At 38.1% G+C, this 144179-nt stretch overlaps 1 protein-coding gene and 2 long non-coding RNA genes across 15 annotated transcripts; 1 reads left to right on the forward strand and 2 right to left on the reverse strand.

Moving 5' to 3' along the window:
• The first annotated feature begins 726 nt into the window (after positions 1–726).
• On the forward strand, positions 727–96561 carry LOC114660794 (zinc finger protein 501-like). 13 transcript variants are annotated; one of them, XM_051934172.1, is made up of 6 exons: positions 727–875; positions 8839–8912; positions 9240–9303; positions 13907–14112; positions 73794–73940; positions 90637–96561. In XM_051934172.1, the coding sequence occupies exons 4-6, from the start codon at positions 13923–13925 to the stop codon at positions 91620–91622; spliced, it is 1323 nt and encodes a 440-aa protein (XP_051790132.1). In that variant the 5' UTR covers positions 727–875; positions 8839–8912; positions 9240–9303; positions 13907–13922; the 3' UTR covers positions 91623–96561. The 13 variants fall into 13 exon arrangements, with proteins under 13 accessions (XP_051790132.1, XP_028669524.1, XP_028669527.1 ...); XM_051934171.1 differs by lacking the exon at positions 727–875 and adding an exon at positions 916–2412; XM_051934174.1 differs by lacking the exon at positions 727–875 and adding an exon at positions 916–1178.
• On the reverse strand, positions 23672–25173 carry LOC127529683 (uncharacterized). The gene is made up of 3 exons (XR_007936305.1): positions 25050–25173; positions 24907–24962; positions 23672–23773 (listed from the first exon to the last, which is right to left on the reverse strand). It is a non-coding gene; the product is annotated as an uncharacterized LOC127529683 (long non-coding RNA).
• A 30728-nt stretch (positions 96562–127289) lies between the features above and the next one.
• Positions 127290–128548, reverse strand: LOC127529682 (uncharacterized). The gene is made up of 3 exons (XR_007936304.1): positions 128414–128548; positions 127675–127741; positions 127290–127375 (listed from the first exon to the last, which is right to left on the reverse strand). It is a non-coding gene; the product is annotated as an uncharacterized LOC127529682 (long non-coding RNA).
• Positions 128549–144179: the final 15631 nt, after the last annotated feature.

Here is a 144179-nt window from a genome sequence, read left to right on the forward strand (position 1 = left end):
TATAAACTTTGACATGGAGCTGAATTACTTTTAAAATTCTCCATCAAATTGCATGTTCTTATTGTTTAATTTTAATTATTTTATTGTAATATAAATGTTTTGCATTCAAGAAACAGATTTTACAGAATTCCAAGAATTACTTTTCATGCTCGCGTAAGTTTATTTTGACCAATTAATTGTCTTCTTAATGGCCCGAGTCTCCATATTTCAGCTTTGACAACTATTTAAAAATGTTTTTTTAATTTTTCAAAAATAATCTGAATTCGAAGGTTATTATGAAAGCACTTCATAAACTGATTGTTGATCAAACTGAAATTTACTCGATTTATTTAACTTATTCCCCTCAATCACGCCTGAAGTGAATCTCCTGAAAACATGTTCATAGCCGTTGAATGATTAAAAGTGTCACTTTCTTTACATGCGCGTTTTGATTTTAAACTTTTGCGTTCGCACAGTATACGCAAAAAAAGGTGGTACGTTGATATATTTTTAATCCTATAGGAGCAGAATGGCTAGCTCCAGCTAATGAGCAATACATGCCCGTGTCTACTGGCATTTCAATTGCGGAATATGTACTCTTAACCAATACTACGATTACGGTACACATGAACCTCAGGAAAGATGGCCATCGTTTCTATGGTACAAAAAAAAAACTTGCCATCGAGACACGGTGGCCATCTTGCCTAGGAGTAGAGAATATCTGGGTTTCTTTCATGTGTGGTCTCCGCGGATGTACCATAGACACATGGATGGTCCCTTTACCTATAAGCTATAGCGCCTGCGCAGCAGAGGACAAGGACTTCGTTGGCAGAAATTTAATGATTTTTCCCCAGTTGTAAGCGGGTAAAAGCACCGACACAAGGCCATGATATCAGGTAAGGGAGAGATGAATTTAGACGGTGTGATTGGTCCCGTTGTTCGCCAGTCTTCCCTAGAGGCGGGAGCGCTTCGCGACGGATTCTCCGCCGGGTTAAGCTCGTTAGTGTGTCTTACTGTGTATGAATATAGTGTCGATCGGTTTGATTTCTCTGACGTAGCGGGTTTCGATCTTGAACATCATATTGGCAGTGGGGAAAGAGACGAAGCGTGATGGAGGAGTAAGGAAGGGGGGCTTAAAGGAGCCGGGTCGATTGCGTGAAGCAGGAGCGCTTGCCGCCAGTAGAGACGGGGGCAGCTTGGTAAGTGGGGTTTGGGACGGGTTCGCACATGTAAGTTTGGGCCAAAACGCCAAATCGGACAGATCCGAGTCAAAGCAAACGAGTATGGCAGTGAAGCCGCACACTGGCCAGGGCCCCGGTGTTAGGAGGAGATGCTGAACGGCCTCCATTTACACGCACGGCCGGCATCGCGCCAGAGAATTTTCACCCATTGTTTCCCCTTCGTACGGCTTTTACTGGCAAGGCCGACCTGCCTGCGTGATTTTCCCCTGCGCGCAAAACCCCGAGCACCCCCCCACCCCACCATGTGATCACTAAGTAACCCCCCCTTTCCCCCCTGACGCCCCCCGGCCGCAGTGGATATTCTGCATGGGTCGATCATCTCGGCCTTTCCAGCAGGGTAGAGCTGAGCAGTACGCTATAGTGCCACTCTGCACTGGCCACATCCCTCCCTCCGGCGCCATTGAGACCCTGCGGGGTGTGGACCCGACTTGTCCAGCTAAAGTAAATTTAATTTCATTCGATAACACAGATCTCGTGCTAGTCGCTGCTCTGCCATGACCAATGTGATGAAATCCTTCCGTATTTAGTGGACGATCTGTCTGTCTCCTTTTTTTCTTATTACTAGTCATGCAGCCGCCCGTTTCATCACAAAGGGGAGTCTGCAAATAGGAGGGTCAGTCTGCGTTGCAAATTGCATGAATGAGCATTTGACCACACAATTACATACTTGCGTATCGTCTTGCTTAAGATGTTTCATTTGTGCCTTAGGTTGTTGATATTATTGAAGGAAATTGTTTCCGTCACTCTCATTAAACACTTTTTATTAGCTGTGCGTTTCATATAGTGTCTTTCATTATATAGATTTTGTTGTTGCTTGGAAATCAAGCCTGTGCCTCATTGCAGATTACACTTACAGTCATCTCCTTATGCAGCATATGGTAGTTAAAGTGCTGCAAGGAACTCCTCAGCTAGAAAACGTTTATAGGGAGACCCAACAATATACGTTTTTGTAGCATAGGAGTTTGCTGATTTGGAACGGACTAGCCTCAGAGCTGTCATTCAGACACAGTGTGTGGAGTGGCCAGTCACAAGGAAATTGTGAATGAAATCATCAGAAAGCTGGTTAACATAATTTTCATTCTAACATTTAATAAGTGGGTTATAGACTTGATTATAGTTGAAGTGTCAGACTTTTGACAGCAGGTGGCCTCTGGCTAAGATCCTACTACCAGCTTCCTTCTTTAAGCATCAGGTAAGTCATTTAAACTTTAGAATATCTAATTCTTGAACGTCTGTATGCATGAAGTGCTTATGTATAGTGTTCACCTTAAATGGCATTGTGTACAGCAGAGCATCATAACATTTGAAAGTTATTTGTTCATGTGATCACATTTTTGCACACACTGGATGGTAAATACTAAGATTTTTTTCTGTGCTGGAATAATGTACATTGGATTAGGATTTCCCAATCTAATTGTCTTCCTGCCTGAAATCATGAACTGCTGAAGCCACAAGGCAAAATACACAGCACAAAGTTGACAGGTAACATTCAGAATTAAGATTAAAGAGCTTTGTGGTGGCAAAAAGTAAAGTGTCAATCATGTTTATATTACATTGATTTTAGAGTTTTCTCTTTTTTCTTTTGTTTAAGATCTATGGAGTGTTGTCTGAGCTCTTTTCACTGCTCAAGCTTGTATGGCTGTCCTTGATGTTTCTTGGATTGAAATGGACAATAATTTTATTTATTTATTTTTGAATGCCTATCCTTAGGAAGTTCACCGGACTTAATCCTTCACTGTTGGAACAGATGAATGTGCCTATACTTCATCATATGTATAAATGCAATGACATATCTTCCTGAATATTTAAATGGTTCAGATTACCAGTTTGATTGGTATTTGGGCATATTCATTATTCTGTTTATTGAACAGTGTTTGCACTACTTGCTCCAGTATGCCTTCATTATGATAAATTGAATCTCTCCAAGGAATTGCAGCAATTCTGTGTATACTCCACTCAGTAACAACATTATGTGTTTCTGGACATATTATATGAGGGAAGCAACAGTGTCTGGTGTCACAAGGTTTTTGTAGGTCAAATGGGATATACAGAATTCGTATATGCACTGAGTTACAAAAAGGCTATCCAACATTCATGCAAAATGATAGAACAGCTAAAGTTTGTTCTGCAATTCAAAATAATAGAAGTATAATCCTGCCATTTTGGGAGTTGAACATGTCAAGTTCAAGGTTATTGTCCTCTTTATTGGAAATGTCCCAGAAGCTGACTGTATGGAATGGTGAATAAGGACTTAATTTGAAGAAGAATGTAGTCACTGAGAGATAAAATGGGAAGGGAAGACTGGGTTGGTTGTCCTCTTTTTGTTTTTTCTTGTTATATAGGATGGATTGTGACTTGATAGATGTATTCATTTATAACTTAGGGATTGACTTCTCTTTAAAAGTGTGGCCTGTTGACTAAGGGAATGGACTGGGAAACAAGCTTGTAGAATTATTTGTTTACTGTGTGTCTCATAATGAGTGTTGTAGGCTTACTTAAAATTCTTTTTATTTCAAGCACTTTAATATGTCTGCTTTGACAGTGCAGTTGTCTCAATCTGGTGGTTTTACACATGTATTTGTATTTATCTGTCTTTCAGTTGTTTTATTTTATCCCTCATTTACCAGGCTAACGAACTAGCTCAGTGTAGGATTCTTCATTTACTTACACACTTACTTCAACCAGCATTGCCTTTACTGTAGAACCATATTGTGCTTTTTGAATCATTTTGGAGTAAAGCATGGTCTAAAATTAAAAGTAATTACACAACAAATTTTAAACTTCATAAATTACCTACTAGTCTGTTTGAATTATTGACCTTTCATACCAAGCTCTACATCTGCTTGTAGAACTCCAAGTGTACTTGGGGTTTGTCTGTTTTCTGTTCATCCATTCATTAATTTTATAGTTCTTCTATGGTTTTAAGGGGCTATAGCCTATCCTGACAGCATCAGGCATAATTCTGGAATCAACTGTGGAGAGCTGCTAGGTTATCACAAGACACATGCATGTACAGATACATGCATGCATGTAAGTACACACAAACACACACTTGGCCATACCAGACCAGACCAAACCAAACTAGCCAAAAATATGTGACTGAGCAGTGGAAGGAAAACTGAAGTCCAGGAAAACTCCATGACAGTGGCAAATTTTAATATCCCAATAAAACACAACATGCAAACACAGTTGGATATTTAGAAATCATTTTTTTTTTTAGCATGCAATCTGATAACTTCTACAAGTGACTTCTTCAGAGCCCATAATCTTGAAATGGTCTCTAACAAATAATTTAACATATTCACCATATTAACTTTTGTACATAACATGTTCTTAAGCAGAAAACTTAAAGGCTTGTGAAAATGAAGCAAAAAAAATCTGTGCAACTCTCAGAAAGATGTGAATTTATGATTAGGCTGATTTCTTTGGGCAGCATATTTTAAAACATGGATGTGATGCAGTAAATGGTTAACATCATTTTTAGTTTTGTTTGCATAAAAATTTTCATTTTAAGAATTCTTTGAACAAGCAACCTTCATTTTATAAAACCATGTGATGACTGGGTTTTGAAAAAAAAACATGCTAACTTTTTAGATAAGCCATGGAAAAAGTCTATAATGCCATTTTTGCTTTGGTGTTAGTTGAGAATGCTTCTGAATGTTCCAGTACTTATTTTCCCCAGTAGAAATGTTCTGTTTTGCTTGTAAGGCATCCTGATTGATTGATTGATTTGCATTATAAATATAAAAAATTGCTAATTAAAGGCTTTTTTGGATGATAAACATGTTTTTATATTTAATAATAATATAAAATGTCTGTCTGTCTGAGAAAATTTTGCATAGTTGCTCTCTAGGACTGTAAGGACAAAATAGAGTTCTGTACTTTGGAAACCAAAATGTTGACCCTGGAGGTCACGCTGGGTTTGTTTTACCTGTGTACTGCATTTTGCACATCAGTGCCACCTGCTGGCTCAGAGCAAGTGAAACCTCCAAATAGATTGAAGCCAAACTAGCAGAGAAAATGACAAGTGCTTAATGATAATTACCTGATATTGTTGCGTGCTGCATCTATCTACTGTAATATAAAAAGGAGTATTGTGCACTTTTGCAGGGTGATGTTGGGTGAAGGCATGGTCGATCAGTGGAAGTGCAGCACAACACAAAGGAGAATCAAAGGGGTTATTTGCAATTTTTAATTTACTATAATAATTCGCCTAGGTATTGTCAGCTTGTTCCTGTTTTTAGCAATTCCAGTGTTTGCATCCTAGCCCAGTCAGTGTCTTAGATTCTGCAAGTTCCCTCTGCATTCCTGTAGGTTTACTTCCATCTACTTTAGTTTTTCTCTCTCATCCCAAAGATGTGCAGCTTATGTTGCTTGTGGCTCTAAATTGACCCCATGTGTGACAGTTTGCCATACAATGAAATCGCACACTATCCTGGGCTAGGTGATTTATTAAAGCTGATGCCTCCAAGCTAGGAGCAGTCAAAAAGTATTAATTTTAAGAAGAAGGGCACATGGCAAGAATAAAGTTTATTGAAACATTTTGAAGTTTTAATACATTTCTTAGGGGGCGGCACGGTGGCGCAGTGGGTAGCGCTGCTGCCTCGCAGTTGGGAGATCTGGGGACCTGGGTTCGATTCCCGGGTCCTCCCTGCGTGGAGTTTGCATGTTCTCCCCGTGTCTGCGTGGGTTTCCTCCGGGCGCTCCGGTTTCCTCCCGCAGTCCAAAGACATGCAGGTTAGGTGGATTGGCGATTCTAAATTGGCCCTAGTGTGTGCTTGGTGTGTGGGTGTGTTTGTGTGTGTCCTGCGGTGGGTTGGCACCCTGCCCAGGATTGTTTCCTGCCTTGTGCCCTGTGTTGGCTGGGATTGGCTCCAGCAGACCCCCGTGACCCTGTGTTCGGATTCAGCGGGTTGGAAAATGGATGGATGGATACATTTCTTAGTGTACTTTTCATAGTGCATGTTAGGTATAAGCTGCTTACCATGGATTAAAGTTTTTCATTTTTTTGTCTTGGTTAAATAATGCCTGCTTATAGTTAGATTTGTGCTGTTTGGGTGTCTTGTGGTAATGTCTAAGTGAAAGCATTAAATGGCATTGATATGAGGTTAAATTTATACAGTTAAAGGAACACACACATATATATTTGGGTTCTCACTTCTATAGTCCTGCTGAATATTTTTAGTCAGCAACAAACAAGAAAATGGTTAAAGACAGTCCAGTCTGCTTGTTAGAGGCTATAGGATTTCCTTACAGACCAGTAATTTTGGCAGTGCTAATATTTAAAAAAAAAAAAAAAGTAGATAGGTACTAATAGAAGTGCACAAGACAAAAGGCAAAGTTTGGTTTGCTTGTACAGGCTGTCTTGGTTTTAATCTAATAGTATGGTTCTTAATAAATATATCGGCTGCTGCTGTTAACACCTGAGCTGTTGCAGCCAGAAGTTCATGTATTTCTTGTTGTGTCTGCAGGTTCACTTGTTAGCCCTTAACTAATCCTCTTCTTTAGAAGCTTTCATTTTACTAGGAGCTGCAGAATTGTCTTTAAAGGATTCTACACTGTGACGACAACAGTGTAATCTAGTTTTGGGAGTTTCTGAGTGTCTTTTCTTTTTTTTTTTCTTTTCTTCTATCCTCATAGCAAATAAAGTTATTAAGCAACAGACAGGTGAAAATCTTTAACTGTACAGTTTGATTCTTATTTCCAGGACAGCCAGTCTAATCTAATTTGAGTTTGTTTGCATTTTTTTAATTAAACTTTGATTGCAGGATCTCCCTCTTTTAGTGCCCACAGGTTAGATCACCCTGAAGTGTTTTCTCGTTTATGTGTGATTGCTCTTTAACTATTTCTGACCTTTGTTTGAGGCCACATAAAGGATGTTTGAATTTCATGCTGTTTTAACATTTAATTTCTTTCTTTGACTAGTCATAATTTATATTCTGATGATAAAATATATAAAATATTTTTTTGAGTGACACAGATTCAAATTTAAGATATGTGAAATGTGTTGTTGCATAGTCAAAAATATATTGCAGATATCTATAATTAAGTATTGACTAGTCAGAATATGAATTAGAGATACCACTAATGAATGTTATGGTATATGTGTTATAGTTGAATTTCAGAAATTCATCTCATTGCAGGTGGCATAGGTGTTTTTCAACAAGCTTAGGCTATTTCAAAACTGTAAGTTTATTTTCCAGTCTGTCTGACTCATAACAAAATACCAGGTGTCTTTGGAATGACACTTTTTTCCCTTCCAGTTCAACTAGCACACATACAACTGATAAACCCTTATCATTGCTTTCTTCTATCAGTTTTCTCTATCAATTTTCATTAGGTTAAACAATTACAAGAAAAATGAAACAATTACAGCTTACTTTGAAAAGAAAATGGGCGAAATCTGAATTTCCCAATGATATTAATAAAGTTTATCCAATCTAATAAAACACAGAAGCCTCGTAATGCTCAACTACAGCTGAGCCTTGTGGGGGTGGTGTTAAGATTAAAGGTAAAGACTGACTGTGCCTGGATAGCCATGGGAGAAAATGTCTATAAATAAATAAAAGTTCTCATAGTCAACAAGGAAACTGAGATCTTTCTGTCACTGGTCACACATCTTCTCCCCAGCTAAGTGGTAGATTTAGCTTGGTATTGTATCTAGGTGACCCATTATGTCATGATACAGAGAGCTCATTTTTCATAAATATGATCTCAAGAAATTGCCAGCAAGAGGATCAGGTACCTTCTAGCAAGACTTCAATTCTGACATAGCAGTGGTGCCCAAGGAGAACATCAGAATAGAGAGTGTTAAGGAAAGAAGTTAGAAATTAAAGTCAACAAGCAGAAGACCAGTTCACCATTCCCAAACATGACAATATTGGTCAGTGGCTAGTCCCATCGCAAAATATTTGCAGGGCATAAGATATAGAAGATCCCTGTATTTGAACAGAATGGTTTCACATATAATATATTGCATTAGTTAACATTTTGGATATCTACAATTACATGTTGTCAAATGTTATTCGGAGATATCTGCAATTCCATATTGATAAGTGGAAACTGATAGACTGGGATATCTGTGATTATATTTTGGGTATCTCTAATCAGACTATTAAATAGTCAAAATATAACCATAGATATCAAAAATAGGAACTGGCACTTTCAAAATAGGAATTAACACCAGACGGTAAAAGTGAATGTCTTGAATCAATGCGTGCCTTTGTGGTATTAACATTATAAAGTTGATTTAATTAAATAAATGTGTCCAGATTTTATTAAAGAACTACTTTGTTCATTCTAATATATACATTTGTAAATTCCACAGCCATGTTTGAGATGCTAACCACAAAACTGATTTTTTGTTTCTTCATATTGACACCTTTGTTTTTTAGTAAGTACCACCACAGGGTTAATTTATTATTTACCCAAGTAGGCCTTTAGGCGAGAAAAAAATGTGTTAAATTCTAGCACTGCTGTTCAATTGTTTTAATGTAATTTTACTCCTTTATTAATGTAGAAAAAGGATTTGCATTATATTTACTTTTTGAGTTGTTTGAGGTTTTCGTCCACATTGGATTGCATTCATTGACACCTTTTTGCGTTCTCTCATTTACAGCATGTTTAATGTCATAAAAGACCTCCTGTAAGACCTGTCATCAGTGTTGCTTTCAATCGCTGCAAAATGTTTAGGTAGGATTATTTTTTTCCCTACTCCTCAACAAGCTTTCATGATTCCTTAAAGCTATTCACCTAGAGTTAATGCTTTTGGGCTTTTGGCTTTAACATGCTATATATGCTAGAATTTTTTTAAGAGAAGAGGCAGCAAGCAATGACCCTCTATTTTTTGTAAATGTACTTAAATAGGTATTTGAAAAAAAATACTGTAACACTCTGTTGATTCTAACGCAGAAAAGAGTACAATTCATGGCATACTGGAATTAATACCTGTTCAAGTAGTTCTGTTTAGTTTTAAATAATGCAAACGTTTTTGAAAACTTGTTGTCTTGTGCTTCAAAGCTGCAGCATCTTGCAACAGGGGAAAAATTCTGGGTGATACACCTGCTGTTCGTTTAAAGAGAAGGTAAATTTTTGAGCCAGTCTACTGGATTCAAATCTATCTGCAGCACTATTAATTACTTTAATTTTGAAATACAACAGAAGTGTTAACACTCCCCACCACTGCTTCTAATAATGCTTTGTCTGCAACAATAAATGCAAATGTTAAGCCTAGCGTCCTTGTCTTCAAAGAAAGTCTATGGTGCCCAGCTGTGTCACTCTGGGAACATTTCTGATTACTTGGCGATGGTGCAAAATGACAGAATGTGATATACAAAAAAAAGTCAAAGTTGAAAAGTCATTTAAGTATTAGTTTAAGTTCTAGTGAAAGTAGTGTGGACAATAATTTGGCCAGACTAATTATTTTCTACTTTTGCTGAATATTATATGTATGAGTCACACATGCTATGTTTAAAAAAATATAAAATATATGTACACACCGTGCCTTGCAAAAAGTTTCAAACTGTATAAAAGTGGAAGTTTTGTGTTACATTTTATTGTTATATGCATGCTCAAGAAGAAAACCTTTAATGACCAATTTAGTTGGTTGTCAGCACATCTCTAAAACAAAGTCAAAAAGCAAGTTTAATATTTGAATGAGACACCTTTTGCAACAGTAATATCTTTTAAGTCTTTTGGAATCAATGTTTACCAAATTTGCCTATGTATTTTCCCATTCCTCTTGTCAGTATTGCTCTCAACTCATTAATGTTTCTGACACAGGTCTAATGTGCTGCAATTTTCAAAGCTATACTAGAATTATAACTAGGGTGGATAATTGGACTTCAGCTGGCCCACTCCAGAATGTGTGTGTGTGTTTTTTTTTTTTTTTTTTAACCTCTTTAAACTTGGTCCAGTGTTGGGGTTTTTGTTCTGTTGAAAGATGGACCTTCTCCCAAGCTTCAAAGGCGTTGTTTAATAGGCAGAAACAATGATCCTTGCAGTATTTTTGTATAGTGTTCTACACAAATTTCCTTCAGCTGTAACAATTTACAAGCTTTAGGTGATAAGAAGCATCTCTGCAAACTGATTTTGCTTCCAGAATGCTTTCAGTTAGAGTGGTGTTTTTGGGTGGTTAGGCATTGCTTCATTTGTGCTATACTTCTCACTTTCAATTTTAGCTATAAAACCCCATCTTGTTCTCATCTGACCAGAAAAGCTTATCTAAAAAATCTGTGTACTTTGGAATGATTAATTTTTGAGTAATGGTTTCTTTCTTGCCAACCTGCCATTGAGGCATGTGTTGTGCATACCTCTTAATGAAGCTGACAGAGAGCCTTTAGTTTAATTTCAACCCCTGAACTCCCCAGATCTTTCAAGGTAACTATTGGCTCACATATCTCAATATTTAAATGCAGTATTCTTTTCTAGGCCATGCTCTGCTGTACAGTGTATAGTAGTGCTACATCTGACATTTACTATGAGAATACTTTGGTATTGTTTTGTGTGCTTTTGCAAAATTAAAGACAGTTGTGTTTTGTCTTGAAAAAGTAACAGTGACTTCAGTGGTGCACAGGCAGAAGCCAATAGTATAGTTGTAATATCCCCCAGTTTCAGGTGATATCCTTTCAAATGTAAAATAAGTAAAGTTAACAGAACCAATATCTAGGAATCTGAACTATTTTTTAAGCAGCTTGCTTCAGATTTTCATTTCAAGATATCTGAAGGCACATAACTAATACTGTCTTTTCAATTTTCTTCTGAAGTATGCACATTTGCAATAAAATTAAGATTTGGCACACCATATGTAAGTAAGATTTATAACTTGTAATCTAGCAGCATCTGATATTTTTGTTTAAAGCGTCCAGATATTTAGCAAGGCACTTTATTATTTATATTTTATATTATTTAGTTTTCCTTTTTTTTTTTTTTTTTTTTTCTTTAAACATAATATTACAAGAGACAGAATTTCTATATTTGGTCTGGTTTCTGATTCGGTAAAATAAATGCCTGAGCATTTTCTTGTTTGTCAAAAAGTGAAGGAATTTTTATTGTGGTGTCTGGTTGATGTCCATATAAATAAATGTAAAATTTTGAAGCCTACAGCTTTATGCAAATCAGCAGTTGATGAGTTTGCTGTAAAAATTTTTAATCACTCACTGTGTTTACTGAAAGTCAGATACCCATGCTTTAATTTCCTTTTAAAGGTGTATACAAGTGTCAGCAGTGAGTTCACATACCATACACACACAGGAAAGCAGCAGCATCAAAGATACTTGCATCAGCTCAGTAAGAAAAAGTGTGTGAGTGAGGAGGGATGTATCAGGTGAGGTTCTCAATTAAATACTGCACCTAAATAAAACGCCACAGTGAACACAGAGACTACAGCAGACAATCCTTTATTCTACAGTTTCTTCGTTATAGGTTCTAGCTTTAAATTATATGTTTGTGTTGAAGCAGACCAACATTGCATTAAAATATACAGTTGTCTAATTTTTGAAGAAAACTGTGCTCTTTAAACACCCGGGCCAAATTAGTACATTGATAGATAATACATGTTTTATTGTTAGGTATTCTGTAGGATAGACAGACGCATTTTATGTAAGACACCATTCAAGTGTGGTTTTTTTTATTTATTTATTTATTTTATTTGTTTTTTTTATACAGTTTTTGAACATTAGGAAGTGAATATTCGTACAAATTATTTTTTTTTAATCTTATTTTCTGTGTGTGTGTGTGTGCATGCTTAAGAACTTAAAACATTTGAAAAATGAGAGGAGACCTTTCAGGTCATCAAACTTGTTTGATTAGGTGAGCTATCCCAACATCTCACACAGATACTTTAAAATAAAGTATCTTATTCTAGATTATGGGCAAAGTTTAAGGGGTGACTGGGAGTACCTGGCCCCTCTAATGAATGTACTATGGTACTAAATAAATCTGTATTAAAAGGTACTTTTTCCTCAAAATTGTTTTTTTTTTAAGTCAATAGGTATTGTAAATATGATAATAATAAAAAATATGATCATCCATCCTACTGTAAGAATCTCTCTCTTGCATGTCACCTATCCTTAAAACAAATAGAGAAACATTCTGTACAACTTCAATTATGGATTAGTTTACTGTTTCAAATTTAGATTGAGGAAGACTGGCCAATTCATTGTGGATATTCTGTATACAGTATTTTCCTCTTTGACATGTGATATAGACGCTTCTCCTGGCAAAACAGATCCTCAGTAGTAAGCTCAAACTTTTGAATCAGTCAGAGTTGCACAGACTGTGGCATGAATGTGTTGCCTGCACAAACCATGGTGCAGCGATCTGAACAAACCTTTATCACATGTTGCACATACCACTGTCAAAATGTTTATTAAACAAGTATGTCACTTTGAAGTAAAAATTAGAAATGCTCTAACTTTTAAAACCGTTATTCCAAACGTGCATTTTCTAATTTATTTCAAAAATAACAAAGCACTTATTTTGACACAAACTGAAAAAAGTTTTCTGTCGTTGAAATATTAATAGTACTGGAGTAATAGACTTAATTTAAGTGAAATTTAGTGTATATTAAAACTTAAAATTACACACAATTTATGTTATTGTACTGGTATATGATGTTAATATGCGATAGTACAGCTGTGACTCCAAAAAAATATATTATTACTTTTCAAGGTTTATCTCCCCTGCCCCCCCACCTGGTAACCCCCATGTTCTGGATTACCAGGACCTGTTGCTTGAAGAAGTGCTTCCTGGTTTCATCCTTAAAGGACTTAACACTGGTTTCATAAAGTACATAACTCACTGTTAGACTGAAATCTACTAAAATATTTAAAGATTTAAATTGAAGCAAACATGATTGTTCTGGGCAGGGATTTTGTTGGTGCATTGACAAATGCATAGCTTTCACTGCTTAGTAAGAAAACATGTTTTTAAGCAGTGTACTATTATGTGGAGACGGTGCTGGATTTTAACACACATGATTGCTGAAACATTTTTTGCATGTTTCAACACATGTGCAATATCCACCTGGAAGATGTGACGATGGCCATTTTGTGCCAGTATGCTCACAACACCTTATTTGTTAAGTGGTGAAGGGGTGTGAGAGACAGTCAGCCAATAAGGGACTGAGGATAGTCTAAGTTGCCTTAAATAAAGAAGGCAAAATAAAAGAGTACAGTACATAAGTGTGTGTGTGTTTGTTGTTTTTTTTATTTTTTTTTTTTTTTTTTTTTTTGACATGCTGAATTTTAGTGACCTGGCTATTAGGATTTTAGTCCTCCTTACTTAATTATGAACTGTGCTCCTTTCCACGTCAAGATTGTGAGAAACATACTGTTTCAATTTTTGGCACATATTCCTTTTTGTCAGTTAGCACTATTTAAGGTTTGGCACTACTGAAGGAATTCATTTTATGATTTCTCATATCTGTAGAGATGTAGTCTTCATCCTAAGATTTATTAGAAAGTATAGTTTAGAAATAGGAATATACAAAAATGTTAGTACATCAAAATTCTTTAGTTACATTTTGATTTTTCAGTTTTTACCCAGTAAATAATGAAGACAGACAAGGCTATGAGAGAAGGATAGTAATTTATTTATGAAAATATTCATGATGTCCTTTTTCAGATTTCTTCCCCCCACCCCTTAATGTTTACATTATGAACCCCCTTCTTTTGTGTTCTAAGCAGAAGTCATCTTTCCAGCATGTCTCGGCTTCGTGCCAAGGAGTTCTCCAAGCACAGTACTTTGAGAGCACCGGGCACCATTATTAAGTGGGTGGTGTCAGAAGACGGCAGTGAGCTTCTCAAGAAAGGCGAGGTGACCCAGATCGGGCAAGACGGGAACAGGCTTGCCCCACCACACCAAGACATCGCAGCTTCTAGCACTGAAAGATGTAAGTGTCATGGCCAGGCCTTCCATCGTATTGCAGTCAATGCGGGTGAGGGTCAATTCTGCAGCTCAGATGAAATAGATTTCAGTTAAGAAACACAACAAATAACACAATGCTTACTGAATGTATAGTCCTGAATCTGACTCCACTGTATGACATTAGTTGCTACAAACCTTTTGTTGAAAGTTCACTTTTAATGAAAAAATTAATTTGCAAGGTCACTTGGGCTTCTAAATCTCAACATTTAGATTAACAAATTATCAGTTAACTTTTCTACCTTGGGTATAGTGACAAAAGAAAACTGGCTAAAAAATTTTCAATTGATGTATTTAATGAATGTTTGTTAGTACAGACTCAACTAGCAAGGCTTTTTAATAAAACTGTTAATCTAACACTCAAAAATGGACAGTGTTTGAAGATGTAAATATCCTTAGGCTTTGGGTGTCTCTTATAATACAATTTAAAAGAGGTCAAATGTGAGGTGTTTCCTAGAGAAAGGAAAGGCTCCTGTCTGAAAATGGGAGGAAAATTTAGTTTGAACAGACATACTGCAAGAGAGGCCACTCAGAAGCCCCTTGTACCTGTTACTAAAGACGCTATAAATCAAATTGTAGGTCATTACCACCTGACATCTGTGTTAACTCACTGTGTAACTGACTCATCTCATATGCAGAAAATTAAGACAGAAAAGCCAAACACAGACCTTAAGATTGTATCGTGAGAGAAAGGTAACGGTTAAATTGGTGTTGTTTACACAAACAGTGCAAAAACAATGAAAGACCAGAATTGGAAATCTGTACAACTATTTTTAAAATCTCCTTCTCTAGGCTGATGTTCATAGACATGCCAATTTGTACACTCTATCTGCATTCAGCTGGCATTCATCAGCTTATCTGAAAGGAATTTTTGTTAGTGGCTTCCCCGACCTCATTTAAGGTTAGCACAGGATGGTGCTGCAGCTTTGGCCTTGAAAAAGAATTTATATTGTCATAATTTACAACTAGAGAATTTTAAATATGTACCACAGATACAAAACATTCTCTAACATTACTGTTAAGAGCAAATAGTCTAAGAAATATGTGCTTAAAAAATGGCAACCTATAGCTTAATTTGGATTTTAGTGATACAGATAACTTGAGGCATGGGCACTTACATATATCATCAACAAAATTGTTCAGAAACAAATGGAAACGTGGTTCTTTACTACATTTTTAGAATCTTGGTGTTAGGCATTTTGGATTTTAGCTTTATTGAGTTGTGTTGTAGTCTTGGGGGTGATGTGATGGGGTTCATCACATTTTAATGTTTATATTTCAATGTGAAAAGGTGAGAATCTGTTTCTGGTACTTTCTGCCATGCTGAAACTAAATTATTCCTTCATTTGTATTGATATGGTATTTTAGTGTGTGCAAAGCTATTCAGCATGTAAGTAGAGTAATTATGCAATAGCAGTACAGTCATCCCTCACCTATTGCGGGGGTTACGTTCCAGAGCCCCCCGTGATAGGTGAAAATCCACAAAGTAGTGACCTTATATGTATTTTATTATTTATATATATTTTAAGGCTTTATAAACCCTTCCCACACTTTTATAAACCTTACCGCCTTATTATGTCCACTTACAACTCTTTTTGCGCCCTGGTTAAAGGACACTGCGGCTGTAGATCTTATATTCTTTTCCTCCTTTTTAAATAAAAAGAATCGTGAACTCATTGATGCCGTAATGGCGTCATACAGCGTTGTAGATAGATAGATAGATAGATAGATAGATAGATAGATAGATAGATACTTTATTAATCCCAAGGGGAAATTCACATACTCCAGCAGCAGCATACTGATACAAAAGCTGTTCCCTTCCTTCAACATATCCAAACCTTTTACCTTTTCGGCAATCGTTAGCATCTTCCGTTGGCGCTTGGGCACGGCTCCTGAAGCAGTAGCAGGAGCAGATCGTTTTGGAGCCATAACGAAGGGCTTGACTACGCACAAAGACAAACACAAAAGAGCACAAAAGTTAACTTTTTACACAGCGACACATTGATGCTGAATGAACGAGACGAGACTTCCTGGTTAACGCAGCGGAATCGAATTCGGCGCACCGTCGATCCAATCAGCACACAGGAACTTAACTGCGTGCTCTGATTGGGTAGCTTCTCAGCCATCCGCCAATATCGTCCCTTGTATGAAATCAACTGGGCAAACCAACTGAGGAAGCATGTACCAGAAGTAAAAAGACCCATTGTCCGCAGAAACCTGCGAAGCAGCGAAAAATCTGCGTTATGTATTTAGATATGCTTACATATAAAATCCGCGATAGAGTGAAGCTGCGAAAGTCGAAGTGCGATATGGCGAGGGATTACTGTATATTATAATTGTAGCTTATATGCTTAAAGCAGACAAAACAGAAAAGACTGAAAAAAGCAGTGTACATTATGACCTAAAAACTATTTTCTGATACACACCGATCAGCCATATCATTAAAACCACTGACCGGTGAAATGAATAACATTGATTATCTTGTTACAATGACACCTGCCTAGGTGTGGGATATATTAGGGAGTAAATGAACAGTCAGTTCTTGAAAGTGATGTATGCAGGAAAAATCGGCAGAGACTTTGACAAGGGCTAGACAACTTGGTCAGAGCATTTCGAAAATGGCAGGTCTTGTGCGGTGTTTTTTTTTTTTTTTTTTTTTTTTTTTTATAAATATGTGAGAGAGGGGGTGTGTTGTTTACCTGGGAAGAGATGACAGTAGGATGCAATATGGAAAGAAGGCAAGCCGATGGAGGCAATGTGATGCTCTGGGCAGTGTTCTACTTGGAAAACTTGGTTCCTGACATTCATATGGATGATACTTTGACATATCCTCATTCAGCAGGATAATGTGCCCTGCTTGTCTACGGCGTTGTCTTGGCCTCCAAATTCCGTTGATCTCAATCTGATCAAGCATCTGTGGGATGTGCTGGAAAAACAAGTATGATCTATGGAGGCCCAGCCTCTCAACTTTCAGTACTTAAAGAATCTGCTGTTTTTGTGCCAGATGCCACAGGACACCTTCATAGGTGTTGTGGAGTCCATGCCCCAATGGGTCAGAGCTGTTTTGACAGCATGTAGGGGACCCATACAATGTTATGCAGGTGTTTATAATGTTGTGGCTGATTGGCGTATTTCACAGATTATTGTTGTTGTATAAGCCATTGTTCAGTATGAAATGTAACTGGTTAAGAGCTGCTGCTTCCCAATTCCATTTCTGGATTTAAATCCATGCCTGGCCACTGCCTGCAAGGAATTTATTTCTGCATGGAATGTTCTCCGGACACTACAGTTAATGTATGACTTTAATTTGGACCATTATGAGCATATGATGCGAGTGTGCCCTTCAACTAATTGACACACTCTCCAGGGTTGCTGGGATAGTCACTTGCTCCACCTGCCCCTTAAACTAGATGAGTAGGTTAATAAATGAATGGATGGAATTTATTTGTAATAATGTGTTTCAGTAGTAATTTTTTGAGTGATGCACAGCTGATTTTGAAAATATACAACTGCCTAATTGGACAACAGAGTGAAGCTGCAGACTGCAATACCTCTGACATCAGATGCGGAACACCCTCCATATCACAGAACGCCCATAGCGTCAGTTACGGAACGCCCTTGACAGCGTGCCTCTCCAAGTAGATAAATTATGCGATTATCGTAACCCTGCGAGACAGTACTGACACGCTTGTTGCATAGTATGCTGCGGTTGTACAAATTACAACAGTTTTTATTTGGACAAACATAAATGATTTCCAGTCTCCCACTTAAGCTATCCAACCATTCTAAGCACTTTGCCGATATAAAGTATTTTTTTTTTTTTTACTATTTTGAATGGTTGTTCATTACATGTTCTCCTGAACCGTTACATTATAATAAAAGTAACAAATGTTATTACCATTTAGTATTTCAAGCAGAATGTACATCATGAAACTCATACCTAGAGATTTTCAATCTATAAATGTATTTCATATTTCCACTAGCAAATTATAAACATGTGAAACAATATTAAGCTTAATTTTCAAAAGGTTTGCAAAAACAGTGCTACATATAAAATTGGTTTTAAAATTGTCAGGGAAACATTTTAGGAAACAGTCATTTATTTATTGATCTGATCCATCAACGTTTTCATTACTAAAAGCTCTATGTGTGAAATACTGTATGTTCATATCAATTGAACGGTATGTGACAGCCAAGAAATTTTGCATTTTTGAATGACTTGACTTTGAGACAATTGTGATTGTTCTTATACCTCTTTCGTGCAACATTTAAGTAGATCGCAAAGATCCAACTTAGATCAACAAAAAAGCAAACTGTCTTTGAGTCGTCGTCTTTTATTTTTTGATTAATATCAAATACTATTACCACTACTACTAATAAATTGTTGGTCGGTTGCAGTGTTCATTCAGCAGGGAATCATCCCGAGGTGATCTTATTATTAAACATACAATATTTATTGTTTTGTGCATACAGTAGAATTATATTGTTACTTGCATGTCTCTCCAGAACAGTGATAATATAACACAAAAATATACATAGAATACAATATACAGTATAGATATATATTCAGTTATGTTTAAAATATTTATACATAGTTGTTTTCTTGCAATGTTTGTTGTACTATTGGCTGTTCAGTAACTCCACAACTAAAACACATTCTCTGAAGCCATACTGAAGGCCACTGGTTCTTTACTATTTGCCAGAAGGCAGGAACAAGAAAAACAGCTGTGCAGAGTGTGTAATAATCTTAGCAGAATGTCTCTTAGATACCCTGGACAGAAGGCAGCTGGGTGCTAGTAATATTTTCTGGCTTTCACCACCCTCTGCAGTGACCTAAGCATGTGTGCCCTACCAGGATGTGATGCAGCCAGTGAAGACGGACTCCAGACAGCACCTGTGAGACATCTCAGGAAGGCATTGGTGAACAAAACGGGCTGTTCCCTCCTCAATTAATCAATGATTGTTACTATACGAAAATTAAACGAGCTCACCATTTCCACAGCACCCCACAAAAACAAACCACAGCTTAATCCATCCACTGAAGTCTCTGACCTGCTCCTTAATTTTTGGGCATGAAGGGTCAGATTGTCCTGGGACCGATGAGTTAACAAGATAGATCTCTTGTCTGCAAGTAATTTAATCATTGTTGGTGATCAGGCCTATGATGGTGATGTCAGTAGCATTTTTAATGATGGAGCTGGTTTGGTGTCCGGACACACAGTCACACCGGGGGATTAGAACACTACCTCATAGTGTGCCTGGATTGAGAGTGAGCATAGAGGATATGATGCTGGCAGTCTGCAAAGCTGAGGTCTGTTCACTATGAAGTCCAAAATCTAGTTCTGTTGGCACAACAGTGTTGAATGCTAAGCTATTGTCTATAAACATACCTCTGTAAGAGCAATTTTTACATTATTCAGATGTGCCAAGATGATATGGAGTATAAGACATAACTGCTGTACCAGTATGCATCATGGAGATGGTGAAGTGGAGCAAAGTTATGTACTAAGTTAAAGAAATCTGAGTGAGTATAGTTAGTTATAAAATGAGTTATCACATACAACACAGACTGTTATGGACATGAAATGGATGAATAAACAGGTAAGCACATTTTAACATTACAAAAGATGTAAATCATGAAACACACAAATATTCCCTCTCTCTGTCTCATATATAGGTGGCGCAGGGGTAGTGCTGCTGCTTTGCAGTAAGGAGACTGTGGAAGATTGTGGGTTCGCTTCCAGGTTCCTCCCTGTGTGGATAGTGCTTTGAGTACTGAGAAAAGCGCTATATAAATGTAATGAATTATTATTATTATTTATATATATATATATATATATATAATACACACACACACACACACATATAGTATATATTAATAATCCTGATTTGTAACATGGCATTGTTTGATACAGTGGTTCTCATATTCAGTCCCAGGGGCTGCAGATTTTTGTTGCAACTAATTTTTGCTTTTAATTAGACTCCCATCTTGAATTTGCAAGCCAATAGTCTAGGTCTTGAAAGTTAAAGTGATGTATCAAAACACAAAGCTCATTGTTATAACTACCACTTAGGGGAGTTTAACCTGTGGGGGGGGCATTTTAGCCCCCAAACCCTGGACACAACCACACACATACAAGTTCCAGGTTCAAATATGAATATATTTTAAAGAAATAAAGCACACAATCCCAGTGAGGACATCCATCCGTGTCCTCCATCCACTATACGGGTCTCTTGAGTAGACAGTGAACTATTGAACCAGGTCAGAAAGCCAGTCCATCCCCTTCTTTCTTTACAGTGGAAATTTTGAAGGTTAACAAAATTAAAACAAAACATAACAACCAAATTGGTAGAACAGCAGCAATTGATGGGAACTTTTTTTAACCCCATATTTCATCAAGATATGAGAGCATATCCTTCATGCAGTCAAAAGTAAATAACAAGGACAACATTGTCACAAGTCACCTACATGAGTAGGTAACATGCTAGTAGTTTGTGACCGACCAGGACCGGGAGTTGATATCATCAGAGTCAAAAACCAAAGAATTACAGCAGAAAGAAAAAAGTAAAACAATGGTTTATTGTATCAATTCATTGGCAACTAAAGTTCTGGGGCAGGAATATATAAAGTGTCCATACTCGCACACAAAAATCTTACAAAGAAAAAATAAATAAATAACCCATAAACTTCTGCACCACAAATGTTGTCAAAAAAAAATGATAGAAAAAAAATAATAATCAAAATATGGCCTTATCTTTGAGGCAACTTTCACTTTCTAGGAAAAAAAAACCTGCCTGACCATTAACTACAAAAATAAGGTTCTGAAGCAGTCTTAAATATTTAAGCTTCTCCAACTTCCAAAAATCAGGAGCCTGAACTGACTAATAGGAGACATTCTCTCCACAAGCAGCCCATGCACAACTCTGTAATCCTCAATCAGGTAAACATCCCCCCTAGCGACCCATGTCCAACCCCTTATAAAGCCGCTATCATTTCTTTCCCGTAGTCCACTGCTGTAGGACGACACTTACCATATTCTGTTTTGGGGGGTGGGGACTACCCAAAGGCTTCACAACCAAACTAACCTAACCCTGCTCACAAGAAACAATAACAAACCAATAGCACTTTCCTATATCTGTGATCTCAGAAATAAACTAAAAAAAAAACGAATGACGGTAAGTCGTCATATTTAAAACCCTTTGTTCTCAGTATAATATATACAGTGCATCCGGAAAGTATTCACAGCACATCACTTTTTCCACATTTTCTTATGTTACAGCCTTATTCCAAAATGGATTAAATTAATTTTTTTCCTCAGAATTCTACACACAACACCCCATAATGACATCGTGAAAAAAGTTTACTTGAGGTTTTTGCAAATTTATTAAAAATAAAAAAACTGAGAAATCACATGTACATAAGTATTCACAGCCTTTGCTTAATACTTTGTCGATGCACCTTTGGCAGCAATTACAGCTTCAAGTCTTTTTGAATATGATGCCACAATCTTGGCACACCTATCCTTGGCCAGTTTTGCCCATTCCTCTTTGCAGCACCTCTCAAGCTCCATCAGGTTGGATAGGAAACGTTGGTGGACAGCCATTTTAAAATCTCTCTCCAGAGATGTTCAATCAGATTCAAGTCTGGGCTCTGGCTGGGCCACTCAAGGACATTCACAGAGTTGTCCTGAAGCCACTCCTTTGATATCTTGGCTGTGTGCTTAGGGTCGTTGTCCTGCTGAAAGATGCACCGTTGCCCCAGTCTGAGGTCAAGAGCGCTCTGGAGCAGATTTTCATCCAGGATGTCTCTGTACATTGCTGCAGTCATCTTTCCCTTTATCCTGACTAGTCTACCAGTTCCTGCCACTGAAAAACATCCCCACAGCATGATGCTGCCACCACCATGCTTCACTGTAGGGATGGTATTGGCCTGGTGATGAGCGGTGCCTGGTTTCCTCCAAATGTGTGACGCGTGGCATTCACACCAAAGAGTTCAATCTTTGTCTCATCAGACCAGAGAATTTTCTTTCTCATGGTCTGAGAGTCCTTCCGGTGCCTTTTGGCAAACTCCAGGCGGGCTGCCATGTGCCTTTTACTAAGGAGTGGCTTCCGTCTGGCCATTCTACCATACAGACCTAATTGGTGGATTGCTACAGAGATGGTTGTCCTTCTGGAAGGTTCTCCTCTCTCCACAGAGGACCTCTGGAGCTCTGACAGAGTGACCATCAGGTTCTTGGTCACCTCCCTGACTAAGGCCCTTCTCCCCCGATCGCTCAGTTTAGATGGCCGGCCAGCTCTAGGAAGAGTCCTGGTGGTTTCGAACTTCTTCCACTTATGGATGATGGAGGCTACTGTGCTCATTGGGACCTTCAAAGCAGCAGAAATTTTTCTGTAACCTTCCCCAGATTTGTGCCTCAAGACAATCCTGTCTCGGAGGTCTACAGACCTCCTTTGACTTCATGCTTGGTTTGTGCTCTGACATGAACTGTGAACTGTGGGACCTTATATAGACAGGTATGTGCCTTTCCAAATCATATCCAATCAACTGAATTTACCACAGGCGGACTCCAGTTAAGCTGCAGAAACATCTCAAGAATGATCAGGGGAAACAGGATGCACCTGAGCTCAATTTTGAGCTTCATGGCAAAGGCTGTGAATACTTATGTACATGTGCTTTCTCAATTTTTTTATTTTTAATAAATTTGCAAAAACCTCAAGTAAACGTTTTCACGTTGTCATTATGGGGTGTTGTGTGTAGAATTCTGAAGAAAAAAATGAATTTAATCCATTTTGGAATAAGGCTGTAACATAACAAAATGTGAAAAAAGTGATGTGCTGTGAATACTTTCCGGATGCACTGTGTGTGTATGTGTATATATATATATATATATATATATATATATATATATATATATATATATATATATATATATATATATATTTTTTTTTTTTTTTTACTCTGTGTTTTGTGCTGCTGGACACTCAAAGTAAAGTTATACAGGTGTAGGCAGCAAGTTACTATGGGGACGCGTTTCTCATCACAAACATGACTTCTTCGATATCTTCATCGTCTCCTCTTTCATCTGATTTTTCTAATTGTGTGTGTTAGTTCTTCCTTGTCCATATCCAGAATTCTTGGCCTGAGTTCTGTCCCAACAAGCCGGTCACAAGCAGTCAGGATGTTTTTGATCAATGAAGACTTTTTTTGTGAAAAAGAAAAAAAAAATACAGAGTGTGAAGTATTTTATTAGGAATATCAACACATTAACTCCACTTTTACTTAAAGTACAGTCAAATTGGCTTATGAAATAAACCCACCAATATGACCACAGCATGTAATAAGAATGCTTAGCTCAATTGGTTTCTCTGTCTTTTTGCCTCTACTGTACTCCCTGTATTCATGAGGTAGAGTAAAAAAGAAAAAATAAACTCCATCATACAACCATAGCTGTTCATCTTCAAGGGAATTTCATGTCTAGTTAGAAACCATTCAGAAAGTGCACAAATAATTAAAAATGACTAAGTGCTTTGAAGTGAAAAAAGCATTTATTTTTATTTACTAATACATTGCTGTAAGACCCATTTCAATTCAATCTGTACGTCTACAGGAATTGTACTGAAGTGAGTGCCTGAAAGACAAAAATAGTCCAATTACCACAATATAGTCACTTATGAAGGCCAAATTCATCATTTCTAATAATATGTAATTTAATTGTTCCCAATTTAGTAAGTATACTTTAAAAAATACTAAAACATTCACATAAACATATTGCAATAGAAATGCTACATGTAAAAGGTTATACATAATTTAAAGTGTTTACCATGCTAGATTGATTGATGACTGAATGATATCGAAAAAGAATAAGGGAATCTTTACCTTTAAGACATTTGCTGTGTTTGAGCCGATAAGAATCATTTCAATACATACAGTACCTGACAGGGCAGTGCCTTTGTGCGAACCACATTTTCCATGCTACAAGGCACAGCAATGCAGATTATTAAATATTATGCATTTCTGTAAATCATTATGTGGCATTTCAATAATTTTAATACATTACAATTTGCTAACTACTACACATAACCATAAATATGCTGACCTGCAAATTCAGTTAATGCTAATTAATACCACAGATGAAACTGATCTTTGAAGAACAAGGAAAACAATCAAAAAGCAAGCCTATGAAGCCATTCATTGCCTAAATTTTAAGAACGGTAAACTAAATTTGATACTATTCATTGTACTGGCATATGTAAATAATCTGGTCAACATTTTCAAAAATACATGCATTTTATATAAAAGTTTGGGTATTTATAGGTGAAAACACTTGACTTTCTACAGTATTCCAGTTCAATAGTCTCATACCACATTGTTTTTGCAAAATATATTTTGTACAATATCAAGACCTTAAGACATGTGTGAATGAGTGAGTTAGTGAGAAAAGGAGAGAAAGGCAGCATATGCTTCAGTAATGGAAAAGAAGGGACGGAGAAAGGTCCTTGCTGTTCCCTATCTTGTCTGGAATTACTGGAAGCAGAAATGATTGCCATTTAATTAATAAGTTAGAGCACACAAAACCCCCATTTTTAAGACCACTATTCTCTGCCCCCATAATGCCACTGACACAACACAACGCTGAAGAAAGACACAAAAGGCCTCACTGGAGGCCTGGTTTGTGACTTGTTGGTCAAAGACTTTTTGTGAAGTTCTAATATATAAAATGAGTGTCAGAGAACTTTTAAACTGAGAATTAGGAAGCACTACCTGTGGTACACAGAATGTCCTCCTTCCCATGTGGAAACTGAAGACGGCTGTCTTGGCTGGAAGAAAAAAAAATTCAGAAATACTTTAAGCAGACAAATTCTGATAACCGTTCTTCCCTTAAAAAATCTTGAAAAGTTGCACACCTTTAATGCTGGCTTTCTGAAGTAAGAGAAGACACTGCCATCCTCTAATTTATGGAATGTCTTCCTAAAAAATGTAAATCAAGAAATTGCAATAAATTCTATGAATAAAAAATAGCATGCTATTTCTTTTAATCAGAACAAACATTATAATAAAAGATACAGCAAATGACGCTTTTAAACCTTTATGAAAATAGATTATATGTTGCCTGTCAATTGCAGGTAATGTAACTCCACTCTTACGTTCTTAAAAATTAAAGTATTTGTACTATGATCTTTGTCATATTCTACTAAATATTTTAAAAGAGAAAATTGTGTTAATAAACAGTCATGAATTAATTAATCTAAAGTTAATCAAAGCAAGCTTTTCAAAAGGTGGAAAAGTACACAGTATACTATTTTGTCAAATAAAATCTTGTTAATGTGGTGATGTAGCTGCATTCAATTGTGTTAAAATTGTCAATTGATCAAAGTTTACAAGTTATGAGAGCTGCAGATACCTCCATGGATCACCACTGTCCTTTTGTGACTTTGTAAGTGGCTGATGAAGCCTGTATAATCTGATCTTTTATAGCAAAAAAGTCAAGCAAACTCCTGAGCACCAAACACAAAACACAACTGTAGGTTCCTCTGTGGACTTAAATATACTTTTGTGTCTCTGGTGAATATAAAATAGATATAAAGTTCTTAAAACTGACAAATATGCACAAGAACAAACGTTTCTCTTTATTTCAATTGGGGAAAAAAAAACTTCAAAAGCAGTATTTTTGAAGAATGCAGGAGAGTTGAGCATGAGACGTTGAATATTGTTTTGAGTTTAAACAAACTATACTACCATTGAAAGAACGTTACAAAATAATAATAATAATAACTGGCTGTTCTTTTCCCCATTGTCTAGAGTCTAATTTGAACTATCTTGAACAGGAGGTAATTGAATATTGCTTTAACACTTGACCTTTGTTTGTAGCTACTTGTTAAAATTTTCCGTTATATACTATAAATATATATATATATTATACAGGACTATGAAAAAAGGTCATCTAAAGTGACCTAAATGTATTCAAACTTTGACTAGTAACATTACTATACGAGAAAAAATAGTATATCAACTATTAACTGTGTTTGTCTTAGAAACTTGTGCTCTTTTTCCACTTTTCAGTGGAAAATCACTTTATATTGGCTCAATCTCTCTTCACTGTCTTTCTGAAATATATTTTGGTATCTAAAATACCAGGGGCCTCATGTACAATGCCGTGTGTAGAACTCACACTATAACATGGCGTAATCACAAAAGCGGAAATGTTTGTACACACAAAAAAATCCTGATGCATAAATCTGTGTGAATGCCAACTTCCACATTCTTCCATTACATAAATCCCTGTCAGCGTGAAAAGTAACGCACGTGCACGCACCTGCTGTCCTGCCCCAACTCCACCCAGAATTACACCTCTTTGAATATGCAAATCAATATAAATAGCCCTTAAGCTCAGCCTTCTGTGAAAAGGCAATGGCAAAAGTGTGGGGGAAAATAGAAGAATTTCAGTGAATACCAAGTGGAGGCAAGGAAAAACGTACTATGTTGGTTTAAACAGTGGTATAAACAACAAAAGGAAGTTGATCGAGTGACATAGCGTGTCGAGAAACTTGAAAGCTGAAGTCACACAGTGCCCGAAATAAAAAAGAAGTTGTCACATATCAAAGTCGCTGTGAAAAGGCGAGTCGTAGCCCACCATCTGAGTGTCATATGAAAGCTTATTAGGGTACAGAGAAAAAAAAATGCACACAGTGGGGGGAAAAAAAGCACGAAATATCAACTTTAATCTCTAAATTTCCACTTTAATCACGTAGTTTATTTTGCCATTAAAGTAGAACATCATAAACTTCATCTTAAAATCGTTCTAATTTACTAGTTTCTCAAATCCCATCGTAACTAATGTAGCACATTAAATGCTTTGTTTTGTATTTGATCTTCTATGTGTGTGAATCACTACGTACTTCTGGGCTTTCTCTTCTTCCCACAGGACACAGAATCCATTACATTCGTAATATTACAGCTCTCTGAATAATTAAAATACTGAGATGTATACGTGATATAATTTTCATGATGATAGGAGTTAAAAGCATGTTATTAAACATGGGAACACGGTGGCGCAGTGACTGTTCATGTCTCACACAAGATGCTTGCTGCGCCATGTGTGACCTTCGATGAAATACTTTATTGTAGCAGTACTGTCTCTTTCAAACGTACTAACCCCCAATTCCTGTCCTTACTTTTCTTTCTCCAAATACCCAATCGCCACACAATCAACTCTGTAATAGTCATTAAGCCATCTGTAAGCTTAGAACGCAGATTCTTCAAAACTTTTAAGGAACATTGAAATATCTTCGTAGTACGTGTTTAATTATTCTATCCATCTATCCTTCCAGTGTCATGCCAGCACCTGCAAGAATACAGCGCGGGGCAGGAACAATCCGTGAATGGAGCGCCAGCTCCGCGCACTAGCACTGCGGCACCGTGTCCTCACATGTTTAATTATTAACAATATAGATTATTTAAATGAAATTAAAGTTTTATCTGTATAATATAATAAACATTTTGCTGCATTTCATCTTAAAAATGATATCGTCATCATAGGTAAATACGCGCTTTATAAAGTGGCTCAGGTTGTGCAATATTATAACTGTAGTGCAAGTTTACAGTGAGGTAATTGTACTTATAAGTACAAACAGTTCTACAAGGAGCACTTGATGGACTGATGGAGTGCGTTTATAGTTCTTCGGATGAAACTGTTTCTGAACTGCAAGGTCCATACAGGAAAGGCTCTGAAGCGTTTGCCGTGCGAGAGCAGTTCAATAGACAGCGTGGCTGAGGCAGCGTGTGCTTGATGCTGTATACAGTAATCCCTCCTCCATCGCGGGGGTTGCGTTCCAGAGCCACCCGCGAAATAGGAAAATCCGCGAAGTAGAAACCATATGTTTATATGGTTATTTTTAGAATGTCATGCTTGGGTCACAGATTTGCGCAGAAACACAGGAGGTTGTAGAGAGACAGGAACGTTATTCAAACACTGCAAACAAACATTTGTCTCTTTTTCAAAAGTTTAAACTGTGCTCCATGACAAGACAGAGATGACAGTTCTGTCTCACAATTAAAAGAATGCAAACATATCTTCCTTTTCAAAGGAGTGCAAAGCAAGCAGTCAAAAAAAAAAAAATCAATAGGGCTTTTTGGCTTTTAAGTATGCAAAGCACCGCCGGTACAAAGCTGTTGAAGGCGGCAGCTCACACCCCCTCTGTCAGGAGCAGGAAGAGAGAGAGAGAGAGAGATAGAGAGAGACAGATAAAAAAAATCAATACGTGCCCTTTGAGCTTTTAAGTATGCGAAGCTCCGTGCAGCATGTCCTTCAGGAAGCAGCTGCACACAGCCCCCCTGCTCACACCCCCCTACGTCAGCGCAAGAGAGAGAGAGAGAAGTAAGCTGGATAGCTTCTCAGCCATCTGCCAATAGCGTCCCTTGTATGAAATCAACTGGGCAAACCAACTGAGGAAGCATGTACCAGAAATTAAAAGACCTATTGTCCGCAGAAACCCGCGAAGCAGCGAAAAATCCGCGATATATATTTAAATATGCTTACATATAAAATCCGCGATGGAGTGAAGCCGCGAAAGGCGAAGCGCGATATAGCGAGGGATCACTGTACTGGATAATTCTGTTTCAGATCAGCTGCTGTAGATCTGTGATTCCACAATCAGATATAGTGACATAAATACTCCGAGTGGTGCAGTGAGAGTAATATGGGAAAAGGTGATCCACTGTGGCAACCCTTAACAGGAGCAGCTGAAAGAAGAAAAAGAAGGTAAAGTTAGAGTAACAACGCTAAGCAGCTATGGTATTTGGAATACTTTGGCTATTCCCTGGACCATTATATTGTTACAGGTTAATTACAATCGGATGCCTTAAACTAATAAACAATATGCAGTTAGTTTCAGTGTATATGATAAAGCCGCATCAGGGATGTGGATCTAAAAACAAAAGGGTAACCACACAGGAACAGTAGCACTGCTTTGACGCTGGGTGCCTCCAGTTTGCAACACTGAGCGGAGAACTTACATACTCCAGGGTTGGAGCTACCGTGAAAATGTGTGTGGCTTTATGCCAACTTCAGGTTTTATACATCGCAATTTGAGTGTGGAAATGTTCGTATGCAACATTTTTGTGCGTACGCACTGTTTTATACATGAGGCCCCCAGGTTACTGATTGGATTTGCTTCTGATTAACTAGCATATACGTGATATACAGGACAATTATAGGGCAGGGCAATTATAAGTACTTAACCGCTGTCACTGGTAATTTGATTACGATCCGTTACACTTAGCTATGGTCCGTTATACTCAAAAATGGACAATTTAAATTTAATATTAGTTATTTTAGAAAATAATCGACAGCTGAATCTGTTGATTTACTATTCTGAATTGAGTTTTCCAAACAGCCCTGTAACAATACGCTACACAAATGGACCTGCTTGTTGCTTAATACTTTCTAAGAGTACTTAGTATTGCACGGCACCTGAAAGTCAATTCAGCTAACATCTTTAATACACTCTGGTATAATGTACCCTACAAGTAAAGTATGATGTAGTCTGATATTAATAAAACTTGCAACAAACTCGCTGTCATCTTGATTTCCAAATCAAACTCTGTCTTGTTCTTTTTTCCACAAAAAGCTTTCCTAAAGATTTATTCAAAGTCACCATTCTTTCGAGCGCCAACAAAAACAGTGATGGACGTTTCAAAACTGACATCAAAGGGCGTTCCGTGTCTGATGTCATAGGTATTGTGGGCTGCAGCTAGACCCTTCTCTAATTGGAATTTCTCAAAATCACACACATTGGAGGGAATACTGATTGACTGCTCATTGAGAAGAACTGTTCAGGTAGCCTCTTTGATTTTTTTTCAACAAGAAAAAAATGCTATTGCATGTGACAAAAACATGTAAATATCAAAACTTCAACATAAATACAGTAGAACATGTATGTCTAGTGTCCACTGCTGCACTTATAAAGATTTAGAACACATCCTTCATGTGACATGTTTTGAGACAGTCACTACACATAGCCTGATGTTGCTGTTGGCACAGTGTAAGTGCATTTCTTTGTGCACTTTTCTAATAATTTTTTTTTTCTGTTACTTGAGCATGAGAGTTTCGAAGTCAGAGAGGGTGTATCAACTGTCTGGATCAGGCAGTGTTATTCTAGACCAGGGGTTCCCAAACTTTTCAGCCCACGACCCCCAAAATAACCGTGCCAGTGACTCGTGACCCCCACTATCCTCGGAAGTGGTTAAAACATACAAATGATGCGCGCAACGGTGCACATGCGCCAATAGGCCTATCCAAACATGAGAATGACAACACGAAAGAACACAATGGTCTAACAACCATATAATTTTTTTTAATAGTAATTTACTCATTTGTTTAATTTCAACAAAATATCTTATCCAAACAAGAGCATGACAACAAAAAAGAACATAACGCTCTAACAACCATATAACTTTTTTCATCCAGCTCAGAAAACATATCAATCCTTCCTATTTCAACTCGCTCAGTCCAGCGCTCAAGTTTTCTCTTGAATGCGTGGATTTTATCATTTAGCGAAATTATGTGTGTGTTCTCACCTTGAAATGACATATTAAGTCCATTCAGTTTTTCAAATATGCAAGCCAAATACGCTAGCCTTGTTAACCAGTCAGGATCAGTGAGGTGATCAGCGAGCTGGGACCCATGCTCCATCAGAAATAAGCGCACTTCGTCCCGCAGCTCAAACAGGCGGCAGAGCACATTCCCTCGCGAAAGCCACCTGACTTCTGTATGGAAAAGCAAGCACTCATGCTCCGATCCCAGTTCGTTACAGAGAGTGGCAAACAGTCTGATATTGAGTGGATGCGCTTTTACAGTGGTGTGAAAAACTATTTGCCCCCTTCCTGATTTCTTATTCTTTTGCATGTTTGTCACACAAAATGTTTCTGATCATCAAACACATTTAACCATTAGTCAAATATAACACAAGTAAACACAAAATGCAGTTTGTAAATGGTGGGTTTTTATTATTTAGGGAGAAAAAAAAAATCCAAACCTACATGGCCCTGTGTGAAAAAGTAATTGCCCCCTGAACCTAATAACTGGTTGGGCCACCCTTAGCAGCAATAACTGCAATCAAGCGTTTGCGATAACTTGCAATGAGTCTGTTACAGCGCTCTGGAGGAATTTTGGCCCACTCATCTTTGCAAAATTGTTGCAATTCAGCTTTATTTGAGGGTTTTCTAGCATGAACCGCCTTTTTAAGGTCATGCCATAGGCATCTCAATTGGATTCAGGTCAGGACTTTGACTAGGCCACTCCAAAGTCTTCATTTTGTTTTTCTTCAGCCATTCAGAGGTGGATTTGCTGGTGTGTTTTGGGTCATTGTCCTGTTGCAGCACCCAAGATCGCTTCAGCTTGAGTTGACGACAGATGGCCGGACATTCTCCTTCAGGATTTTTTGGTAGACAGTAGAATTCATGGTTCCATCTATCACAGCAAGCCTTCCAGGTCCTGAAGCAGCAAAACAACCCCAGACCATCACACTACCACCACCATATTTTACTGTTGGTATGATGTTCTTTTTCTGAAATGCTGTGTTCCTTTTACGCCAGATGTAACGGGACATTTGCCTTCCAAAAAGTTCAACTTTTGTCTCATCAGTCCACAAGGTATTTTCCCAAAAGTCTTGGCAATCATTGAGATGTTTCTTAGCAAAATTGAGACGAGCCCAAATGTTCTTTTTGCTTAACAGTGGTTTGTGTCTTGGAAATCTGCCATGCAGGCCGTTTTTGCCCCAGTCTCTTTCTTATGGTGGAGTCGTGAACACTGACCTTAATTGAGGCAAGTGAGGCCTGCAGTTCTTTAGACGTTGTCCTGGGGTCTTTTGTGACCTCTCGGATGAGTCGTCTCTGCGCTCTTGGGGTAATTTTGGTCGGCCGGCCACTCCTGGGAAGGTTCACCACTGTTCCATGTTTTTGCCATTTGTGGATAATGGCTCTCACTGTGGTTCGCTGGAGTCCCAAAGCTTTAGAAATGGCTTTATAACCTTTACCAGACTGATAGATCTCAATTACTTCTGTTCTCATTTGTTCCTGAATTTCTTTGGATCTTGGCATGATGTCTAGCTTTTGAGGTGCTTTTGTTCTACTTCTCTGTGTCAGGCAGCTCCTATTTAAGTGATTTCTTGATTGAAACAGGTGTGGCAGTAATCAGGCCTGGGGGTGGCTACGGAAATTGAACTCAGGTGTGATACACCACAGTTAGGTTATTTTTTAACAAGGGGGCAATTACTTTTTCACACAGGGCCATGTAGGTTTGGATTTTTTTTCTCCCTAAATAATAAAAACCATCATTTAAAAACTGCATTTTGTGTTTACTTGTGTTATATTTGACTAATGGTTAAATGTGTTTGATGATCAGAAACATTTTGTGTGACAAACATGCAAAAGAATAAGAAATCAGGAAGGGGGCAAATAGTTTTTCACACCACTGTATATTGTTGACCATTTTTATCGAAGTCTCAAGAACACGTTTAAGTTCTGGGTCAAGTGTTTTGCTCGCAAGAGCTTCTCTGTGTATAATACAATGCGTGAATTTTATGTGAGGCGCCACTTGTAAGACTCTTGCTTTAAGACCTTTCTTTTTCCTCAGCATCGCTCCAGCACCGTCTGTACACACACCGACGCACTCGCTCCAAGACAGTCTGATGGCTTTTTAATTTGCATGTTTTTTTTTAAATGTAACTATTAACTACTAGTTTTTATCTTTTGTTAGTTATGGATAAAATGTTATTTCTAAAAAATTAAATTAATTAATTTCTAAAAAGTTTTAAAAAAGTATTTGATTTCTAGGAAATCATCTCGCGACCCCCCCCCCCCCCCCCCCCAATGTCTCACGACCCCCCAGAGGGTCACGACCCCACTTTGGGAACCACAGTTCTACACTACTGTGTAAAGCTTAGTAACTTCCACATTTCCACCATATATGAATGACAGTAGTTGTATTATGAATAGTGCTTAGGGAGCCAACGTCTGCTTGATTGCAATCATTTTGCTTTTTTTTGCCATGCAACCACAGTATCTTTTGCATCAGTTCCATTATCCGTGTCAATGTCTGGTAACCAATTCACCTTGTTATCACTATCACTAGATTCAACTAATGGTCCAGTTTCAGTTTGTTCTAAAATTAGCTTTACAGCTTCTCATTGTATTTTGGTTGAAGGCTTCATCCCATTTATGAATATTGATGAATTACCTTAGCGTGGCAAAGTGCAAAGAAATATTAACTATAAATAGGTCCCACTTTAAATCCCTTCGCACCTCTCAGTCAGCGTCTTTTGTCTTGTAAATGTGTCAAAAAGCAGCAAGCAGCCTGCTCTCACATCCCCCCACCGCCACACAGTTTTCTTAGCTCAAGTCTATTTACCAGCATGTCAGTTGCTTAGAGTTGTATAGAATGAGAGTCAAGCAAAATGACACCTTTTATAAATACTATATCGTTATTTGGAACACATGAATTTCATGTGTGTTCTGTGTCTACAACAATCTATGTAAACACGTTTTTCATGTTTTAGTAATAATTGACAAAATGTAGACATGAAGTGTATAATGTGTGAAGCCTGAAGTCCAAATATCAAGTAAACATTTTCTTTAAAGGTACAAATATAACAGAACAAGTGTGCTTCTATTCAAGAATATAACTGCAGAAAAAGAACCCACGTTAGGATGCGACATTGACACTCCTGTCATACGACCGCTTTGGTGGCGCAATGGTAACAACTGTTGACTGGTAATCAAAACTTCATGGGTTCGATTCCGGATGACTCCGTTTTGAGAAGTGAGCTGCTCTTATTCTTACTATTTTAGAATAAAAACATACATTTGATGAGTCTGTAACAGCCGGTGTAAATTTATGATAATTTTAAAGGTTAGCATTGTTGGTTTTTTTTTTTTTTTCAGTTTTATTCTCTGTCGCATTCACGCTTCCCCCCGTTCTGACACTGCTGTTTTCACATAAGACGTCCTATAACAGAGGTGAACTCAGATGATGACAAGGGTTCTACATCAAAGAAAGAATGCACGTCGCACTTTTGCCGTCGCTGTACTTTGTATATGTACATGGGAAGCTTCAGTCTACTTGTGACTTTACGCTGTAGGAAGATAAGTAAATAAATCAAGGTAAATAACATTCGATCTGGCACTTATATCCAGACAGTTGGCATAGCTGTATTTGTCACTCCTCCCTTCTAACTTCCTGGGAACTGGAAGTGAACGCTGGCGTTTCTGTCTGCCGCTGCTTGCCGGTGGTCCTGTTTGTGTACTTTTACTTGCTTTTTTTTTTATCTTTTGCATCGGATATTCCTTCGCCTTTGCATTGGATTAAAAACTGATAACACGCATTTGCGTCCCTTGCCTCCTTCCGCCTTAACAAAAGCCCTCGTAGAACTGTTCTTTGCTGGTTGCAAGCTGTGTGGGTAAGTGGAAACTTTCCCACTGATTCTCTGCTCAAGTAACTAGCTTTGATGAATAGGTGGTTGAAACTGCCCCTTGTCAATTGCTGAGTACTTGCGGAAATCCCAGTGGTGACCGTCTACTGGCTAACGTGTTATTTTAATTGGGCCGAGTAGATACACAAGGGGTACATTGCTTTGCTTCCAATCTGGAATTTGCTTGGGTGATTTCTGGAAATCTACTATGATAAACCTCAATTGGTTGTCATGAATTATTATGTTTACTTTGGTATCTAATGCAGTCACATCTTCAAAACTAAAGTATTCACCAGATGAATTGTATTGACTTTGAACAAACTATGAATTGCCTGCTGATCTCCTGCTGCACCGCGGCATTCTCTGTCAACCAAAGTATGTTCACCGGGGCTCTCGTCTTCATTTTTGCCTCAGCAGGAGTAGCAGCGAGTCTATTCCTTTACTTTGGTCTGAAGGACGCACTTGTCCACGTATTTTTGAGTGGTGTACTAATCATAATGTGGTGATAACCTTTGGTAAAATCACCGGAATATACGTCCATAGACGCTATGAAGTTTGGATTATTTAATACTCAATCTCTCTCTAACAAAGCTCTGCTGATTGGTGATTTTATCATAGACACTAAGATGGACTGTTTACGTCTTACAGAGACTTGGCAGCAACCAGGTGATTATTTCCATCTAAATCAAGCACTCCCTCCAGAGTTTGTCTGCATCTACAAATCCCATTCTTCGGGGAGGGGAGGCGGTCTCGCAATAATACACCGCAAAGACCTAAAATTATCACCGATACCTCTTCCAGCTTATCCATCCTTTGAACTGTTAGCTGCCAAACTGTGCGGACCTTCACCTATTATAATTGCTGTTTTATATTGACCTCCTAAACTATCAAGTGTTTTTATTACAGAACTTTTAACTGTTTTAACAACCTTGTGTGCAATGTCTACTAATGTCATCCTCATGGGTGATTTTAACATACACTTTGATGTGCCAGCTGATGCACTGACAAATGCTTTTAATGAAATCCTTGACTGTTTTAATTTAATTCAATATGTCAACTTTTCAACTCCATAACAAGGGTCATATTTTAGACTTAGTTTGCTGCTGGTATTACACCTCACAATCTTATTCCTTCTGAATTACCTATCTCAGATCACAAAATGATCACATTTGATGTTAGCTTACCTCTCAGTAAATCAAAGGTTCAGCATGTAATTTCGTTTCGTAATGTCAAGCATGTAAACCCAGAGACCCTTATAGATTTATTGCAATCCCAGCCTGTTTCTCCTTCCACTACCACACCATCAGAATTAGTAGACTATTACAATGCTGCTCTGTCTTCTGCCTTTGATACACTAGCTCCCTTAAAAACACGGACTGTTTCATTTATTCGCACTGTTCCCTGGTTTACAGCTGAACTCCGTCAGCTCAAAGCCACAGGCCAACAGCTAAAAAGATAGGTCTTGTACACAAAATGTACTCAAATCATATGTTAAAATACAAAAATGCTCTCTGCTGCCAAAACTGTATACTATTCTAACATTATCAGTACAGGAGGGAAAAATACTAGAGCTCTTTTTTCTACAATTAAAAGGCTAATTACACCACCAGAAAATGTTGCCTACCATAACCTCTCTATTAAATACTGCTGCACTTTTTTGGATTTTTTCAACTCAAAAATTGAAAAAATCCACCAGCAACTTGCTTCCTCTATTTCTGCAGAAAATGTCATTCTCTCCACTATCACCCATATTCCCTTACCAACTACCCTATTCTCAGATTTCATTTTACCCATTGAAAATAATATCTCGGAGCTTATAACAAAATCTAATTCTTCCACATGCCACTTAGATCCAATACCTACAAGCTTTGTTAAGTCCTGTTTGTCACATATTTCCCCCATGATAACTGCAATAGTTAACTCTTCCCTTACTACAGGTACAGTCCCCCTCTCACTAAAAACAGCCTCAATTACTCCAATTATGAAAAAACATGGTTTAGACCCAAATATCCTTAACAATTATTGGCCTATTTCAAATGTTCCATTTATATCTAAAGTTCTCGAAAAGATAGTTGCCTCCCAACTCCAGTCCCATCTTTCAAAAAATAACCTTTTTGAACAGTTTCAATCTGGGTTTCGTCCTAAACACAGCACAGAAACTGCCCTGGTCAAAATCACAAATGATCTTCTCCGGGCAGCTGACATGGGACTTTTATCAATTCTCATGCTTCTTGACCTTAGCTCCGCATTTGACACCATATCCCATCAGATACTTTTGAAACGACTAGCTAGTTTTGGAGTCTGTGGCCTTGTCCTCCAGTGGTTTTCTTCCTACCTCACTGATAGGAAGCAATTTGTTCAAATAAAGGGCTTTAAATCTGAGAACGCAGTCCTTACTCGGGGAGTTCCGCAGGGTTCTGTTTTGGGGCTGCGTCTTTTTCTCATTTATATCTTCCCAATAGGTAATATCTTCCGGCACCATGGTATTGAATTTCATTGTTACACTGATGCATTATCGTAGTATTTCCCTCTACTTACCCTTTACCTGTTTCTCAAGGGTAAATGTTCTCGTCAGGTCCGTTATCGGGTTGGTCTACTGTTGCACTTTAAAATGAACACACACACACATAGATAAACACACAGACACAGACCCTAACCACAACAGTGCCTCATGAATGACACACACACGCTGATCAACCCTTAGCACTTTAAACCACACATCAGCCTGTCACTCAGCACTTCAAGAGACTTACTTATTATCGGCACGAACAACATACGATGTTTTAGTGATATCTCAGACCTAAATATTACTTTTGGCCTACAAGAATACATTTAAACATAAAAAGACTCGGCACTCTTGACTATAGGCCATTTATCAGCCAAGAATACCTTCTTCTTCCTCGCACTGTCCCTTCTTTTGAGTGGCGCCCTTACTCTCAGCCTTATAAACCTCGCAGCACAGATATAATGGCAAAAAATCTGGCTGCACCAGGTGCTCAAAGAAATCTAACTTATTAATTCAATCACTCTAGACATTAAGACAAAGCATAGAATGTTAAAAGCAGCATGGTATTTATTACAAGAATAATAATAATACCACTGGAACAAAGAATAATAGAAAATAGGTACTGATAGGAAAGTCTGAATATATATAGTCTTTAGGAATAGCTTACGAAAAAGTTACAGATGACAAGGATGAATGTCCCAGGGAGGCATTTGATTTAGCAATCGATGTTCATGATGCCTTTCTGACGACAATGCCGTCTTCGTCTGTTCCTCTTCTTCTTCTCCTTTTCTTTGTTTCTTCTCCTTCTTCTCCTCTTCTCTCTTTCCTCTTTCAAGCCAAGGCATATTTATTATGAAATGTCATGCCTTGGTTTCACAACACATGCACCTGATTGGCTGGCTGTCAATGTGATTGAATTTTGCTCAAACTCTTTCCCAGATAATAAAGTTCTTTGATATTGCCTCAGTTTTCCTTTCCCAGGCCATAAACCACAAATGTTTTCCCAGATGCCCATCCATAAAGTAATCAATAGCCTGGGGTATTAGCTCAGCATCCTTTCCCATGTTATAAAGTAATTGAACCACCAGAAATGTCTTCCTTTCAAAGTTGGAAACAGCTGTTTTAAAAGTGAGGTGTGAGAAAACCTGCTTTGATTTGTCTTAAATGTAGTTCCTCTGTTGTTTTATCTTGATCAAAATATAATGGAAAATTAAACCAAAATGTACAGATTTTATACACCATAACAGCTGATGACACACAGCTATATCTATCCACTAAATCCACTTGTGTTTTCCCTCCAGATACTCTTACAGCATGTCTCCAAGACATAAACACATGGATGACTCACAATTTTCTCCAACTGAACAGCAATAAAACTGAGGTGCTCTTCATTGGCTCTAAATCTACACTTGCTAAGGTTAACCATTCTTCTATTTTAATTAATAATATTAACACAAACATCCCTTCCCAAGTTAAGAGCCTGGGCATCATTCTAGACAGTACTCTCTCTTTTTCCTCCCATATAAGTAACATTACTCAGGCTGCCTTCTTCCATCTCTGAAACATTTCTAGATTTTGTCCTGTTCTTACGCAACACAGTACTGAAGTATTGGTTATTGCCCTAGTCACCTCACGTATAGATTACTGTAATGCTATTCTATCTGGCATCCCACAAAAACGTATCCATCGCTTACAACTTCTTTAAAATTCTGCTGCCAGGATAATAACCTGTTCTAAATCCACTGAACATATTACACCTATTCTCTCTTAACTTCACTGGTTCCCTGTTAACTACAGAATACAATACAAAATACTGCTCTTAACATTTAAAGCTCTCCACAACCTTGCTCCCCCCTACCTCACTGATCTCCTACAGCCCTACACTGTATGCTGATACAAATGCTATTTACCTTGATTTTTTTACTTACTTCCCACAACGTAAAGTCACAAGTAGACTGCAGAGCTTCCTGTGTTTGATCGACAGGGCTATGCTCAAAAAATTCATGTGTAATGCCACGAAAGTGCATGCCGACACTTCAGTTCGCAAGCGATGGTACGAGAATGCAGTCAGACTTCTTTTTTGGGCACATACACCATCCAGATCTAAACACTATAGCGTGGAGAGTCGCTCTCGTACTGAAGAGTCTATAGCGGCAGGTGGAAGCTGCTATTGCTGTACTTTGTATATAAGAGCCAGATCGAATATTATTTACCTATTTACGTTTATTTACTTATCTTCCTACAGCGTAAAGTCACAAGTAGACTGCAGAGCTTCCCGTGTACATATACAAAGGTACAGTGACACCAAAAGTGCGATGTGCATTCTTTCTTTGATGTAGAACCCTTGTCATCATTTGAGTTCACCTCTGTTATAGGACATCTTAATGTGAAAACTGCAGTGTCAGATTGGGGGAAGCATGAACGCGACTGAGAGAATAAAACTGAAAAAAAAAAAAACAAAGCTAACCTTTACAAGTATCATAAATTTACAATGGCTGTTACAAACTCAAATCAAATGTATGTTTTTATTCTAAAATAGTAAGAATAAGAGCAGCTCACTTCTCAAAACTGAGTCGTCTGGGATCTAACCCATGAAGTTTTGATTACCAGTCAATCGTTGTTACCGTTGCGCCACCAAAGCGATCGTATGACAGGAGTGTCAATGTCGCATCCTAACGCGGGTTCTTTTTCTGCAGTTATATTCTTGAATAGAAGCGCACTTGTTCTGTTATATTTGTACATTTTGTGAAAATGTTTACTTGATATTTGGACTTCAGGCTTCACACATTATACACTTCATGTCTACATTTTGTCAATTATTACTAAAACATGAAAAAGTTTCTGTTTTAACGATGTATTTACATAGATTGTTGTAGACACGGAACACACATGAAATTCATGCGTTCCAAATAACGATATAGTATTTATAAAAGGTGTCGTTTTCTTTGACTTCTCACTCTATACAACTCTAAAAAACTGACACGCAGGTAAACAGACTTGAGCTGAGAAAACTGTGCGGCGGTGGGGGGATGTGAGAGCAGGCTGCTTATCGACACATTTACAAGACAAAAGAAGCTGACGGAGAGGTGCGAAGGGATTTAAGGTGGGACGGATTTAAGAGTTTTTTCGTAGGCTTTGGTAATTCCAGTATTGATGATTTTTCTTCAGAATCATTTTTAAATCCACTAGATGACATCAGAGTACTGTCCCAAGAGTTTTTCAAACTTAACAATTTAAATCGAATCATTACACATCATGGTTCCTGCCTTGATTGGCTCCAGCAGACCTCCGTGACCCTGTGTTCGGATTCAGCAGGTTGGAAAATGGATGGATGGATTACACATCACCATCGAGTCTGACTAGGATTTAACCATAATTATAGAATTCTGAGGCCGAGTTATGCTTGCTGTTAACATCAAACAGGTTAATGTTTAATTTGTTTGTACTGCTCTCCTACCCTAGCTATTTCTTTTGATAGCAAATGATAAACATAGTAGATCGAAAGGATAAACTAGGGATGCATCAATACATATTATATATATTGTAACTGTAGGTGGTGCTCAAACTATGTTCCTGAACCCAAATGTCGACCAAAAAAAAGAGAAGTAACAAAATAAAAGTTGTTTTTTTTTTTACATTAGGTGAAGCGTCAAAACGAGTATCCCACAAACACATACGGATTAAACATAAGTAAATTCTAAGCCTTCTATGTACCCCACACATATTTGTTCACCTCTAGTCTTCTTTACTTGTCCAGTCACTTAGGAATGGCTTCCTTCCAACTCCAAGGCCCCCTGTATAATAACTTCAGGAGCCCTTTAAACCCAGATCAGGTAACTCTGTCGGGTAAGCCTTCACAATTGTTTCCTGGCCAGTACTTAAAGATCTGCATTAACACCTGAGGAGCGCTCCCTAATGACACTAGGTTTCCAAACAGACTACTTACACCACAGAGTGTGACCGGGGAGGGCCAGACTGTCTGTCCATCCCAATACTTTTGCAAATCTTTTTTTTTGCTTAGGTATAATCATTACCTGGGTTGCCCTGCCAATACCTTTTTTTTTTTTTTTTTTTTTTTTTTTTTTTTTTTTTTTTTTAATATATAAAGAAAATGCCTTTAATATGTTAGCGTATCTATTACAGCAGAGCAAAACATATCAAAGCACAATGTATTTTTAAATTTTAAATCTCTACCACATAGTGTATATAGTAAAAAAACTACTGGAGACAAACTACAAAACATATCTGCCCCCTCCACTAGTACAGCCCCAGCCCCCCACCCTGCCAATACCAAGTGTTTATAAAACAAACTTGCTCTAGCAGCACATTAAATTGAAATCGGCAGCCTGCATGTCATATTGTCATTCTCAGAACTTTCTGGCAGCTGAGCCTATGGCTGATCTTTCATTGACCCAACCTGCAATATTTAGTTAGATCTACTTTATTAGTCCCCAAGGGGAAATTAGTTAAGAATAAGTTAAGAATCTGGACCCAAAATATAATAGTATAATAATTATTATAATAAATATTTACAGTCCCCATTACAATTATTGACACACCTGGCAAAGATGAGTAGAAAGGGTTGAAAAAAAGAAAATCTCTTGGTGAATTTCTTTAATCCTGCATTAAAAAAAATGGAAGAAATTCAACCTTTTTAATTGAAATAAGTTTATTCTAAGAAAAAAAAAAATCCCTTTTCGAGAAATAATTATTTTTAACAAAACCCCTAGAAGGTCTTAGAAACAAAGTGTAACTGAATCATTTTTTTAATCTGTATATGAATTTTTCAAGCAGATGCTTTTAAACAGTAATCCATGATTTCCTGTTTCACTAGGGTATACATATGAGGTAGTACAGAGGTCAAATTCCCTTATTCATTCATCAAAGTTATTGGAACACATGATTCAAATAAGAGAAAGGTGTGTTGACCGTCATAAGTTGTGGAGTAACTATCTATATATATAATTCACTAAGCCGGGAGACAAGTAGCCACCCATGGAAAGCATGCCGGAAGGGGCGTGGATTCACTAAACTGCCGACAAGTAAGACGCCAATGGCGCACACAGGAAGGAGCCACGGCCACCAACTCTTAGACCATTGGATACGACGAAAAAATCACAGAGCCACGCCCACCAACTTGGACGCGACGCCTCGGAAAACATGCCGTCATTTCTGTTTGTCTGTGCCACAGTCCACTTGCAGCTCTGAGCCACGTTGACTTTTCATTAGTCAACCTCAGTGGAACCTTGGTTCACACAGAGGCAGCGCCAGAGAGAGACAGAGGCACACACAGGCAGCACGAGAGAGAGAGCCGTGCCAGAAAGACAGAGCCGCACACACAAACACACACAGGCAGTGCCAGAGAGAGACAGAGGCACACACAGGCAGCGCGAGAGAGAGAGCCGCGCACACACAGGCAGTGCCAGAGAGAGACAGAGGCACACATATGCAGCGCGAGAGAGAGAGCCGCGCACACACACACAGAGGCAACGCCAGAGAGAGACAGAGGCACACACACAGGCAGCGAGAGAGAGAGAGAGAGACAGCGAGCCGCACACACACACACACACACACACACACACACACACAGAGGCAGTGCCAGAGAGAGACAGAGGCACACACAGGCAGCGCGCGCGAGAGAGCCACGCACACACACAGAGGCAGCGCCACAGAGAGACAGAGGCACACACAGGCAGCGCAAGAGAGAGCCGCGCAATCCTTTAAAACTGAAGTTAAAACACAATGAAGGAGGCAGTCTTTAAAAACCAATAAGCCCTGTGCCTCTTTTTCATTAGCGTCTCACCTGCTTCAGGCCCTGCAACAGTCGAGACGCTCTCTCTGCAGCTGACCTTCTCTGTGCCTGACTCCACTACTGTCAGTCGCCTGATTAAAAATGGCCTTTTGAAGGGGAGCTATGGACCCACTATACCACAGGAACACATTGCCTTCAAGCCTGCTCTCGCTCACTCTAACGTACCGGCTTTCTCTCTCTCTCTCCTCACTCGCTCATACACTGCACAGGGGAGAAATGCCTGCAGCACGAGTCTACCTGGAAACCGTTTCAGCCATACTTCCATGCCCCTCGCTACACCGTGAGTGCGATTATTATTTATTTAAAAATGGGCTTTTGAAGGGGAGCTGTGGACCCGCTATACCACAGGATCACCTGTGACATTGCCTTCACATTGTTTTCCTTTTATTTATGATCCTGTTGAGCAGATCAGACACCCAGGCAAACAACACTGAATAATCAATAGCTGCAACCACTTTGCCCGCCCCAACTCCTCACCTGAGTTGGTTTTGTCTGTGTTCAGCAGTGTTTCCCAAACTCGGTCCTGGTGAACCCCTGTGGATGCAGGGTTTTGTTCCAACCAGATTCCTAATCATTAATGCCGGTGAAACTCATCCGGGATAAGTCGGTTTTTCAAACGCAGACGTGTAGCACATTAGTCTAGCAGACTAGCTGGATGTAAAAATGTCATTGACGAAACTGTTGCTCTCAAACTTCGCAACATGGCTGTTGACTTTGTTTGCCAACATTGAGATAATGTCGGCGACGTGGTCACAAACTGCAACAACTCACCACACAAGGACGCCCTGTCTCTCGAGGCATTCACACTGCCGGAAGACAACCATGGGATACGCAGAAAACAGCCATGTCAGTCAACGCAGATCAGACACCCAGGCAAACAACACTGAATAATCAATAGCTGCAACTACTTTGCCCGCCCCCACTCCTCACCTGAGTCGGTTTCGTCTGTGTTCAGCAGTGTTTGCCAAACTCGGTCCTGCTGAACCCCTGTGGCTCCAGGGTTTTGTTCCAACCAGATTCCTAATCATTAATGCCGGTGAAACTCATCCGGGATAAGTTGGTTTTTCAAACGCAGCCGTGTAGCAGATTAGTCTAGCAGGATGTAATAATCCGAGATGAACGCGCGCCCTCGCGCTGAGTGAAAAGCCAATATATATTGAGTCTACAAAACATGATCAGCAAGTCTTTGATAGGCTGCAACAAAATGATGAAAGAACGGGCGCATTTTTTTCACACAAGCTGGGTGGGTGGGTGTTAGTTAATTAGTTACTCGAAGGATTTCAAGATTTAATATACACAAGCGGTAACACTGTAAAAGTGGCCCAAACCAGAAAAGACGGCTGGCAAAAAGTGGCTGACAAATTAAACGCACGTGCATTGTACTTACTGAAAGCAGCGTTACGGATTTTGCAAATGTTCATTTTTTCCCTCTGCTTAAAAACATTAAAAAATCAGCGTGATTATGCGGCGTATACTACGCCGCAAGTTGGTATGCAGCGTGTAAAACAGTTTGTCGTGGATAATTTGCCTTTTACTTTAAGACAAAGACAATTTCCTGTTAGACTTGCCTTTGCGATGACAATTAATAAGGCACAGGGCCAAACTTTCAAAAACATGGCTAGCGGCTCATACGCTCGCACTGATTATGTCCCTGCCCTTTGTACGCCCCCCCTCGGTACTACCATGGTCAGATGACTTGGTGGATTATATATAGAAAAGCAGCCAAAACCGCAAACAACAATGAAAAGTCTACGTGACTCACACGTGCATATGGACTGTGCAAAGAGGAAAATGACTCAGGTGACGAGTTGGGGGTGGGCACATGAAATGTTACTTTTCTTGGTGATTTATTACATTTCCGATTTTTCAAATGTTAATTTTCTCCCTGTGCTTAAAAATCATTAAAAAAGCGGCCTGATTATGCGGCGTATGGTACGCCGCGGGTTGGCTAGTAAAACATATTGCTGCTGAAAATGCCCAAATCTACAGTTAGGGGAATAAACAAAAAGTTCAAAACATCTGGAAGTGTTGCCAACTTGCCTAGAAAAGGACCCAAGTTTATTTTGCCAACTCTCCCCTTCCCCCATCCAAAAAATCACAGTGAGTAGGATTACAAGAGGGGGAAAAACCTCTTGAGTCCTAAGTTTAAATCCAGGCCAAATCATTGCCAGTATGAAATTTGAATATACTTCCTGTGATTCTTGAGTATTTTCAGAGTACTCCAGTTTTATTTACACATTAAAAAGGTTACTGCCATATGTTATTGGGTGTTATTGTGTTTATGAAAGAATAGTGCAGTATACGGTCTCCTTGTATGCATGAATGTTTAAGATGGCATTGTTTAGGTCAATCAAACCTGATGAAAGAATCCCATCATTTTTGGGAAGGCACGGCGACTCATCCTACACTGTGGCGAAGTGGAGGGTAAAGCTCTCTTGTCAATTTTCTAAACCAACTTTAGTCCTTCTCATATGGAGTACTTTAATTTTCCAGAATTCCCTATTGGGTAATGTATGTGTCTGGTCTTGCTTAGTCCAATTTTAGAAAGAAAGAAGTCAAGACCTAAAGCTAGTCAGAATGCAGGTCCACACTTATATTAATTTGCTACTTTAGGTTCAGAAGGGGAGAGTGAGTGTAGAGGTTTGGAAACATACAATGCAATAGTCTGGAAATAGACTGGACTCCCATTGAAGACTCACTTCTATTTTGTACTTGGTGCTGCCAAAATAAGACTGTGCCTTCTTGCTAATATACACTGGAAAACATGTGAAAGCATGAATTACTGTACCTTTTAAAATATATAATGTGAAAGGAAGCTGAACAGTAATATGGTGTATTTTCTGGGACCATGGAGCTGATAGATCAAATTTCCACAACAAAGAAAAAAAATACAATGAAGGTTGATCAACAGGTTTTAAATCTGAATTTGAAAGGGATGTTTTATGCAACTGCTTTCATAAGTGGTCAAATATTAGTTCCTATGCACCTTCAGCTTTTTCTTTCATCTGCTCCCATTAGGAGTCGCCACAGTGGATCGTCATCTTCCATATCTTCCTGTCTTCTGCATCTTGCTCTATAACACCCACCACCTGCATGTCCTCTCTCACCACATCTATAAAACTCCTCTTAGGCGTTCCTCTTACCTGACAGTTCTATCCTTAACTCCCTTCTCCCAATATACCCAACATCTCTCCTCTGCACATGTCTAAACCAGTGCAATCTGGCCTCTCTTACTTTGTCTCCCAACCATCCAACCTGAGCTGACCCTCTAATGTACTCCTTTCTAATCCTGCCCATCCTTGTCACACCCAATGCAAACCTTAACATCTTTAACTCTGCCACTTCCAGCTCTTTCTCCTGGTTTTAGTCACTTCTGTCTTGTAGACCATCTCTTTCTCTCTTGCTAGTACCTGGGTGTCACAAATCATTCCCGACACTCTTCTCCACCAACTCCACCCTGCCTGCACTGTCTTCACTTCTCTTTTACACTTCCCCATTGCTGTGTACTGTGGATCCCAAGTATTTAATCTCATCCAACTTCACCAACTCTACTCCCTGTATCCTCACCATTCCTCTTACCTCCTTCTCATTCACACACATGTATTATGTCTTTTTCCTACTGACCTTCATTCCTTTCCTCTCTAGAGCACACCTCTACCTCCCAAGGGTCTCCTCGACCGGCTCTCTACTGTCGCTACAGATCACAATGTCATCTGCAAACATTATAGTCCATGGGGACTCCTGTCTATTCTCCACTGTCAACTTGTCCGTCACCATTGCAAATAAGAAAGGGCTTAGATCTGATCCCTGATGTAATCCCACCTCTACCTTGAATGCATTCATCACTTCTACCGCAGACCTCACCACTGTCACACTTACCTTGTACATATCCTGTACCACTTCTCTGCCACTCCTGACTTCCTCATACAGTACCTCTAGGCACTCCTGTCCTTCTCTATACTTCACCATCAACATCCTCAGAGCAAACATTGCATCTGTAGTGCTTTTTCCCGGAATGAAACCATACTGCTGCTCACTAACCATCACTTCCCTTCTTAACCTAGCTTCCACTACTCTTACCCATAACTTCATGCTGTGGCTCATCAATATTATCCGTCTGTAGTAACTATAGCTCTGCATATCCCCCTTATTCTTAAAAATCAGTACCAGTACACTTCTCCACTCCTTAGGCATCCCCCCACTTTCTAAGATTGCATTAAACAATCTGTTTAAAAACTCCACTGCCATCTGCGCCTAAACACCTCCATGTTTCCATGTTATCTGGACCAACAGCCTTTCCATTCTTCATCCTCTTAGCTGTCCTTACTTCCTCCTTGCTAAACCATTTCATTTCCTGATTCACTATCTCCACATCATCCAACCTTCTCTCTCTCTCATTCTTTTTATTCATCAGCCTCTGAGTATTCTTTCCTTCTGCTCAACACACTCGTCTCGCTTGTGAGTACATTTCCATTTTTATCCTTTATCACCCTAACCTGCTGCACATCTTTCCCAGCTCGGTCCCTCTGTTCATCCAATCGGTACAGGTCTTTTTCTCCCTCCTTAGTGTCCAATCTCTCATACAGACACATCATACACCTTTTCTTTAGCTTTTGCCATCTCTCTCTTCACCTTTTGCCTTATTTCCTTGTACTCCTGGCTACTTTCTGCATCACTCTAACTATCCTACTTCTTCTTTGCCAACCTCTTCCTCTGTATACTTTGCACCATTCCACCACCTTGATTCTTTGTACTTTTCCTCTGTCCAGGCACCCTTCTAGCTGTCTCCCTTACCACTTCTGCTGTAGTCAACCAGCTATTTGGTAACTATTCATTGCAACCTAGTGCCTGTCTTACCTCCACCCTGAACTCATCCTCACAGTATTCTTCTTCTGCACCTAAATATGTGAATTACAAGTGTGTCCAGCAGGGAGAAATAACTCCATAGATGGAAAAGGTTGAATTCTCGGGATCACACTGTTCGAAAGGTTGTTTTTACCAGGAGACCCCATGATAACAGTTGACAGACATGAAAACAAAAGTTATCCGAGTTGCTGTAGGTGCTCCAGCCCTCCAGATTTTGTTAAGAGGATGGAGTAGGTTGGAGGGTGGAATTTCAGGAAGACATTAATTCAGAAGTTTCAGGTTTGAACTGGAGAACAGCTGTGGTGCTTCAGTGTGACCTGGGTCATGCAGTTGTGGGTTCTCAAAATGCCAGTTTGGTAACACCTGTAACTTGAAGATAACATTGTTTTGGTACAGTAAACCAAATAATATCTAATTATGAGTGTCTACACAGCTTTCCTGAAAGTTATTGCAACGCAAAGAACTTTTTTTTGATGTTTCTCATGGCAGAATCCAATAAATGTTTCTCACAAAGTTTCATGGCATAAGGGTTAAAAACAAGAGGCAAGAAGTGCATAATAAAAAGGAAAAAAAAAAACATAGTGACAATAGTAATACACAGAAATAAAAATGTTTCTTGCATTTGTAGTTTATTGTAAAAGTTTTTTTTTCCCATAATCAAGTGAATATGGATGCTAAAAGCAGAAAATCAAATATTGAGCTATCATGGAATTTCTAATACAACAGGACAGCATACAATAGGAGATTCATTCTTGTCATTGTGTACCAGGACTACTCACCTTCATATGCCACAGTCGAGAGATAGGCTGCAGAATTTCACCATGGCATGAAATCTGTCAAAAGTTAACCCAGCAACATCAACATATGAAACTATTACCATTGTGGATCAAATCATAGTGGAGAATGGAAGACTGATAGTGTATGAGATAGCAGACACTATAGAAAATATTGATTTGTCAGGTAAATCCATTCTTCATGAACACTTAAGCCAAAGCAAGTTGTTTGTATGTGAGGTGCCCAGAATTGTCAACCCTGTAATGAGCCATTACTGCCTCCAGTTCCCCAGGAAGAATCTCAAGTTAATGAATTTGGATCAGGATAAATGTAAGATATTTTTCATACATGTGAATGAATCTTGCATACATACCTGTGACCCAAAGTCCATACAACATCAGAAACAATGAATACAAACTTATTTTTCTGGAACAATATGATTTACAGTCTAAGCCTGTGCCAGAAAAATGGAAGCAAAATTTTTTTGATGTTTAAGGGGAAGAGTCCATAATGGTGGCATTCCTCCAGATGCCCATATTAATGTGACAGTGTTGCATGAGTTGCTTTGCTGTTTGTGGCAGTGCATCAAGGAAAAGCAGGTAGAAAATTCATCTACCACCCACAACCTCCCTTCTGCTTCACAACAGTGCCCTTTCTTACACTGCACAAGTTCCAAAGGTTAGCCTGTAAAATTATTCATTCAGAGAGGAGCTGCCCCATTCTCCTGCTTCTTGCACCCTATGCTTTTACTTTTACTTGGTAAAGGTATAATCTCAACTTCTGATTGTTTAGTGCTAAGGCCTGATCTATTCACAATTGGTAACTAGCTTATTTGCTTTGCCAAAATCCTCAGTTCCCTACTCTTTAAAAATGCTGGCTCAACCATATGATTCCCAGAAGTGTATAGGTCAGTTGCACAGGGCAGTGACAGCTGTTACGCTCGTGTTTCTGATACCTGTTATCCAACTTGATATGATGCCATTACTCAAATTTGAATCCATGGATGTTTATCATTTTATAACTCTCCCTGATGGTTTTGGACATTTGTTTTGTAGACTGAGATGCACAAAGTATTTTACAAAAGCATTATTTTCATGTTTACTTAAATATATATTTTTTTAAAGTTTGTTTTATAACAGCACAACCTTTTAAGACACTTATTTATAGAATACAGGGCAAATTATGGTCAGTGTGAGGTAATAGAATAAAAAAACAGATTAGTACAAAGGCAAGGCAGAAATTGAACAATATGTGTGACCAGGTAAGATGAACACCTTTCATGGCAAAAAAAGCTGTTCTATAAGGCTGCTTTGGTTTTGGAGCATTGCATGTTTCTTGTAGGTAAACTTTTTTTCTGTAGAACACATAATTGAGCCAGTTTTGATAAATGGATAATGTCTTGATTCCTGAGGGAAAATGCATGTGTTCCTACTGGAACCTTGAACATATAGTGTGAAGAGGTATGGTGAAAAACAGTAATTAGAAAGTGCAAGACAGTATTATACATGACAACAAAAGCACTGTACATAAGATGTACACATACATTAAATGAATGGTTGCAGTACGTGCTTCAAGAAATGATTGATCCTGTACCAAAACATTTTATATAGTAAGTGACCAGTGTGAAGACAGGCACAAAGGGAAATAGCTGTGGTGGAATAACCTAGCGGCTGAAGGTGCTTCAGGACCATTCATTGTGGAGAGGATAATGAACAGTCCATTAACACCAGTGACAATCAAAGAGGTGGTAAGCGGTGCTGGCAGCAAATTCCTTGTTGCAGAACTGCTTTTTTAGAAGCAGACCTGTGCTGAGTCAATCTGTTAGGCACTTCATTGCTATTGTTTTTGTTGAGGATAAATTCCTCCTTAGATGTAAAGCTGTAGGAGCTCCGTAAGAAGATGATAAAATCACAAAATCTTCCTCTAAACAACTCTTTCTGTTTTAGTGGTGAATGGGATAGAAGTTCCCTTAGAGAAACAACTGCATCGCAAGAGACAGAGCAAAGATCAATATGTTATTGGCTGGACACACAGGTAACAAAAAGTCTGAGTGAGGCAAGTGGCTCCCTGCCACCGAGCCCTCAGTAAAATAATTGCTTTGCTGCTGCCTTTTGTATGAGGTGTTTGCTGAAGAGACACATGATAAAGAACTACATTAGACTAACAGTATGGAAAAAGCCAAAAATCTGCTACAATTTGTTGGTGTCCATGCCTTTGGAGAGACTGATGTAAATAGGAAGAAGTGGTTAGCTGAACACACATATTACTGTTTCAAACGGGCTGCTGTGATTACTGGCTCAGACGCTGTATTCTACATACACCATCCCTAAAGGCAATATAAAGATTTCAATTAATAAAAAGTAATCATGTGTCCCAAAATGATACAGTAATTAGTATGCTACCTTATAGCTTCAGGGCCCTGAGTGTGATTTCTGATGTGATCACCATTGGACACTTGGATAATAAGCAAACTGTGCACTGAAGAGTCTTTCTCAGAAATTTTTGATTTGCCCCGAAATGCCCAAGGTGAGGAAATTGATTGATTGATTGCATTAAATTTGCCTAGTACACATGAATATGAGTGTAGGCATGTGTGCAAGAAAGCCTTAGAAAGGACCAGCATTTCCACTAATCCTTTTGGGATAGAGAAGGCTCTGACAACCCACCAAATACATGGTCCTCAATCAGTTTTGGCATGAGAGTTTTGGATTTGAAAGAGTGGAATCAATAGGCCAAGGAAGTGAAAGTTACCGATATAAAAGTTTGTAGAAGCCATTATGAATGAGTTGTGGGTGTCCTGAAAGAGGTCCTGGTAAATCATTAGTTGACTTGGAACGATAGGTTGGATTTTCTTGAAATTTTCTCAACAAGGGTGGGAAAATGTTAACCTCTACCTGGAGATGTTGGTGAGAGCTGTACGGATTTTTTAAAGCTTTTGGTTAAAGAACCCATCAGAGGAGACAGTGTTATAAGAATTGGTTAGTTACATCCATTTCTGAGGACAATGTAGGACAAGGTCAAATCCAAACATTACTATTGAGAGCATTGAATATTGTGTGTGGCAGGGTCTTGGTTAGCCTTTGTCTTCAGTGTTGTTTTGGAAATCAGGGATAGTGCTTTAAGACTAGGAGACTGTGGTGTTGGTTATTTTTTAATACTGTAAATAGGAAGTACTGTGCATCCGGAAAGTATTCACAGTGCATCACTTTTTCCACATTTTGTTATGTTACAGCCTTATTCCAAAATGGATTAAATTCATTTTTTTCCTCAGAATTCTAAAAATAAAAAAATTGAGAAAGCACATGTACATAAGTATTCACAGCCTTTGTCATGAAGCTCAAAATTGAGCTCAGATGCATCCTGTTTCCCCTGATCATTCTTGAGATGTTTCTGCAGCTTAATTGGAGTCCACCTGTGGTAAATTCAGTTGATTGGATATGATTTGGAAAGGCACACACCTGTCTATATAAGGTCCCACAGTTCATGTCAGAGCACAAACAAAGCATGAAGTCAAAGGAGGTCTGTATACCTCCGAGACAGGATTGTCTCAAGGCACAAATCTGGGGAAGGTTACAGAAAAATTTCTGCTGCTTTGAAGGTCCCAATGAGCACAGTGGCCTCCATCATCCATAAGTGGAAGAAGTTCGAAACCACCAGGACTCTTCCTAGAGCTGGCTGGCCATCTAAACTGAGCGATCAGGGGAGAAGGGCCTTAGTCAGGGAGGTGACCAAGAACCCCATGGTCACTCTGTCAGAGCTCCAGAGGTCCTCTGTGGAGAGAGGAGAACCTTCCAGAAGGACAACCATCTCTGCAGCAATCCACCAATTAGGTCTGTATGGTAGAATGGCCAGACGGAAGCCACTCCTTGGTAAAAGGCACATGGCAGCCCGCCTGGAGTTTGCCAAAAGGCACCTGAAGGACTCTCAGACCATGAGAAAGAAAATTCTCTGGTCTGATGAGACAAAGATTGAACTCTTTGGTATGAATGCCACGCGTCACGTTTGGAGGAAACCAGGCACCGCTCATCACCAGGCCAATACCATCCCTACAGTGAAGCATGATGGTGGCAGCATCATGCTGTGGGGATGTTTTTCAGTGGCAGGAACTGGTAGACTAGTCAGAATAAAGGGAAAGATGACTGCAGCAATGTACAGAGACATCCTGGATGAAAATCTGCTCCAGAGCGCTCTTGACCTCAGACTGGGGCAACGGTTAATCTTTCAGCAGGACAACGACCCTAAGCACACAGCCAAGATATCAAAGGAGTGGCTTCAGGACAACTCTGTGAATGTCCTTGAGTGGCCCAGCCAGAGCCCAGACTTGAATCTGATTGAACATCTCTGGAGAGAGATTTTAAAATGGCTGTGCACCGACGCTTCCCATCCAACCTGATGGAGCTTGAGAGGTGCTGCAAAGAGGAATGGGCGAAACTGGCCAAGGATAGGTGTGCCAAGCTTGTGGCATCATATTCAAAAAGACTTGAGGCTGTAATTGCTGCCAAAGGTGTATCGACAAAGTATTGAGCAAAGGCTGTGAATACTTATGTACATGTGATTTATCAGTTTTTTTATTTTGAATACATTTGCAAAAACCTCAAGTAAACTTTTTTCACGTTGTCATTATGCGGTGTTGTGTGTAGAATTCTGAGGAAAAAAAATGAATTTAATCCATTTTGGAATAAGGCTGTAACACAACAAAATGTGGAAAAAGTGATGCGCTGTGAATACTTTCCGGATGCACTGTAGTTGGTGTGTTGTTACTGGAGGATCATGCTCCTCAGAGTCCATAAAGGAAAGAAACAATGCCAGGATACTGCCAATGAGAGTCTGTTTGCTAATTGGGTCTAAAAAGGAGTAATGTGGATTCAGCCCTGGCAGTGGAAAAATGTGGATTAAAATAATCGTGTGATTGACCAGTAAATCAGCACAGTAGTGCATATTTTGTGATTGTTGCATTGAACTTTTGTGGTGGAATGGGAGCTAAATCCTTAAATACATCTTTTTATTGAGGTAACTCCCTGTTATGATACCAGGCTTAACATTATGGGAAGATGTTGTAGCAGAACAATGTCTGCATTGAAAAGAGCAAACTTAGATGGGTTGGGCATCAAGTAAGGATGTGTCTTGCTTGTCTGCTGTAAGGAGAATATCGGGCGTTAACTGTCTTAGGGCATGCTTGAGGAATTGTATCAGCCAAATGACGTAACAATGCCTGGGAATTCTCCAGGAGCAGTTGGAGGTCATTGCTGAAAACAGTGTGATCTGGCCTGTTTAGCACAAATTGTTGCCATCATGACCCTCATTACACCATTTACAGTAGAAAGATCAACTCATCCACAAAATATTTAAAATACATATTTATTAATCTAGAAGGAACTGGTTTATATTTTGGACAATTACATATAATTCAATACATTTTGGCAGTATGGTAAAGTAGTAATTAGGGCTATTATCTCAACAATTCAGCATTCTTGGTTTAAATCCTAGATTTGGTTGTTTTCCATGTTGAATTTTGAATCTCACCATGTTTACATTGGTTCTCTTCCTGATACTCCAGTCTTCCCAATGTCACTAAAGACATGTAGGTTAGTCTGATTGTTAATGGTAAATTGTCCACGTGTAATACCCTTTCCAGGGCTATTACCTGTATTGTGCACAGTGCTGCCTGGGTATCCTTTGGCCCCCTGCAACCCTATATTAGATTAAGCAGATTTGGAAATAATATTATAGATAATATAATAATAGAGAAATATTATTTTAGAATTCACTTTTTTCATTAATTGAATCTACTCTTGTTTGCATCATTTTTCTCCAGGTGATATGGGCTTTTGTTAGTTAGCTGCTGACTGTGAATTAGGCCTGCATGAGTAAAGGTTAGCACAAGTGTGAATGACTGTTTGTATGGATGGGTATCCCTCTGTGGGTACTTCCCACCTTGCACTTGGTGATGCTGGAATTGGCTGTGGCTATCTGTTAGTATACATAATTTTTTGTGCTTGTGCACTTGTGGCTGTGACTGTATTATTTTAAAATTGCATTTCTTATGTCTAATGTTTTATTCTGGTTTATTTACAAAATGTTTAACTAATTCATTTTTTACAACAAAACATTCACTGCTTGTTTCTTTAATTTGCTGTTCTTTGGTTAATATAAGCTGTGCTCTCTCTGGATTTACTTATAAAAATACTGTTTGCTGCCTGTCTAATTTTTCTACATTATTGCTTGCTTACTAACAATAACATAGGTCATATAAAGCCCATTGTTTTGACACAAATGATATAACTTTATTTAGTAGTATATCATCAGCAGAAAGAATGTAACCTTTAATGAATGGTACTCCTATTTAGTATGCAGAGTTTGACTGATACTAAAACTTATAATAGCTAGTATTAGCTATTAGTAGTAGTGTTCCATTTTCACATAATCTTAATTTGTTGTTGTTATATAAATTTAGGGAAAATATATATGACAGAAACCCTTTAATATGAATATAAGACCTAAATAATTAAAATGCATTTATAAAAAATGTCTTTTTGAAATATAAAAACTGACATCTGAAGGCTAGAGAACAGTTGTTTTATGTTGCACTAATTTTAGCACTGTGTTACCCTAGACCCTCTGTACATTATTTTGGTATTTTACAGATCTGTTGTCATACTGCACTTCCATGATCAGCATTTTCATAATTTTGAATGGTTAGGTTATATTGTCATTAGTAACACCGTCTTCTCGACACATTCCTGGAATAAATTCTACCTTTCTGCTCAGCTCTTTGACTTGTTATTTCTTCACAGTTAATTAATTTGTCACATGAAATTGCATTCTAAAGTGAAACATATTTTTTACATTTTAAAAAATAATTCGTACGCTTTTGCCTTTTACAATGAAATTGAAAGGTACTGGACTCTCATTAAAAAAGCCTTAAAGCTTACCAAATAAGTCAATATTTCAAGCCAAAAATGTTACTTAGTATTGATCTGCGCTTTGAGATTGCCTACACATTTCAAAACAGAAGGAAAAAAAGCATAAAATAAAACACTGTTGTGACATGAAGTAATTTTAAATGAGACTCTACCACTTATCTTCGGCATTGCTTAGGATTAGAGGTGTGGATTCACCCCAGAAAGTCATTGCCAAGTGCCATTATTGACATTGAGTGTTGATGCCCAGATGTGAATTGCTGTTTCTACTCTGTAGACAAATATGCATTAATAACTGAAAAAGGTACACAATTTCTTGTGTTCTTTCACTGTATGGAAGCTTATTTCATTATTTTGCAATGACATTCCCTGCTGTTACTGGATAGATAATATATGTGTGTGCTTCAATGAGAGACCGAATATTGTAATGACCTGGAATGTGGGAGACAAAGTAAAGTAATTATACTTACTATTGTTGTGGTGGCCCTAAAAAGGACTTGCTTGTTACTTCAGTGGCCGCTTTCACCACACAGCGACACATACTCGGCTGCCTCATCCTTGCTCATGCATACCATTCAGTTCTGCCTCACTCTACTCACACAGGATCAGAAGCATCCCATATACCACTGTTTTCTATGGGTCGTCGCCAGTGGCTACACTTTGGGGCTGATGCACTCTATCTAACAGCCAGGCGATGCATTCAGAGCACTTTCTAAGTGCTGTGTCTGCACAACTCAATCTCCTGCTGCTGCTGCTGCCGCCGCCGCCATTGCTGAGAGTGCATCTCTTTTAATGCCAGCTCCTCCAGGTAGTGCGTAACTGTCATTCTGACTTCACAGTGTGAGGGTTAGCATGAAATTAATACATTCTCCCTTTGTATTTACAGACTGATTGGTAATGTCAGTTAGTTTACTCACTCAAACACATTGTCCTAAGTTCTTTTATTACCATATCCTAGGGCTGGGTGGTATGACCAAAATTCTATATCACGGTATTTTTCAAAATTATACCAGTTTCACGGTATTCAACGGTATTTTTTTCCCCATGCATGAGTGGATGTTAACCACACTTTCCACTGCAATTACTGCAGTAGACTGGCTAAGAATAACCTTTTCCACTGTCATAAGTATTGTACAAAAAAAATTTCAATGTGCACACAGGTATTAATACAGGTTTGCATGGCCTCATAAAGTGATAGTTTTCAAGGGGGTGGCACTAATGAAGAGAATGAATCACATTGCATGACAGTTACAGTCAAAATATAGAACCATTTTGTTAAAAAAAATTTTGCAAACAACTTAAACTATACTTTTGACAACATATTTTCAACCATCCAAAGAGGCATTTAGACTTAGTAAAATATCCAGAGGTGCTTGTCAAAAGTTTTATTGCACTGAAAATGTCTTAGAAAAGGAATAAATAGTAAATATTTTTTGTAAACCAACTACACTTTCTGTTAATGTTAACAATCTCTGTCCGTTGACATGTTAGCTATATGGATTGTGATGGCGTTGGTTATCTTGATCCACCACTTGCTTTTTTTGTTGTAGGCAGTCCTCTAGCAAATGTGTCTACAAGTAATGTTTGACTTGAGTGTCCTCTAGCTTTTTCAGAATGTGTTCCAGACATTCATGATACTCCAAAGCATGTTTGCGGCTAAGGTGGTGCAGCAAATTGCTCATGTTGCCGCCTCTGGCGACAACTTTAGCTCAACAGCATTTGCAGTAAATAGTTGTTTGGTCCACATCCAACCTTTTAAAAACAAAATCTCCAGACAACAGATGCGGCTCCTTTTTTCGGCAAACGTTCTTCTGTGTCATCATGTTTATCATCTGCTACAGCTTCAGTTTCGGAATGTTCTCTGTCCATTTTCACCACTCAATACCTTCACTAACGCATGTACTCCATTGCATGCGTGTTTAGTGGTGTAGCAGTGAAAAAAGTCCCCCCTTAAACGGTTTCCCGCGGCGCCACGTTCCGAATGTTGTTTAGGCTATTTAAACCGGTATTGCGGTATAAGAAAAATCCATATCACAACAAAAATAAAAAACAGTTTTCGGTATGAACCGGTATACCTTCCAGCACTACCATATCCTCAGAAAAAAATTACTCTTTGTGCATTAAAAAAAGTTGATAATTGGTCTGTGGTGCTTCTATCTGCTCTATCTCACACTCTGCCATTTTTTTTATACTGTATCTTTCTAGTAGTGAACACCGTACAGAAACTGGACATGTAGGTGGCTTGGCTTTTAATAAAAAAATCTGAGGATTTTATTAAATATACAATGCACTGAAGTCTGTTCACTTCAGATTATTGTTATTTGTACAAACTCGTGTGCCTTTTTTACCATAGTGCAACTTGGAGTGAAAAAAAGCATGAACAGACAAGCAAACAGGGGATAAATTCTTACTCAAGAAAAACAGTTCCAAGAATCTGATAAAGTAATTATTTCAAGTTTCCTTTCAATTTCCTTCATTTCCATTTTACAAGGATGCCTCAAACACAGAAGGCATGTTTTCTTAAATTAAAACCTTTGCTGTTTAAAAGTGAATGTATTTGGTAAGTTTTAAAGCTTTTTCATTTTCCTATGGACCTCTGTACCCTTCAGCCCTACTGTAAGCTGCAATACAAGGTATTTTAAAAATAAAAAACACTATACTTTAGAGCACACTTGTATGTGGCAAATTAATATATGCAATTATTAAGAATAAATGATTTTGACTCGAAAAATACTGAATTTATCCTTTAATCTTCCATCCCAGCAAGCAAAGTCTATTTGGTTTTTTTCACTTGTGACAATCACATCTTTTCAATGTTGGTTATGCTTATTTACCTGCCTCAGCCAACATGTGCATCTTATTTGGCTGCTATCTTGGCACACAGTCTATAACATTGAGCTGTAATGAAAAAATATTCAAGTCACCTGTATTACCGGTACATTTTCTTAAACTCTAAAGTGGGAAAACAGAGGCTAATTGAAGTTCAGTCCCATCCTTCAAGCACCAAGTCGTGTCCTGTATACCCCATCTCTTTGCATGTAATGATGGATGAAATAGCAAAAAAAAATATTCTATGCTTTCTGACACTTCATGGTGACTCTGATTTAACTCATCAATATTCATGAGTGTGCAGAGCGTCCAATGAAAACCAGAATGTCAAATGAAATGCCATTAAAGGCAGTTTTAGAATCAATTGAATTTGAACTATTGCCCAGATCAAGTGATGACGTGATGATGATGTGAGTGGTGCGAGAATAGCTGCATGAAAAAGGCAAAATAATTAGGACAAGGACACCCTAAGCACTGTTCATAATGTGGTAACTGTCAATGCTCGTGTCAGGGAAAATGTGGAAGTCACTAAGTCTTGCACTGTGGTAGCCTGCAGTAACAAAAAGGGTGTGTCATTCCTGCAGGTTAGGCACTGGCATTCGACCCTCTTATGTGCAAGAAACAGAAAAAAAATAAAAGAAAAATGTGCAAAGAAACACACTTAACCCAATTGTAATATTGGGCTGAGTGTTGGTGACTATCTCAATACATATCACACAAAGTACATGTACTGAATCTGCATCAGTGAAGTAGTGGGTACTAGACATATATTTTCTACTGTATTTATGTTGATGTTTTGATATTTATGTAGTAACATTTTTTTCTTTTTGAAAAAATTCAACGCTTTTAACTTATTTTTCCTGGGGTAAGAATAATGCCAACTAGGTTAATAAATAATTATGTGGTTGTGGAAATATTTATACAACTGGTCAGCAAATATTTTTTTTTTGATCCAGTCAAAAATTGTATTTGTTCTTTATAGATTTGAGGGTGCTGAATCCAAATTTGGCAACATAACTGCTCTACCACATCCAGTTTTAAAGAGGTGAAGGTTTAAAATAAAAAATATTAATCATGTAAAGTACAAATGCACATGTGCCACTAGAAAATTGCAACCTACATTTGAAGATATTAAAATCCATTTTGCTGAAATTTCATTGCAGCAACTCAAAACCGTACTCAGTAGTTTGTATGGCTTCCAGATGCATGCCTGACAACATCCTGGAGGATCTCCTCCCAGATCTGGACCAGGGCATCACTGAGCTCCTGGACAGTCTGAGGTGCAACCTGGTGGCATCAGATGGACCGAAACATAATGTCCCAGAGGTGTTCTATTGGATTTAGGTTAGGCAAGCGTGGGGTCCAGTCAATGGAATCAATTCCTTCATCCTTCAGGAACTGCCTGCATACTCTTGCCACATGTGGCCGGGCATTGTCATGCACCAGGAGGAACCCAGGACCCACTGCACCAGCGTAGGGTCTGACAGTGGATCCAAGGATTTCATCATGATACCTAATGGCAGTCAAGGTGCCGTTGTCTAGCCTGTAGAGGTGTGTTCATCCCTCCATGGATATGCCTGCCCAGACCATCACTGACTGACCCACCACCAAACTGTTCATGCTTCTATGGCCCTGTCCAGCTCTCCTAGAGTAACTACTTCTCTCCTGTAATCTCCTTCATGCACTTGAGACTGTGCTGTGAGACACAGCAAACCTTCTGGCAATAGCACATATTCATGTGCCATCCTGGAGAAGTTGGAGTACCTGTGCAACCTCTGTAGGGTCCAGGTATCACCTCATGCTACCAGTAGTGACACTGACCATAGCCAAATGCAAAACTAGTGAAAAAACAGTCAGAAAAGATGAGAAGGGAAAAATGTCTGTGGCCTCCACCTGTTAAACCATTCCTGTTTTGGGGGCCGTCTTATTGTTGTAACTCTAATGCACCTGTTGTTAATTTCATTAACACCAAAGCAGCTGAAACTGATTAATAACCCCCTCTGCTACTTAACTGACCAGATCAATATCCCAGAAGTTTCATTGACTTGATGCTATACTCTGATTCATAAGTGTTCCTTTAATTTTTTTGAGCAGTATATATTTAAACTTTAATTTTTAGCTAATTGACAACACTCATTCACAAACAAATTTCAAGGTAAATAATTTTTGACATGTTAAAACAATGTATTTATAATTCAGCCTTTCTGACTTCCAATAAGGGTGTGTTTAAAGAGTTAAGTACATCTTGTGTTAAACAGTGTGCTGTAATTTTTGGTGGGTACTGACTTTTATTACTTAAATATTTATTATAACATTTGAGGTGTAGCTTCTATTGACATTTTGTTCATATGCGTGTTTTTGGGTTTTTTTTTTTAAACCTCGAAGCCTTATGTGACACATTTATACTTAATCGGATACTTTTTCTGTCTAGTATGTGGAGTTTTTTCTTCCCTCCTTTCATCTGAATAACAACCAACATTTGTTTTACTGTATGTCTCTGAAAATAAATATTACAGAAATAACAGTTTGCAATGGTTAAAGGTTTTTTCTGGACTCTTTCTTAGATAACAATTGCAATGCAAAGCAAGGCAATAAATGACTATTTAACCTTGTGCCCATTACACAAACAGTTTCAATAGAATATTAGAAAAGTGTGTAGATCTGAGAAACAGACTCACATGAAGTGTATGTTTTTGTTATATGATGATGATAATAATAATAATAATAATAGCAGCTCACTATTCAAAGCGCTAAATACAGGAAGGTTGTGGGATTTGAACTTGTTACTTTGCTATTACTAAACTGTGGCTTATCCAGTGTGCTATCTGCACAGATCCGTGACATAGCAGCGTTGACACTATGACAACAAGTTGAAAATGAAACGCGCAGGGACAATGAAGAAAAATCATAAGCTTCAGGGATTCTACTGTTAAATTGCAAATTCCTCTTTTTATGTATTTATGAAGGTAAGCAACATTTTTGTCATGAAACACATTAGATGTTGTTGGCACATTGAGTCATTATAATATCAGTATAATTTATGCAAAATGTAAGGCTTATTTTTGAGAGTTAGAGCAGACTATTTTCAAAATTTTATTTTCATAACTTTCATTACAGCAAGCTTTCCTTCTAAGTCCTCAAAATACAAACTGTCTGTCTATGGTCTTGATTGAAAAATGAACTAACAATCTGCTATATCTCTCTTGTGACACAGTTCCAAGAAAAACAAAAAACTGAAAACCGTAATAAAAAAAAGCTTTTTTGAAATTATAAGCTGCAATTTAGCTATGCGGAATTATATTATACAAGATAGTTTCTTACACTCACATATATAAAGTCTTGCCATGTTTGCCAGTGAATTTGACAAGTGTTCCTGCAGTGGCACAGGCAAAAGTCAGAACATAAAAATGTGAAATATCTGCCAAGTTTTTGATCAGGTTTATTGTCAGATATAACTTTATAACTTTTAAAATAGTAGATTTTCATGTTACCTCCGACAAATAAGCAGCTGTCATAACTAACATCCCCTTAATCAGAAATCAGGCTAAAGTTGACAACAAAGGAGAGAGCAGCAAAAACACCGGTTAACAGCACTACGCCAAAGAATTTCATCTGGATTTTTAGCAAAATTGATTCAATTAGATATATAGATAGATAGATAGATACTTTATTAATCCCAAGGGGAAATTCACATATATTCCAGCAGCAGCATACTGATAAAGAAACAATATTAAATTAAAGAGTGATAAAAATGCAGGTAAAACATACAATAACTTTGTATAATGTTAATGTTTACACCCCCCTACCCGTGGTGGAATTGAAGAGTCGCATAGTGAGGGGGAGGAACGATCTCTTCAGTCTGTCAGTGGAGCAGGACAGTGAGAGCAGTCTGTCGCTGAAGCTGCTCCTCTGTCTGGAGATGACACTGTTTAGTGGATGCAGTGGATTCTCCGTGATTGACAGGAGCCTGCTGAGCGCCCGTCGCTCTGCCACAGATGTCAAACTGTCTAGCTCCATGCCTACAATAGAGCCTGCCTTCCTCACCAGTTTGTCCAGGCATGAGGCGTCCTTCTTCTTTATGCTGCCTCCCCAGCACACCACTGCGTAGAAGATGGCACTCGCCACAACCGTCTGATAGAACATCTGCAGCATCTTATTGCAGATGTTGAAGGACGCCAGCCTTCTAAGGAAGTATAGTCGGCTCTGTCCTCTCTTGCACAGAGCATCAGTATTGGCAGTCCAGTCCAATTTATCATCCAGTTGCACTCCCAGGTATTTATAGGTCTGCACACAGTCACCTCTTATGATCACGGGGTCCAGGAGGGGCCTGGGTCTCCTAAAATCCACCACCAGCTCCTTGGTTTTGCTGGTGTTCAGGTGTCAGGTGTAGGTGGTTTGAGTCGCACCATTTAACAAAGTCCTTGATTAGGTTCCTATACTCCTCTTCCTGCCCACTCCTGATGCAGCCCACGATAGCAGTGTTGTCAGCGAACATTTGTACGTGGCAGGACTCAGAGTTGTATTGGAAGTCCGATGTATATAGGCTCAACAGGACCGGAGAAAGTACAGTCCCCTGCGGCGCTGCTATGTTGCTGACCACAATGTCAGACCTGCAGTTCCCGAGACGCACATGAGCTCTGTCTGTAAGATAGTCCACGATCCATGCCTCCAGGTATGAATCTACTCCCATCTCTGTCATATCTTAATCACTATTTATAAGCATAGTTACCAGGTAAAGCGCTGGTAGTGGTAGTTTAATGTTGTTTTTTTTTTACCTGTGGTCATAGGAAGAATTAAACTACACTGTATCCCTTGGGAGATATGTAAGTTAGAAATTTCAAAATTGAATTTCAGTGTGATGTTCAGAAAAGAGGCACCCCAGCTGCCTTACCTAAATAATGGGCCTGTGTGTCACAAGCAGATGGCCTGCTAGTAGTTTTGGACCGACCAGGACAGAGGGAGTAATAAGAGAGGCAGATGTTAAAAAAAAAAATTAAAAAAAAAAGATAATTTTATTATTCCACAATAGAGGAGAAAGAAAAAAAAACATTTACTGATGTAAATCGTTGCAACAAAAAAAATATATAATTCTGTGACTAAACAAATCTAATTATGAAAATGCAAAGAAGAAAAATAAAATATGTTAAACACAGAGGCTCCTACCATGATATATATGCAGTCACTTTTAGTTCATGTAAGGCCATCAGCAGCCTTAAAATAAAACAATTGGGACTCTGTTTCAGTCCCTATCATAAATGCAACTCCTCCAAAAAAAAAATCTTAAGAGCTGTTAACATCAACCAACAGCTCTTCCACCAGGCACCTCTTAGCCTGGCGTACCTTGCACAACCTAACCATTCTTCTGGATCTCTCTAAACGATCGTTTCCCATTTAGTGGCCACAACTGTACTTATAAAGGCTTCTCAATTCCCATGGTCAGCTCGCCTAAACCTAGGGAGATACTATTTCGGGCCTGCCAGGGAAATCATACACTTTGAGCAGAAATCTAAGTATCTGACAACACAATACAGTACACATAATAAAACACCAAATAACAAAACAACAAAAACATTTATACCTAACCTCGAGGTTACTAAGATACAAAAACCTTGTTAAGTATTTTTTTTTCCCATTGTATACTCTCTGGCATATTGCTCATTGCACTTCATACCTAAAGCTTATTGAGAATCTTGCTGTCCAGTATCTGTCTATACTGTGTTAATGTTCCGGTGAGGTTATACTGTCACACTGTGGAGGACTGTAAGAGGATGAAAATGCTTTTTTTGATAGTTGAGCACCTTCATGTATTTAAATATCTTAGAAGACAAGACTGCTCAGTTGTGATTGAATAAATTGCCCTGAATGTTGAAATGAAATAGATTCCTCACAGAAAGCCATGAATGGTGGATGTTGAGCATTTGAACAAATTTAATTTAAGCAAGTATTTTTTCATTTGATTGGGTACAGTACATTAGTGTATCACTTGTAATTGTGACATATTTCAGATGTTTTCACTTCTGGTTTTTATTCCCTTGTAGCAGGTGCACTTCTTTTCTATAAACTGTGTTTCATTTATTTGGCTTTTGTGTTAGAAGCCATTTTTTTCCAAATCGGATCTACTTAATTTTAACTTTGATTACTTCTGTTCCTGTGGACATGCTTGCCATTCATTTTCAGAAATCCTGCAGCTTAAATGGAATACTCTATCCAAATCATATATTTTTTATACAATATGTTATACACCTCATGTAGTTTTGTAGTAATGTCCCAATGAAGCGCTCAGTCACATTTGAGCATGTTCATTTTCGTTCTGTTTTATGGAAGTGGGCAGTTTAACAATATGTTAGTAAAAATACATGTGTTTGGGATGTTGGGAGCATACAACTGGATTACATTACATTTTTGTCCTCAATGTTTTTAAAATTATTTACTGTTGCCTTGGTTACCATAGATACCTACTATGTGAGAAACTTTTCATAAGTCTGATCTGCATGAAACACATGAGATTATAAAAAAAATTTCTTGGCTGTCGTTACAAACTACATGCAGTAAGAAACATACAAAAATATATATTTTGGGTGGATTATTTCTTTATGCTTGTGAGGACTTAAAGTGTTGTAAGTTGGGCATACTGAAAGTTTCATGCTCTGTTTGTCCATTGCCTGCATTTTTAAAATAAGTCTGATTTCATCTACTGACTTTCCAAAACAAATCCATAATGCTCTTTATTTATTTATTGCACTAAATGTACTTTATTAAAATATTAGGAGGGATGTCTAAACACATTTTCGGAAAGCATTACTGCCAACTGCTTAACTTTCTTCACTACATTATTCTAATGTAGACATCACCCTTAAATTTGAAATGCCCACCTGCTTTAACTCTGACTAAAACCTCTATGCCACCCAGAAAAAAGAGAACGCAAAGGTCCCAAAGGAATAGCAAGAAACACTGCATATAATAATCTTTTAGGTATGCAGGTCACTGATGATTTTTTAAGTAACTTGCAAGCCCATAATACTGTGTGATCAACGGCTCAGCAAGCAATGACAGCAGCCCTTCTTGTGTACAGTAATCCCTCCTCCATCGCGGGGGTTGCGTTCCAGAGCCACCCGCGAAATAAGAAAATCCGCGAAGTAGAAACCATATGTTTATATGGTTATTTTTATATTGTCATGCTTGGGTCACAGATTTGCGCAGAAACACAGGAGGTTGTAGAGAGACAGGAACGTTATTCAAACACTGCAAACAAACATTTGTCTCTTTTTCAAAAGTTTAAACCGTGCTCCATGACAAGACAGAGATGACAGTTCCGTCTCACAATTAAAAGAATGCAAACATATCTTCCTCTTCAAAGGAGTGTGCGTCATAAAGACAGAGAAAGCAAACAAATCAATAAGGCTGTTTGGCTTTTAAGTATGCGAAGCACCGCGGCACAAAGCTGTTGAAGGCGGCAGCTCACACCCCCTCCGTCAGGAGCAGGGAGAGAGAGAGAGACAGAGAAAAACAAACGTGCCCTTCGAGCTTTTAAGTATGCGAAGCACCGTGCAGCATGTCGCTTCACTAAGCAGCTGCACAGAAGGTAGCAACGTGAAGATAATCTTTCAGCATTTTTAGACAAGTGTCCGTATCGTCTAGGTGTGCGAACAGCCCCCCTGCTCACACCCCCTACGTCAGGATCAGAGAAAGCGCAAGAGAGAGAAAGAGAAAAGTAAGTTGGGTAGCTTCTCAGCCATCTGCCAATAGCGTCCCTTGTATGAAATCAACTGGGCAAACCAACTGAGGAAGCATGTACCAGAAATTAAAAGACCCATTGTCCTCAGAAATCCGCGAACCAGCAAAAAATCCGCGATATATATTTAAATATGCTTACATATAAAATCCGCGATAGAGTGAAGCCGCGAAAGGCGAAGCGCGATATAGCGAGGGATCACTGTATTGCAAATGAAAAATTATAGGCAATATCAATGGATATGGAGTGATTTTTTTTCTTTAGTTAACCTCATTCTTTTTATGTACTAACTCAAAATTTATTGTGTTTTTATTATTATTTATTATTCAACATATTTTTATTAAGGAACATTGTTCACTTTTTCTTTCCCTTTACTTCTGTTATTAGAGTCACTGTCTGAAATTTGTAGAATCTGGCAAATAAGAAGTCAAGAAAAATGACACTTTTATCTACTAATTTAAAAGATTACAATATGCAATCTTTCGAGGCAATCTTTACATCTTGCCTGAAGAAGGAGCTTGCGAGTGCAAGAAAAAGTTGCCTCGAAAGCTTGCATACTGTAATCTTTGTAGTTAGCCAATAAAAGGTGTCATTTTTCTTGACTTCTCATTACATCCTTCATGGCTAACACGGTACAACACCCTAGTACTATAGAATCTGGCAAAAAATGTTAGGGGAGGTATGTTTTCTGTAAATTATAACTTGGCTTTTATCTTATAAAATTGTAGAAGCCTAAGGCACAACACTAAAAGAAATCCATCATTATGTTCTGAAAAGGCGAATTGCATTCTTTTACAAGAAATGATTCTGATACAGAAGGTGAAAAGGCTCAGTCTAACCAGTGGGATTATGAAATTTGGCTGGTTACTACAGTTCTGCAATTTTCCTGGTAATTTACAAATAAATTGTGATGAAAATAGTAGTTGGTTGATGTGTATTTTGGCAGTACATAATACTTTACAGTTACTGGTAAATAGATATGGATGTAATGACTTTAATATTTAAATTTAAAAATTAATCACTGTAGGTACATCAAAGACCTAAAGTTAGATATGCCACTGGCTATGTAAAAACAGTAGTGGATTTTCATGTATATAATAATTAGTTGAACCACTGCCTGTCTAAATTGCAAAAATTATCATTGTAATGATGAATTAAAAAAATGTACTACTTGGGGTCAGTTAAACCATTAATATAAAATAAACTCCAGTATTAGACGTAATACTTAATTTAACCCTGATGTTTCTCCAAAGCCTAGATTTGATTTTGCTTTGTAGAAATATTGCAGAATATTGTATTATATCACCTGCTCCGCTGATGCATCCTTGTAAAATTAATTTAGTATGTAAACCCTGTGGACATTATTACCACCATGCAAGGGGCTACTGGAAACTTTCATTTTAAGCTCAGTTGTTTTATACTAAATTAAAAGACGTTACTTTGTTACGTTACATATTTAACCAGGTAAATGGAACTTTTGACAAATACAAAAGTTGAGAATTTTCTATTTTTGACAGAAAATCATTAAATCTGGTAACTTACCAGAAATGTAAAGGGAAAATGGATAGGAAAAGACGAAAATCATTTTGTAAATTATAAACCATAGGTTTTCAAAAATGTAACCACCTACTTGAGTTAGCTAAACAAGTATTTGCCTTTTACAATAAATTCTGTCTACTCCAACCACTATTTAAAAAAAAACAAAAAAAAAAACTTTAAACACTATAAAAGTTGTTCTGCCCAAATTCATACAAACCTTTTTGTACAGACTTTTTGATGAGAATATCACACATGGGGATGTTAAATTGGCGTGTACTTATGTTTTGTGGTGTTGCCTTCATAAATGGTTACAAATACAAATTTCACACCCAGACAGTTTCTCAAAGGAACATGTTAATTTTGTATTCTGAAAACCAGATAAACATTTCATAAATGTTTGGATTGTTGAGGTATTTTTATTCACATATGTAAATATTTGTATTACTTTGTTTAATTTTCCTAAATGTGTATCAATCTTTTTCATCATATTTTATGTTTCCTTTCTATTGCTAAATTTCTGTAAGCCATAACCTTGTATATTATGTGAAAGGTTTAAAAAATGTGCGCTCACGTGAGAAGCAAGCACAAGGAATTTTTTTTTTTTGGTACATCGATTATTTTTTGTTGCAGTATTGTAATACCCACCTGTAGATTTCATCACATTTAGTAATATTGATTTATTTTACTTAGTTGATGGCATGTGAGATACACACTTTACAAGCCCAATGACTGCAGGCCATTTTTATTTTTACAGATGAACTCTTATTCCGCAAAAATAGAAATAACTGTCTTATTTAATGTAAATGTCAAGAGTATTCCTTGGGGTTGGGTGAGCCTTACAGATGTCCCAACTCCAAACTTTAGTACCTGATCATTACTTCCATAATGTAAAAAGCATTTTTTTAAATGGAATCATCAATAATGGCATGAGACTAATACAAATGTAAGTGTAAAAACATGCACGTGGACTAGGCACCTACTGATTGCGAAGTGAACCTTACAGTTTTTAAACATATACTGTATCTTAATTTATATACAATGTCATATTGTAAATCTGATGCGTTACCATATTTTAGTAGTAGACTTAAAGCTATTCATACCACATTTTTCTCATCGTAATTAATCATTGCAGGGCGTTGGAGAGACTACATTTTCTTGTTACCTAGTCAACGGTCGTGTGACTGGTCATTGTTGGGAGAGGGTCTTTCAGACGTGCAGCCTGCATATTTGTTGTATGTTTGTCTGTCGCCCCAACTCCCAACAACTGTTTGTGAAAAGTTTTTTTTTTTTGTTACTTTAATCTGAGTTATGGCAAATTAGAAGCAGTTAAATATTTGATGTTTTGTAATGAGTGATGTGTTTGGCCGTGGGGCGTTCAAGTAACATGGTGCTTATTTAGTGTGCAATTTTCAGTTGCCCTTCAATATTATTGCCGGGTACGAAGTAGAATAGTGGTATGGTGCAAACGTTACTCAAAAATGTAAATAATTTGCAAAAGTAGAACATACTACTAAATCTGAACATATGTAAACTCCGTGCACATTATATCCAAATGCAGGGAAGTTATGTCATATGTATAGTTAATGATTAAAATTTGTTGAGCAGTTAACAGTTTGCTTTTCTAATAAGCGATATGAAAAATCAAGCGTAAAACGCATCAGGGTTCAATGCGAGGCGCGACAAGTCTTCTGACACGCTGGGGTAGGCGTTCTACTGTGGACTTTTCGTATGAAGGAATATTTTGGGCAAATTTAACTAACTAAATAAATACGCTAATAAATTAAAGACCTGTGAAATGTGACAATAAATAGATGTGTCACGAAATATGTTTTTGTTGCTTGTTTATTTAGTTTTCTCCATAAAATTGAGTACTGTTTTTTGATTGGTGAACCGTCTGTGGCATGGATGTATATGCTTTATTTGAGCATGCACATGAGCCACAGTCCGCCCAAGTCAATGTTGTGTAGTGATGGGAAGTTCGGATCATTTTACTGACTCGGACCTTTGAGTCTCGTTCAGCAAAAAGAACGAATCTTTTTTCGAGTCATTTCGTTCATTTTAGCAAAATATAATTAAAATGTTACCTGTTACCTCCCTAACACATCTACTGCTTACACAAATGTTGATCACACTACAAACAAGACAATACTATAATGCTATAAGAAACAGAAAATATTAATTCATTGTTTACCTGGGTCTTTAGTCTATGATTCACTCACCTCGCCTCTTATCTGACAAGTCTTCGGGTTTGAGTCGTTCGTTCATCACGTGACAGCCCCATAAGCTTAACCTATGCAGTCTGAGCCGGAAAGAGAATTGATTAGTTCATTCCTCGAGTCGTTCGTTCTTTTGTCATGTGACCACTTACCGCCTCAGTACCTCAGTCAAATACTAACGTAAAATTCCATTTGTTGTATGTTGGATCATATTTAGAAATTATCATAAAATTATCAAAAATATCTAAAACGCATTTTCTTATAAATAAAAAAGGTCTGTCAATTTCTGTCACTATGATTTTGTTACTGTTTCTTGAGGATCTGTGGTATGTTATTTTATAAATAAATAATCCTGTTACAAATAAATTATTGATTAATTTGTCCTTTCATTGCCTTTGTCTATCAGTAAACAAACACTAGGCTATATAATAAAATAATCCAATCGTACACTATTCTATAGCAGTGTTCATTTTTACTCCAATTTTGAGTTTCCTGGTATAATAATTGTTTTTCCTATGCAGACTTAACATATTGATCTAATATTTGTATAAAAAGATTGGTCAAAAAGGACATAATGACAAAGTAAAAGCAAATAACATTTTGAATTTGAATGAATAAGGTTAGTTTAAAATATTAAGGTTATGATAACTTAAACTTCAAGTTGTAACCCAAAATGAAATAAAAACTGGAGAGTTAAGATTATCAGAGATCAAATCAAGTATCAGACATACTTGTTTTGTTTTTGTTTTTTTGTTTTTTTACAGTGGATTCTAATCTTCATAAAATACAATACCTTGTTGTATGATTTATGAAACATTTTTGAGTCACTTACTATATGTTTAGGCCATAATAAATTACCTTCAATGTTTACAAGTTGTTTTTTTTAACTGAAAAGTCACATGTACTTACCAATGATACTTAATAACTTGTAACTAAATAACTTTTATACTTGATTACGTAACTGTGCAGTTATTTACTAAATCAGATTGTCTTTGTAAACAATACTTTTGAAACACTGACACTTTAGACACTGTGTACACACTCTTGAATTGTTTTTATTGTTTATTTTTGTGGGAGAAAAGCTTCATAGCAAAGAGGATAACTATTCACAAATGAATTAAAACAATTTGCATAAAAATAATTACAAATTAAAAGATACTAAAGCCACAGAGCCTAATAACCTTAACAAATTAACTTAAAAATCACAATATATATATCAAAAAAATTGCACAACAAGCTAGGCTTTTAAAAAAATAATAAAAATAAATAACCTTTAAAATAAATAACACTTTTGTGCCAGAAAGGCTTTATAGCAAAGAGGATAACTTACAGTTACTGGTAAATAGATAGTGCAAGAAACAGTTGCCCAGCAGTTCTGTTCAAACATTCTCTTCAATTCTATAAACTACAAATTTGTCTAGGACCTGCTTCTAAAATCCTTTCCTGCAAATATGGCATTTGTTGGTTGAAGATTTAAATCTGGTGTACCGACAATTCAATATTTAAAACCCAGCAGTCGCTAGAGCTTGCCCTCTTAGCTTTGATGAGTGAAACCGAAAGCTTTAAATTCTAGCTGTATTTCATGTTGTGTTTGGGGGAATGTTACAGACAAAATTAAATAAATAACCAACAAAAAACATGTTCCATGACACATTTATTAATGCGCTTTTTCTTTAGTTATTGTCGCATTTCACAATGTCTTTATTTATTTATGTATTTGTTTACTTTTGTGCGAAACATTCTTCCATGTTTTCTGCTTGTAGTTCGAAAATGAAAAAGCAAGCCACCAACTTCAGCCAAATATGAATCCAGGGAAGTGAAGACCTCAACCTTTAAATATTTTACAGTAGTTATTCTCACATGTACATACTCTTGCTTTCTTTTGCTAATCAACAGCGATGTGTACAAAGGGTAAGAATATACAAATTATATATGTCTGCAACCCATAACCTTCACCCTTGAGGTGGAGTTGTCTCCAAATGCCCTAATACATTCGAGCTGCAGACCTCCAAAGCTAAGTTCTAATACTAAGTACTATTGTGTAAATTAATTCCACCTACTTGAAGCTCCAGGGTGGAAGCTTTAGGCTACAGAGATACCCGACAGTTTAAATGCAGACCGCAATACAGTACCTCTGATGTCAGACACAGAATGCCTGTAGCGTCCGTCACTGCCTCTTTTCTTTCACTGGCCCATGTTGCCCTTTTGCTCCCATTGGGGCTTGAGCACAAGGGTGCACTGCCTTTTTTTGTAAGGAACAGAGAAAAATTTACCAATAAGCAATATCCATCCATCCATCATCCAACCCGCTATATTCTAACCACAGGGTCACGGGGGTCTGCAGGAGACAATCCCAGCCAACACAGGGAGCAAGGCAGGGTGCCAGCCCACTGCAGGGCACACACGCACACACCAAGCACACACTAGGGACAATTTAGGATCGCCAGTGCACCTAACCTGCATGTCTTTGGACTGTGGGAGGAAACTAGAATACCTGGAAGAAACCCACGCAGACACAGGGAGAACATGCAAACTCCATGCAGGGAGGACCCGGGAAGTGAACCCGGGTCTCCTAACTGCGAGGCAGCAACGCTACCCACTGCGCCACCATGCCGCCCTCCAATAAGCAATATGTTTTATTTAAAGCTAGGTAGGCATATGTTTACTATCCCACATGGAAGTACAATATGCTCCATGATAATTACTGTTTACCGGTGACAAGTCAGCTATGATCTGTAAAATACAGATCTTGAGAAACGTGAGACAATTTCTTATTAACAGGATTATTGATCGACCACTGTGAGTATGTTCACCTTTGTGGACATAACTGATAACAGTAATTGTTGTGTTCTTCATGTGGGTTAGCAGAATTCAAGCCTTCATACTATACTGACAGTGAGGTCTTTTAACATCGAAGCAATGACATTCATACATTCAGACTCTCTGAAATGGACTTACTCGCTTGAACACTGTTACAGGTGAAAGCTACAAACATAACTTATATTACACAGTTGCCCCAGAAGTTTTGAAATGAGTTGTGATTTTATCATTTTTATAGCATAAGCATATCCTTGATTGCATATTAGTACCCTGCATGAAAGTCTAAAAGACAGAAGGACCTCAGCCGGGTAAAGTCTTTTAATATTAGAAAAACAGGCATTTGTAAAGACTTTTATTAATATGACATACATGATTTGCATGTAGTTGTATCCAATCCAGCTGGATTTTATTTTATATGAAAGTGTGTTTTCTTGCAGTAAAAGCATCCCATGAAATCTAATCAGTTGCCTTTCAATCTCTACTTTATATAAAATTTGCAAATATACAGTGTACACAACACCTATCAGTTCTTTTATATTAAGAGAGCAGAAGTAGATTATACTTTTAAACAATAAAAATCTAAAAATTAAACAGACAGTTCAAACATAAGTACATTATATATAAATAGGCAATTGAACTCTTTCCTCTATGTAATAACCTTGGTATTGGTTATGAAGTAATGTTAAAAGATTATTGTTATAATATTATAGGCACATAATATCAGTCTTGTATGCTAATATAAAGATTAGATAAATTAAATTTCCAGTCATTTTGGAAGCCCATTTTCATCATTTGGGCTGGTAGGTTAAGCTTTCCCTTTTCTTTGCCACCTTAGCCAATCATAGCTTACTACTTATTAGGCTTAACTTTATATTCTGATACTTGTCTGTGGACTGTTTTGCTCTGCCTTTGGCAGTTTTGCCTCTGGCCTCAACCACATTTTCTTTGTTTATACAGATGCTGTAGCTTTTTTAAATAGTACCTTCTTTGAGGGAGTCTTGTTAAAATCACTGTTTCAGCTGAGAAACTATGGTCTTCAGTTACCAAATGTGCTAATGAACAGACAAAGACAGCACACAAATACTTGCTGGACAGATTTTTATAAAACATCAAATGTATATGAATAATAAAGTAGTGCATGTATGTAAGACTGTGTGTTATTTCTTCAGTTGCAGGTGGAAGGGTGTCATTGTTGGACTCCACTGATGATTTACTGGACATGGCAAAGTTTAAAGATGAAATGTCAGAAAAGAGCAGCGCTTCCGCATGCAACTTTGGATTTCATTGTGAAGACACAATTGCCACTAGTGCAGCTGGTAAGTAAATGGTTCTTTTTATATTATGCTAATTATTTTGTGCACAGCCTCAGTTAAAGAGTTGCTTAAACTACATTTTGATTGGAACAGTGGTTAGTCTTGCTGCCTGACATTTTCAGAGTCCTGAGTTAAATTCTAGCCTTAGCACTTTAATTGTGAATTTTGCATATCTAAGTGTCTGCATAGGTTTTCAGCAAGATGAATCAGTTTTTTCTTCCCACAAACCAAAGATGTGTGTATGAGGTCAATTGGTAGTTCAAAATTGGTCTAGCCTAAGTGAGTGTGAGTGAGACCCATGATAAACTGACTTGCCGTTGTAGATTTTCCTTGTGCCAAGTGATACTGGCATGGGCATGGGTCACTCTTTGATACTAATCTCGATAAACAGGGTGGATAATTGAGGAATGGATTCATCCATTCATTTCATGTTTTGCATGAGGGAACTTACACATATGGTTCTTTTTTTGTTCTCTTTTACATAAATGGTAATTTGAAAACTACTTGTATTAGATGTATAGTACATAACAAAACAGTAACATTTCAGTTAAAGCAGCAAATGCATTTCAGGACTTAAATTTTGTTAAGGCAAGGGGACACCAGAGAGCCCCAAACCCCAATACAGACAAACCAAGGCAGTCCTGGGTTCAAATAAAAGGGTAGTTATTATATAGATACCTCCAAAAAAAAAAGCACCAGGCACAATGTACTTCTCTTCTAAGCACCTTTCCTCTCTCCACTCCATTTTCCTCCTCCAGTTTAGTGTAGCCCATGCTCCTCCTAGCTCCAACTTGCCGGGACAAGCGAGAGTGGTCCCTTTTATTGAGGACCCAGGAGTACTTCCAGTGCCGGGGCTGTTGCCCGTTGGAAGTACTTCCAAGTCACACGAAAGTCCCACATAACAGGGAGTACATCTCCCAGAAGCCACCTCTTGTGGCACCCGCGGACCCAAATGGGCACCAATTTTGAGACAGTCCTTCCATGGTCGGGATGCTTCTCCATTTGTTTGGGGCTTCCTGCCCAGGTAAGGAACCATCTTCTTCTCTGCCAGAGATGTCCATCCATCCATTAGGGAAGCTTTCCTTATCTTGGCCAGAATGCCTTTCTGTCCACTACGGGCCTCCTGTCCAGGTAAGGCATTTTCCCGACTTCCAAGATACTCATCCATTTTGTGTGCCACCTACAATTTGTTACAAGAAGCTTCATTATTAGAGATAGGTGTACAATAGGAGAAATATGCTTATAGACTATAATGACCACAATTTGGTTGGGGGGGGTGGTGGGACATGTGCCTTTAACTCCTCTGCAGTCAGTCACAGTATTTTACAGTTCCTTCCATGCTGCTCTTAACTGCTCACATCTTCATTATCCCTTGCTTACTTATTCATGCTGTGGGCTATGCCACACTCTGCTCACTTGGGGTCAAGAGACATCACCATTTGTCTCACTTTTCCCATCTCTATGAATTAAACAATGCCAGAGAAGACTTGCTGATGGATTTCAGGAGAGGGAAAACCCCTTCTGATTGCAGAAAAGTGCTTTATATCTGTGCCTTTTTCACACTCCAATTGACTGCTTTCATGGCCAGCTGCTAAACCCAGTGATTCTGCCATGTGGCATTTCTTTTCTATGGCTTCCACCCTTTATTTATTTATAATCTTTAATTTCCAAAAATATTGCTTTACGTTTTTGTGACATACTGCTCAAATTATATTCATCACTTTAATAAAAATAATAAAGTAGTTACAGTAAGCATTCACATATAATAACTTAGGATATTAATGGCAAACAACATACATATTTCAAGTAGGGAGGCTGCACAGTAATTTCTATGGCACTCTAATAATAATAATAATTCATTACATTTATATAGCACTTTTCTCAGTACTCAAAGCGCTATCCACACAGGGAGGAACCAGGAAGCGAACCCACAATCTTCCACAGTCTCCTTACTGCAAAGCAGCAGCACTACCACTGCGCCACCTGTGAGGAGTGGACAGGTACTTAAACTTATGCATGAGCCATAGCGTATTTTATATCAAGTTCATCATAAAAGGCCCTTGTTTTAAGAGGTTTCATTAGCCAAGGTAATACTGTACATCTAAATGAAGAATAGGAAAGTGGTGATCTTCAAATAAATAATGCAGTAGAAGATTGTCGATAATATCCGGGACCTGGCATCCTCAGGATAAATGAGTTTTCTGGATGTTAGATATGCTCAAATAGATTACAAGGCTCTTCATGACTTTATGCCATGTGAACAGTGCCTGCTTTATAAAGTGGCACATTGGTCAAAAAGAGGTGTTTTAGTAAAATCTGGCAAGAAATAAGTTATTTTAATAAACATGTTTACATTTTACAAAGCCATTTAATCAATACAGATAACATAAGATGTCTTTTTATTAAGTATGAATTCTGTTAAAGAATGCTACTAATAGCTACTGCTGTATATTGGCGGCATTTGAAACTATTTTACAAAATAATTATTTATTTTGCTGCTTGGATGCTTTCATTGGTTTGAGTTCCAAAATAAATGATCATCTACTGTATATTAATTAGTTAATACAAAACATATTTACAAGGTACCTTTACATTGGTTGACAAATGTAAATAAACCCTTGGGGGGGGGGTTAAGGGGGGTGGATTCATTAAGTTGAGAAAAGTCTTGAGGTTGCTGCCATGTCTTGGTTAAACAGAGAAAGTCAAACTTACGGTCAATGAGGAGATCCTGGATGAGATGCCCCTTGCTTGTGAGTGAGCTGATGTTCAGTAGACCAAAATTGACGATGGTGCTGTTGCATTTGGCAGCGGTGGTAGCCAACCGAGCTAGGCTGGCCAACACACTGTTGTCAGTTCCTATCTGTGTTACGTGGAGGGTGCTGAGAGTTAGACCAGAAGGAGTTAATTCCTTTCGAGGTGTCCATTCGGAATCTCCGGCAGGACCCACAATGGATGTACTGTATCTTCCATGAGGGAGAAATATGACATTCGGGTTGAAATGCAGCACAGACAGCAGAGGCACAGACTGTTGGAGATGCAGTCGAAGAAGCTCAGCAGCTGAGTATTGGAGCAGGCCCGTTGCAGGTTGGATAGAAAGCGACGGGAAACATCAAACAAACATAAACCAGGTGAATATCCTACCAGTCCACATTGTAGGCAAGGCCACAAGCAGCTCGGACATCCAGAGAACAAACCAGGTAAGTTTCAAAATGGGGTCAGGCTGAAGCTAATGCATGCACAGCCGTACACAGCCAGGCAGTGATATCAGCAATAACATTCACTTAAACCGGAAGTCAAGTTCCAGTAGTGGAATTTTGTTAATCTATGTACATAATATGAGCTGGTTTCTGCCCATTTGGCAGTTTGTGATGCACCAACTTTTGTAATGTATTTTGTAAGTCATGTAATAATAATAAAATGTATTGCATGCATAATATATTTAAAACTGATTTTTGTCAGTCTGGCAGCTACAGTTAAACGAAGCTTGCTTCATTTGAAATTGTCAAGTGTGTTTAAGCAATCTGTAATGTCAAATATGAAGAACGTTCTGCAAAAAAGTACTGCAGTAAGAGTGCCACATGCTTTACGAAATAATTTGAACAGTGAAAGGCAAGATTAGAAAGAGAAACTGCAGCAAAGTGTGTGCAAGGAGGAGAAATGTAACTGATGAGGAAGCGTCCAGTAGATAAGAAAATGAAATGTAATTACAACATGCAAATTAGTCTGAAAAAGTGCAAATTCACAAGCTTGAGGCAAATGCTGCATGAAACAGTAAGAAAAGGCCACGAAAACTCTACATTTGCATTTAAAATGATCACAACAGGGTGTCCGTTATCATTAAATGTGAACACAAAGCTCATTCAACAAAGATTAGTGAAAAATTCAGAATGTTTTGCACTAGCAAATGTAATTATTTGTATTGACACAATTATTTCAGAGCATTGGTGGTATGGATGTCTCATAGTACATAAATGTTAAGGAAAAGGAGTCCACTAATGCCTTTGTCCTTACATTTAAATGTTAGACCAATAGTCAACTAGTCAATTTATCGGTGTAATGAAGCTAATGAAAGGAAGAGTTTGTCCTGTTAATTTAAAGTAGATCCTGCGCAGCAAAATTTTAAAACTGCTGTAGTTTATTAATACTTTGTGACTAAACAAAATTAGAGGAAAAGTATAACAAATGAACCATGAAATGATGAACACATATGAACGTGTTACTGCTTTGGAGAAGGAGAGGTCTGCTTGGCAGTGTTTCACAAATGAGAGTGTAGAATTTAGTGTACTGTCAGATATTGCTGCAAGGTTAATGACAGAGACGAGTAGGATAAGTGTGTAGGCAGAACCCCAAATTTAGCAAGAAAAAGAATAATTGAAGATTCCTAAAGAAATTTAGACTTTTGCATTGCGTGGCTATTACATAATGTCTTACCATGTTTTATTTTCACATGGAGTTGAATATCATCAGCATATACAAGAGACAGTAGCACAGTGTGTATATTTATTTATCAGATAATGACCAAGTGTTGAAATCTGAGGAAGTTCAAAGTCAGCTGGCTGCATGTAATGTAGACACAAGAGTACAAGTGCTACACTTAGAGGAGTAGCAAGCCTTGGTTAGGTCCAGCATAGTTCTTTGGAAAAGTCACAAAGATGATATGGTGTGGTTATCTGTGTTTAATGGCCATAGCATGGTTTGGAAGATCAGCTTCAACAGAAAAAAAAAGCTGTGCAAAGATATGCTGTTTGATGAAATAAGAGTGTGATAATATAATGTGAATATTAAACATATAAAAACACATAAAATGTAACTAAATTTACAATGTTAAACATTCTTTCATTTTAAATACTTGATGATCGTCGGCAACTTTTCACTTTTTCAAAAGCATCCTATTAGATATCTTAATCAGTAGGTTACCACATACATGTACATTAATAATCCAACCTGTGCAAAAGATTCTGTGCAATGCACAAATGAATTCACACGGTACATATTCTGCTAAAAAATTACACTTTGTTTCAGATATATGAGGCAAAGTGAAGAAATAGGAGAAATCCTTTACATGGAACACTTCATTGGTGGCATTCAGCATAACTCACATGTTGCTGTTCCAGTGTGCTCCTTTCTAGTGAGCCGGTCATCCACCTCTCCACAAAGATTTAAGAAAGAACATGGAAAGAGCCTAGAATCATTTTAATGAATACATGCTTGTTTTCATACCTTTAATGTTAAAATCAGAATTTTGCTGATCTGTACACGCTGTGCATTTTGCAATCTAAATGGCTGTAGATAATGTGGTTATTTTAACAAAAAAGGACAGCTGCATGTTGTTACATCAGAAACACTCAGTTGGGACCAACTGCATCAACATTGCTAGATTTAAAAAAATACATCATCTTGAGTCAGCCTCATTGTTCATGGAATGTGTTTTTATTTACAATTTTAGTATTGGAGAAAATATCTAAAACAACTTTATAAAGCTGATCTACTGTATGTTTTTATAGGTTATTGCTGCTCAAACTTGGCAGTTGCTGATAGTTTTCTTTCAGATTCAAGAGATGACAGTTGAAAAGTTACAAGTTGCAGGCCCTGGCATAAGGGTGAAAATGCACCTCTGCTCAAATTAAAGCTAACAAGTGTATTTAGATAGACAGATGTATACTTTATTAATCCCCAAGGGGAAATTTAACAGACTTATTTAACAGTCTATGGTATTGAGCTAGTCTGTATACTGCAACTTTATTTTACTTAGATAAACTTGCAAGTAAGTGGCAATTGAAAAATGCATTTAGGGGACAATTTATCTGTTCTGTCTGGAAAAAATGCTCCAGGTCTAACTTTTGTCCCAACACTAGTCACTAATGTGAATTTCTCAAGTTAACCTGCATTACAACACTAAAAGAACTGTTGTCATACAGCTAAGTAAGTGTAAGTGAGTTACTCATAACATTGTTATCTTGTTCTGTGTTATACATGAAGTGTGTGTTCTTTTCAGTTGTTCATGAATTGAACTAGTAATGTCATGGACAGCACACAATGAACAAACAACCACTTGCTCAGATTTCTGGGTGAAATACTCCCATACAGTAGTGAATTTTGCCTGATATTGGGAGGAACCTTTTCTTGTTGAATGTGGTGTAGCTGCTGCCATGATCAACCTACTCAAAAACATTACAGTGAGTTGCTGTGTGCCAGCATGCAATGTGGGAGAAGGGTGGGGTAAATTTGGAAAATACAATTCGATTAAAATTTGTACACAATTACATAAATTAATCTCAACAACCCTAGTTTTAAAGGCATCTGTGCATACAATGACATGCAAAAGTTTGAGTACCCTAGCTTAAAATGTCTTACTGTAAATAATTAGCAGAAGGTGAACTGATCACCAAAAGGCATAAAGTTAAAGATGACACATTTCTTTCCAGCATTTTATGCAAGATTAGTGTATTATTTTAGGTGTCTACAATTGTACAGTGAAAAAAGGAACGGGGCATCATGCAATTGTTTGGGTATCCCAAGATATTTGAGGTCTCAGATACCTTTTTCCAAGGTCCCAGACCTTCATTAGCCCATTAGGATGATGGCTTGTTCACAGTCATCATTAGGAAACCCCAAGGGATGTAAATTGTAAAATTGTATAAAGCCTACGACTCTTCAAACCTTGTCTCAACAGTCATCAGCTATGGGCTCCTCTAAGCAGTTGCCTAGCACTTTGTAAAATAAAATTATTGATGCTAACAAAGGCAGGAGAAGGCCACAAGAAGACAGCAAATCGTTCTCAGGTAGGTGTCTCCTCAGTTCATAGTGTTATTAAGAAATAGCAGTTAACAGAAACTTTCTGAAAGAACTGCTCATTGGTTTGCTAGAAAGGAAATAAAAAAAACAGTTTGACAAAGACCTTCAGGAAAATTTAGCACACTCTGGAGTGATGGTGCACTGTTCTACTGTGTAGCGACACCTGTGCAAATATGACCTTCATGGTAGAGTCAGCAGAAGAAAACCTTTCCTGCATCCTAGCATCAAAATTCAGTTTTGGCCACAATGTGCAAAGGAATTTTTGGAGAAAAAAGGGTTCAGAATTTCAAGAAATTAACACTTCTCCAATTATTAAGTATGGGGGTGGATCGATCAATCATGCTTTAGGCTTGTGTTGTAGCCAGTGGCTCAGGGAACATATCATTAGTAGAAGGAAGAATGGATTCAAAGAAGTACCAGCAAAGTCTGGAAGCAAACATCATATCATCTGTAAAAAAGCTAATGTTAAAAAGAGGATGAGTCCTACAACAAGATAATGATCCGAAACACACCTCAAAATCTACAGTGGAAAACCTGAAGCAGCGCAAGCTGACGGTTTTGCCATGGCCCTCTCAGTCTCCTAACCTAAACATAATTGAAAATCTGTGGCTAGATCTCTAGTATTAGGGTGTTGTACCGTGTTAGTCATTATGAATGTAGTGAGAAGTCAAGTAAAATGACACCTTTTATTGGCTAACTAAAAAAAGATTACAATATGCAAGCTTTCGAGGCAGCTCAGGCCCCTTCTTCAGGCAAGATGTAATACAGATACTGTCCTGGTGTCTATATAAACACAGGGAAACTCCAGTTTCTGTATTACATATTGCCTGAAGAAGGGGCCTGAGTTGCCTTGAAAGCTTGCATATTGTAATCATTTTTAGTTAGCCAATAAAAGGTGTAATTTTACTTGGCCAGATCTCAAAACAGCAGTGCATTCAAGACGGCCCAAGAATCTTGCAGAATTAGAGGCCTTACCAAAGTAAGATCTGAAAGACTCTTAGCTGGCTACAAAAAGTGTTTACAAGTTGTGATACTTGTCAAAGGGGGTGTTACTAAGTACTGACTATGTTGGGAGCCCAAACTTTTGCTTTAGGCCCTTTTCATTTTTTTGGTGTTTTATACCTGTGAATGATGGAAATAAAAATGTAATCTTGCTTAAAACATTAAAGGAATGTGCCATCTTTAACTTTGTGCCTTTTGCTAATCAGTTCCTTTTCTGCTCACATACAGTGGTGTGAAAAACTATTTGCCCCCTTCCTGATTTCTCATTCTTTTGCATGTTTGTCACACAAAATGTTTCTGATCATCAAACACATTTAACCATTAGTCAAATATAACACAAGTAAACACAAAATGCAGTTTTTAAATGATGGTTTTTATTATTTAGGGAGAAAAAAAATCCAAACCTACATGGCCCTGTGTGAAAAAGTAATTGCCCCCTTGTTAAAAAATAACCTAACTGTGGTGTATCACACCTGAGTTCAATTTCCGTAGCCACCCCCAGGCCTGATTACTGCCACACCTGTTTCAATGAAGAAATCACTTGAATAGGAGCTGCCTGACACAGAGAAGTAGACCAAAAGCACCTCAAAAGCTAGACATCATGCCAAGATCCAAAGAAATTCAGGAACAAATGAGAACAGCAGTAATTGAGATCTATCAGTCTGGTAAAGGTTATAAAGCCATTTCTAAAGCTTTGGGACTCCAGCGAACCACAGTGAGAGCCATTATCCACAAATGGCAAAAACATGGAACAGTGGTGAACCTTCCCAGGAGTGGCCGGCCGACCAAAATTACCCCAAGAGCGCAGAGACGACTCATCCAAGAGGTCACAAAAGACCCCAGGACAACGTCTAAAGAACTGCAGGCCTCACTTGCCTCAATTAAGGTCAGTGTTCACGACTCCACCATAAGAAAGAGACTGGGCAAAAAACGGCCTGCATGGCAGATTTCCAAGACGCAAACCACTGTTAAGCAAAAAGAACATTAGGGCTCGTCTCAATTTTGCTAAGAAACATCTCAATGATTGCCAAGACTTTTGGGAAAATACCTTGTGGACTGATGAGACAAAAGTTGAACTTTTTGGAAGGCAAATGTCCTGTTACATCTGGCGTAAAAGGAACACAGCATTTCAGAAAAAGAACATCATACCAACAGTAAAATATGGTGGTGGTAGTGTGATGGTCTGGGGTTGTTTTGCTGCTTCAGGACCTGGAAGGCTTGCTGTGATAGATGGAACCATGAATTCTACTGTCTACCAAAAAATCCTGAAGGAGAATGTCCGGCCATCTGTTCGTCAACTCAAGCTGAAGCGATCTTGGGTGCTGCAACAGGACAATGACCCAAAACACACCAGCAAATCCACCTCTGAATGGCTGAAGAAAAACAAAATGAAGACTTTGGAGTGGCCTAGTCAAAGTCCTGACCTGAATCCAATTGAGATGCTATGGCATGACCTTAAAAAGGCGGTTCATGCTAGAAAACCCTCAAATAAAGCTGAATTACAACAATTTTGCAAAGATGAGTGGGCCAAAATTCCTCCAGATCGCTGTAAAAGATTCATTGCAAGTTATCGCAAACGCTTGATTGCAGTTATTGCTGCTAAGGGTGGCCCAACCAGTTATTAGGTTCAGGGGGCAATTACTTTTTCACACAGGGCCATGTAGGTTTGGATTTTTTTTTCTCCCTAAATAATAAAAACCACCATTTACAAACTGCATTTTGTGTTTACTTGTGTTATATTTGACTAATGGTTAAATGTGTTTGATGATCAGAAACATTTTGTGTGACAAACATGCAAAAGAATGAGAAATCAGGAAGGGGGCAAATAGTTTTTCACACCACTGTAACTATTTACAGTAACAGACATTTTCAGCAAGGTTGCCCAAACGTTTGCATGCCACTCCAGCATGGTAAATCATTTAGCTTTGAGTACCTATGTTTTTGGCTTTTTAGGATCTAATGTTTAAAAATTTGTTAGTCAGAATGAATGCAGGAATTAGAAATGATTGTGAGATGGATCACTGCCAAATGAAAAACACTATAAAAGCCTCAATAAGGTAATACAGCCTCATTATTCATCGCCCAAGTCTAATGGTTCTCAAGTTAAAACAACTAAAATGACCAATGTCAAGCCAAGTAATTTGTATTTGTAAGACATGGCTAGTTTGTGATGGTCTGAAGGTAAGCTGCTCTTTACAGAATGTTCATTTGAATAAAAAATGTAAAAGTCTGTTTTAGAACCTTCACACTAGCCAAACATTCAAGTGTCTCGTCTCATGATTCTGCTTTGAAATGTATGAGACAGACTGCAGTAGTAATAATGTGATGTCTCTTTGGCCTGTAGAATGTGGGAGACAACAGAAATCGAAGCCCAAGAGAAACCCTTTTCTTATTAGTCCATGGGATACTTGCTTAGGGAGCAGAGTGACAGAGTTGAGCGTATAAGTAGACATATGTTGCAGCAAAAAGGAGAGAGATGTTTTAGTTAAGAAACAAAGAGGAGTGTTAAAAGGGGAAAAAAGACTTTGCCAGCACATATTGGAGATAAGTGCAGCAAATGAAGGCATTTTGTTTTGAAGGTGTCTTCCAACGGGCTGCATCGAAATTAAATCACAGATGGCACTTTCTGGTTTAATTCAGTGGGACTGGTAAAATACTATATGTAATGCACAGCGATGCTTTTCTAGCTGGGCTTCCCATAAAAATGAAATTTGTCATTTGTTTGGATATGTAAAACAATAAATATCATTACATCAAAAATGTCAGAAACTCACAAGAAAATCTGAGATGCAGTCTTCATTTGTGAGTGCATGAGCTAAGAGTTAAGAGCAGTTCTTTTGAAATGTGAAAAATGTATTCACAAATGTGAATTACTTTGAAAAAAGCCAAGATTGGTTTTACAGATGTTCTTAAGGAAGAGATAATTTTTCATTAAGTTCTATTAATTGGCTAACTACCTTTCTTAATATACAAAACAAAAAAATAGTACAAAAACAGTACAGTGTCAAGCTTAGAAAAGATTCTTAAATGATCTTTTTGTTTATTGGTCCATGTGGTACCGTCATGATTTATAAATTCTGCATTGGCTAGTATTTGCTGTTTTATATCATTTTGAAGTTTTTTTTGTTTTGTTCCTGAAACCACATGAAAGGTGTTCACAATTGTCATTTAAACTACACTAAAGTTTTCTTCAAACTTTAAGAGGCAAAAAGTAACATCCATCTCATTTAAATTCCTTAGTCAAGACTTTTTTCTCGAACTGTCATGAAAGGTTTGAAATGTGGTGCTATTGTGCATACATTCCCTGCTTTATGATTTCTGCAGCTAAATATTAGGCTAACTAGGTGACTGTAAGTGACTGTCTTGGAGTAACCATTTTGATATTCTTGTAGTAATAACAGCAACCTGGCATATCACATTGACAAACACTATGATTGAAGGATTATTGAATTTTCAATTACTGAAAATATCAGCATAAATATGCTATGTGCACATAATAAGATACATTTAGTACTCTGTGCTGATCACGTCACCTTTCTAAAACCCATACTGGAATGCGCCCCCATCAAAATTAAGTTCTGTCTCTGACTTTGCAAAGTGCTCTTCATAGTGATCACAATCACTTCATACCTTGCTTCAAAAAACAAATAAAATCAAACTTTAACATAATATATGATCACATAATCTATTACATTATCTAAAATAATACAAGTACAAGGCTCATCACATCGATAGCATAGGCCTTGAGAATATATAAAATATGCAGTGGAGTCGCTTGATTTTGATTCCTAGAAGCTGCACTTTTTGCATTATTTAATTCTGTCACAACTCTTAAATGAATGCTAAATTGAGTTTTGATCAATTCTGTTTATTTAATTTGATGGCATTTTACCTGTTCCTGGAATTAAACTATGAAATTTAGTAATGTGTATTTCCCATATATATATATATATATATATATATATATATACATAAAATAATATAGTACCGTGCAAAAGTTTTAGGCAGGTGTGAAAAAATGCTGTAAACAAAGAATGCTTTCAAAAATGGAAGTGTTAATCATTTATTTTCATCAATCAACAAAATGCAGTGAATGAACAAAAGAGAAATCTAAATCAAATCAATATTTGGTGTGACCACCCTTTGCCTTCAAAACAGCATCAATTCTTCTAGGTACACTTGCACACAGTTTTTGAAGGAACTCAGCTGGTAGATTGTTTGAAACATCTTGGAGAACTAACCACAGATCTTCTGTGGATGTAGGCTTCCTCACATCCTTCTGTCTCTTCATGTAATCCCAGACACACTTGATGATGGCTCAGTGGGGGCCATACCATCACTTCTAGGACTTCTTGTTCTTCTTTACGCTGAAGATAGTTCTTAATGACTTTGGCTGTATGTTTGGGGTCATTGTCCTGCTGCAGAATAAATTTGGGGCCAATCATACGCCTCCCTGATGGTATTGCATGATGGATAAGTATCTGCCTGTATTTCTCAGCATTGAGAACACCATTAATCCTGACCAAATCTCCAACTCCATTTGCAGAAATGCAGCCCCAAACATTCAAGGAACCTCCACCATGCTTCACTGTTGCCTGCAGACACTCATTGTACCGCTCTTCAGCCCTTCGACGAACAAACTGCCTTCTGCTATAGCCAAATATTTCAAATTTTGACTCATCAGTCCAGAGCACCTGCTGCCATTTGTCTGCACCCCAGTTCCTATGTTTTCGTGCATACTTGAGTTGCTTGGCCTTGTTTCCACATCAGAGGTATGGCTTTTTGGCTGCAACTCTTCCATGAAAACCACTTCTGGCCAGACTTCTCTGGACAGTAGATGGGTGTACCTGGGTCCCACTGGTTTCTGCCAATTCTGAGCTGATGGCACTGCTGGACATCTTCCGATTTCAAAGGGTAATAAGCTTGATATGTCTTTCATCTGCTGCACTAAGTTTCCTTGGCCGACCACTGCGTCTACGATCCTCAATGTTGCCCGTTTCTTTGTGCTTCTTCAAAAGAGCTTGAACAGCACATCTTGAAACCCCAGTCTGCTTTGAAATCTTTGTCTGTGAGAGACTTTGCTGATCCAGTATAACTACCTTGTGTCTTGTTGCTGTGCTCAATCTTGCCATGACATGAAACTGTCTTCCACAACCTCACCTTGGTAGCAGAGTTTGGCTGTTCCTCACCCAGTTTTAAGCCTCCTACACAGCTGTGTCTGTTTCAGTTAATGACTGTGTTTCAACCTACATGTGACATTGATGATCATTAGCACCTGTTTGGTATAATTGGTTGATCATACACCTGACTATAATCCTACAAAATCCCTGACTTTGTGTAAGTGTACTTATAAGAATTTGATGCTGGTTTGAAGGCAAAAGGTAGTAACACCAAATATTGATTTGATTTACATTTTTCTTTTGTTCGCTCACTTTGCATTTTGTAAATTGATAACAATAAACAATCATTATTTATATTTCTGAAAGCATTCTTTGTTTACAGCATTTTTTCACACCTGCTTAAAACTTTTGCACAGTACTGTATATATAATACTAGCAAAATACCCGCGCTTCGCAGCGGAGAAGTAGTGTGTTAAAGAGGTTATGAAAAAGTAAAGGAAACATTTTAAAAATAACGTAACATGATTGTCAATGTAATTGTGTTGTCATTGTTATGAGTGTTGCTGTCATATATATATACATATACACATATACACACACATATACACACATATACAGATATATTATATATACATATACACATATATTTGTTATATATATATTTTTTATATATATATATATATATATATATATATATATACACACATACATACATACATACATACATACATACATACATACATACATATACACACATAGATGCACTTACAATAACATAGAAATCAATATAAACAACATTAACATCATTATCATATGAGAATATGAAGTAATATATAAGAAGCACATTTCATATAAATATAAATTATTAAACAGTAAAATCTTCTTCTATAATTTGCTACCGTGGCTTTTCGTTGGTCTGTCCAGGATTTTAAATGACCTGTAGCTTGCAAACCGTTTCACCTATTGAGTTGAAATCTGGTACACATATAATACGTCACGTCTGCTATCCGCTTTATGGGTGATGATTGTATTACTCTTTTTATGTTTATTTTATTTTAGAATCAACTCCTATCTGCGCACACCAGGGCGGCCGTGGGCAGATGCGTATGGTGTATTCACTCCATGTTATCGTGCATTGCGCTGTCACTGGTATTTTGATAAAAGAATTTGAACAATATATAAGAAGTGTATAAATTATTAAACAGTAAAACATTAACATTTAAGAAGTAAAGTTACATTGAGTACTACTGCAGTGCCTTCGGGTATACCTCATTTTTTGTTTGCCCATTACATGCTTAAATGTATAAATTTTTTGGTGTACCTACCCGAGAACACGCGACATATAACCGAGCGTGGGAGAAGCATGGATTTTAAACACGCGTTGAGTTCATCTGCTGGTCTCCCTCGTGGAATAACTGGTAATGTTTGACTAAAATGTACAGCGAGTAAAACGACATTACCTCCTTTTTTTTTTTTACGATCTCTGAGATCTTGCTTTTTTCGGTTCAAGGCTTCATAAGCTCTTTTATGTGCCATGGTGTACTTAATAAGTACTAATTATCCCAAACCATCATCTTTGAATGTTGCAAGACTTTCGCCTTGTATGTAGATCGGGGTAATTACATTCATTGCATTCCTAGTCTGAATCACAATCTGATTGTATGGGTGGTTACCTGGCACTGTAGGGTTGCCACCCGTCCTTTAAAATACGGAATCGTGCCGCGTTTGAGAATGAAATTGTGCGTCCCGTTTTGAATCAATACTGGACGGGATTTATCCCGTATTTTTTTTATCATTTTTTTTTTAAAGCAGCGTGTCATGCAAATCATCCCACACGCATTTTATGAAGATGCCTCCTTTCCTACTTTTGATTGGGTAATACTTGATGTCATCGTTAGTTTGATTGGTCTTTTTAACTGTCCAGTGAGGAGGGCGTGTCTTTTAAGTAGAGTCTGCAAAGTGTTGGCACTGAGATGTGGCGTCAGCGCCATAGTTGAAGCCCCTAACGTTGCGGTCAGCAAGTCGGCTAACATCCGCCATGTGCCGTCTTTCAGTTGCGAGAAGCAGATCATAGAATGGTTGAAACTGTTGCCCCTAACGTTGCACCACGGCGTGTGGTTCGTTTATACCTCGTGTCTTCTCATTAAACTTTTATCTCGCGAATATGTTATTGCAATCCGCAGCGGGAGCGTTTCTATAAACTTAATTTAAAGTTACGTTTTACACCGTGCTTTGTTTCCCTTATGAACATGCTTGTATGCTTCACTCGCTCCGTTCTCAATTGTTTAATTAATTTTTTGCTCTTCGCTGTTTCCGGCTCTTCCTCCATTTCCCCCTACTTCGTTCTTTTATCTCGCGAATATGTTATTGCAATCCTTAACGGGAGCGTTTCAATAAACTGATTGAAAATAGTTTTGCATTTACCTTTTTAGTAAAAGGCGAGCTTTTAAGCCTCAGAAATCACCCCGTAAATGCACACGTTTAATTGCATATGTGTTAATATGTATGGTTACACAGTATTAAAAGACAGTGAACAACGTCAGTTACCTTTGTTCCCGCGTTTGATAAAAGGTGAGCTTTTAAGCCTGAGAAATCACCCCGTAAATGCACACGTTTAATTGCACATGTGTTAATATATATGCTTACACAGTATTAAAAGACAGTCAAAAATTAACGTCATTTACCTTCGTTCCCGCGTGTGACTCGTGCTGTAAATCTCTTCCTTGTTTTTAGTTCACGTGATTACGTAGGAGGCGTGATGACGCGATACGTGACTCCGCCTCCTCCATTACAGTGTATGGACAAAAAATATGTTCCAGTTATGACCATTACGCTTTGAATTTCGAAATGAAACCTGCCTAACTTTTGTAAGTAAGCTGTAAGGAATGAGCCTGCCAAATTTCAGCCTTCCACCTACACGGGAAGTTGGAGAATTAGTGATGAGTCAGTCAGTCAGTCAGTGAGTGAGTCAGTCAGTGAGGGCTTTGCCTTTTATTATTATAGATAAAGAGTCACCAAGCCTTCTCCAATGGCTGACATCCAGAAGTGATGACATAAGAGACTTTATCGCTATGGCCCTAATGGCCCATGTAAATATGTTGATGTGTTTTCATTTAAAAAAAATGTACAGATACCTGAGTTGATGTATTAAAGGAATACTTCAAGATTGTACTTCTATTCAAAAGAATAATCCTGTATAAACATACCTCCTGTGGACTACTTTTTCCAGTGGTATTTTTTCAAATATTTCAGCAACAAATTCATGCATTTTACACATCTTGAGCATGCAACCAGATGACTTGACATTTAGATTATGAGACACGAGTTTTCTTTTTATGAACATTTTTTATATTGTTGTTCCGTGTTGGTCACCATAGGCTCACATTCTAGCAGAAACTGTTGTCTTCTTCATGAAAACATTAGGTTAAACATTTTCTCGCCCATCACTGAAAACCACCTGGGGTATGTCGCATGTAAAAAAAATATTTTTTTCCTATTCCTATATTATTCCTTTAAAATAGGTCAAATTAGCACATTGGCCTTATTAAGCAAATGAAGCATAACTCTAGTCTCTTGACCAAATATAAAAATAAGGTTGCAGATAGTTTTGTGTTATACTTTTTTTAGTATATGGTAGAGAAGGAAATGCATTGTGAGAACCCACTTGGGTATCGGAAATATATATATATATATATGAAATGCTTGTGTGTTCTGGACTCATTCTTCATTGGATGCAGAATGCTGCTCACATTCATATTTTTTCCTCTTTTTTTGTTATCCAGCTCTTCAAGACAATGTGTCATACCCCTGCTCCTACTGTGAGATTTGCTTCACAGCCATGCAGTACTTGGAAAAGCATGTGAAGCGCACCCACAGGAAACAGTACTTGGAAATGCTGCGCAGTCGTGCAGTCAACCTAAAGAAGCCATCATTTAAACCCAACTCGCCACATGAGGATGATGTGAGCCAAAGCCACATTGACACTCCAGATGCAAATGAGATGGCCATTGACTCTGACCCATTCTCATACCAGTGTACGGACTGTGACCTGACCTTTAGTGTGTTGGAGGACCTGAAAGTTCATCAGCTGAGCCACAACCCAGGTGAGACGCTTTACCTGTGTAGTGAATGTGGGAAGAGCTTTTCCAGCCTTGGCTCACTACAGACCCACCAGAAGGTGCATGACTCTGAGGCCACTCTGTATCTCTGCTCCGAGTGTGGTGACAGCTTTCATCGGTTGGATCTCTTGAATGACCACCAGCTGACACATGCAGGAGCTGTCGCAATCAATCTTACTAATTCTGGTGGAATTGCTGCTGCTAGCATGGGCCCTGGAACAGGACCTATCACTGAAGCCCAGTACCCATGTCCTCGATGCAACAAAGTTTTCAAAACTGCCCGCTACCTGCGCACCCACCAGAAGATACATACTGGGGAGGCTCCATATCATTGTACAGAGTGCGATAAGCCCTTTACACAGCTTGGTGACCTGAAAACACACCAACGCACCCATACTGGAGAACGACCTTACAAGTGCACTGAGTGTGGCAAGAGCTTTGGTCGTTCAGGGACTCTGAAGAAACACTGGCGTACCCACACAGGTGAGACCCCATATCAGTGCACTGTCTGTGGGAAGAGTTTCAACCAGTTAGGTGCACTTAAGACCCACCACCGCATTCACACTGGCGAAATGCCCTACCACTGCCAGCAGTGTGACAGGCACTTCACATACTCATACCAGCTCAAGAGTCATGCCTGTAAAATCTAACTTTGGCAAAAATGCCTTCAAGGTGGTTGCACTGGCTTGGCATATGGGATGTGGGAATAATGTTTTTATAAGCGTCATGTTTTCATCTGGCTAATTAGTTATTATCAGTACTGTTGCCCAATGGAATGAAGCTATCAGATCTTGGATTCTTCTGTGAATTTTGTTTCCCCCTCCTTGCGACCAAACCCAGAACATTGGTGACTGTTTTTATCATATATATTGAGTTACCTAATTTATCTATCGAGAGGTGCAGCATCAGCGTCTGTTCATATAGATCTTAATCCATTCAACACTGTGATGTGGTCGCAAACAACAGACAGAAACCAAGATTGCCAGAGAGGGACTGGCATTGGTTCAGAGAAATGCTGACATTCGGCCAACATAGCTGGGGTGCCCTTTTAGCTTCTGTTAATGGTGCCTAAAGAAAGCTGTGTAAAGTTGATCTGGTGCTTCTGAGAGATAAGGGCACCCTATAACACCAATCTCCCACTTTCCCCCTACACTTCCAAAATAAACTCTGGAAATTGACATTCTTTCCTGTTATACCTACCATGCCTAAAAAAATCTTTTGGGAGAGCTGATGAGAGGTTTTGTTCAGTGTTCTTGCGACTATAGCAAGTAAACCTTATGAATCAGAACTTAATGAAAATTTTGTAATGGGTCAGCACTAGTTCAAAGAAGGAAGTGATGTGGTATCAGTTCAACAGAAAGCTAAAGTCACTCTTGCCTTTCAACATCTCCAAGGCAGCTGCTACTATTTGGCAGTAACCTTATCCACCAGTACTCCAGAGGTGTGAATTTTGTTTCCGCTGCGGAGTATGCCAGGCTTGCTGCAACTAAAGTAGCTAAAGAAAAGATTTCTGAGCCATGGAAAAGAGCAAAGATTAAAATTGACAGACTTGCCCCACACATCCCAGACTTTTCCAGTCAGGGTCCAACTTTTGCTGATTTTACTGGCTGGATTTAGCCACCTCCTTACTGCCACCCTTGGTTCATCCCAAGATTTTGTGATGCACCTTTGTATCACTCTTTGTTAAATGGAAGAATGTGGATCACACTATAGGATTGCAAAGGTGACTATTTAGAGCAATAAATGTTTTGGGCAGACTTTCTGAAAGGAGAGACAAGAGGTCTTCTGCCCCAGCAAATAGTTATATTGCCCCAACCCCCCCCGTTGCCATCCACTACATTGCATCATTTAATCCCAAAAAAACAAAATACTTGCAGTAGCAGTTTGTAATTTGTAGTGCTGTGCCATGTGAGGCAATTGCAGCTCTTGTCTGTTGCTGCTTTATCTTTCCTGCTCTGCTCCTGTATGTTACCAATGGTGCTCATGGACATGCTGTTTCCCAAAGTTTTTACTTTTTTTGTTTTTTTTTTTTTTCTTTTCAACTGTGTTTTGTGTGTGTGTGAGAGAGAGAGACGTGTGTGTGTGTGCGTGTGCATGCATGCGCATGTGCACACACCTTCCTGTATTCTTAACACCATGAATAAGATGACTGCCCTTCTTAATATGTTACTGCCTTACATCACAGAGCCTCACAGGATGTGTTTTTGACCTGTACGCATGCACACACACACACACAGGTATCTCCACCCATATCCCATGTGTCTTCTTAGGGTGAACTGGTTAGTACCATAAAAATCTCTATTCCTTATCTTTTTGTCAACTGAAAATATTCAACATTTACACATAATGGATGGGCAGATTGGTGTAATCTTTTACCGTTGCTCCAGTTGCATTTGAAAATACTCAAGAAGAAAGTTTGGATGGTGGCTGCTGCTATGGCGTGCAACACACGGCTTTTTTGGATATTTTATAGTCACCATAATCTGAACAATTGAGTTTTGCTTCAGTGACGTATTAGTGGAAAGTCGTTTCCTGTCCAGTCACTTTGAATGTGTTTCCCATAGAGGTCTGGTAGCAAAAAGTGGTTAATCCATCTCTAAGAAAAATACATGTTCAAGCTTCCTGCAGTTTCTTTTCTTCCATTGTGAGTCCATATTGAAAACGAGGCTTGCAAGACATTGTTTTGTGTGTGCTGCATCTTGGGTTGTCAGAAGCTTTAATAAGCCTTTTAGGTTTCCTCATTTTGTCATATACTTTTGTAATAGCTTGAGTAAATCAATGTTTTGCTCAAGAACCTCTGGCCCACCTAGCAGTTTAAGCTGCAGAATAGTGAGGTGCAGTGCATTTCATTTCTGTCCAGCCTGCTCCTGGGTCCCCAAGCCCTTTTTCTGCATTTGTATGAACTGTTAAAGTATAATGACAGCATTTATACTTTTTCTTAAGAATAAGATATAGGAATACTGGTAATAACACAATACTTCAAACCGCCACTCTTTAAGGTTTGGATCTAGTACAGTATATGAGACATTCTTACACTCTTCTTCAGGTAAAGGAGCTAGGCAGTTGCTCATAGTTTCTAGCTAATTCTAGGGTATAAAGCAAGAGTGTGATGAATGACAGGTACAACCTTGACCAAAGTAAGAAACACTCTCCAAGTTTGTTTTAGCCTCCTTTTTAACATGTTCTTTAGGACAGTGGTATTCAGTGGTTCACTTTGGCCTCTTGCAATGCTTGGAAGTGAGTCCTTTTAAAGCTGCCTGCAAGGCAAATGGTCTTCTTCCTAACATCTTTGACTTTGCTACTTAGGCATTTCCCTGCACAAAGCTCTGTAGTTCTTATTATCATATACAGTATATAATATTCAACTTTCAGTGCCTCAATTCACCAGTCTCCTAGGGGGAATTTGCCTTTTTGAAGTGGTTGTAGAAGAACATCATAATACTGTGAATTCAGTGGGAATGATTGACTCTAGAATCACTCCTGTTTTCTAATTAAGCTAATTCAAGATATTACTGATTAGTTTATTTAGGTTTTTAGTGGTAAAGCACCTCTCATCTTGAATATCTCAACCAAGTGGCATCATTCACAAACAAGTTCATTTGTAGTTAAGAAAAAAAATAAAAACAAAAAAACCCTTCAAATTTAAAAATAGGAGGGCAGTTGCATAGAGATCATTCCTTTTTTGCAAGTGTTTAGTCAAATGTTGTTTGTAGAAGACCTCTAAATAGGCTCCATGGTCTGCAATACGCCACCAGTCCTCCTTGTGCAGCGTTACATTTGGCTTTCAAGGTCTCCTTGGTAATTATCATAGCACAGCCTCTACATGTCAGAGGATTATCTTAACATGTATCAAACTCTTACAGACTCTGAATTTAAGACACATTTTATAAGTTTGGTTTTACAACTTGAATTGGTGCCAATTCCGCAGTGAATCCACTGAGCTGAATAAAATGGGTTTCATAATGGATGAATTTGGGATTTGAAAAGCTACTTGTTAAACATATCTGACTAAAAATGTTTTGGAGCATTTGTGGAAAGTTTGTTAAGTGGGTAGGCCATGTGATATAAGTGGTGCAGCAATAAAGAGTTCAGCTTGAAACCCAAGAAATGCCAGTGGGAAGGTGGAAAGCCGTGTTCCAGGGGCGCGTTCACTGGTTTAGTATCTATGGCAATGTGGCAGCGGCCTCTGTTCATTTCTCATTTCAGTTAATGCTGGATTCACACTGTTATGTAAATGTGTTAATTGGAACAATGAAGATTATAATGAGCACTTTAGTGTGTGCAACACTATGATATCTAAAAATATTTACTTCAAAATGGTTCTGGGATGGTGACCCCTGATTCAATCTGTAAACAGATATGTCAGCTTCTGAAAATAATGTAGATGCACCAAGCCCTCTGAACATACATAGGTATGTCTGACAGTTTTAAAACTGATTATTGAATGAAATCACAGTAATTGAAAACAAATCCAGATATCTAAAACCATTATTGTTACATTTTACGTAATCAGTAATTTGAAAGCTTTAATGATCTGCTTGAGTTTTTCTAAAAAGCAGACAGTTATAGTTGTTGCTGAGCTGCTGTGTCTTCTGCATCTGCAGTGTATGCGGTCTTTATTGAATGCTTGAAATGTTTTAATCTGCAGTCCAACATGAATATTCAAAGATGGAATTGCTGAAATAGGAAAGCCCCTTATGCAACCACAACAGGAAGTAAATCAGCTGCATACGACTGTGACCAAATTTGTAAGAGTAGCACCATGAACTTGTGTCTTTCCAGAAGGTCTGGCACTGCCTTATCAATTACCCTTATTAGTTTCCAACTGTTGTTGTGTTTTTTTTGTTTTTCTGGAAGGAGTCCAGTGGTTGCTATTTCACTTAAAATGATTATATACCAAAAAAGAAATCGAAACAGTAGGCATAATATAATCTCTGCCCTTTGGACTGTGTGCCTTTCCCTGGTGGCACTTTCTATGGAGGGTTAAGTGTTAGGTCATTTTGCCTTGCAACAGTCTGTATGACATGTGCTTGTATTTACCTCCTGCTTTGCTACATTTCCCTAATATTTGCTCAACAAGAACTAACTTCTGAGACTAAAGGGTAGCCTGTTACTTTTTTGTACACTGATTTGTGATGCTGACTGAGGCAGATGCCTAAAGCAAGACTGCTAGCATTGCTTCTGTTGAGATGCCAGCCCATCTGTAGGAGGCATGCTCATTGCTGCTAGAAACTTGTACATTTGGGTTTCCAAGTGACAGCAAGCTACACAAACCAAATGAGAGCCCTATGTAATTACTGTAAGCACTGACTGGATGGACACCTGTTGTAGAAACTAACACTACACTACGCTAGAGCACTGGGGATGCCAGTCTACCCATCTTTCTTCTCTATAGCTGTGCAGGCCAAATGTTTCCTTAATTTTGTTTTACATTGCCTGTTGTAGATCTACTTGTAGTCTGTATAGCCGTGTGTAAATACTTTTAATTTGTATAACCAGTTAAATCTGTTCAGTTCTGTTCTTTGTGGCTTTTTGTTTGTTTTGTTGTTTTTAAGAGCACCATTAAATAAATAACAAAAGACAAATCCACTGAAACTGGTGTGTGTTTTCATTACAAACATGTAGATGTTGGCTGCAACTCAAATATGTTGTCTTATTTGGATATCGGCTTGTGCTGGAGCACTTGAGCCATAAACCCCTTCCATAATGAACAGAACAAGTGCAGTCGCTGTACATGCAAAGACTTGTGGCCACAGTAGAGTTAACTATATAGCATACATGCCTGGCCTTTTATGTAAAGGAAAGGAAAAAATTCTTAATCTGGAATGTGTGGGTGGCTTTCTTTGAATCAAAAGTTGAATTAAATCCTTAGCTTTGGTGGTGTCTGGTCCCCCTCAGTTCTTAGGTAATGTGTGTAGACAACAAGTATTCCCATCAATATGTCTATTTTAATAGCAATTAATTGCCCAGTGTCCCTGGAGCTAACTTTTGGTCCTCAGTAATATAAACCTTGGCTAAAAATCCCAAACTCAAAATTCTTCCACCTTCACACATCTCATGTTACCAAACAATTCATGTGTTAAGTTAATTAGTGTGTCTGCTTAATTTATATTAAGAGTCTTCCTTCAAAATAATAATAAAGAGAAGAATTTATTTCAGGTTCTAACCAGTATGTCAGATTTTCCATGGCTCAAAAGTTTACATGCACCAAGTTTAATGTCTCTTTAAACAGTTTGGATAACTCTGGCTCTGTATAAGGACCTATCTAAAGAACCAGTGCCTTCTTGTGATTAAAACAATGGAGAAAAGAACTGAGAGAAGATCTTGGGAGGAAAATTATAGATCTTCACAAGTCAAGTTCCTCATTGGGAGCCATCTCTAAATGGTTTGAGATACCACAGGCAACTGTACAATTAATTGTATGAAAATATAAAATGTTCAGGAAGGATACACAAATTGACTCCCAGGAATGAACAGTTTGTTTCTGGAGGTCCAATAGATTCATAAGATACCAACTAAGTGACTATTGAAGGAGTTGGAGGCATCAGGAACAAAAGTGTCTTTATCCACCATTAAGAGAGCACTACTGTCACCATGGCTGTCGAACAAGGAAGAAAACCTTACTCCAAAATCGACATTGAAAAGCTAGAGTAGTTTGCACTGGCTCATCAGGATGAAGATGTAGCCTTTTGGAGGAATGTTCTCTGGTCAGACGAAACAAAATTTGAGCTGTTTGCCCATAATGATCAGTCATATCCTTGGAGGCTCTTAATTGAAAGAACACCGTCCCAACTGTGAAGCACGGGGGAGGCAGCATCATACTGTTGGGGGTGTTCTGTGGAACAAAAAAAAAACTGGTGCACTTCATCAAATGGATGGCATCATGAAGAAGGAGGATTACCTAAAAATTTTGAAGTGGTACCTTGAACCAGGCAGATGTGTTGAAACACAAATCTGACATAGTGATTAAAAACTGAAGTAAATCTCTAAAATCATTAGTTTAGAGAAAGACTGTTTTGGAAAATCTGTAGATTCACTAATTGACTTAACACAATAATGTGTTATGTGTGAAGCTGGGGGAGTGACATGAGAGGACCTCAATGTAAACATGATAGCAGTTTGTTTATGGGGCAAAAATAGCCAGTTCTACTCAATAGTTATGCTCAGAAGCCATAAGCCTCTTTTGTTAAGGCGTCCACTGGAAGCATTAGTGTTTTTCAAAGTATTTTTAAACACACTTCTGTCTGAACTTGTTTTCGCTGCACATTGCACACTTTCAATACAAAGTGGAACAATAGCAATTGTCAACTATGGTCAGTGTACTGTAGAAACTTGGGTCCATAACAAAGCAGAAATTGTCATAGACTGCAGTTCAGATTGTTCAAAGTGACACACCACAGTAACCTCTTCTGCGTTTACTAAGTGGATAAGTGCAAATATTAGCATTGCCTCACTTGTGATGAGAGAACTACCCTGTTCATGAATACACTACTATTGTGATAACAACCGGATAAGAAAACAGTGACTAGGCAACATATGGTGGTGTGCAACTCCCTTTGTCATAGCATTATTAAAAAATTATACTGTAAAACAACTGGATGAATCACTGTTTTTAAAATGTGTCTGGAAATGTTTTACCACCTTTGAATGGTGCTAGTGGCTGAATGACACTCCACACCAACCATGGCCATCACTTGTCTCGACAATGGCACTGTGTTTGTCCTGTCTGTACAAGGTGAATATCAATTGGGTGGGAGTGTCAGCCTGGCAGGTGAGATGAGGCTGGAGACAGTGTTGTCAGTTTTCTTGCTAAGAACAATCCTTAGAAAGAAAGAAAAAAAAAAACACTCCTGATGCTAATATCACAGACATCCCATAGTCTGCTGAAGTGCTGAGCACCACATTTTCAAACTTGATTTGTAGCTCAGAGTTGCAGGAGGCCAGAAGTCTTGTATAAAAAAATAAGTAGCTTCTGCTGGATTTTGGTAGATTCTATGTAGCCATTTTGGGGATTAAGCGTACCATAAGAGCCAATACCAGTTCCACTGGGTTTTCAAATTTTTTGTGCGGCATATTGGTAGTTAATGCTTTAAGTATAACCTCCATTGCTATTTTAATTATGTTTTTTCTTTTTGGTTTATCCAGATTACAGGAATTAAACTTGATTAAAATAGTATATTAGAACATTAGATTTAGACAAGAATAGGGCATTCGGACCTACAAAACTCACCAGTCCTATCCACTTAATTCCACCAAAAAAACATTGTCTACTTTTGAAGATCCCTAAAGCTCTACTTTTCTTCCACACTACTTGGTAACTTATTCCATGAATCTATGATTCTCTGTGTGAAGAGCTGGAGTGTATTCTATGCATGGTTGCCTTCCTGAAATATTACCTGAAAGGTCCTTTCCCCACAATAACCTGGGTCTTTGAAAGGTTTAAAATGTTTTTATAAATTGTAGAGATGCTATCTGCGTCTTCAAGACTGATCAATATTTCTTCTGGATAGAAATAGGAGGGAGGTGAGGAAAATTGGACAGGTTCCATTTAGCAAGGTTTCTAATTTGAAAGTAGTGGAAAAATTGTATTTAAGAGGAGTTTTGAAGTTTAATTGTACATAGGATGCAAATTCTCTAAGTGTTTTAATCCCGGACATTTTCCAAATATTGAATACTGTGTATGTTTGAGAGGGTAGAAAAAAGTGGTTGTTATTTAGAGGTGCAAAAGATAAAAGCTTCTCTCTCTTAAAGTGCTTCCAAGTTTACTAGCACTTTTATGTCTTTTTTCATAGCCTGGACAGTAAAACTGCACACAGTACTCCAGATGAGGCCTCACCGGTGTTTTATTAAGTTTGAGCATAACCTCCTGCGACTTGTACTCCACACACCATGCTATATAACCTAACATTGTTAGCCTTCTTAATGGTATCAGAACCATTGCCGATAAAGTTGAGTAGTGACAAGTCAACTATGATTCCTAAATCTTTCTCGTAAGGTGTATATTTGATTTTCAGACCTCCCATTGTGTATTCAAACAACATTTTACTTCCTGTGTGTAATACTTTATCTTTCCTTACATTAAATTTCATCTGCCACAAATCTGCCCAAGCTTGCATGCTATCCAAGTCCTTCTGTAATGATATAACGGATTTCAAATTATCTGCCAGTCCTCCTAGCTTAGTATCATCTGCAGACTTAACCAGCTTGTTACTTATATTCCTATCTAAATCATTTATATTTATATATATATATATATATATATATATATATTAAAAATATCAGCGGCCCTAGCAGTGACCTCAGTGGGACACCACTCTTAACATCAGCTAATTCTGCTAGGCCTCCTTGCACCATCACCTTCTGCACTTCGTGTCTGAGCCAGTTTTGCACTCATCTACACACAACACCCTGAACTCCCACATGTTCAAGTAAAACTATTTTAAAAGGTGTTTCTGACTACTCAGGTGTGTTTCATTGCTTCATTACTGCAGGCATAAGATTCCTAGGCTTGCTTCTACCCCTTGAATTCTGTAGCTGCCATTGTCCGCCATGAGGACAAGAGTTGTGCCAATGCTAGTCAAAGAAGCCTTTCTGAGGCCAAAAATCAAGAATAAAACCATTAGAGACCTCTGTAAAACCGTAGGAATACCTAAATCAACTGTCTGGAATATCATTAAGAAGAAAGAACACACTGGTGAGCTCAGTAATTGCAAAGGGACTGGCAGGCTAAGGAAGACCTCTATGCCAAGGACAGAAAAATCATCACAATGGTAAAGAAAAAGCCCTAAACGCCGTCCAGCAGGTCAGAAACTACTATTTGCAGAAGACTTCATGAACAAAAATACAGAGGCCTTACTGCAAGCTGCAAACTAACTAGTTAGACACATAAACAGGAGGGCCAGATTACAGTTTGCGAAAAAAAGACTTAAAGAGCCTGCAGAATTCTTTGAAAAAGGTCTCATGGACAAACAAAACAAAGAGTAAACTGTATCAGAGTGATGGCAAGAGCAAAGAGTGGAGATGAAAATGAGCCAAAGTTCCAAAGCATACCACCTCTTCTGTTACACATGGTGGTGGGGGTGTTGTGGCTTGGGCATGTATGGCTGCCACAGGTACTGATGCATTTATCTTCATTGATGATGTAACTGCTGATGGTAGCGGCACAATGAATTCTGAGGTGTAAAGAAACATGTTATATGCTCAAGTTCAATGAAATGCCTTCAAACTAATTGGACGGCACTTCATCCTACAACAAGATAATGATCCCAAAAACACTACACAGGCAACACAGGAGATTTTCAAAGCTACAAAATTGAAATTCTTGAATACCCAACCATTCACCAGATTTAATTCCATACGCTAAAGAGAAAACTTAAGGGGACAAGCCCCCAAAACAAGCAGGAATTGAAAATGCCTGCATTAGAGGCTTGGCAGAGCATCACCAAAGAAGATTGTGATGTCTATGAATCGCAGATGTCAAGCAGTCAATGCATGCAAGGGATATGCAACAAAGTATTAAATATGACTGCCTTAATTTTAAATACCTGGCATTGCTATGTCCCAAACATTATGGTTCCCCGAAAAGATGGATATCATGTATAAAATGTCTGCAATGTGCACTTTAATCACATCTGAATTGTTTGATTTGTAATTTTGAACTGTGGATGTAGAGGGGTAAATCAAAGAAAAATGTGTCTTTTGTCCCAAACATTATAGAGGGCACAGTATGTTAAGTATGTTAAGTATGCACATCCTGACACCACAAGCCAATTGGCACTGTGTGAGAGTGTCACCCGTGATGGCATTTTGGCAAGGGCCTTTTCCTGCCTTGATTGATAGGCTGCTTGATTGGGCTGAAGCATCCAACCACCCCAAAGAAGAAAATTGCAAGTTCAGCAAATGAACTGACAAAATAATGGATTAGTTCATTTATAGATAAATTAATCTTGTATAAAAGTATTGATTTGTTTGACTAACTGAAGTGTAATTTTTTATGTGCTGCTTTTAACAATGTAGATATCTTTGGAAATACAATCATGTAAAAAAAGTAAGTACACTCCATGAAATGTTTTATTCTTTTTTAATGTATGCCTACACGTTAAGATTTGATCTTCATTTAAACAGTAAAGGTGATGTATTTTTTTTAAATGGTAAATTTATTTTGCAATAATTTAATCCATAAAAAATGAGAAAATACACCATTTCTGTCAGTGGAAAAAGTAAGTAAGTAAGTACACCCTTGGCTTTAGTAGCTGGTATTGCTCCCTCTGATAGGTGTTTCACGTAACTATATACCAGTCTCTGACATCAACTGGGAGAAAGAGTTTCCTCCACCTCCTCCATGCAAAATGCTTTCAGCTGTGTGATGTTTGAGGGGTGTCTTGCATGAACAGCCCTCCCAACCTGAAAAACCATATCATCTTGATGGGTTTAAGATCCACGATTTGACATGACTATTCTAGAACCTTTCATCCCTTCATTTCTTTCTTTTCAGAAAGACATTGCTTAGTGGATTTACTGCTATGTTTAGGGTAATTGTTATATTACAAGGCCCACTTTTGACTGAGCTTCAGTCTTCTGACAGATGGTCTCACATTATCCGCAAGCACTCTCTGCTACAATGAATAACTCATACTGGATTCTGTGATGGCGAGCTGCATAGGCCCAATACAGGTAAACAGTCTCATATCATAAAATTCCCACCACCATGTGTTACAACTGGTATTAGGTCAGGGATGGCAAACTCCAGTCCTGGAGGGCTGCAGTGGCTGCAGGTTTTCATTCTAACCATCTTCTTCATTAGTTTTTGCTGCTAACTAACTTCTTTTGCCTTAATTTTAATTAACTTGATTCAGATCCCTTAGTTGTTTCTTTTTCTTTAATTAGCTGCCAAACAATAATGAGACACAAAACAAGGTGCCACATGACGAGCTCACCTGTGCCCATGACACAATATCTGAAAATAAGAAAGGTGAAGGTCTCAGTAAGGTTGATCTCTCAGGTCCCCAAAACATTTTGACAATGTTCTTAGAAAAAACAGAAAATCAACAGTTTTGGGAATGTCAGCTGTGTCAGAATGAGAGCAGCAACAAGCCATAGAATTAAATAACGAGTTTAGTTAACAGCAAGAATTGGCTTCTCATTAAGAAACTGGTTGGAGTGAAATTAGTTGGAGTTTGAAGCCCCAATTTAGCTGGTCAGCTGTTGACTTGTTTTACATTTGATTTCTGTTTGGCTGTCATTTAATGAAGAAAATAATTAATTCAGAGCACTGAATCCTTAAAAACAGGGCCATTAAAATGAAGGGAAAAAGAAGTTAATTAGCAGTGAAAACTGGTCACTGATTAGGAAAAGGGTTAGAATGAAAACCTGCTGCCACTGTGGCACTCCAGGACTGGAGTTTGCCACCCTGTTCTTCTGGTCAAATGTTGTCTTTGGTTTTCTCCAAACATGTCTTCTGGTACTATGGCCAAATAGTTCTGTCTTTGTCTTGGTCATGGTCTTTGCCTAGGTGTTAATGGGCAGACTTTAGTCTTGCCCTGATTTTCTTTCTTGACAGCAAATATTTCCTCCTGGCACACCTTCCATGTAGATTTAATTTGTGCAGCCTCTTTCCAATGGTAGACTCATGCACTTTGACATCAACAGATGAGAGAACCTCACCTTTGAAAGAAAACCACATACCCCCTCTAAACAAATTTCCCTTTAAGTGGCATGGTCAGTTAACTTTTGATGAAAGTAGCAGTTTAAAATTAAATGATAAAATAATGAATTGTGACCCCTGAAACTAGAGACAACCCTCCCCAGCAGCTCTCCCTGTTGGCACCCATGGAGCCCAGCAGGACTGCAATTCCCAGCAAACCCTGCAGGCACATGAGTGGGCATATTGGCTCAGGAATGCTGCCACCCAGAGGTGGCTGTCCCCTCACCCATTCCCTCTACACTGGACTCCATGCCAGGTAAAGGTACAAGGTTTATCCCGGATAGGATATCAGTCCACCCCTGCTATCTGTCACATTGCCCCTCTGTGAGCTGAGGCATGTAGAGTGAACCAGCCAGTCCCATGAGTGATATGTTCCATCCAGAAAAATGCCTGTGGGTCACAATGTCCACACCTGTTAAGACCAAGGAAACCGCAGTCAGTCCTTTGTGCCTGTCCTAACCGAGGGACCTCTCCTGCAATCAGTAGAGGCAGTGTTTCCATCCATGCCGCTACTCTTGATATTCGAAATACACTGGGTGAAAGATTTGTCACAGGAGCCAAGGTATTTTAAAGTAGAGGGGAAAACTTTATATGGGATCATTAAACCAGCTTTTGGGTTTCTGTCTTAGGTCCTCTCAGCCTCCACTTTGATTGCCACTGGTTAGGAGGGTAAAAGTGGGTGCCGTTCCTTGGATACATGATTGTGGAGATTTTCTGGTAGTGTTGGGTACGTTTTGCGGTTTATTTAGCATGCCACTCCTTTTTACTTTGTGTCATACAGACAGTCGGAGATCCTTTATTGGTCAAAAAGGTGCCTCTTGCTGTCTGAATAGGCTTAGAACAAAGAAGCTGTGTCACCTCTTTCTTAGATGTTACCAGGATGCCTGTAATATTACAAGAGTCCGTTTTGCTCTGGATTCCAACCTCTCTTTTACCAACGTTGACCTCTGCAGTAGAGATGCCATTTCTCTGACTCCAGACTTCAGCATTGGAATTCTTTTCCTTCATAAAGGGCTTGTAGGAAACAGTGCTACTTGTTTCCCTTCGCACATGTCCAGGACCCCTTTGCTCTTTATTCTCTTGTGGTGTACTAAAAAGGAATTACTCACTTTTACAGCCAAATCACATTTTGACAAAGTTTCAATTCCCAGCCCCTGCAGGTATGCATTCACTGCTTCCATCTGCTCCTTTACTGTCACCTCTATCATCTACACCATCTCCTCAAGAGTTTCTAGTGTCAGTTGAAGCATGCATTTGGGTTGGAGCAAGGTCTCCAACTCACTGCTGACAATTATAGAGCATCATCCCTTCGACTGGTGTGTTTGCCATTCCAGATACTTCTTTGTGATGCTTGGTTACGTTGCCTCTAATTACAAACACAGAGTAAAGGAGGTTTGGATTTTCCTGCTGCTCCCCTCAGAATCATCTCGCAATTTGTGCAGGCTAAATCAGATAATGAAAAGCATGAGTTTAGGTAGCCATTATTACCTGTCTGGTTTAGTGGCATTAATTTAGTGCCAAGTTCCAGACACAGATCCTGTCTCTATCATTGTTTAATAATTGTAAAAGGCAGACACCCACCAAATGTCTTTGTAATGCCTCTGCTCCAGAGTTTGGTTCTGGGAAAAAATGCTCTGCATCTGTACCTACAATACATAATTCCCAGAATTTTACGTGGAAGTATTTGTGACTATTATCTACCAGTGGGAGAGTTTCAGTGTTTGTGTTACTCGTATGGCCCCTCTGTATTTCGTCGCCATCATGCCTGGGGATTCAGAGATCGGGTAGACAGCATGGTACAACAAGTTCAGTATTACTTGGCTTGTTGAGCCTAGCAACATCACATACCACTGTATCTGACTCATTGCTTGACATCTCATGGAGTTGTCTTTCTCGTTACCTTCTGTGTAGTGATCCACATTTATCCACGGATGACCTCTGGTTGTCTATCTCCGTAATCTGTCTTCATCTATAGCACCCAGGAAGGTTTGTAGATGAGCAATGCTCACAGTCTGTTCCCCAAAGGTTTCCCAGCTATTTTTAATGATTTTCTCCCGATAACACAGGTGTGTAGCAGTCATGTTAGAAAATGAGTCAAAATTGTATCAAAGCAGATTTAATCAAATGCAGGTGCCTGCCACCACATGCCAGGAATCCTGCCGAATACATCAATTGTGGTCACTAGGGGGCATCACAGATAGATACAATTACACCAATTATAGTCCAAGGATTCAAAATAACCTTTTTTATTGAACAAAATACCTTTTTAAAGGTCTGACTCCTGTCCCCTGAGTGTATAGAGGTGGGTCCCTTTTATGTCGGACCTGGAAATACTACCAGTGTCAAGGAGGAAGCACTCCCATGTCAGGCAAAAACCACTGAATGTAGGGACAGCCCTCTCCAGCAGCTCTCCCTGTCAGTGCCCATGGCGTACAGCAGGGCTGCCCAATGTAACTGCAACTCCCAGCATGCCCTGCAGGCACATGAATGGGCATACTGGCCCAGGAATTCTGCCATGTAGTGTGTCGGTAGAGCATGTACTTTTGAGAGGCCACCCCACCACCTATTCACTACACTGGCCTCCCTGTCAAGAATGGGTATGGTGTTTATCCTAGCAGGGATGTCAGCCCACCCCTGCCATCTGTCACAGAATGTATTCAAAATATTAATGTAAATAAATTGTAAGAACACATATTTCACAAGAAAAGGAAAACCCAGTCTCTAGCTGCAAATCTGAACAGTACAAAAAAAAACAAAAAACACAGTGATAAAATAGTTGACACTTGAAACACAACACACTGTTAGGAAAGGAGATATTACAAAGCAGCACGCTAGGAACGAGCAACATAAAAAATGACACACGAGTCAATATGACAGGCAGGTTAGTTGGTATCAGGCTGAAAAAAAAAATGGACAGAGTATAAAAATACTGGGAAACACTGCTGGGCACCACCTGACTGAGGCAAAGCTTTGATAAAGCTTGTGTAAATTTCCCCTAATCTTCCCATAACGTTCCTTATAAAGATCTTGCCATCACAAAAGGAAAAGGAAATCCTTTACAATAACCAGAGACTGGAGGCTTGTCAATTGCGGATTTAACCTTAATACTTTTGTCGTCGATATACAGTATTTGGAAATCCTCAAACTGAACACAGCAACTTGCCCATGTAATAAAGTAACCTTAAAACTGTGTTTAAAAAAAGAGTTGACACATATATTATATATATATATATATATATATACACAGTATATTAAAGTGTTAATTTAACAATAGTGATTTACTTGCGTAAGGATAATGATAAATCTCTGTCAGTGGAGAATGTTCTATACTACTGTAAAAAGTTTGATTTGCTTGATGTTGGCTCGCGGCACAGAAAACAGACGGGAGCAAAAACACCGCTTAGCAGTTTATTATTGCAGCGGCATTTTCAGCTTACAGTCCAAAACAATTTATTTCATTTTCCGTCTCCTTTATTCTCCCTCTATCCTCCCAATCCGGAATAACAAACAAAAGGCATATTTCGTGACACATTTAATTATTTACACTTGCATTTCATGATGTTGGCTTTGTCACAATTCACAATACGTTATTATTTTATTTACAGTATTTGCATATTTATCTATGCATCACTCCAATTTCTAAACCCACTTTATCTTGAGCGGAGGCAGTCTCATAGTGAAGCTGGAGCCTATCCCAGAAGCTTCTTTTCGTACAAAATGTGGAAAACCTTTTTCTTTCCTCAAAAAATGAATGACCCATTTTACAGATGCACGTTAATATCTTTTTATGCTGCAGAATATTTGACTGGTTCTTAACGCTGAAAAAGTAAGTGTTTTGCACAACTTTAAACAAGAAACTGGCTGCAACTAAAGAACTTCAGGCTCACGTGAAACGGTCACATTTCTCCCCATATCTCCGTGGGCTTTACGCCAGACCTTCAAGGAGACTCGCAGGTGAAGTAAACAGAAAGTCCAATGACGCACCCCCGTGATAGATTAGCGTCACAGCCTGGGCTGATTGCCCACGGATGTCCACTAAATACTGCTAGGGAAAACTCCGGTCCCAAAGACCTCCAGTTAGATCACAAACACGCAACACCAATACGGCAATTGAACTGACGCAAAGCCTTAGCTCGTATAAACGGTGTAGGATCACTGTCTAAAATAACCAATTGTATCCAGCTGCAAGTCGCAGACTCACCACGCCTCCTGCCTTCCACGCCACGCCTCCAGCATTCGCATCCGTCCTCTGTCACATCGCTTTCGTTGATTTACCATGTAACCCTAAAAGACGATATTAATATGACTTCCTCCAATCACGAGACAAGAATCCGAGTTTCTCTTTATGGTATTACTGTCGTATTTACTTTTAGAAACAAACAAAAAAAAACAGTTTTATAATTTATGCATCAGGATTCGATATAGTTTAAAAAATGAGGACATAACATTTTTAGATTAAGGAAACACCATACTAAATATGAATGTGATTGCTCTGTCTGCTATTATAGTGCATTCTACCATTCAAAATATTTGAAATTAAATTTTTACGGTACTTGTGTACTAAACGGCACATCTGACATTATTTCTAGAACCTCGTTCAATAAAGGAAAATTCAGTTAATGACATTAATTTATATTACAAAATAAATGATGATCACTAACACAACATAATAAACAGGCATGAAAATGAAGGTGTAAAGAAGATACTTTTAAAGTTGTTTATATTGAACAATTTTTTAAATGAGACAGCTTACTATACAGTTCATACCTTCATTTCCATTGTCTGTCTTGAATTGTGTTTTATTTTATTCTACGCTGCTGTTGCTATAATATTGATCAATTTCAAGTGCAGTTATTAAACTTTCAAACATTTTCCTGGTTTTTAATTTTAATGCAATAATTGTTCTCACTGGGACTAACTAAAAAAAAGTGAAGCAAATCTCTTAAATTGTTACATTTCTTTAGAAAAACAAAGAATATCTATTAAGCAAATTGTATTATTGAAAGTCTTTATTTTGGAACTGAATGAACAGATGTTAAACTTAACTTTAAAAATGTTTTGTTTGGGTAGATGAAATAATGACAAATCAATTTTTTAGTGATTTTAAATCCTTTAATCGCCATATACAATTTCTTGTATTATGAATTTGTCATTTGTTGCATACCCCAACTTACTCTCCAAACGGAGATATACTTTTTTGTAAATAAAATTACCGTTATTAGGCCATCGGTCTCACTGCTTGCTCAGGATTCATCTCTTCCCATAGTGTGTTCAGCTGTCTTTGACCACTTGGAGCCTGCATGTGTCATCGTCTCTGTTGTCCGATTTGGTGCAACCCCTGAATCCTACAAATATCCCCCTGGACAGTATCCCCGCTCGGTTAGTTAAGGGGTTTTTTGATTCTGTCAGACCAAGTATTGTTACCTTAATAAATGCTATATTGATTTCTGGTTGTGTTCCTGCTGCCTTGAAACACACTCTGGTGCAGAAACGTATTAAAAAAAAATCAAAATAAGGACCCTCTAATGTGTCAAACTTCAGGCCAATTTCTAAACTGCCTTTTTTATCTAAAGTCTTAGAAAAAAAGTTATCCTAACTCAAACATTTCTGGATGAAAATAGTATTCTGGTTCTTACAGCACTGAAACCTCCTTGTTAAAGGTTTAGGATTAGGGTAGGGGATATTATTAGCATTACTGCTGGGCCCTGGCTCACTGCTCCCCATAACAAAATTACCTCATCCTAGTTTAAATCAAAATTATCTGGAATTCACTTCCCGAACAATCAATTCCAATTATAACCCATAACTAAAAACAACACTAAAATATATATCCAGATGAAAGTTTGAAAAATCAGCCTCTTTCTGGGTTATTATATTTTATATTTGGCACCCTGTCCGGGATTGGTTCCTCCCTTGTGCCCTGTGTTGGCTGGGATTGGCTCCAGCAGACTCCCGTGACCCTGTGTTCGGATTCAGCGGGTTGGAAAATGGATGGATGGATGGATGAATTTTTTTTTTTTATTGAATGGGATGACCCATGCTTCTGGATGTTTTTTTATTAGCACATGAGGCATGTACTAATAGGTCCTTCAAATTTGGATTTCTGCAATATGCCATTTATAATCTTGTAACAATGAAAAGTCTAATTGACAGTCCCTAAAATTGTTTGAGAATCCTAATTGTATTTTGTGCTGGGTTTGAAAATGTAAAGACAATAGGTAATTTTGTTGTGTAATATTCAAAAAACCTACAGGAAATTAAGTCCGGGTTTACAACAAAATATTCTGTTCCATTCTAAACTCCCCAACCCCTGTCTAGTTTCTAGTTCCCATTCCTCCATCAAAATCCCTATCCTCCTCCCTTCCTCCATTTTGTAATTCAAATTAGGAAGCAATTCAGTCATGGAAAACCAAAAAAAAAAAATTTGAGAAAACATGAGAATATTTATTTACAATACTAGGTCCCCAAATTGGGGTTGGACTATTCATATTTACAATCAAGAGCTAAATCCGGGTTAGATAAACCAAGAAGGGGATTATTAAAATTAGGGGTAGAAAAGGGCCAGTCCTGGGGCCTCATGTATAAATGGTGCATACGCACAGAAATGTTGTGTACGAACGTTACCACTCTCAAATCGCGATGTATAAAACCTAAACTTGGTGTAAAGCCTTGCACATTTCCATGGTACCTCATACCCTGGCGTATGCAATGTCTCTGCTCAGTTTTGCAGACTGGCAACATGTGGTTACCCTTTCTTTCTTAGACCCACATTCCTGACACGGCTTTATAAATACACTAAAATTCACTGCATATTGTTTATTAGTGTAATGCATCCAATTGTAATTAACCTGTAGCAATATAATGGTCCAGGGAATAGCCATAGTATTCCAAATACCATAACTGCTTTAGCGTTGTTACTCTCACTGCATCTTCGTTCAGCTGCTCCCGTTAAGGGTTGCCACAGCGGATCATCTTTTTCCATATTACTCTCACTGCACCACTCGGAATATTTATATCACTATCTGAGTGGGGAAATCACAGCAGCAGCTGATCGGAAAGAATTATCGCTATACAGCATCAAGCACACGCTGACTCAGCCATGGAAAAACGCTTCAAAGCCTTTCCTGTATGGACCTCGCGGTTCAGAAACAGTTTCATCCCAAGAACTATAAACATACTCAATGAAGTGCTCCTTGTAGAACCGTTTGTACTTAGAAGTACAATTACCCCACTGTAAACTTGCACTACAGTTATAATATTACACAACCTGCGCCACTTTATAAAACGCGTATGATGGCGAGATCATTAAGATGAAATGCAAAATATTTTGATTATACTATACAGATAAAACTAACTTCATTTAAATAATCTGTATTGTTAATAATTAAACATACGAGGACATGGTGCTGCAGCGCTAGCTAGTTCACAGATTGCTCCTGCCTTGCGCTGTATTCTTGCTGGTTCTGACGCGACACTGGAAGGATAGACTGAATAATTAAACATTGTGACAGTTTGAGGTCCTTATCGTCCTCTTGAACCCTCTGACTCGACTCCAGACACCAGGTAAAAGTCCAAATACTACCTTTATTTGAACAATAACGTGCACAAAGCACCCTCCACTCCACAATATTCATAAATCAATAAACAATACACTAATCAATCCTCCACACTCCCAGACACTTTGCCACCCTTCCTCCCAGCTCAGCTCAGTGTACTGGTTTCCCAGAGTCCTTTATAAAGTCCATGACCCGGAAGTGTTTCTCTCTTCTGTCCATGTGATCATGAACACTTCCGGGTCGGATAAAAAGCTCATTTCTTCAACCCAGAAGCACGTTGTTTCTTCCTGTCATGTGATCATGACGTACTTCCAGGTTATAGGGCAAGTAAGAGTCCGGCAGCCTCCCCACAGCGACTCCTGGTGGTCCCCATGGTATCCAGCAGGGCTGTGCATATAAACTACAAAGTCCATGAGGCCCTGCTGGAATTCGGGGAACGTCCACGCTGTTGGGAGAGCTCCACCTGGCGACCTGGGGGTGAGGGCCGGAATATTTAGCCAGCCACCCACCACAACATGTACTACGAAGATATTTCAATGTTCCTTAAATGTTTTGAAGAATCGGCGTTCTAAGCTTACAGATGGCTTAACGTCTATTATAGAGCTGATTGTGTGGCGATTGGATATTTGGAGAAAAACAAATTAAGGACAGGAATTGGAGGTTAGTACGTTTGAAAGAGACAGTATTTCTGTAATAAATTATTTCATCAAAGGTTGCGCATGGTGCAGCAAACCTCTTGCGTTAGACATGATCACTGTGCCACTGTGTTCCCATGTTTAATAACATGCTTTCATTCCTATCATCATGAAAAAGATCACTAATACATCTCAGTATTTTAATTATTCAGAGAGCTGCAATATCACGAATGTAATGGAATCTGTGTCCTGTCGGAGAAAGAGAAAGAACGGAAGCACGCAGTGATCACACACAGCACATAGAAGATCAAATACAGAACAAAGCATTTAACGTGCTACTTTAGTTATGATGGGATTTGAGAAACTAGTAAAAAATGATTTTAAGATCAAGTTTATGATGTTCTATTCTAATGACAAAATAAACTACGTGATTAAAGTGGAAATTGAGATTGAAGTTGACATTTCGTGCTTTTTTCCTCCCACTGTGTGCCTATTTTTTTCTCTGTACCCTAATAAGCTTTCATATGACACTCAGATGGTGGGCTACGACTCGCCTTTTTACAGCAACTTTGATACGCGACAACTTTATTTTGGGCATTGTACGACTTTGTGAACTTGAGCTTTTGAGTTTCTCCAACACGGGCACTCGATCAACTTCCTTTTATTGATTATACCACTGTTTAAACCAACAAATAGTACGTTTTTCCTTTGCCTCCACTTGGTATTCACTGAAATTCTTATATTCCCTGTGCTTTTCCCATTGTCTTTTCACAGAAGGCTATTTATATTGATTTGCATATTCAAAGAGGTGTAATTCTGGGAGTTGGGGCAGGACAGAAGGCGCATGCATGTGCGTTACTTTTCACGCTGATCGGGATTGATGTAGCGGAAGAACGTGGAAGTTTGCATACGCACAGATTCCTGCATCTGGATTTTTCTGTGCGTATGCACATTCTTGCTTTTGTGCTTACGCCATGTTATAGTGCGAGTTCTACGCATGGCGTTATAGTTGAGGCCCCTGGTCACAATTTGGTCCTAAAATAACCGTTAAGTTTATGGTTGGGAAGGGATAATTCTTCCCTATTTATATGGATGACCTTAAGGTCCATGTTACAATTTGGCTCAAAAAAATAAAATAAAAAAAAAGAGGGATTAAGTTTAGGGTTGGGTGGGGTTAGATCCTCATTTATAACAATTCTATTTGCAGAAATCAGTCCCTTAACCTCAGGGACCAGGTTAAGATTAAGCCCTAAAAAGGAGAAAAAAAAACCCACAGTAATTTTAGGGTTGGGAAGGGACAGATCCTTATTCAAAATAAATTTTACCTGTCAATGGATTCATGTCAGGGAACTGGTTGGACTCAAGCCTCAAAAGAGAGGAGCAACCCTGTGTAGGGTTGATGAAGGACTGATCGTCATTCCCACTCAGTATATTTATAGGGGTCAATTTCAAATTACAAAAGTACCCATAAATATAAAATTTAACCAATGCCGAAATATACCGTGGTTATAATCAAGATGGAAAAAATATGTTATAGCCCCTATCAGTCCCAATTTAGAAAATTGGGATAATTTATATGTTGAGGCCAGTCTGACGTCCCAACATGGCATAAATGGATACAAAGATGGAAAAGAGATAAGTAGAGTCTTGTATCCACCTGTAAAAGAATATGAAAAAGATAAGAGTTAATCCAAGATGAAAGGGAGATTAATGAAGACCAACCAGTCCTTGGAAAAATATTGTAAAGTAATTGGAGGAGAGACATCTGAAGTGAAAGAAGGATGTAGAAGAATCAAAGAGTTAAGAGTGACAAATTATCTGCAGAATCCATTAACGATGGTAATAAACCAGTTACATTGCTATGCCTAAATTACAAATAGACATACAAAATATTCATCAAGTTATATGTAAAATCTCACATCACAACACTCCACCCCAATGAATGTTTTGTGCAATGTCTTTATAAACAGTCTTAATTGTTTAAAGAGTCTGTTGCATAACTTGTGCTTTGCAGTATTTGCTCTCCCACTGTTAAAAGTTGTCTGTGACCATTTGTCTATTACATATCTTCATTTCAAAGACAATCTGAAGAACTTGGATGCGCTTCTAATGACTTGTATCTGCTCCGGTTTGCTTCAACTGTTTTAGCTTGCTGCAGTCTTCATATGTCATCAGATCTGGTGGTTCAAAATGAGACAAGTCCACACCTTCCACTAAACTAACCGTACTGCAATTTAAGTCTATTGTGAATTCCTAAAACTGACCTGGTTGTGTCTAACTGCTAATTAGACCCTTGTCCCCAAGCATCTGTTTAAGCATATGCAGCTGTACAATATCAAAATTTGAAAGGTAACATAGCACAGGTGCCAGTACAACCACTTCTGCCCAAGTGAGAGCACATGCAACACTGCACAAACTGTTCACAAACCAACCTTTGTGGCCCCTCTTCACACATTTGGGGTTGATTTAGTTGCCTCTTGTGCTTTCCTACCCATGGTGCAACTCTTGACTGCCATCAGCCTTTACCAGTATAGGCTGGCATCACCACCATGAGACATCACAGCTATGCAACTCATCATTGGCCCTGTAGGCCACCCGTAGAGTTGTTTGCCAATTCTGAACTGAGGTGTTTAGCACAACGAGTATGCATATGCTGAGCAAAGTGGTCGTGTACCACAGTTGACAACCTCAGCAGGGCTTCTGTATTTTCCCCAATTAGACTATACCTAAACATTGGAACCCATATATCTTGCAAATGTTCCAGCTGCACCTGCTTTCCTGAAAAGGTCACCAATTTGCTCAGTATACCGCTCTTTAATAATAGTATTAATTATCCCACTTAATACCCAGAATGTATACTTTGAGCCCAAAATTAATCCCCTTATTTTGGCATTCCGAACTGGTTTGTTCAGTTTCCACCCCTTGGGATATAAAATTTGCTGCAGTAATGAACAAACCTTTCCTTTTAAACTATAGCTATTCTGACTAGCCTTATTGCATGACTCGTGGACTTGTTACTCACTTAAACCCCAGTAAGTGAGTTTCTTGCTGTCTCTTCAGTTCTTGGCTTTAGTCTTTTCCACTGTTTAGCGGGATAGATATGGAGGCAGGTCTGCAAAATGGAAGGTGACAAAGCAATTTCTGTCCATCAACTTTTTGGTTGTTAAAACCTGGTGCCAACACTCAAACTTTGCTTCCAGGCATCCATTGGAACAGCTTGGCCACACTGCCACTCTGCTCCAATGTGCTAATGGTAACGCAATCTTCTGCATGGATTTTACTCTGCTAATTGCCTTCACTATTTATTACCTGCACAAACCCAAAGTCCGTAAAACCTTACAATAGAAGTAGCACTATTGCAAAAGATCAGGAAATTGAAACAGACAACTAATTTTCCCTTTTCTGTCTTCCTGCACTACCCTTCTATTTTTTTTTCATTTGCCTGTGTCCTTTATTGTATGGTAACTGCTACTTGAAAGTGTGGGCTAAAAGCTCTCCAGAATCCCAGTTCTAAATCCAGCATCTCTCCTAAAACTGACCTCTGTTCTTTACCCAAGACCAGCTCACTTTTCTCCATTTTATTGCAGGGAGATTCATAGGCTGTCTTTTTAAACAACTGCTCACTCAGGTTTTGAATTACTGAACCCAAGTGTGTGTGCTTTTTAATTACTGCTGGCCCTAGTACAGCTGTTAGGACCCTCACACCCCTGTGCATTCCTGGCTGAGTTTATAAACCTTCCTGCTGTACCATCCCCCATCCTCTCTTCTTTGGCTTGCCCTGTTTTTCAAACCAACTCCTAAACTGGTGCACTCACCCCCCCCCCCCCCCAAACTCAGTCATTCTTGCACTAGTACTTTCAGACCTTCACATAAAACACTTGAATTCCCATCGTTGTTTTAAATTCCACACTCTCTACTCAGTACCAATATGCCATTATCCAGTTCATGCCCTCTAGTCAACAATTGCCATTCACACGCAGCAGCTTCTCTGCCTTCTGATTTTTGTCCCAAATCAAATTTCAGTGCAGCACTGGTTACCTTTCCCAACAGTGGTGAAATATCTATGGGTGAAGCATGTTCCTTAACCCCTTAACCGCCCTCTGCCGGATATATCCAGCATCGTAGCTTTATTGCTGACGCCTTACTGCCGGAATTATCCGGCACATTTGCCTGTGGTTATGTGAATGCCTGGCGCGTAGTATAACTGACAGTTTGGCGTGGGTATTATTACTACGTTGTATTTCGACAACTCTGCAGTTGTATTGGCCGCTCACGTGATGTGATTCGAAAGTGAAAGCTGTGAATATGGCAAAACGTAAACTGACTTCAAGTGAGGTTTTGCAGGCGATTTTGGACAATAATTCTGATCATGATTGTAGCAGTTCTGAAGAAGATTTTAGCGACAATGATGATCAGCAACGTGCGCTGCATGATACTGTGAATGACGACGCATAGGATGGTGGCGATGAGTGGGTGTATCCCCAGCATCTCAACTGGACTGCTGCCCGTTATCTGAGCCAGATATGAAAGATCCAAACCGTGACCGCTTGTTCAAGCTACGTCCTTTGATTGACCATTTATTTGAAACATTTCAGCAGGTATTTCAGCAGGTAAATACTGCTTGAATAAATGTAAAGTAAAAAAACGAAAATTGTTCAGATTTCTCCTGGCATGGGGAATATTTAGGGAGTTGGCAGTTAAAGGGTTAAACACTGGACAGACCTCAGAATTACCTGGAGATTGTGGTGCAGTGGAGAGTAATGAAAGTAAACACCCTTGATGTTTTCCCTTCCATCTCTCCTTTCCCTTGCACTCACATTCCCACTCATCTGTCTCAGGTAAGTCACCCACCCATATTTTAGGGTTCTAGTCCGATCCAGTTACTATTGCCTTAACTTTCACCATGGGTTGTTCTCTCTCCTTGCTTCCCCTGCTTTAACAGTGGGTGTTTTACATGCTAGCACTTCAATTATCACACGAACTGTTATCTTTCAAAACTCCAACATTCCATAACTTTCACTCTGCTATTTTCTTCATCATGATCTTCCTTATTACCATTAATACAAGCTAGTAAACCTCTAAAACAGCAGGTGTCTTTATACCCGATCTGTTTTCCTGATTTTAATCCTTCCTGCCCCCTTCCATTTTGTGGCATGCTCAGCTCCTGCTTTCTCTACCTGGACTACAGGTTTGCATGTCCTAGCTTTGTCCTGCTTGCTTCTGCCACTCCACTGGAAGATGGCAGACTTTAATATAAATTTGGGCATTTGAGTCTATAATTTTACTCCAATACAATTTGCCACCTTCGTTATGGGTTGGCCTACTTTTGCCCCTGTAAGCAAACATACACAGATTCTAAACAAATAAGTGCTGTATGAATGATGGATGCATGTCCCATCACTCCCTAGCACTTTAATTAGGGACTCGCCACCAGCAGCACTAACAAACATGCTGGTGTCCTCATAACACACATGAAGTCTACACTTTGGTTGCTGAATGGAATATAACCAACAAACAATGTTTTACTTCCACTGCATTTGTACACTGGATTCCCTAAAATTCACATACATACACGTCAACAGTATTTGCACACAGGGTGCAAAACATGGTTACCCTAAAATCCTGCCTGACTACGCCAATTGTTTTGTCTTGGTAGAGTAATGTATATTGCTCTACTTTCCCCTATTGTATTAATATGTAGCCTTAGAATGCCTAATCACACAGACTTCCCACTGTTTATAAAAGGTATTATTGTATACAACTTATCCCCACCTTCCCTTCTATATCTATAAGCTCAGGCAATTAGATGTAGTAAAAAGACAAACAGAAGTTAAAGTTACACATAAAATAATGTATTGTTTATGAATATTCAGTAAAATGCAAAGTACATTTGAATATTGGCAACCATACAACCTGATTAAATGGTGGTGTAGTTCAGATGGCACACAGACTTCGTTACTTAAATGTCTCTAGTTAAGGCATCATTGGTGCTCAGCTTTCAGCCACATGTCTGTTCAAAATGGCTGCTGAGCTGTGCTCTTCATTGTGTTGTCTTCACAGCTTAGCAAGAGAGATTGTGAGGTTAAACACATACATTTATAATGTTCTGTCCAACCCCTAGAGCCAATAGGACATCATGGTACTTAAAGGCCTCCAAGACAAGCCAATTCCAAACCACCATACCTCAGACCAATGTGGGGAATAGAACATCTTAACACCTGTCCCCAAACCATATGTTAAAGTACACCTTAGCCTATTTGTTTGGGTAGAATGACTTTAGCAAAGAAACACTCGGCAAACTGGTTTAAGACACATCCCCCAAATCCTGTTGTAAAATTCAACTAGACCCATTCCTAAGGGGGGTGGGGGGAAAGATGGTTACATTGCTATGCCTAAATTACAAATAAAGACAAACAAAATATTCATCAAGTTATGTAAAATCTCATATCACTCACTTTAAGCCTCAGGGTTGGGTCCCCACTATCTTAACATTAGGGTCTCATTCCCCCTGGGGTTAAGTTTAGAGTAAGATATAGATAATCTATAAAAACTCACATTCACTACTACTAGCCTCCATACCCAAGATAATAAATTTTCCCTACATGGGCTCTATCCTGTTGCACCAAAACTACCCTAACTGAAGGCCAACAACATTCTTAACCTTTAATCTGTTATATTGAGACTAACCACAACACAAATACTAATGCATATATCCACCCACCTAAGCCAATAATGAACCAGTTCATGAGCCAAAGCCAACCATCTGGACTATCCAACTCCCTATACAGTTTAAACCTAGGGGAGAGGATAATCTTGGTCATATTGATTCTCAGCAACTGCTCATTAAATTGGAAATCTGTTCAGGACTGGATCAGCGGTAAGAGGCACCTGTGCAAGATAAACCTGTGCTTTTGGAAAAATACAAATAATTTGTTGAGTGAATCAGGTAAACCCGATTGTCTGGATGACATCACAGTAGCCCACCAACACCACAACTCTTTATTTAAATGGGCGTAACAAATTCACTAAAGGTCTGGTGTATTCGGGACTAATGTCATTTTTCTGACCATCCATTATGACGAGGTTTGAGTTAAAGTGCTGAAGGCTGCCATCAGAAATAATGTCTCTTCCCCCAAGTCATGGGGCATAGCTGAAATGTTATCAAAATGGCAGATCTTAAAAGATGGATCAGTATCAATCTGATGTATCATCCATCATGTTATCCAGCCTGTGGTAAATTTACCTTTTCTATTTTATTATTTATAACAATTTCTTGGAACCTTCCTCTCAATTTGATTTGCCTGTACGTGCGTTCGCTATAACTGCAAAGCCAACAGACTCTGAAAGGAGAAGATTTGATGTTTACTGGCACCACCACCCTGGATCGGAGTCAATGAAACAGAAAGGAGAGTTTAACTTGCCATACTAGAAGTGGTGACATCCACCATCCGAGGGTATGGAAATCAGGGAAGAGGACACAATAGGCGTTTTCAGTACCGATTCCACAGAAATTGACCCCCAGGTCTGAAGAGGAACCTGGAACAGCCTGTCCTACCATCAAAGACGGTTCCACTGGTTTTAGAATGGTTAGACATACTGCCTAAAAGGAATTAAAGATGCAGTCAGTTTTGTCCTATGTTTCTTAGGGTTAAGTTGAGTTATTGGAGAATACTCCCTTATTGTGTGTGGGGGGGGGGGGGGGGGGGGGGGGGGGGGGGGGGGGGGGGGGGGGGGGGGGGGGGGGGGGGGGGGGGGGGGGGGGGGGGGGGGGGGGGGGGGGGGGGGGAGAGAGTGAGAGAGAGAGAGAAACTATTGACACTGGTACACTAGCCATGAGTATTAATACTAATTTTAAATATTGACAGATTCTCAAGTACTACAAAACCAATTAGTTCTCCATTAATTAAATCTATTAAAGACCATTAAAACCCATAACCAACTTGATTAGGTTAATAGTCCTATCAATAACTTAGAGTCTACCTATATTTTTATTACATATTAAATTTAAAACTGACACATTGGGCCCTTATGGGGTACGCCTAGGCCTTTACTATTTAAAGTTACAGCCCATAACATACACGTTATTTTTAACATTAGGCATTCATTGGGTGCATATTACCATTTTTTATTTACACATCACTTTAAGTTTAGGCTGCCTACTTTACTAACCAAGTTTAGTCCTAGGGTCGACTATTAACATACATTTATAACTCTTAAGATTAGGCTGCCCACCTTACTGACCTTAAGTTTAGTCCAAGGTGAGGGGTAGACATATTTATGAACACTAGTTGTAGGGCGAGGGGTAGACAATTCTATTTAATATTCTTGACCAAGTGTATGGTAACAGTCTCAACCTATTACGTCAATTAAAGCCTCAAATGCTACCCCTGGTTCCACTTTGCAGAATCTCAACTGTTCATAATGTTCCTCTATCACCATATTATATGCTGTAAAAGCCAAATTCTTAAATTTGTTCTTCTATCCTTTCATCCACAATTATTCCATTCATCTAAGCTGTTCAAAAGGTTCTACAACAGGTGGAACTATTAATCTTACAAATGCTTCTGGAAAAGTAAAATAAAACTTTCATGTTTTATTACACCCAAGTCAGGTTTCATTTTCCACATCACTTCCATAAGGCCCATAACCTCTAATTTGAGGTTGTGGTGGTAGATTCTTAAGCAGCTTTATTATTAATCCCCTTCTAACTTAATGTATCTTTAGATCCATGGCCAGCACCAGCTCCAAGTTCTAATATATCATGTCACCTATGACTATGGCAGGTTGCCAATCAATTGAACACTTTATTTGGCATTACCATATATTGTTGAATAGGTGATGATTAATCTACTGGAGAGAGAGTTAGCAATGTTCAATTTGATTTTCTGATCATATTCTCTCCTAGTGCTTGTTGTAATTTAACCTGAAGTTTCAGGTTTGGAAATTGTTGGACCAGCCAGAATCCAGAGAGATGAAGACACTAATGGATCCCCTCTACAGGGGAGTGTATTTTCTTTACTTCTGTTTTAGGAGGAATAAACAGAACTTACCTGTTCTGGACCAGGAAAGACCATTTGTAACTCTGTTCGAGCTTCAATTTGCAAAACACCCTGTGGAGTACCTGGCTCTGCCACTCCAGAAGAGGAAACCTGCTCCAACGGCACATCCATAAAATTTTTCTAAATAATTAAATAGAAGATTGGGTTAGTTTTTGTTTAGATCTATTTTTTGCTTGTTTAATAGCCCTAAATGTGTAATTCACCCACCTCAGTAATTTGATTAACCATTGGATTACCCAAGTGTAGTGTTGCCCAAGAATTGACATTAGCCACCATCCATACATCATCTAATTTTGTCCAATACCTGGGAGTCCAGAGAACATGGTTTTATAAAATTAGTAAGTTTAGATACTTGCTTGGACATGCCTTTTGGTATTGTAACCTGCTGGATTATCTCCAAATGGATTGCCCAAATTTAAAGCAGACTCTACGGTTGTCATCCTAAGAAGATAAATCACACGCATATGCCCAAAGTTAAAATCTAAACGATTAAATAGGGAAACCAAAAGACAGAATTCCTCCACTTTTTCCGTAACAAAATTAAAGATCTAAATAATTCAACTAACATAAATATATCATCTGTTTATATCTCTCCCTGTTTTCCCACTCCATCCAGCTCCTTCTCTAAGTTCTCACCAGTCACATCTGCGTCTGTTAATAACCTGCTTTGTAAGATGAGGCCGACTACTTGTGTACTGGACCCCATCCCCACCACACTACTTAAATCCTGCCTTCATGCCATAATCCCGACTGTTACAACAATAATAAACTCGTCCCTTGACACTGGCTCTGTGCCGCTCATTTTTAAAATTGCTTCTGTAACCCCAATGTTAAAAAAGTCTGGCCTTGATGCTGACAATCTTAACAATTTCCGGCCTATTTCCCACTTACCTTTCCTGTCCCTCAGTGCAGCATTTGACACTGTCAGACATGACATCCTACTGTCCAGAATGGAGAACATGCTGGGTATCTCTGGCACTGCCCTCCAGTGGTTCAAGTCCTATCTGACTGACAGGCAAGAGTTTGTTAGTCTTGGCAACAGCAGATCCAGCTCAGCGCCAGTCACACAAGGAGTCCCTCAAGGCTCTGTCCTTGGTCCTCTGCTTTTCTGTATTTATATGCTTCCCCTTGGCCATATTATCCGTAGTTATGGATTGGGTTATCATTTTTATGCAAATGATACCCAGCTCTACTTCAATGTTAAAAGTGGAACTTCATCAGAGCTTTCTCAGCTCACAACCTACCTTAGTGAAATTAAAACCTGAATGGAGCAGAACTCTTTAAAATTAAATTGCAATAAAACTGAACTCCTGCAAATTGGGACTAAAATGCAACTTAATAAAATGAGCTCCTTCCCAGTCCATCTTGGCAGTGATCTCATCAGACCTGCCTCTACTGTAAAAAACCTTGGTGTCATTTTTGATTCCTCCCTCACTTATTCCGCCCACATAAATCACATTAAAAAACTTTCTTATTTTCACCTCCGTAACATATCCCGTGTTTGCTCCTTCCTCTCCTTCTCTAATGCTGAGAAACTTGTCCATGCTTTTATCACATCCCGCATCGATTATTGTAATTCCCTACTGGCAGGTGCCCCTTCTAATCTTATATCACAGCTCCAGCTTATTCAAAACTCAGCTGCAAGAGTCCTTACTCGAACCAGCAGCAGCGAGCACATCACACCCATCCTGCTCCGTCTTCACTGGCTCCCTGTGTCCTACAGAATCGAATATAAAATCCTACTAATAACCTACAAAGCTTTAAATAACCTCGCACCAAACTACATCAGTGACCTCCTCCATCACTATGTGCCTGCCCGCCCACTAAGGTCCTCTGATTCTGGTAATCTTGTTGAGCCCCTCACTAATCTACACTCCATGGGTGACAGGGCCTTCAGCTGTATAGCACCCAGACTCTGGAATGACCTACCAAAATTAATCAGGTCAGCTGACTCCATGAATTCTTTTAAAAAACAACTCAAAACTCATCTGTTCAGGAAGGCGTTTAGCTCTACTTGACTTTATTACCCTTCTCTCAGTTTACTTCTCTGTCAAGATGCCAATGTAACCTGTATGTGTGTGCTAGACCATCAATTATGTTATCTGTTTTTTTTCAGAATTTACTGTCTTAATCTTCTTTATTTATCTGGTTTGTACAATGCTATATACTGTATATTCTGCCGTTCTTTATTATATTCTGTAAGTGCCTTGAGCATGGGAAAGGCGCTATATAAATAAAATGTATTATTATTATTATTATTATGTTGCCAAAAAAAAAAAAAAGTTATGTCAAAACCCAAAAACACTCCAGTTCCAAATCCTTTAATGCAATTGGTTATTATCCTGGTATCTATTCATGTTTATAAACAGTATTTTAATAAACCATATTATGCAGAAGGGGGAGTAAGGTAAAAGGTAACTACACTATTGTAAAAAAATGAAAATGAAAAAATACAACTACCAGGAGCCTGGAAAAAGACTAAAGAAGGTTAAGCAGTCTTAATCTAACCTATAGCAGTTAAAATCCTTAAACTTTAAATATATTAAAAATAAAAGAAAGGCAGGCAGGCCAGGCAGGCCTGCATCAGAGGAATGACTGATTTGCCCTCAGGAGGAAGTGACCTATATATGGTCTGGGATACCCCAGGTGTTCGTTACCCAGGTAAGTAACAATCAGGTAAGTAAATTATCTAATCCTAACTTAATTCTAACCAAATAATACCACTCCTAATTAGTCCCTACCTCACCCAAAACACCCCATAAGATGAATATATACAATAATTAAACAAAATTTAAACAGTTATCCCTATTATAAATACCTAAAATAGAATTAAATTTAGTTGTCCCTCTTAAATAAATATAAAACCATAGGTCCAAACCGTCCCTGTAAATTACTATTTTTAAATCAGTACATGAGATAAAACTCAAAACCTAGTTCCCAATGCTTAAATAGTGTCAGGGCCAATTAGAGTTGCCTCTAAAAATCTTCTCCATTGTAAAATTAATTACTCCCCGACATAAAAACCAATTATGGGAAATACGTATAATTCTTTGTGTACTTAATTCATACTCACTGCTGGACACTGGTCAGGGTTAGGTTGGGTTATTGGAGAATACTCCCCCTTATTGGGGGAGAGAAACTATTGACACTGGTACACTAGCTCTGAGTATCAATACTAATTTTAATCAATTTTAAATATACACAAAGATTCTCAAGTATTACAAAACCAATTAGTTCTCCATTTATTAAATCAGTGTTATTAAATTAAGATGATTAAAACCCATAAATAACTTACTTAAAAATTAGGTTAATACAGTCCTATCAATAACTTAATGTAATAAAAATATAGGTAGACTTTTTAATATTACATTTAAAACAGGGATACATTGGGCCCTTATGGGGTACGCCTAGGCCTTTACTATTTAACATTAGAGCCCATAACATACACAAGTAAATATTTAAAATTAGGGATCCATTAAAGTTATATTTTTAACATTAGGCATTCATAGGGTGCATATTACCTTACCATTTGTTATTTACACACCACTATCTTAAGTTTAGGGTGCCTACTTTACTAACTTTAAGTTTAGTCCTAGGGTCAGGGGTAGACTATTTAATATTAACCTACAATTTATATTTATAACACTTCCCAACTACTAATGCTGGTGATTCTGCCATTCTTGTACTGCTAGATCTTACCTCAGCTTTTGATATTGTGGATCTTACGATTCTTATATCCTGCTGTGAACTGTATGTAGGCATCCAAGGTAATGCCCTTAAATGGTTTAAATCTTATCTAAGCAATAGGAGTTTTTCTATTCATTTGGGTGAGTTCTCATCCTCTGTAGCTCCTCTTACTTTTGGGGTTCTGCAAGGTTCCATCCTTGGACCAGCTATCTTTTTGATATGCATGTTACCTTTAGGCTCCATTGTTAACAAGTATGGCTTCTCTATGCTGATGACACTCAAATCTATTTGCCACTAAAATCAAAGCGAGAAAATACAGACCCTCAATGCGTGCTTGAATGATATTAAAACCTGGATGGCAATGCATCTTCTTAAACTAAATTATAATAAAACTGTGATCATGGTGTCCAAAAGTTAAGAAAGTTTGAGGGCGTCTGATGTTGCTCTTGGACCCCTTGCCATATACATATCATAAAGTTTCAGTTAGAAGCCCAGGTGTGATCTTCGACAGCTCATTCAAACAGATAAATTGTGAGGTTAAATGAAGGTTTTTCCAGCTGAGACTTTAAGGTAAAGGCTTTTCCTTCTTTCAGTGATCTTGAAAAGGCCATCCAAGCTTTTATAACATCTCGTTTGGACTATTGCAGTTTTTGTAAGTAGGTGTTGGTCAGGCCCTGTTACAACATCTACAACTATTCCACAACTTTGCTGTTTGCTTATTGAATGGCTCTCGTAAGTGTGGCTTCTGGTCCTTTTCAGAATTGACTTTAAAATTATATTTCTTGTTTTTAAATGTTTGAATGGATCAGCCCCATCTTGCTTCTCAGAACTTCTTCACTTGTATGTGTCAACAAGAGCCCTGCGGTCTACTAGCCAGATGCTCTTAGTTGTGCCAAGTTCAAGGCTGAAACAAAGGAGGAACTGGGCATTTGCCATGTTTCCTTTTCTCTGGAATGGCTCACCTTATTATATTAGGTCTGCTCCAACACCGGCCATTTTTAAGTCATCATTAAAGTCTTATTTCTTCTTGCTGCCATTTGACCCTGCAAGAGGTTCACATTGTTTGTATATGTTGGCTCATGTTCATTCATGATTATAAATATGTATGTATGGGTATTTTGAGTTTATCTTTTATATACTGGTTGGTTATGCTTGCAGTTTTGTGCTGTGTACATACAGTGTACTGTATTTGAACTGCTTCTTTTACCCTTTCTTGTACTGCACTTTGGTTCAGCTCTGGCTGTTGTAAATGTGCTTCAAAAATAAAAATTGCCTTGCCCTGCTTTATTAAACATTATTTTAATACATAACACTAAGAAGTGCAGATCTGAGACAATGGACTGTTAAGATTAAGTTGGTTTGCAACATTTATTACAAAAAGGTAAAAAAAAATATAAAATAAAGAACAATAATTGAACATGAATTGTAGGTTGTAACTGAACAATGAGGGACATGTATGTTTGTTTCATTTTCTCACAAAACACAGTCATTTTCCTTTTTCCTCTCACGTTATCTAAAAACAGATGCATGTCTTCCACATGTGAAAAAAGGACGATGAAGGGGCTAAAGACATCTCGTCTTCCTCTTCTAGAAATTCAGATAGCAAATCAAATTTCTGAAGGACCTCCTCAATGTCGTCTTTGTCCATTGACAGTAATGAAGGGAGTGAGATGTGCCCCCTGAACACAGATTCATTCTCAGTACACCACTTGTCTACCTCAGTAAAATGCTGAAGGATTCTGTGTTGCTGTAATACATTTTATTTAAATAAATAAATAAATAAAAAAAGAAAATTCTTTAAATGGTCATTATAAAGCTTATAGCCCTTTCCTCCACATTTATAAGGAATGTAAGAAAAGGAAAGTAAAAAAATAATGTACAGTATATTCTGAATTTGTTATACATTATTAACATTACACTATTATTAACAAAGTACGCAATGCATTTCAAATGTTTTAAGGCCTTTAAGAGTTGTACTAGTACTACAGTTTGTCAGAAGATGTAAAACAGGCTTTTAGTCTTTTGGACTTTGACTCCTACTGCTTAACGATTAACAGTATGCATCTGAGACAAGCATTAAAAGTCTTTTTATACATTTTATTCACTATAATATAGGGATTGTAAGCCAGCATCAACAAAATGTAATTCATCTTTCCTATGGAAATTTATAAAATGAGGTGTCTGTACCTGCTCATTGGAGCCCTTTGCTGGATGTTGGAGAAGAGAGGCTGACGTTTCTTCTAAAAGTAAAGATCTGAAACCTGCATAAACGCAGTGCTATGGAACAGAATAGCAAGACATTGGTTTTTGCATTTCAGATGTAATGCAAGTCTTTACTCTGTCTTCTCATTAATGGTTCAATAAAGTCTAAACCAGAAAACAGAGAAAATAACATCTAAGGAAATGTTAAAAAAGAACCAAAAGAATAAGCACAAAAAATTACCCTGTCCTGGCTCTCCATTATTTCTGTACCTTCTAATTTTTTGTTTAGTTCTTGGCCTTCATTTAGAAGGGCGTTTGCTCGCTCAGTCCGATGTGAGCAGTTACTTCAGTGATTTCAAAAAGAAGCAGTTTTTAATGGTAACATTTTGACTATTTGTCTTTGATTTACAGTATGACTGGGTATATTTGCCATATTACTGCAGAACTAAATTAAAGTTATTAAATGGAAATTTAAATTTCATTTACCCCTTGGGGCTGGAGTTCTCAAGCAACATTCTACACCAGCACTTCCTCAAAGACAGCATGTCATTCTAAAGAGGACTGAGCAGAGTCACGTTGTTAAAAGGAATTTAATGTTACAAAAATATTTATGCAAACCATTATAAGCATAAATTTAAAATATCTGGATTTTGAAAAGCAGGTATTTCTGGAACATCAAAACCACTATGGACAGTATGCTACAATTAAAAAGAATACAAATATAATAAAATAAAATAAGCATAACACAAATATCGAACATAAATTTTAGAAGGTGACAAAAATGGGAGCCAACAACCACATATAATCCTCCCTCTACAAATACTACAGCGAAAGAATAGAGGACTAAAGTTGAGACATACTTTATTAAATTTGAAGGGGGCCTCAAGGATGAAATACAGAGAAACCATAAAATGGTCATTTGGAAACCTGGACACCCTGCCAAACAACGGAAAATGTAGGATTAGCTCAGCTTTTTAAACTGTATTTAAAAAGTTCCAGTTCAGAAATCTAAACGTCAGTATTGTTTACAAGCATACACTTCTGGCATAATTACCTGCATACTTGACAATGTGGCCTTCATGACTCAGGATGCAGTAATCTCTTTGTTTTTTACAAAGAGGGCACTTGGATTCATTTTGATATTTAATCAATGTAATCAAAGTTGGTTTTGTATTCTCTGCCTTTATGGAGAAATGTGACTGTGGAAATCAAGACAAAAATAATATGTAATACAAATTTGGCAGAAAGCGCTATCATGCTTTTATAAATAGATAACTACAGAAAAATCAAGTTAAATAAGATATTTAACAAACATTAATGACGACGATAAACATAAATATCTTTCATATTGTACACTAACATTGCATAAATAAGTGAAAAAGTTAATATAGATGAAATAATATGGCAAATATTAAAAAGAGCTAATACAAGAGGTAAAAAATAATTAAAACGATATGCTTAGAAATATGTCAGTAATAACGATAAACAGAGAACACTTGGATTTGATATACAGTATATAATCGTACATCTCATTAGTTTTGTTTAATGGATCTAAAGTTTCTTTAAATATACTGAGCTTTTAATTCTGTGAGTCCATACCTGATTCTGTTGTGCCATTGTTCCGTGTCGGAAAACATTTTCAGCTCCTTTTCTTTTTTGATTTGAAAAAGCTGTACAGCTGCTCTTCTCCTTCTCTTTCTATGGACTGTGGGAGGTCGTGGGGCAGACTGTGGAAGGCACGAGGCCTGGAAGGCCGGGGGTGTGGAAGGCCGAGTCTTCGACCCACAGACATATATAGATAGATGCCACATTCACCATGTTGCCCAGTCGACACGATACGTCAGCGCGTCCACCATATTGCGAGTGGTAAAAGTGCCATTTAAACTAATACAGGTAGACATGGAAAATGGGTTTTCTTAAGAAAAAATAATAATGTTTAAAACAGTATAGTTTACATACAACAGATTTTGGCGAATCGTTTAAATGCAATTATTTATATATATTTATACACTAATAATGGCAATTATTAAATAATAATAATTATTATTATTATTAAATAATTACTCCTATATAAGTAACATTTCTTGGACTGCCTTCTTCCATCTCTGTTCTTATGCAACACAGTACTGAAGTATTGGTTAATGCCCTAGTCACCTCACATATAGATTACTGTAATGCTATTCTATCTGGCATCCCACAAAAACTTATCCATCATTTACAACTTATTCAAAATTCTGCTGCCAGGATAATAACCTGCTGTTCTAAATCCACTGAACATATTACACCTATTCTCTCTCAACTTCACTGGCTCCCTGTTAACTACAGAATACAATACAAAATACTGTCCTTAACATTTAAAGCTCTCCACAACCTCACTGATCTCCTACAGACTTACACTCCTCTCGCTCACTCAGATCCTCATCTGCAGCTCTACTTTCTGTACCACACATCAAACTCTGTGCAATGGGAGCTCAAGCATCTCTCACAGTGCTCCTCAACTCTGGAATTCTCTTCCCTCTCATATATGTCAGCTTGATTCAATAACACATTTTAAAGCTACCCTCAAAACTTATCTTTTCAAACTGGCATACCAATTGTGAATTTTGCACTGTTACTGCCAGTTATCTTTGTTTGTTTGCTAATTATTGCTTTTTGATTTATCATTCTCTTGTTTTAATTTTACTAATGTTGTTTAATTTTATTTTAAGGTGACCTTGAGTGCTAAGAAAGGCACCTATTGAATAAAATATAGTATTACTAATTATTGAGACAAAAACATGACCAATGTCTGAAAGTCAAAATAGTAAGACTGCAACTGACAGTCTGGTCTTTCTTTTAACAGTGAAAGGATACACTCAATGACAAAAATAAACAATTTTATTGTATACAAATTGGCTTAATAATTTCTGAAAACAATTCACTCATTCCTCTCTCAATCTCTCTCTCTCTCTCACACACACACACACACACACGCACACACACACACACACACACAATGTGGTTACTTAAATATATACAGGGTAGGATCTAAAATCCATGAAACAGAACTGTCTTACATATCTTTTTCCGTGTGTTGCCACTCTGTAATTTGAGAGTATTCAGTCTGGCAATATGCTGCAGCCTTAGTTTGTGGAAGACAGACACAACTAAAGACATGAGCATAAAATGATGGTTGTCAATTTCAAACTGTATTTCCTCAATGTGCTCCTTGAGAAAAAACAAATCATCTGAACCAATCTCACTCAGCCCGAACAAACTGATTGATCAAAGATCCACTGACAGCTTGCCCTAATGTCGACTGTCGGATAACACACTCAGCTACTTTGACCTCCTTGACTGTACCCTCAGAAGGAATCATCAGACTTCCTTTGTTTTTAATGTGAGCAAGTGGTAGCTTTGATCATATGATGCCGGTACAGCATCTGTTACCAAACTAGCACGGCACACATCACAGGACAGCTTTCTCAAAATCCCGTCTAAGGGCTACCTCCCACTGCTTCGTGAGGTGGATTTATTTGGGAAACCTTCAAAGTTTGAGAAATGTTAACAGCTAACAACAATCTACATAATTAGTGACTAAATACGTTTAGCCAAAACGTTGTTTGGAGGCTCACTTGAGCACATAAATGCATAGCTTTGCTATCTTAGCCTGGCGTAGCTAAAGTTAAGATTATAAAATGGGATTTTCTAATGGCTAAATATAACCAAAACAATTGTTCAGCCTTAGCTATGAAATGTAATCCCCCGGGATCTGGTTTGGAGCGTAGAGCAGTTTGTACAATCCCAAGCAGCACATGCGTGAGGCTTCTTTATCCATTACTTCACTCCACAGCACTGCCACTCGCAATATGGCAGCAACGTTGACGTACGATGCTGCTGGTCATGTGGCGTCTAGTAATTCTATGTCTATGCTTCGACCTGCAGCCGGACCCTTCTCAAAACAACTCCATCTTTCCACCTTTATGGCACATGTGCAGTAACAAACATCGATTGTTTCTTCTTCGATAGAGAATGTCTTGTGCGTCCAGTGACACATTTTTGACAGTTTGTTTACAACTGAGAACTGTACTTGTACTTTTCAGAAGCGCAAGTGTAATTGACACATGTGAAATGTTAATTTAACTTGTTGTTTTTGACCGTGATCTTACTCTATTTCTCGTTCGTATTAAGTAAACCATGTAAGAATTTCAGCTGTGTACACAAGTCCCCTAATTGTGTAAGGGACAAAAGTAATTGGACAAATTAAAAGAAGCTAAAATGAAATAAAATTCAGTATCTGGTTGCAGATCATGGAGTTTCTAATTCATAAACCTCGCTAGATATGTAATGCTCTGCCATGCCTGTTCTACCACCATATTCAGCTTGTTTATGGGATTTTTAATTTTGTTCTAATTTGAGGTGCTGACCTTATGCTTAGGATCATAGCAGCTGCATGGTGCAGTGTCGGCCAGTGAATTATGATGAGTCCAATTTGATGTTTTTGACAAATGAGGTTACAGTATATAATATGGATCACTAGTTGTTACCTTTTTGCCTCCTCACTTTCCTAATTTCCTCACTCTGGTAAAAGGTCAGCCTCATTTGTCTATACACTTTGTTCTAAAACTTATGTTTTAATATACTTGTAACCTTGTCTATAAAGTTGTGTATGTGTAGTATTGCAGTGCCTGACACATCCTAAAGAATTCTTGGCCTGACATATTACTAACCTGAGCCTGATACTGTACCTGATTCTTTGGCACTTCATTTTTTCTGTACAACAGAAACAGTGTGGGGTATCTGGAATAATATCAATGAATATAAATGTTCTTTCTTGGAATAAAGTTTTTCATTGGACCCAAAAGATCTGAAAGAATCAAGTCCAAAGGGCTTTGAGCTCTGCTATTACAGTAATCCCTCCTCCATCGCAGGGGTTGCGTTCCAGAGCCACCCGCGAAATAAGAAAATCCGCGAAGTAGAAACCATACAGTATGTTTATATGGTTATTTTTATATTGTCATGCTTGGGTCACAGATTTGCGCAGAAACACAGGAGGTTGTAGAGAGACAGGAACGTTATTCAAACACTGCAAACAAACATTTGTCTCTTTTTCAAAAGTTTAAACTGTGCTCCATGACAAGACAGAGATGACAGTTCCGTCTCACAATTAAAAGAATGCAAACATATCTTCCTCTTCAAAGTAGTGCGCGTCAGGAGCAGATCATGTCAGAGAGATAGAGAAAAGCAAACAAATCAATAGGGCTGTTTGGCTTTTAAGTATGCGAAGCACCGCGGCACAAAGCTGTTGAAGGCGGCAGCTCACACCCCCTCCTTCAGGAGCAGAGAGAGAGAGAGATAAAAACAAACAACCAAAAATCAATACGTGCCCTTCGTGCTTTTAAGTATGCGAAGCACCGTGCAGCATGTCGCTTAAAGGAAGCAGCAGCACACAAGGGAGCAAAGTGAAGATAATCTTTCAGCATTTTTTGACGAGCATCCCTATCGTCTAGGTGTGCGAACAGCCCCCCTGCTCAATCCCCCTACGTCAGGATCAGAGAAAGTCAGCGCAAGAGAGAGAGAGAGAAAAGTACGTTGGGTAGCTTCTCAGCCATCTGCCAATAGCGTCCCTTGTATGAAATCAACTGGGCAAACCAACTGAGGAAGCATGAACCAGAAATTAAAAGACCCATTATCCGCAGAAATCTGCGAACCAGCAAAAAATCCGCGATATATATTTAAATATACTTACATATAAAATCCTCGATGGAGTGAAGCCGCGAAAGGCGAAGCGCGATATAGCGAGGGATTACTGTACTCTGCTTTCTAAAAAGCTTTTCTTGTCATTTTTCCCGTAATGCAGCTGTCACATTTCTTTTTTTGTTGAAACAGATTAATTTTTATTCCACTTGCATAGTGATACTCAACTATCTTCTTTATTATGTCACCATCTTGATACGTTTGGATGCAATTTAAATGTTTTTCCTCTTGGGCAGTATTAACCATTTCACTGCAGCTCAGCTAGTATAGTTCATCTGTAATTTTAGCCTTTGCGAGTAAGCAATCCCTTTTTTGTGAAGACACAACTGTCTCCTTGGAATGTCACTAAATTGCGTTGCTTTGTGAGCTTGTTTACTGACAAAATGTTGCTTTCAAGAGCAGTCACATATAGTGCATTTTTCATGGGTATCTTTCTGGTGATGTCTTGAGAGATGAGACCGTACAGAAAGCAGTCTTTCATTCCTTCGGATTTCATTAACTGTACATTGGCTGTGGTCATTTTCTCTGTCTTGCTCTAATCCAGCTGAGTAAAGAAATTTGTCAATGGTCATGTGGGTTGTAGATCTGAAGTAAAAAAAACACAATGTCTGCAATGATGAGACGGCCACATTTGGATTGAAAAGCACACTCATTATCTGAAACTGCATCCATTTCTTCCTTGACCCTTTTTGTTTACTTTGTTTTTGCATTCTTGCTTTCCAGACTCTGCAATCAACTTTTATATGGCCTCCTGTTTTGCATACAAAGCATTCACAGGTTTCTACTTGCACATTATTTTTATTGCTGTAATAAAAAGTATGGAAGTACTTTCACTATTCCATACTTTGTTTTACACTTGTATTCATCCACATGCTTGCCTTTAACATATTCAAGTGTCCACTCATCTGGAAGTGTATCAAGTGCTGTAACAAGTGCTTCATAATTTTTCAAGTAGACCACTAAGCAGTAGTTCTCCAACATGAAAGTTTTATTTTCTCTCCTATGTCTCTCAGCCGTTAAACTATTTCTAATGTATGCCTTCCATGATCCTACATATCCTGGTCTTTTAATTATCTTGGTTGGTATAGCTTTCTAATTAGTTTATTGTTGATTAGCTCTTTCATGCACCTTTTGTAATTCTTCACACATTTTAGTGGTTTCACAGTTATATATATGTATAATCTGATCATCGTCTGTGCAAATGGAAATTGTGCTCTGAGCTTTCTGATCATTTTTCTATCCACTCATTAAAGGGTGCTTAAAGTTTAGTGTTATTTACACACTTTCACGTACCTTCTCTTATTAGCAGTATCTTCATCTGTTACAACCTACTGTAGATTTTTTTGTTTAACTCTACTCTAATTTGTTGCAGATGACTTAATTGAGAACTGCCCTAATTACCCACCTATTGAGTTGTCCATTGTTAATAAACCACCTGGGTTGTGGGCGGGGTGTAGATTATAAGAGAAGCTTCTTTGGGTTTTAGGTGCGTGCGTGCGTGCGTGCGTGCGTGCGAGAAGAGAAGAGAAGAGAAGAGAAGAGAAGAGAAGAGAAGAGAAGAGAAGAGAAGAGAAGAGAAGAGAAGAGAAGAGAAGAGAAGAGAAGAGAAGAGAAGAGAAGAGAAGAGCCAGGTATGAAGTGTTAGGCTTTGGCTTTCTTGTTGCTTATTAAAGAAATGTAATTGTTGTAAGCTAGCCATCGACGTGATAAATGTGGATAGTGTGTATCTAGCTGTGTAAACTTTGTGAAGCTAGACAGCTAAGTTAGTGTTGTTCTCCTGCCTTGTTTCTGTTTTGTGTAACTTTCTCCAAAATTGTGAGTATTTTTTTTCCTTTTTGACAATAAATGGAATCTGTTTTTATTTAGCTGGATTAGTTTTTTCTGTGTTTTATCTCCCTCTCTCTCTCACTTGCATGTGGCCTATTTATATACCCCTAGACCTCTTGGTAGGCCATAATATCATCTTAAACTTAAAAGACCTGGTAGTTCTGCTTCATTGAAGCACTGTTTGCATCCATTTTATGGTTTTCTGCCATAACCTTCTTCTGGTGCTATAGTTGGCACTGTAGCTGGTTGTACCTGGGCCTATAACCTGGTAGTTCTTTAAACAGTACAGAAAAAAGTGATAAACTGCAGCCGTGTTCTAACTAAGACTACCATGCATGCTTTTATTACTTGGAGCAGGATAAACAACAAAAGGAAACGGGAACATTCAACATTTTTCTAGCAAACAGCAATAATACAGGTGCTGGTCATAAAATTAGAATATCATGACAAAGTTGATTTATTTCAGTAATTCCATTCAAAAAGTGAAACTTGTATATTAGATTCATTCATTACACACAGACTGATGTATTTCAAATGTTTATTTCTTTTAATTTTGATGATTATAACTGACAACTAATGAAAGTCCCAAATTCAGTATCTCGGAAAATTAGAATATCAATTAAGACCAATGCAAAAAAAGGATTTTTAGAAATGTTGGCCAACTGAAAGGTATGAACATGAAAAGTATGAGCATGTACAGCACTTAATATTTAGTTGGGGCTCCTTTGGCCTGGATTACTGCAGCAATGCGGCATGGCATGGAGTCCATCAGTCTGTGGCACTGCTCAGGTGTTATGAGAGCCCATGTTGCTCTGATAGTGGCCTTCAGCTCTTCTGAATTGTTGGGTCTGGCATATTGCATCTTCCTCTTCACAATACCCCATAGATTTAAGGTCAGGCGAGTTTGCTGGCCAATCAAGAACAGGGATACCATGGTCCTTAAACCAGGTACTGGTAGCTTTGGCACTGTGTGCAGGTGCCAGGTCCTGTTGGAAAATGAAATCTGCATCTCCATAAAGTTCGTCAGCAGCAGGAAGCATGAAGTGCTCTAAAACTTCCTGGTAGACGGCTGCGTTGACCTTGGACCTCAGAAAACACAATGGACCAACACCAGCAGATGACATGGCACCCCAAACCATCACTGACTGTGGAAACTTTACACTGGACCTCAGGCAACATGGATTCTGGGCCTCTCCTCTTTTCCTCCAGACTCTGGGACCTTGATTTCCAAAGGAAATGCAAAATTTACTTTCATCAGAGAACATAACTTTGGACCACTCAGCAGCAGTCCAGTCCTTTTTGTCTTTAGCCCAGGCGAGACGCTTCTGACGCTGTCTCTTGTTCAAGAGTGGCTTGACACAAGGAATGCGACAGCTGAAACACATGTCTTGCATACGTCTGTGTGTGGTGGTTCTTGAAGCACTGACTCCAGCTGCAGTCCACTCTTTGTGAATCTCCCCTACATTTTTGAATAGGTTTTGTTTCACAATCCTCTCCAGGGTGCGGTTATCCCTATTGCTTGTACACTTTTTTCTACCACATCTTGTCCTTCCCTTCGCCTCTCTATTAATGTGCTTGGACACAGAGCTCTGTGAACAGCCAGCCTCTTTAGCAATAACCTTTTGTGTCTTGCCCTCCTTGTGCAAGGTGTCAATGGTCGTCTTTTGGACAACTGTCAAGTCAGCAGTCTTCCCCATGATTGTGTAGCCTACAGAACTAGACTGAGAGACCATTTAAAGGCTTTTGCAGGTGTTTTGAGTTAATTAGCTGATTAGAGTGTGGCACCAGGTGTCTTCAATATCGAACCTTTTCACAATATTCTAATTTTCTGAGATACTGAATTTGGGACTTTCATTAGTTGTCAGTTATAATCATCAACATTAAAAGAAATAAACATTTGAAATACATCAGTCTGTGTGTAATGAATGAATCTAATATATAAGTTTCACTTTTTGAATGGAATTACTGAAATAAATCAACTTTGTCATGATAGTCTAATTTTATGACCAGCACCTGTATACTGCCACCTAGTGATAGGATAAACAGTAACTGCTAAACTAGATAGAGAGATATATAGATAGTAGTTGTTGCATCAAATCAGTTTTAACTTACTTGAACAGCTTATTTTTTTCTGATCATTTTTTGCTGTTAAAGTACATTTTTTAACTTTTGACTCGAGCAAACACAGCCAATTTTTTATTTTACTGCTGTGAAGTTGTCCCATGTTAGAGTTAAGATTCTGACACACTTTGTGAATGATATGGTTTGTTCTCCAATGTGAAAAATGTTTTTTAAATTTGTTTCATTTAAACAGTTCTGTGCATTTAATGTCTTCACAAATACACACACACTTATGTCATGTTCAAAGTGTTAATGTGGTTTCACATAGTATTATGGTTAAGAAAAAAAATTCCTCTGGTACCATTTCAATTTTGTGATTGCACCATATTTCTCTTCTCAAACACACAGACAGAAAATGGAAAATCCTTGCATTGATAGTCTGAATTACGGAGGTTTGAAATGTGTTTGTGTGTTCTTTAGCAACCATATTCTTGTGTCACTCGACTATTGTCCTGTTACTTTTTTCTTAATATAGCTGTAACTCTTAAAACTTCAAATTTTTGTCATGGTAACTTAAGAGTTGAAAGAACCAGTTCAGTTTCTCAACATGTTAAAACAACAATAATTTAAGTTATTCGGAGTAAAGTTTTCATCAGTACAGCTTAAAATTATTCTTTGTTGCAACTAATTTTTGGTGTCTTAATGGTAGAGTTGAGGGGAAGCCAAGATAGCAACCAGAGCGGACTTGAATATTGAATGCTAGTGTTCTACTCGCGGCTTCATCCCAGACTGTGTAAATAACATTGTTAAAGATTAGCATTGTGCAGATTAATATGTCATACATTAGGTTTTGTTTTAGATATGTTTGTATCGTGTAGTTTAAAACTCCGTTAAACGGAATAACTAAATCTATTTCACTGGTTTCAGCCAAACATTTGCAAATGTGCTGACTTAGTAAAATTATTAGAATAGGAATGGCAATGGCAAAAAAAGTAAGAACTCTCACCACATTAAAAAATTGGAAAATGAAATGGAAGAATATTGAAAAAATTGAAAATTCTTATGCAGTGAAACCATGTGACTCGGAGCTGCCTCCATCAACAGCTTCAACCTCAAACACCAGTGAAAGGTGAAAACAAATGTTGATATATCATTGAAATTCTGGGTGCTAAAATCGATCTCTGCAGAGGGCACTGTTAAATACAATACATTATGTATAAACAATGTTCAAAAAAAATATTGACTTTGCTGTCAAAGTACATGAGCTTAAAGACGTTAGTGAAATGAAATCATGTAGCACCAATGAGCAGCAAATTAATGAGACTGATCAAAAGATGAATGATCTGGAGCAGTATAATCGTAGATGGAATCTGCGGCTTTATGGTGTACCAGAACAAGCATCAGAGAATATTAAAGAAAGTAACTGAAATCTGTAGTGCTATTCTTCCTGAAGCTAAGTGAAATACACTGAAGTTGCTCATCGCGATGAAAAGCTAAAGAGTTCTAGTGGCAATTTAGATGTTAGAGGTCCATGACCGATAACTATTAGATTTGGAAACAGATCAACCAAAGACAGTGTTTGGAAGGAAGCTAAGAATTGTACACTCATAAGGGAGAAGATGATTATGTTCAAAGAAAATGTAACTAAAATGGAAAAAGATATGCATCTAAAATTATGGCCTTTGTTGAATCGGCTAGACAAGAAGAGAGGAAGGCAAGATTTGCTGGTTCAAGAGCTTATATTCATGGTAAATGAATAGCATTTAAGTAGCTTAGGGGTGTAGTATTCATCTTGCAGCTGAAAAAGAGGGGGGGCAGGGGTGAAAAAAAACTCTCTTCGGTGTTGTAAGTTAATCAGGATAATGGAAACATCTTAGGATAAATGTAGTGTGTTAAATATTTTGTTCAGGTTATTATGGGTTGTCAAATTATTTTTATAGCAAACTATGGGCCTCAGCCCCTAGCACACCAACCCCCAGGGACAGCCGCTTGTGCTGCTGAGCACTCGAAGGGCATTAGGGCGCTCCTCCTTTAGAGAAGGCGATTTGTATTTAAAGAGATGGTATATAGAAGAGTATGCAGGGCATAGGAGGAAGACAGTTTGGTTCTTATTTTAGATAGAAAATCAGTTACTTGAGAATTTCACTACATCTTTCTATTTTAAATACCAATGAATAATAAAATGCAGTAAAACGTAATAAAGTAAATTGCATTAATGCCTCATCAAAAACAAGATAAATTACTTTATCCTCTAGTTTACATTCTATAAACATTGCTTTTTTGCATTTCTGTTCACATCTTTCATGATTCTCTGTTCTTGATTTTTTAATGTAGCTTTTTTTGTTCATTTTTTTTTTGATGTTCATTATCAGCTTGCACTGCTCTTTTTCTATTGTGATCTAAAATTCAACATTCCCAAAATAGATAATTTGCTTTTCTGCCTCACCATTATAACCGACTGTGTTGAAGGGAGAGTTAGCACTCCAGTGAGTGTACAGGGTGGTACGGAGAGAGGATGTAGGAGTAATGATTGGGCGATAGATGTGGAGGAGACTGGTCAAGACTGAATAATGCAGTCTCAACGGAAACCCTTGACTGAGTTTTTTTTCCCTAAAGCAACAGTACTCTAATGTAGATTATTTGTTGGATTACATGGCTGGGTAACCTCTTATTATATATGTATTCTTATTAGTTACTAAAGTGTGATTCTATCACTTGTGTATGGGTGTGTGTTTGGGTTTTTTTGTAAAAAATTTAATGCAGATTTATTTTCTTTCAGAGACACATGCAACTTAGATTTTACCCATTGCTGTTTCCAAAAATTTATGATATTTTGGTTATTTTATGGTAGTAATCACAGTGCAGGGATTGCAATAGTGAGGAAATTTCAAGGGGAAACTTTATTCAGTAAAACTGTGATCATTCAGGTAGATGGATTATTTTTCTAGTAAGGCTGAATAATGACCTTTTTTTATTAGGGAATATCTATGCGTCTAATGTTAAAAGTACTAATAAGAGCACTATTCCAGCATTTGCAAGTGAAATTAGAAGAATCAATTTTTTCACAATATTAAAATTTTAGGTGGGGGTTTTAATTCTATCTTTGACGAGGCAATAGAAACACACCATCCACGTAATTGTTCGCCATCTAGTATTTCTCAAGAAATATGCAAAGCATTTGGAGTCTGTGATATATCAAGACCACTGCACCATGGTCTCGGACAGTTTACATGGTGGTAACATTCCACACAAATCAACTTTTACAAGACATGGTTCAAAACAAATCAACCCCCACCCATGAAAAAGAGAGCTAGGCCAGCAGAGTAAAACTTTAAGTTAGTAAAAATAACTAAATAAATGAATAAATAATTAAAAATAGACTTTTATAAAAAAAAAAAAAAAAGGAATAAAAAAGAGGGGAGAGAATCTGCTTCCTCAATTAAAATGCTTATTCTAAAATGTTATTGATTAGTTCCTGCCAGGTTTTTGAATTAGATTTTTTTCCAATTTCAAATAATATATAACATCAGTTATCCACTGACTTAAAATAGCAGAGTCAAGATTCTTCCAGTTGAACAAGATAAGTCTACATGCCAATAGTGTAGTAAAGGCAATCACAGTTTGTTTATCCTTCTCCACTTTAAGCCCATCTGGAAGGACACCAAACACAGCTGTTAGTGGATTAGGAGGGATTGTGACTCTGAGGCAGTCTGAAAGGCATTTAAAGATTTTAGTTCAGAATGATGTTAATTTGGTACAGGCCCAAAACATGTGGCCCAGTGAGGCTGGAACTTTATTTCAACGTTCACAGGTTGGATCTTGCCCTGGAAACATTTTGGACAATTTCAAACTAGATAGATGTGCCCGATATATAATTTTGAGTTGAATAATTCTATGCTTTGCGCATATGGAGCTCGAGTGAATTCTGTGCATGGCTACCTTCCACTCCTTTTCTTAGATATTGAGTGAGAGATCCTTTTCTCACTGTACTCTGGGATCTTTGAAAGGGAGGGACTGTAAAATGGTTTTATATATTACAGAAATACTGTCTGAGTCCTCAAGACTGATCAATATTTTTTCCAACATAGAGGTAGGTGTGAGGTGAGGAATATTGGGCAGGTTTTGTTTAACAAAGTTTCTAATTTGAAGGTAGTGAAAGAAATGTGTTGGAGTGTAATTGTTCATAGGATGCAGAGACGTTGTCTATGTACAGATCTCTAAGTGGTTTAATCCCAAATGTTTTCCAGACATTAAAAACTGCGTATGTTTGAGAGGGTGGAAAAAAGTGGTTCTCATGCAGAGTTGCCACAGATAAAAGCTTCTCTATCATAAAATACTTCCTACATTGGTTCCATATTCTGAGTGAGTGAAGCACAATTGGGTTGTTAGTATATTCGCAATGATTTGTACTTATTGGGGTACAAAGCAAGGAATATAAAGAAGTACTGCAGGATTTTATTTTTATTGCGGACCAAGCCTGTATCTATTCATCTATTTGTGTCAATGTCCAGGTTTTTTTATTTCTTCTAGTAGCACATTCTTTTTTTCTACATAAGTAATAACCCTTTTATGGGGATATGGATAAAAGAAAGGAAGTTGAATCCTCACAGCTGGCGGATGATACAGCAAGTTTTCTCAGATCAGACAAAGATCCAAAAAGCTCTAGAATGTTTATGATCTTTTTCTGAAGTGTCTGATCTGACACTTAATAAATGTGAATTATTTTTGCATAGGAACTGTGAGATTTTGGTGAAATACACTAAGGTCTGAACATATGAAAAAAATGAAAAGGAATGGGCCACTACAAATTTTTCTCCAATTTTGGAAAATTGAGAAAAGATCCAATATTTGGTTACTCAGACCTTTCCCTGAATGGACAAATTCTGTCTAAATCGGTGATATAATATATTTTGTTATTAAGTTTAATGTCACTGTTCTCTGTGCCCACTGTTATGGACTCATTCATACAGGCAGACCAAGTATGGTACGCAGGGGCTCAGCATCAGCATTTAGAATTGCCGAGCCAAGCACAGGACTAGAGAGTCAAAGACAACTGGAGAATTGAATAGTCAGCCTAAAGACAGACTAGTATATTTCTGTCTTTTGTCAGCACAAAAATCCTCTGTCCTTGTTGGGAGAATAAGAACTGCATATAGGCATTGTGCTGTTCCTGTATTTTTGAAGGTGGGGTTTGAGTCCTTTCCTGTCCTTGTTTTGATCCAGAAAAAGAGCCTGCACATGGAGCAACCAGTATATAAGAATGGACCTATGGCCAACACACTTTGAAGTTAACGGGCGGAAGATTATGTCCTCCATCCGGAAAATCCTTTCAGCGTGGCAACGAAAGATGGCAGACTGCGTTGATCAAGACCCCCACATTCTTGATTGTCTGTCATAAGCTTCCCGTCTGTAATACCGCATGAAACCGTCAGTAAAGTGAGCTAAATTATCCTTACTTCTCATGTAATCTTGTAACCGTCATATTGCATGCTGGGGGGGATAATACCTTTTTAATTTATAATTATTTAAATTCAGGTTAATTAAAACGCTGCAATTGAAAAGAACACATTTTCGGAGAGCTAATGCCTCTTAAGGAAACAATCGGAAGGTTTTTCAAGGTTGGTATACACGTCAACAGTTTTGGATGTATCTTTGTCAGTGATCAAAACAGACACTTAATTATTTAATTTTATATGGAAAAAACAAGACAATCTTTTTAAAGAGACTGAATATGTGCACCCAAAAATAAGGGTGGTTTAAATGCTCTTAATTTTAAAACCTCTAATATTTAAATGGTTACAACATTTTCTCAATAATAAAAACAAATTTGGCCCAATTTAGTCTTTAAACAGGTAGGGGGATTGGAATTTCTTCTTAAATGCAACTTTGAAAATTGTAAAATTTCCCTAAAACTGTCCAATTTTCATAAACCAGTTCTTTCAGTTTGGACACTAATTTATAAACAACTTTTCACCTTAGATATGTCATATAGAAGAATGATATGTGTGTAGTAATAAACATATGGAACATGATTTGTGAGTCATTTACTCCTACTTTAGTTTTGAGAGAGAATACTGTGTTAACCATATTTGATTCCAATCAATACTTTATTACCCAACAAATATATAATAATAAGGTGAAAGGTTTCTTTTAATTGACACATGATTTATCCTGTTAGTTTTTATTCCACATAGATTTAAGATTGAAACTGATGACAATGTGTATTTTGTGAGAAATAGCCAGAAATATTCTCATCTTTTTTTGGTTATGTCATTGCTCTAAGATGATTTGGACGAATTTACAAAACTTGCTGAATTTTGTTAATCTTGTATTAAATGATAGTGATTATATTTTAAATGACAGTATAAATAATAAATATTTAAATGATAGAAATATACTATGTTTCAAAAGGAATGATGTTAATCCCAAAATAATATCTGATAAATCTGTTAATTCCTGGATGATATATTCATAAAATTAAATGGTCTAAAGGAAAACCACACTCATATTTTAAAGATGGACTTAATCATTACCTCCAATCTAGAAATGGCTGCAAGAACACAAAAGCTATGAGAACATTGGATATTGTGAGTGCACTGAAATTTAAAGTTGACATAACTATATAACGTGCCTCTGTATAAATTGTTTTATGCCTATATTATGTACTGTATGTATTGCACCCCAGATGAATGGTATTTGAAAGAATTATATACTTTTTGATTTATATTTTGTAAAGTTGTTTAAAAAAAAAAAAAAAAAAAAAAAAAAACATGAAGTTGATTCTGTCATTCCCCATGCTCAACCCACTTCATAAAATAAATAATTTTAAGTCAGATTAACAAAAGAAAATGAAGTTTTAACAAAGAAATCTTTACTTTGTTGAGCTTAGAGTGATTTATAAATATTTGTCAGACCAACATGGTAATTATTTGGCATTACTTCATTGCTAAACAGTGTTAATTTAATATTGGAATTTGAATTGGCTCAAACAAAGACGGTTTTTATCCATTACACTTGCAAGCCCCAAGATCCAGGCCTTTAATGACCTCTTGGGCACAGCCATCAGCAGTGTGCCTGTCTGTGGAGAGAATGTCAACCATGTCGAGAAGTTTACTTACCTTGGCAGCGACATGAATGTTTTTGGTGACTCTTCCTATGACATTAGATAAATTGGGAGAGCATTGGGGTGTGTGTGGCACTCCCGATATCTCTACACAAGGACAAAAGTCCAAATCCTGGTGCTTTCTGTTTAGCTATTTGGTTGTGCGACATGAACACTATCCAGTGACTGAGACAATGACCTTGTCTCTTTGGAGAATCCTTGGTTACCGCTGGTTCGACTTTGTGTTGAATGAGCGGTTGCTCACAGAGTCCTGAATGAGGCTCATTACCTGTATTGTGAAGGAGTGTCTGTTAGGGCACTACGGCACAGTGTGGCATGATTTCCCAAGGGTGAAACGGCTCACAGGATCCTCATTGCCGAGTACCCGAGCAACTGGACCAGGCCAAGGGGATGCCCATGTAACCCGTGTCTGTGGCAGATAGATGGCCATTTCCGGAGGAGGTGCCAACCGGGATCCTGAGATGTTTCAGGGTGTGGCAACACACAGTAGCAGTGCATGCCCCCTGAGCTGACCTTAAAATTTTTTTTTTTCTTTAAACTGTACACAGCTGTAGTTTTCTTTGTATAGCTGGAGTGAAAGATTTGGCCAATCCAATCTCTTTGCAACTGAATTTGGTT

This window comes from Erpetoichthys calabaricus, chromosome 11 (assembly GCF_900747795.2).
Source record: "Erpetoichthys calabaricus chromosome 11, fErpCal1.3, whole genome shotgun sequence".
Lineage (NCBI taxonomy): Eukaryota > Metazoa > Chordata > Cladistia > Polypteriformes > Polypteridae > Erpetoichthys > Erpetoichthys calabaricus.

Bases quoted from the DNA above. Each gene is read 5' to 3' on its own strand.
- LOC114660794 (XM_028813691.2), top strand. The intron at 14,113-73,793 runs GTAAGTGTCATG...TTATTTCTTCAG, and splicing joins AGCTTCTAGCACTGAAAGAT to TTGCAGGTGGAAGGGTGTCA. The intron at 73,941-90,636 runs GTAAGTAAATGG...TTTGTTATCCAG, and splicing joins AATTGCCACTAGTGCAGCTG to CTCTTCAAGACAATGTGTCA.